The sequence below is a fragment of the Neoarius graeffei genome, chromosome 14 (genome assembly GCF_027579695.1).
Source record: "Neoarius graeffei isolate fNeoGra1 chromosome 14, fNeoGra1.pri, whole genome shotgun sequence".
Lineage (NCBI taxonomy): Eukaryota > Metazoa > Chordata > Actinopteri > Siluriformes > Ariidae > Neoarius > Neoarius graeffei.
In genome coordinates, this window is record NC_083582.1 from 36,315,795 (window position 1) to 36,459,973 (window position 144,179).

Genomic DNA, 144,179 nt, shown 5'->3' on the forward strand with positions numbered 1-144,179 from the left:
CATCCGCAGCTGGGCTCAAACCAGGACCTTCTTGCAGTGCTAACCACTACATCACTGTGACCTGGGGCAACCCAGAGTTGCCAGTTCACCTACTGGAGGATATGGAGGAAACCTACACAGACATGGGAAGTACATATAAAACTCCGCACAGACTGTAATCCAAGCTCAGAATTGAACTGGGAACCCTGGTGCTTTTAGATGGCAATGGTACCACTGTGCTACTGTACCGTACCACCCAAAAGACATGCAAATGAAAAAACAAAAGAAGAAGAAGAAGAAGAATTTTTGACTGCCAAAGGTATGCGAAAGGTCTGACTTTGCTTTGGGTCAATAGGGCATCTAGTGATGAGGAATTAACAGAACATGTGAGTGAATAGTGCTGGTGTAACCTACAGGAGTGGACTAGTTGGTGTATCAGTGCACAGCCCATCCTCATCACAAAGCCCTCCTGACGACTTGCTGACGTCATATATTGAGAAAGCCGGGTAGGGGACAGTGGAGGAAGGCAAGGCGAGCCGCTCAGTGCAGGATCTGCTGTTGGGATATCATCAGTGAGAAGAAATGGAGGTGCCACGCGTGGCTCGCAGTGTGAGCAGCCCCACGAGCCCGTGCGAGGACGTGATGAAGAATCTGAGTTTAGACGCGATCCAGCTTTGTGACAGAGAAGGTAGCACTGTGCATTGTCCAGCTCAGTCATTTCTTTCTCTGTCATTTGGTGTGTGTGTGTGTGTGTGTGTGTGTGTGTGTGTGTGAGAGAGAGAGAGAGAGAGAGAGAGAGAGCTCGTGCGCATGGGAAGGTTTTGCTTTCCTCCTGTTGCAATCAAAGGTTGCTTTTATTCTTATTTATATCGAGGAAAACCAAACACAGTACTAATGGCAGGGGAAAAATCTCAGCATTTTTTTTTCTTTTTCGAGAAGTGTTGGATTATTTGGTTGTTAATCAAATCAGTACTGTGATCCATTTAATAGACTGGTTTAGTCTAATTTAATTTAGGAGCTACCTTTCGCGTTTATTTCAACTTCTTAAAGACCAGCACATGCCTTAGAAGAAAAAAGAAACAACGCTTGTTTGGAGTTGCGCCTGATTTTCAGCACCATGGACATGTACCTCACAGAGAAGACAATACTGCTGGGTGGGGGGTTAGAAAAGATACCCGCCTTTCTCTTTCAAAGAACAAATTCTCTGTTAGATTAACTAACCTCTATGCACACACATCATCTAGTAAACAAGTACAATTCTCCTATAGCTCTGATCCATAATGCACGTTGTGCTGATTCATCTTCTTTAAAGTAGAATGTGATTCACAGTACACCTTTCAATGAAGCAAGGTGACTTCGGAGCATGGAGTCCATTTCTATTAAATGGTTTGAAAGCTCTGGTGTTTGGAAAAAAAATCCCATAGAATAATTAAACTCTGTCTGGACCGAGAAATGAAGTAACGGACTGACCACCTATAGTGTTGAAGTACGATTCACAGAGTGCCCTGATCACTGATTTTAATTCATCAACGGATTTTGATGAAGTATCCAGCATTATTCCTTCCTCCCCTAAACATTCATTAAGGGCTGCTGTGATTTACGGTGATGCTGATATGCTCATCCATGTGACCATCCATACATATTAGGCACTGACAAACCTGTCCTGGGGTATACTTTATCTTCTTATCAGCAAGGACACCATGTAATTCAGGAATATTCAGGACTTTGAGTATATTTATTCTCCACAATGTAACACAGGCTGCATGTTTATGTGCAGAATCTACACCCTGCACAACATAGTTTGGACTTGAAGAGCATGGCTAATGTGTGTGCTCGAGCGAATTTCTTAGGAGGGCTACTTTATATTCCACACCAGCACTAGCACTCTGTTAGAGGAACCTGGAGCCCCTTTGGCTATGCTGAGAGAGAAAGACTGAGACAAAGTGTGTGCATTCTTACTATGATGGCTTGTGCTGACAACAAAAGAAAGAGTGTGAGTTTTTGCTTTGCATGTCAGCTATTCGTGCACATTGTTTTCTCTTCGCTAACGTCAACTTCAATTTGATATCTGTTCTGCATATGCCATTGAAAACTGTCTCCATTATCCAAACATGCATGCTCTAATACAGATTTTGATTCCAGATGTGTTCCCGTGATGCCATTCTTTGTTATTATAGTGGGGGTGGGACAATAACGTGTGCCCATATGTGCCCAAAAGACCAGCATACAGATGCTGGAGGCTCTCTCATTTTTCATACGTGACATCCAGGTTGGACGTGGCACAACACGGGGATGTTACGATGCAGATATAATCAATATGGCTGAGTCATGCTGGAACATTCTGTTCAGTCCCAACTCATCCCTGTGCTTTCTACCTCCTGATTCACCCCACCAGTGATGCATTGCTTTGTATCAGCCACTTCATTTGGGTTCCATCTATGCTCATTACCATGTAAAGATAGGTGGTCTATAATGCAGTGAGGGGATATGAAACCCTTGGGAAAAGCCCTAGAAAAACCCCAGCTGGGGCAGTCCTTTTGAGGAAGACTGATGGTGCGAGTTTTCAGACGCGTGCTTCTGCATGGTCCAGCTGTGTGGGTGAGCACTGGGTCCAGGGGAGATGCTGCCATCTGCCGAGCCTGCGCACCCACCTACCAAATGAATAGAGCAATTTAGCACAGGCCATCAATTTCCTAATTGTGTCCACAGAGCTTGTGGCTTTGAGAAAAGGGAAAAAAATGGGCAGAAAAATAGAGTTGATTCATCATTATTAGGCTATTCATGCTTCGGGTTGCTTGGATGAGTCTAGGCCAACGATGTTACTGTGCTTAATTGGGCGCAGGCAGAAACCAATAAAACAGAGAGAGGTCATTTAAGCCAGTGGATTTTGGAACAAAGAGATGGTAGCGCTATGGCTTATTAATTTAACTAATAAGCTCTCACTTTTTCAAGCCTGAGTTTCAGTAAAACATTTTACTGCTCGGAAAACCTTCAACAACACAGATCCCGACATACTGTAGAAAACCAGTCAGTGGGATTGTGCTGCCCTTCCCCCGCATTGAATTAATCCCTGAAGTCTTCTTTTGTGTCCAAGGTGTTAATTCAAGACTAGTGATTGTCCCAGATATGTTTTGGATGTGCAAGCATATCAAATCTGTTCCCGTTCCTCATTTCAAAACACATTGCAAGTGGGGTGTTATCAATGACAGCTATATTTCACACACAGTATGAAGTAATCGCACTAACTCTGGTTAAAAACAGTGTGCTACACAGTCACATCTCACATTTGCTGCTCTGTTAATGGGTGCCTGGCATACTGGCATACAATCTGCAGGTTTGCCAGTGGAACAGACCAATTCAAGTGGAAAAAAAAATGTTTCTGATAATGTCTCTAAATAATTCTGGTTCTGCTTATTCATAGAACACCCAAACCTTTTTTTAAAATATATGTATTATATACAAGCAAGATCAGAATAAAAACTGAGCAAATAATTTGAGCAAAATTATAGTAAAACACACTTGGGTAAACATACTTGCCTTAAAATGCTTAACAATGCATAATGCTATCAAACCTTGATCTAACCCCTTGACGCATGAATTATCAACAGACACTAGCAGACTTCTCACAGTGCCCTTAATAGTCATTCAAATTGCTAGTAAATACTGAAACATGATTAGTTGCCTACCACTAAGCAAAGGCATGCAATTATAGCCAATGGTCCCTGAAAATTATCTCAAATTTCTGAATGCTACATGCTAGCCTAACCCTCAGTGAGGCTGTTCAGAGATTGAAGAGTGACATTTGTGTGTAATCTTTAACTGCTGCTGGCTTAACTGAAATAATAGGCATGACCAAGAGGGTCAACATCATGGTGGAAAAGTTCATGGTTGTCGATTTTTCCTTTCAAATTGTGCCACGGTGCTCTGAATGAGTTCAGCTTGTGGACATGTAGAAGTCCTTCATATACTTCAAGTGAATATGTTTCATATGTATTAAGTGGTCTTGTTTCCGTGCTTAAGATGCGATGGTAGCGACCACATAGTTGTTAGTTCAATTGTCAGACATGCCAGACACCCACAATGTAGTATAATTGTTAAATATACTATAGAAACAGTTAAATTTCCTCCAACAGTATGTCTCTTCTTAAGAATGGCATATGAGGTGCTTAGGTTCTAGGCTTCATCAGGTTTTGTAGACACCCCTGCTGTGCCATCCATATGCTCCTGTACTCTTAACGTTGTCCTATTGTGCTGAATTTGGACTCTCCTCAGCACCTCTTGGCAAGACAGCACAGTCGGACAGGCCGGACTGTGGGTGACTGCCAACATTCACTTTCACGAGCCTTGTTGCCCTGCTTCCTATCATAGCCACTTAAGTCATGGTTTCACACTTTGTCCCTAATTAACAGTACACATGAAAGGTTTGTAACTGAGCAGCTGGATTTCCACCTAACAATAAATTAATACCTCTCTATTTATAAACCTAATTATTTATGTTCTTCGAATAAGTTCTCAGCTTATCTTGTGCTGCTTCTATAAACATCATCGTCAGTGTGAAGGTACTGTGAAATGCAATCATCACAGGGTTAAAGCAAAAATCATTATCAAAATGTCAATATTCTCCTTTATAACTGGTTTTACGATCATTATTCAGAATGCACCTAATGTACAAAAGAGGTCTGTTTTTGTACAGGCTGATTATAATGATAATGTATTACAATTGGTGTATGTAAGTCATTTTTTTCTCTGTATTTTGCAGCCTAAAAAGTGCAGCTCCATTTCTTACATACTGTAGATGTTCAACACATTCATCACTTCACTTCAGTATAAATACCATCCAATTGCTAACTAGGCATCCCTTACAAAAAAGAAGTTTATTCAAGTGTGCTTCTAGTATACTTCTTTTAAACTAAAAATAAGAGAGTATGCTTTCAGTTGACTTTTTATTTACTTATCAGAGATATACTTAATAAAGTGATACATAAGTATACTTAGCTTATACTGAAATATAGAAAAGTCTAAGTATATTAAGCTTATACTTAAACTTTTTATCAAGATGTACTTAAAAGTGTAATAAAGTATTAAAATATTTGTGCCTTACAGTGGTGCTTGAAAGTTTGTGAACCCTTTAGAATTTTTTATATTTCTGCATAAACAGGACCTAAAACATCATCAGATTTTCACACAAGTCCTAAAAGTAGATAAAGAGAACCCAGTTAAACAAATGAGACAAAAATATAATACTTGGTCATTTATTTCTTGAGGAAAATGATCCAATATTACATATCTGTGAGTGGCAAAAGTATGTGAACCTCTAGGATTAGCAGTTAATTTGAAGGTGAATTTAGAGTCAGGTGTTTTCAATCAATGGGATGACAATCAGGTGTGAGTGAGCACCCTGTTTTATTTAAAGAACAGGGATCTATCAAAGTCTGATCTTCACAGCACATGTTTGTGGAAGTGTATCATGGCATGAACAAAGGAGATTTCCGAGGACCTCAGAAAAAGTGTTGTTGATGCTCATCAGGCTGGAAAAGGTTACATAACCATCTCTAAAGAGTTTGGACTCCACCAATCCACAGTCAGACAGATTGTGTACAAATGGAGGAAATTCAAGACCATTGTTACCCTCCCCAGGATTAGTAGACCAACAAAGGTCACTCCAAGAGCATGGCATGTAATAGTCGGTGAGGTCACAAAGGACCCCAGGATAACTTCTAAACAACTGAAGGCCTCTCTCACACTGGCAAATGTTAATGTTCATGAGTCCACCATCAGGAGAACACTGAACAACAATGGTGTGCATGACAGGGTTGCAAGGAGAAAGCCACTGCTCTCCATAAAAAACATTGCAGCTCGTCTGCAGTTTGCTAAAGATCATGTGGACAAGCCAGAAGCCTATTGGAAAAAAAGTTTTGTGGACAGATGAGACCAAAATGGAACTTTTTGGTTTAAATGAGGAGCGTTATGTTTGGAGAAAGGAAAACACTGCATTCCAGCATAAGAACCGTATCCCATCTGTGAAACATGGTGGTGGCAGTATCATGGTTTGGGCCTGTTTTGCTGCATCTGGGCCAGGACGGCTTGCCATCATTGAAGGAACAATGAATTCTGAATTATACCAGCGAATTCTAAAGGAAAATGTCAGGACATTTGTCCATGAACTGAATCTCAAGAGAAGGTGGGTCATGCAGCAAGACAATGATCCTAAACACACAAGTTGTTCTACCAAAGAATGTTTAAAGAAGAATAAAGTTAATGTTTTGGAATGGCCAAGTCAAAGTCCTGACCTTAATCCAATCGAAATGTTGTGGAAGGACCTGAAGTGAGCAGTTCATGTGAGGAAACCCACCAACATCCCAGAGTTGAAGCTGTTCTGTATGGAGGAACGGGCTAAAATTCCTCCAAGCCGGTGTGCAGGACTGATCAACAGTTACTGGAAACATTTAGTTGCAGTTATTGCTGCATAAGGGGGTCACACCAGATACCGAAAGCAAAGGTTCACATACTTTTGCCACTCACAGATATGTAATATTGGATCATTTTCCTCAATAAATAAATGACCAAGAATAATATTTGTGTCTCATTTGTTTAACTGGGTTCTCTTTATCTACTTTTAGGACCTGTGTAAAAATCTGATTATGTTTTAGGTCATATTTATGCAGAAATATAGAAAATTCTAAAGGGTTCACAAACTTTCAAGCACCACTGTATGTTTAAGCATACTCGCCCTGTAGTTGTGCTTATCCTTTTGATAGTAGCCTATAAAATACTTCTTTTTTCACACATATTGGCTTCTTTGTGATATACGGCAGCATGTTTTAAATCCCATCTTTGAAACTTACGTGTTCCATACGGTAAGTTTGTGGTCAGCTCTGGGGTGGAATACTAATAGTATATTTCCAAGATGCTATAAAGTATACTCTTATAAACTAAAAAGTGGACTAGACGTATAAAACAAGTGAACTCATAGTACATTTCCAGTATACTATGAAGTATGCATTTGTAAACTAAAGAGTGGACTACAAGTATAGAACTAGTAAACTATTAGTATATAAGTTTACTTGTGGTATATTGCAGTACAAAATAGCAGTACAAAATAAAAAAAAAAACTAGTTGTATACTCAGAGTTTAATTCTCTTAGACTTAAAGTATACTTTTTATAAACAAAGTGTGCCAATTTAGTCCCAAGAAATATTAGATTAGTTGACTTGCAAATATACTGTAAGTACATTATCAGTATATTTGGTACACAAAAGTATACTTAAGGAAATATACTTTACTTCAGTGTACTTAATAAAATTAACTTGAAGTATACTTCTTTTTAGGGGCGGCATGGTGGTGTAGTGGTTAGCACTGTTGCATCACAGCAAGAAGGTCCTGGGTTCGAGCCCAGCGGCCAGTGAGGGGCTTTCTGTGTGGAGTTTGCATGTTATCCGAGTGTCTGCGTGGGTTTCCTCCGAGTGCTCCAGTTTCCCCTGCAGTCCAAAGACCACGGGCGATTGCTCTAAGACAACGAGGGAGGCTCAGCCTCCTCTAAAAATGACGAACATCGTGTAGGATGAATTGCGCTGGGTTATGTTATAGCCGACCTTATAACATTGCTATTTCAGATCCAGAATCATAGAAATATATGTGCTCAACCCAACTACAGTGCAAAATCATTCTGTTATAACTTTAATGTGTGCGTGAGTTTTTCCCCCTCGTGACAGCGCGATGCAGCCCAGCCTCAGTGCACTTCAATGGCATTTGGGAGCTCTGCGCTTTTCAATATCAAAATGCAAGACGATTATTGGACAAATACTGCGAAAACACCCGCCCACCGGACTCCCAGCCTCACATGGGAGGGACATGGCAGTTTCCATGAGGAGACTGGTGATTGGTGAAAGCGGACGGATATTTTCTTTGATTGACAGCTCGTTTCAAATATAGACAGGCAGCAGTGAATCTCAGTTCAGTCCCATGCGGATTCGCAAGTTGTGTGCTGTATTGTAAGAGATCAGCTTACATTTCGATTTCATTCATTACATACGGTTTCTACCAGCTTTTTTAGTTTGTATATATTTTCATTGTAAATAAAGTGTAAATATAGTGTTGTCAAGTTTGCTATCTTAGTTCCAGAAATGTCGTTTATTTGAGTGACTGAACTTGAACTTGAGGGGGCTAGTCAGCTAGCAAGAAAGCTGCGCACGGATGCCAAGCATTGCTGATTTAATTTTGGCAAAGCCATTTGCCAGTCTTCCTTTCGAGGAAAAAATTAAAATTAAAGAGCAGGGTAGACCAACGCCTCAAATTGACTTGGTGAAAAAGGTAGGGAATAATGGTGCGTTCATGTGCTATGGGAATTATGGTAAATACCAAACGCCGACATGGAAAGCACACATGAACGCCCCCTCTTGTGGTATTTTCCACTGGGCAACTCGTAGAAAATTTTGATACACGAGTTGCCGAGATGAGATGAACTTTAACCTTTTCAACATGGCGGCGAGCGGTACAAGACTAGCTTATGAACCAAGAAAGAAGTGGTTTTCACCTACGGAAAGCTGACTCTCACCTTTTAAACGAGTCATGTTATGTATATTATATTATTATAATACGTATATTATAGCCTAATACAAAATATTCTGTGGCTGTCCAAAGAATGCCAACAATGATCTAGATACTGGCTACTCTCATTGTGGCTACAGCCAAATTTCCAAAAACTGCGTGGCATTCAATGTGTTAAGAAAATCTCTACTTGTCATGATCAGGAAATATTCAGCATTATTTACCTTTTGACTTTTGATAACTCATATTCCTGCTGCAGCTGATGCACAAGGCAATCTATAATTGTTTTAGCCAAATAACAGGCCTGATTCTGAATCTGGTCCACCATCTTTAATTTGTCAACAACAACAAAAGCATGTGAACACAACACACTGGTAAATACCACTTCCCAACTGGAAAATATCATCTTCCCATAGCACATGAACGCAGCATAATACTTGTTCCTTTCAGCTCTCCTGGTACGAGAAAGTGAATTGGCTAACAGCAAGTGACCCACATCAACAACAGTAAATAGGCTACTTTAGTAATATGTCATGGATGGACCAAAAATATGGAATATATTTAAAATGTTTATGCTGAGTATATTATATTGGAATATATATTTTTCTGGATATGAATTAAACACAGCTACAATTTGGAAAACATTTTTAAACAAAAACACAGCCGAGAACATTTCACACTACAGACCTGGATTAAAAGTGAAGGGTTATCAAAATTGTCAATAAAACATTTCTCAGTCAAAATAAGTAAAATATAGGGAAAGTGTCATTGAATGAAATGTGTGGCACCCAGCTCTACTGCTGAGGTTCCTGACAAAGAGCTGCTTTCAATAATGATCAATTTTTAAACAACATGCCACAATTTTAAAATATAAAATGTTAAAATATACCCCCCCCAACACCACCATCATGTATATTGGACAGTAGGCTAATGGGCCAAAAGAACCTGTTATTTCACAGTTTGTGACCCTGCCAACAATCAGCCAGATCAGAGGCAAGAGTATGGGCAAAATTGATGTGTTTTCTTTTAAAATCTGGAAATATCGTAACCGACCAGCCTCCCCTGTTTGAAAGACTACCAGCCGCCACTGCCAAAGACATACAGGTTAGGTTAATTGGTGACTCTAATTTGACCGTAGGTGTGAATGTTTTTTTGTCTATGTGTCAGCCCTGGCAACTTGTCCAGGGTGTACTCCGCCTTTAACCCGTAGTCAGCTGGGATAGGCTCCAGCTTGCCTGTGACCCTGCAGAACAGGATAAAGCGGCTAGAGATAATGGATTGATATATTTCTTTTTGATGAGGGATATCTGCCTGAATTGTTTTATTCATAACAAATAAAAGCAAAAATCGTAGTCATAGCTCGTAAAAGCGAATAAGGAAGCTGACATGTCATCATAGACAGAACAACACTTCATTTTTAAAATCCATAAAATGTCTAGCAAAACTAATAAAACACCTCACTTGCCAAATCCAAATGTATTGCCTCAGGTAGAAATAAGGAATTAGTCAATATGAATGATTTCATTGAGTGTTCACACATGAGTGAACATGATTTTATACATTCTGTGAGTCTGCTGGTAATTTCTACCGCTAAAAATATCATGTGAAATCTGTCCACGGTTTTTAATTAGCTGCTGATTTAATTGAATATTGCAGCCATGTCTCTTGATATTGTCTGCATTCAAACGTCAGCTTGTTTCATATCCATCCATCCATTATCCATAACCGCTTATCCTGTGCAGGGTCGCGGGCAAGCTGGAGCCTATCCCAGCTGACTACGGGCGAAAGGCGGGGTACACCCTGGACAAGTCGCCAGATCATCACAGGGCTGACACATAGACACAGACAACCATTCACACTCACATTCACACCTACGATCAATTTAGAGCCACCGATTAGCCTAACCTGCATGTCTTTGGACTGTGGGGGAAACCGGAGCACCCGGAGGAAACCCACATAGACATGGGGAGAACATGCAAACTCCTTGTTTGATATACAATACTGTGCAAAAGTCTTAGGCATACGCAAAGAAATACTGTACAGCAAAGATGCTTTCCAAAAATAACGAAATGAAGTGTTTCTACACTTTTTAAAAATGATGTAAAGAGCAGTAAACAGTTTATATATATTAGTGCTGTCAAAAATGTCGTGTTATTATCGCGTTAACTTGACTCAATTTTAACGGCGATAATTTTTTTATCGCGAGATTAACGCTCTGTGACATGATGTAGGTTTTTCATAAGCTTTTGAAACTGCCAGGAACTTGGAACAGAGACTTTGCTTAGAAAAACGATAGCAGCTAGACTGTAATGCCACGCCCGCACAGCCAGAGTCCTCTGCCCTCCCCCCAAAGAACCAGCGCGGGCAGGGCGCGCTAGCCCCGCGCCTCGGGACGAAGAGCCACGGTGCTCGGCTTAGGTTTCGTTTTCCCATCGGCGGCTCCAGCCTGACTTTGCAGTGGCTGTGACAAGACGTGTTATGCTCTGCAATAAAAAAAAACATTGGTACAAAGCAAGCCCATTCACTTTTTTATGCTGATAAGAGAATTACAATGGTTTTTCATGTGACAAAAATGTGCGATTAAATTGCGATTAATCGCGAGTTAACTATGACAGTCGCGACATTAATCCCGATTAAATATTTTAATCGCTTGACAGCACTAATATATATATATATATATATATATATATATATATATATATATATATATATATATATATAAACAAAGTCAATATTTGGTATGATGATCCTTTGCTTTAAAAAAATAGTAGTCTCAGGTACAATGAGTGCAGTTTTATAAGGAAATGAGCTGTAGGTTTTACTGAGCATCTTACAGAACCAGCTACAGTTCTTCTGGACACTTTGACTGTCACACTCGCTTCTTCATTTTGCACCAAAACCCAGTAGCCTTCATTATGTTTTTTTTTTTAAATCTGAAAAGTGCTCTCTTATGCAAAATGCTGCTCAGATACAAACTTTTTTTTTCTGTAACATTTAATTTTGTGCTGGAAAACGAACGTTTGGACTCTAGAATGTTTTTTGTACAGACTCGGTAATGTAGAAGTCATAAAATAGAAATCTATAGCAAATTTTTGTTTGAAAAAAATAGGGTGCCTAAGACTTTTGCACAGTAATGTATGTTCCTGTTCTCACCAGCATACTCCTCATGGACACAAAAATACTAACAACACTGTATTTAACACCTTAGTCTTGTTCTTTATTTTACTTACAAAAATTAGAGCCCATAGTGTATTTGGGAAAAGCAGGAAAAAAGTGCATCTGTAAATTTTGCTGCACCTCTACAGCACCTCTAATTTTACTGCCCCTCTATAAAGCATAGAGGCATGTCTCAGCTGTTTCATAAGATGAGCGCTCTCCCTCTGGGGCCAAGTAAAGCAATGGTTAACCATAATGAAATTCTAGCCTATCTGAAGCTGTCATTAAGATGGGCGTATTTTAATTACATCTGTTAAAATCTCTTGACAAGCTGTGACCTTCTTCAATTGAAGTGCTGCCAGTGTTATAATTTCTGCTTCTGTAGCATGATTATGTCCATGGTGCACTTCTGATCATGACAGATAGTGAAATCCCATTCAACCAAACGTTGAACATCCTGCTGAACACCATTAAATCCATTATTAAAAATTTAAATAATATGGCACAATCATAGAGGAGGCAATTAGCCACAGATCAACAAAAGGGTAAAGAGGAATTTACTTAGATAAGTAACCACAAGGGCGGCACGGTGGTGTAGTGGTTAGCGCTGTCGCCTCACAGCAAGAAGGTCCGGGTTTGAGCCCGTGGCCGGCGAGGGCCTTTCTGTGCGGAGTTTGCATGTTCTCCCCGTGTCCGCGTGGGTTTCCTCCGGGTGCTCCGGTTTCCCCCACAGTCCAAAGACATGCAGGTTAGGTTAACTGGTGACTCTAAATTGACTGTAGGTGTGAATGTGAGTGTGAATGGTTGTCTGTGTCTATGTGTCAGCCCTGTGATGACCTGGTGACTTGTCCAGGGTGTATCCCGCCTTTCACCCGTAGTCAGCTGGGATAAGCTCCAGCTTGCCTGCGACCCTGTAGAAGGATAAAGCGGCTAGAGATAATGAGATGAGATGAGAAGTAACCACGAGGGCAAGAGCAACTCTAATGGAGCTGCAATGATCAAGAGCTCAGATGACAGAACAGGACAACGAAAGCCCAGACACTCAAAAAACCTGAGTTTATGGAAGAGTGGCAAGAAGAAAGTCATTACCCATGTGGAGTTCACAGAAAGGCATGTTGGAACCTTAGAAAACATGTGGAAAACGTTCTCTGATCTGGTGAGACCAAACCGGAACTTTTTGGCCATGGTACAAAGTACTATATTTGCTAGAAATCCAACACTACTAATCAGCCTGAGACCATCATCCCCTTAGTGAAGCATGGTGGAGGTAGAATTATGTTGTGGGGATGCTTGTCATCAGCAGGGATTGGGAAACTGGTCAGTTGAGGGCAAGACGGATGGAGCTAAATACAGGAAAATCTTAGAAGAAAACCTGTTTCGGTCTGCAAGAGACTTGAGACTGCGATGAAGATTCACCTTCCAACAGGACAATGACCCAAAACATACTGCCAAAGCTACACTGAAGTGCCTTCAAAACCAAGAACCTGAATGTGTTAGAATGGCATAGTCAAAACACAGAACTCAGTCCAACTGAGAATCTGTGGCAAGACTTTCGCCAACAGTCTCCATCCGATTTGACAAAGCTTGAGAATTTTTTTTGCCAAGAAGGATGGACAGAATATCATGATCCAAACATGCAAAGCTATGAGAGACATATGCCACAAGACTGTAATTGTAGCCAAAGGTGGTTCTACCATGCATTGACCCAAAGGGGTGAATATATATGCAGCCAAATGTCTCCTATTTTGTTTAATTAACCTTTGTGTCACTATAAAAAAAAATTGCACTTTAGGTATATTATGTAAATCAAATTAAAAATCCCGGGGCGGCACGGTGGTGTAGTGGTTAGCGCTGTCGCCTCACAGCAAGAAGGTCCTGGGTTCGAGCCCCGGGGCCGGTGAGGGCCTTTCTGTGTGGAGTTTGCATGTTCTCCCCGTGTCCGTGTGGGTTTCCTCCGGGTGCTCCGGTTTCCCCCACAGTCCAAAGACATGCAGGTTAGGTTAACTGGTGACTCTAAATTGACCGTAGGTGTGAATGTGAGTGTGAATGGTTGTCTGTGTCTATGTGTCAGCCCTGTGATGACCTGGCGACTTGTCCAGGGTGTACCCCGCCTTTCACCTGTAGTCAGCTGGGATAGGCTCCAGCTTGCCTGCGACCCTGTAGAAGGATAAAGTGGCTAGAGATAATGAGATGAGATGAAATTAAAAATCCCATTTAAGTCAATTTCACTTCCAGGTTGTAACACCACAAAATGTGGGAAAGTTCAAAAGGGGTGAATATTGATGCAAGGCACTGTATATTAATAACCTTTAATATACCAAAATATTGGTGGCACGGTGGTGTAGTGGTTAGCGCTGTCGCCTCACAGCAAGAAGGTCCAGGTTCGAGCCCCATGGCCGGCGAGGGCCTTTCTGTGCGGAGTTTGCATGCTCTCCCTGTGTCCGCGTGGGTTTCCTCTGGGTGCTCCGGTTTCCCCCACAGTCCAAAGACATGCAGGTTAGGTTAACTGGTGACTCTAAATTGACCGTGAGTGTGAATGGTTGTCTGTGTGTCAGCCCTGTGATGACCTGGCGACTTGTCCAGGGTGTACCCCACCTTTCGCCCGTAGTCAGCTGGGATAGGCTCCAGCTTGCCTGCGACCCTGTAGAACAGGATAAAGCGGCTAGAGATAATGAGATGTCAAAATATTCATTTCACAATTTTGTGTTTGTTGATGTGTTGCACTGTCTATCCTTGTGCACTTTAGAAGGTTGTGGTCAGGACTACTTTTTGCTTTGAGTGAATCCTAGCTATGAATCATCCTCCATGGTACGTAACATCCCTATAATTCCCCTCTTAAGGTTACCTCAGCCAAGAAGGCATCTCGTCTCCACCATCTTCCCTGACTGAGTTAAGAATTAAACAATGAAGCTTAGGTTATTTATAGGGCAGTTGATGAAAATTTCAAGCACTGCTGCAGGCACAAGAATGGTCTGATAAAGCCCAAATTCTGCACCATTCTGTCTTCAGCATAGGCCTCAATAGAGTGATGGGGAGAAACATATGGGCAGGAGTAATACTCACAGGAGCACCTGCATGGTTTATGAAACTGAGAGGAGACTAGATAAAGTGAGATTGTGTTGTCATCTCACTGTGACAGCACTAGCTCTGTTCTGTTATGCCCATTCAAGTCCAAGTGAAGCTACATAATGACTAGTTTAGCAAGTACAGCTTATAATAGGACTAAATTACACAGGTGGCTTTTTAAATAGGAGTAATTTTTAAACTGGAACTAGACCTTTTCTTTGTCTATGACAATGTTCAAGTAAGCCGTTGCATTGTTCTCCTTCTGTATTATACCCTATTGCTGGTGCTTTTCCACTGTTTCCTCTATATAATGGAATCTTAAGAAGGCAAATGCTATTAATAGGCACTGGGGTTCATGCACTGGGCTCCAAAATGACTTTGCTAAGTGTTTTGTACTGTATGAGCCTCCCTCAGTGTCATGTTTTTGTGTTAATTACTACCCCGGATGAATAGAACAAAAGCATGGTCTTTTCCCCACGCTGTTCAGCGTGTTGGTGAGGAGGGTGACACAGTTCAGTAGAGAGAAGGTCCTTGTGCTGAATAGGGCCCTTGTCGGGCTTAGTAGAGTGAAGATCAGGGAGAACAGAGAGAATGAAGACACGCTTTGTCAGCGGGCTTGTATGCTCTGTCTGTCCATTATGATCTGGTCACATGAGTGTCCCTGGACTTATATACAGAATCCATACTGTGTGTGGATGGCAATTCCTCCATTAGCTTTATCTTCTTTCATGCACAGGAAGCTTGGTACATGAACAGCTCATGTGAAAAGTCAAGTTTATTTATATAGCGCTTTTAACAATAAACATTGTCACAAAGCAGCTTTACAGAATTTGAACGATTTAAAACATGAGCTAATTTTATCCCTAATCTATCCTCAATGAGCAAGCCTGTGGCGACGGTGGCAAGGAAAAACTCCCTCAGACGACATGAGGAAGAAACCTCAAGAGGAACCAGACTCAAAAGGGAACCCATCCTCATTTGGGCAACAACAGACAGCATGACTATAACATTAACAGTTTTAACATGAGGACAGTTTCGTTGATGTTATAAACTCTTCATTGATGGAAACTTGAGTGCAAAACTGTTCATGACAACTGCAGTCCTAAAGTTAGCAAGTCAACTGTAGTCCTCAGCCATAAAAGCATTACTGTAAGAGTCCAGAGCGTCCTCCAGGTATAACCCTCAACTGTCCTCATGGGGCCGTCCTTCACAGGAGCGATGCGATAAAACTCCGACCAGACACAGGGCACCAGGATGGATCAAGCAGGTCCGAGGGGCAGAAGAGGCCAGCATCTCAATCCCAGGACCAACATGTAACTCAGAGGGACAGATTGGGGGGGGGGAGAAAGAAAACACATGTTGTTAGGTATGCCCTAAAAATGACAAGTATTAAATCTGTGTGGTAGGCTCGCAGAGACGAGAGTCTTGACATCAGGCATAACACACAACAATGGCATGTTAATATGGTTAAAAGCAAGATAAAATAAAGTGTCTTGCAAAAACATTCATCGCCCTTGGTGTTTGTCCTGTTTTGTCTCATTACAAGCAGGAATTAAAATGGATTGTTGGAAGGTTAACACCATTTGATTTACACAACATGCCTACCACTTTAAAGGTGCAATTTTTTTTTGTGACACAAACAATAATTAAGATGAAAAAAAAAAAACAACCCAAAAATCTGGAGTGTGCATAGGTATTCACCCTCTTTCATATGAAACCCCTAAATAAGAGCTGGTCCAACCAATTCACTTCATAAGTCACATAATTAGTTGATTAAGATCCACCTGTGTGCAATCAAAGTGTCACATGATCTGTCACATGATGTCTGTATAAATCAACCTGTTCTGGAAGGACCCTGACTCTCCAACACTACTAAGCAAGCAACATGAAAACCAAGGAGCCTCCAAACAGGTCAGAGACAAAGCTGTGGAGAAGTATAGATCAGGGTTGGGCTATAAAAAAAAAAAATCCCAAACTGTGAATATCCCACGGAGCACCATTAAATCCATTATAGCAAAATGGAAAGAATATGGCACCACTGTAAACTTGACAAGAGAAGGCCATCCACCAAAACTCACAGATCAGGCAAGGAGGGCATTAATCAGAGATGCAACAAAGACGCCAAAGAGAACACTGAAGGAGCTGCAAAGATCCACAGCAGAGATGGGAGTATCTGTCCAAAGGACCACTTTAAGCCATACACTCCATAGAGTGGGGTTTTATGGAAGACTGGCCAGAAAAAAAGCCATTTCTTAAAGAAAAAAATTATAAGAAAACACATTTGGAGTTTGCCCAACAGCATGTTGCAGACTCCCCAAACACATGGAAAAAGATTCTCTGGTCAGAAGAGACTAAAGTTGAACTTTCTGGCCATCATGGGAAACGCCATGTGTGATGCAAACACGATACTTATCATCACCCTGAGAACACCATTCCTACAGTGAAGCATGGTGGTGGCAGCGTCATGCTGTGGGGATATTTTTCATCTGCAGGGACAGGAAAGCTGGTCAGGATTGAAGGAAAGATGGATGGCACTAAATACAGGGCAATTCTGGAGGAAAAGCTGTTTGAGTCGGCCAGAGGTTTGAGACTGGGATGAAGGTTCACATTCCAGCAGGACATTGACCCTAAACAGACTGCTAAAGCTACACTGGAGTGGTTTAAGGGAAAACATTTAAATGTCTTGGAATGGCCTAGTCAAAGCCCAAACCTCAATCCAATTGAGAATCTGTTGCATAACTTGAAGATTGCTGTACACCAACGCAAGCCATCTAACTTGAAGGAGTTGGAGCAGTTTTGCCTTGAGGAATGGGCAAAAATCCCAGTGGCTAGAGTTGCTAAGCTAATAGAGACATACCCCAAGAGACTTGCAGCTGTAATTGCAGCAAAACTACAAAGTATTGACTTTTTTTTGGGGGGGGGGGATACCTATGCACACTCCAGATTTCTTTTTTTTTTTTTTTAATTATTGTTTGTGCCACAATAAAAACAACAACAACAACAACAACAGTTTTTACCTTTAACGTGGTAGGCATGTTGTGTAAATCAAATAATGGTAACCCTCCAAACATCCATTTTAATTTCAGCTTGTAATGTGACAAAACAGGACAAACACCAAGGGGTATGAATACTATTGCAAGACACTGTAATGGAAGATGGTGGAAGATTACTGTTTTTGGTGAAGGGAGTACAATTAAATAAATAGTGAAAGTAATTAGATCACTTGGAGAATAAAATATGATGCAATCTTTTGAAAAAGTGGCAGAACATGCAAATAGCAAACAGAGGTGTGGGGTGAGAACAGTTTTCAGCTTCTGCAGCCAGGAGCTTATCATGCTTTAAAAAAAAAAGAAAAAAGAAAAAAGTCATCTCATTCCACCTCCCTCTTTGTTTTGCTTATTCTCATTTCTGACCGCTTCTAATCACAAAAGCCAGTGAGCTTTAGATGATATAATCCATGCTCCTCCCCTGGGAGCATGGCAGGCTCCCTTTTAGGCAACTGCACTGGCACATAGCTTTATTGCTTTAGCTGGACACTCGGCCATGTATGTCCTTAGTTAGGGAACCACAGTGTGCTTCACACAGTATGAGCAAAGGTCATCTAGAGAAGCTGTCAGAAGAAGGTGTTTTTTTGAGCTGGTAGGTATCTTTCTCTTTTACTCTACTTTTTCCCAGTCCTTCTTAAATCGGCAGTTGTTTTGCTTTGGGCTAAAGATTACACTGGAAAAGGAGAGAAAAGTAAGATACTGAATTTTTAATGTATATCCTGCCACCACTGGGGCTGGCTAAGAAAGATTTCTGCTTACTCATGTGATACTTCTAAGGAGTATCTAGTCAAGATGGTTATCCTTCTAATACTATCCTTATAAAATGTAACAGCATGCATGAGACAAGAAAATGTATAGTCTGTAATAAATTGTGCAAATATTGTATTTGCTTTGAACAATTTGTATTAATAAACCCCTGAAATTGTTTGTTTGTAATGTTTCCATGAAAATATCCTTACAAGGACAAAAGTTTGTGAGGTTCTGTATTCCCAGGACAATGCGATGGAAACTTGGCTTCATTTAGTGGAAGAACAGCCTGGGTTGTTGTTTTTTCTTTCTTTCTTTTTTTTTTCTGTTTGACAGTGATTGTAATGTAAGCAGTTAATGCTGCTTGAGTTGTTTATTGTTGATTTATGTCTTTTCTGCTTCATAAATCATCTTTAGATTATGCAGAATATGTGGCTAACTGACTGTTACAGATGAGTGGAATTAATTATGCATTGACGGTAAAGCACTAGGAATATAAAAATGCACTGGTCGTATTCTGCCACCTGCTAGCTTTATTGCCTGCTATCATTATGGAGTTTACTTAAAGTCAAAGATTGCTGTAAGCACAAGCATCTGTGTATTAAGCTTCAGATTAATACCTCCCCGGAATCTAAACTGCCACTGCCTGATTTTGATCCTCTTTCTGTTCAGTTATTATTGGTGCATGCACTGTCATTTCATTTGGAAGAATACAGTGCCTTGCATAAGTATTCAACCACTTTGGATATTCAAAGTTTTTGTAGTGTTACAATCTGGAATGAACATAGGTTTAATTGGAAATGTATGTCAGAGGGCGGCACGGTGGTGTAGTGGTTAGCGCTGTCGCCTCACAGCAAGAAGGTCCGGGTTCGAGCCCCGTGGCCGGCGAGGGCCTTTCTGTGCGGAGTTTGCATGTTCTCCCCGTGTCCGCGTGGGTTTCCTCCGGGTGCTCTGGTTTCCCCCACAGTCCAAAGACATGCAGGTTAGGTTAACTGGTGACTCTAAATTGACCGTAGATGTGAGTGTGAATGGTTGTCTGTGTCTATGTGTCAGCCCTGTGATGACCTGGTGACTTGTCCAGGGTGTACCCCGCCTTTCGCCCATAGTCAGCTGGGATAGGCTCCAGCTTGCCTGCGACCCTGTAGGACAGGATAAAGTGGCTACAGATAATGAGATGAGATGTATGTCAGAGATTTTCACAAAAATACTCCATATTGTCAAAAAGGACAAAACATAGTTTTCGACATTATTTACAAACTAAGAAATTGAAAAGTTTTGACTGCATTAAATATTAATTACTTTTGCTGTGAAACCTGTAAATAAGCTATCATGAAACCAGACGCCTTAAGAAGCTGCATAATGAGTTTAGTGGAGTCTGACTGTGTCCAATTAAAGTGTCACATGAACTCAAAATAAAAACACCTGTGTCTAAGAACGCCCCAGAGTTTGCTAGAGAACAAAGGAAATCCATCCATCCATTATCTGTAGCCACTTATCCTGTGCAGGGTTGTGGGCAAGCTGGAGTCTATTCCAGCTGACTATGGGCAAGAGGCGGGGTACACCCTGAACAAGTCGCCAGGTCATCACAGGGCTGACACATAGAGACAAACAACCATTCACACTCACATCTACGGTCAATTTAGAGCCACCAGTTAGCCTAACCTGCATGCCTTTGAACTGTGGGGGAAACCGGAGCACCAGGAGGAAACCCGTGCAGACACGGGGAGAGCATGCAAACTCCACACCGAAAGGCCCTTGTTGGCCGCTGGGCTCAAACCCTGGACCTTCTTGCTGTGAGGCGACAGTACTAACCACTACACCACCGTGCCACCCGACAAAGGAAATCATAAAGACCAATGAGCTATCAAAACAATTCCAAGAAAAGGTTCTGAAGAAGCAACAATCAGGGTTGTACAATGAACGATTATATCCATTCATAACAATGAAAAGAATATAAAGGAGGCTATTCACCAAAACCTGGTCATCAGGTACAGAAGTACTGGTCAGAAAATCAACCAGGAGGCCAAGGGTACCTCTGAAGAAGTTGGACAGATCAACAGAAGAAATGGGGAAAAAATGCTTTATGGAACAGTGCCAAGAAGAAAAATGCCTCTAAAAGACAAATCCCATTTGGAGTTTGCCAAAGGGCATGTAGGAGACACCCCAAAATGGTTTAGTGTGATGATAACTTTTTGACTTTTGCAAAATGTTATGGGTGGCAGAAAATGAACAGCGCTCATCAGCCAGATAACCCTGTCCACTATATGAAGTTAGCTTGTGCTAGAATAATGTTGCAGGTATGCTTTTCTTCATCAAAATCTGGGGAAATGTTTTAGTCCACAAGTGACCCGATTCACCTTTCAGCAGGACAGTGACCCTAAACACACAACCAATTAAGCTGAGAACCAGAAAGTCTTGGAAAGGTCAAGTCAAAACCCAAAACTGAACCCATTACAAGACTTCAAAATCACTGTCGACCATCAAAGAGCAATTTTGGGCAAAAATGGCAGAGACCATAGAAAGAAAGGGTAAAGTTTACAGGATTTACCTCAAAAGAGTCATAGATGTAATTGCAGCAAAAATGGCTCTACCAAAGGGATGTGAATATGTGCAGTCAAAAATTCTTTTTTTTTTTTAAATTTGCATGTCTTTTGGGTGGTACAGTAGCACAGTGGTACCATTGCCATCTAAAAGCACCAGGGTTCCCAGTTCAATTCTGAGCTTGGATTACAGTCTGTGCTGAGTTTCATACGTACCTCCCATGTCCGTGTAGGTTTCCTCCATATCCTCCAGAAGGTGAACTCGCAACTCTGGGTTGCCCCTGGATCACGGTGGTATAGTGGTTAGCACTGTTGCCTCACAGCAAGAGGGTTCTGGGTTTGAGCCCAGTGGCCAATGGGGCCTTTCTGTGTGGAGTTTGCATGTTCTCACCGTGTCTGCGTGGGTTTCTTCAGGGTGCTCCAGTTTCCCCCACAGTCCAAAGACATGCAGGTTAGGCTAATTGGTGGCTCTAAATTGACTGTAGGTGTGAATGTGAGTGTGGATGGTTGTTTGTCTCTATGTGTCAGCCCTGCGATGACCTGGCGACTTGTCCAGGGTGTACCCCGCCTCTCACCCATAGTCAGCTGGGATAGGCTCCAGCTTGCCCGCGACCCTGCACAGGATAAGCGGTTGCGGATAATGGATGAACGAGTTGCCCCTGGGTGTGAATGAGTGTGTGAGTATGTGTGCATGGTGCCCTGTGATGAACAGGCATTCAAATAGGGTGTATTCCTACCTCATGCATAGTATTCTGGAACCTCAATGGGCTCCAAATCTACTGCAACCCTGCCCAGGATGAAGTGATTTCTAAAAATGAATGAATGAAAGAAGATAGTACTGTTGTTGTTGTTTGTTCTTGTTATTGTTAAGGCTGACATTTTGTAAAATTTTGAATAGGTCAATGGAATGAAATCCCAAATAAATTTTTACTATATATTAAAAAAAAACTTTTAACAATACTGCTATGATCTGGCGATTTGTCCAGGGTGTACCCCGCCTCTTGCCCATAGTCAGCTGGGATAGATTCCAGCTTGCCTGCGATCCTGTACAGAATAAGCGACTACAGATAATGGATGGATGGATGGATGGATGGATGGATGGATGGATATTGCAACAATACAACATGTGGAAATTTTTGAGCCATTTGTGACAGATAAAAGCAAAAGCAGAATTCCTGTCTCATATTAATTAAGGGGCGGCACGGTGGTGTAGTGGTTAGCACTGTTGCCTCACAGCAAGAAGGTCCTGGGTTCGAGCCCCATGGCCGGTGAGGGCCTTTCTGTGTGGAGTTTGCATGTTCTCCCCGTGTCCGCGTGGGTTTCCTCCGGGTGCTCCGGTTTCCCCCACAGTCCAACGACATGCAGGTTAGGTTAACTGGTGACTCTAAATTGACCGTAGGTGTGAATGGTTGTCTGTGTCTATGTGTCAGCCCTGTGATGACCTGGCGACTTGTCCAGGGTGTACCCCGCCTTTCGCCCATAGTCAGCTGGGATAGGCTCCAGCTTGCCTGCGACCCTGTAGAAGGATAAAGCGGCTAGAGATAATAAGATGAGATGAGATATTAATTAAGGGGAATTTTATTAACCCAGAATTTTTCCTCAGTGTGGAAATGAATCTCACTTAGCATTTTTTTCTACAGGGTTATCAGATCAGAATTAATTCCATGCCACTACCAGCAAGTATGTGTGGGTGTGTGTTATGAGAGATGGGCTATTAATTTGTTGCTTCAGTGCATTCAGAGCTTCTGGTGACAGCACGGTATTTGTGATCTGCAGAAACACTCTACTCTGTAATTAGATTTAGATACGCTTTCCAAATATCTGTACTTGTCTTCATCCTTTTCCCCAGCCAGAGATCCCTTGTGAGCTTTGGTATGATTTTTGAAGGCCTTATTCCCCAAGTCATTTTTGTGGCAGAAGTGGATTAAAAAGTACAGCTGACTAGACACTGTCTGACTCTAGGTCTGTATGATAACCCAGTCCTCTCACTGAGCTGTGACTTATAGTCTTCAGCTCTTGTTCGAGAAGACAGCACAGTACAGCTCTCTCTGTCTCTGTCCTTCATAAATTATTGAGGAAGCAGGATGGAAAAGCAGTAGTTTTCTAACGTTGAAAAATTCATTGTCTTTTTCTGTATTAGTCAGAGAGGTACTTTCCTGTGTTTAAGACCCATTTATTCTGAAGCAAAACTCAGGAGGATGTCTTGCCTCTGGTGTTTTTCCCAGTTCTGAATAGCTTCACGTCATCGGCTCTCAATCAAAGTGTGTGTGTGTGTGTGTGTGTGTGTGTGTGTGTGTGTGTGTGTTTGCAGTTCTGATGGCTGGTTTTAGCTGACTGGTCAGATAAAATGCTCACTGAGAATTCCCCAGAGTTCAGCCAATGCTTCTCTCTCTTTCAGTTGTGTTTGTTCACTCCCTCATGCTGAATTGTGAGAATAGGCTGCAGTGGTGTGGTGTGCTAGTGGAAAGAAATGCAGGCACTTAAGCCCTGTACAAGCAATGTTTAGAACTTACAAAGTCTTTAGCTTCATCACTGATCATACCAGACCTTGCTCATGATGGAAGTTGTGCTTCCTGTAGTGACACAATGTGTGCATTTGACTGTGATGACCAATAAACACACACACACACACACACACACACACACACACACACACACACACACACACATATATATAAGAGAGAGAGAGAGAGAGAGAGAGAGAGAGAGATCCATTATCCATAACCACTTATCCTGTGCAGGGTCGCAGGCAAGATGGAGCCTATCCCAGCTGACTATGGGCAAGAGGCAGGGGACACCTTGGACAAGTCGCCAGATCATCACAGGGCTGACACATAGAGACAAACAACCATTCACACTCATGGTCAATTTAGAGCCACCAATTAGCCTAACCTGCATGTCTTTGGACTGTGGGGGAAACTGGAGCACTCAGAGGGGGCCCACACAGACACAGGGAGAACATGCAAACTCCACACAGAAAGGCCCCCGTCAGCCACTGGGCTTGAACCCAGAACCTTCTTGCTGTGAAGCATTGTAATTGATTTGACCTTTCCTATAGATTGGGCATCCAATAAGTATTTTATAATAGCACACACAGAATGTTATATTTAAGGGGACTTAGCAAAAATGTTTTGGATATTCTCAATGTAGGGTGGCATGGTAGTGTAGTGGTTAGCGCTGTCGCCTCACAGCAAGAAGGTCCGGGTTCGAGCCTCGTGGCCGGCGAGGGCCTTTCTGTGTGGAGTTTGCATGTTCTCCCCGTGTCCACGTGGGTTTCCGCTGGGTGCTCCGGTTTCCCCCACAGTCCAAAGACATGCAGGTTAGGTTAACTGGTGACTCTAAATTGACCGTAGGTGTGAATGTGAGTGTGAATGGTTGTCTGTGTCTATGTGTCAGCCCTGTGATGACCTGGCGACTTGTCCAGGGTGTACCCCGCCTTTCGCCCGTAGTCAGCTGGGATAGGCTCCAGCTTGCCTGCGACCCTGTAGAACAGGATAAAGCGGCTAGAGATGATGAGATGAGATTCTCAATATATAGTGGCATTTTGCTGGAATACATTGTACATTGCACACTATATTTGTCACCTTTGTTAGTGTTGGACTCCCTTGGAGGATATAAATGCTGAAACCCAAACATCAAAGTGCATAGCTCTTGAACAGGTTGGCAAGTAAAATTATTGAAAACTTGGCAATAATGTAACAAAGTCATTACAGTATACAGTCATAGACAAGTACAGGAAAATAATAGGAGTTTGTATTGAAAAGTATGTTCAGTGAGCATACTGTGAATAGGAGCTCTGGGTTAAGCCCAGCACTGTCTTTATGATTAGAGCAACAGTGCTGATATAGGGTGGGTGGTGACATCATTAAAACATCATAATGTCCCAGTATACCGTAACATTTCAATGTCCATGAGTCTCCAAATCTGCAGCTTTACCTAAGAGAAGAACTATACTATATGGTTAAAAGTTTGTGGGGACCTGACCCTCACCCCTGTGTGTACATTTTGCGATGAGGCCAATCCCTTTCCAGATTTAGTCCCCACTTTGCTGTTATAGTAACCTCTACTTATCTGGGAAGGCTTTCCACTAGATGTTGGAATGTGGCTGTGGGGATTTTTCCATTCAGCCATAAGAGCATTAATGAGGTCAGGCACTGAGGTTAGGCAAGAAAGGCCTAACAGTTGGCATTCCAATTTATCCTAAAGGTGTTCAATGGGGTTTAGCTCAGGACTTTGTGCAGGCCATACAAGTTTTTTTTGCTAGAACCTTTGCAAATCATGTCTTCATGGACCTTGCTTTTTGCCTCTTAGTTTCAATTAAGGGAAATTGTAAAGCTACAGCATACAAAGGCATCCTTATAGAATTTTGTGCTTCCAACTTTTGTGATAACTGTTTAGGAAAGATCCACATATGGGTGTGATGGTCAGGTGTCCACAAGATTTGGCACAGAGTTTATTTAATATAATGGCTAAAGGAATAAACAAATATATTTTGACTTAAAAAAGCTCAGTCCCCTGCTTTAGTCCACATTCTTCTAGGAATTGATAAAAACCGCCACCTTTTAAAAAACATACATCATAACAGACCAAAGGTTCACTCCTGTACAGTGGGGTGAGACCACTCAGTGCTTTGAAGGTCATTAGTATTGTGTTATAATCAGCATTAAATTTTAATGGGAACCAAATGAAATGTGGATGGGGTAAATAGGGGTACAAAGGTGCATTTTATAGGAACTAAAGCTTGTTTATTAACCTTCTGGAACCAGATTTCCAATCTAGAATTAATAGTAATATGCATTTTTTTTTAAACCATCATTCTTAATCAGTGTGACATATACAATGAAAAGAAGAAGTGGCCTAAGAACTCTTGTGGAACACTAAACATGACTTTTATATGCATCACCATTTACATTTAGAAACTGATAATTTTCAGACAGATGAGCTTTGAACCAGGAAAGAACCATTCTCTTAATTTAAACAAAAATTTCTAGTCTTTTAGAAGAATATTAAGATCTATTGTATCAAAAGCTACACTAAGCTTGACAGAAGCAAGGAGACACAATGCTGATCAGAGGTCAAAATAGGTCATTTACTACATTAACCCATGCTGTTTCAGTACTGCGATGAGGCCAATACCCCGAATTCAAGATTCAACGTATGTAATTCCTCTGCAAGAATAAGATTAGTTGCTGAGATACAACCTGTTCTAAGATCTTGGAAATAAAGGGGAAGTTTGATATTGGCATATAGAGTCAAGATCAATGTTTAATCATTAGTTTGATAATTGCTAATTTAAGAGATTTGGATACATAGGCAATCCCAAGGGAGGAGTTATTATTTCTAGTAGTATTTGTTTAAGATGCTTAGGTATAGGGGCTAGTACACAAATTGATGCCTACTTCAGACCTCTTCTTGAACAGCCAAAACTATGCTGGGGAGTGGGCACATACACTAACTCTGTATTACAGTACATTAATGGCATTTAGCAGATGCTCTTATCCAGATCAACATACAACATACCCAGAGCAGCCAGGGGTTAGGTGCCTTGCTCAAGGGCACTTCAGCCATTCCTGCTGGTCCAGGGAATTGAAGCAGCAACCTTTTGGTGCCAAAGCTGCTTCTCTAACCATTAGGCCATGGCTTCCCTGTGTAGTACCCTAAATTCTATAATTGCTACATACAATAAATTGTTCACCCTTTTGCATGTGCACTTTGACCTAAAATAAGAAGTGAATTCACAAGTAAGCTCACAGTCAATATCTGAGTCTGTGAATCCGAGGCTAATAGCACAGCAGGAGAATTAGCCCGAATACTGATTAAGCTGCTTGTGTGCCTCAGCCTGCAATATTAGTCACTTGTGTTCACCGCTTGCCCATCCTCTAATATGGCATACACATCCGGTCTCAAATTCAGTTCATCTACTCTACTGGTACAATAACTTCTGTTTCTCATTCTGTGTACCCCTGACCCTACTAGCTTACTTCCTGTCTCTACCCATGCTCCTGGTTCAGGCTTAGTCTCTAATTTCTCTACTAGTTTAATTGCTGGGTCTTGTCCATTCTGATTATAACAGTATCTGCCTGCAAATGCTATTCCCCTTGTTCTGTAGATCTGAGAGTATCAGCCATTCACAATGCACTTCAAGCCAATTAAAAATTAAAGTATTAAGTGAAAGAAATGTCAAATTGTCTAATGTGTAGCTGTTTAGTGACATTTTATTGTATTTTGCTAACTGCATTATCTTCCTATATATTCTTGCTTAGGCGGCACGGTGGTGTAGTGGTTAGCGCTGTCGCCTCACAGCAAGAAGGTCTGGGCTCGAGCCCCGTGGCCGGCGAGGGCCTTTCTGTGTGGAGTTTGCATGTTCTCCCCGTGTCCGCGTGGGTTTCCTCCGGGTGCTCCGGTTTCCCCCACAGTCCAAAGACATGCAGGTTAGGTTAACTGGTGACTCTAAATTGACCGTAGGTGTGAGTGTGAGTGTGAATGGTTGTCTGTGTCTATGTGTCAGCCCTGTGATGACCTGGCGACTTGTCCAGGGTGTACCCCGCCTTTCGCCCGTAGTCAGCTGGGATAGGCTCCAGCTTGCCTGCGACCCTGTAGAAGGATAAAGCGGCTAGAGATAATGAGATGAGATGAGATATTCTTGCTTATATTAAAATGGGAAGAATATTGGCTAAAGCAGATTAGTGAATTACACTAATTTTCACATATATTTTCTCACTAAGTGTGAATGGTTGTTCGTCTCTGTGTTAGCCCGTGATGGGTTGCGACCTGCCCAGGGTATACCTCACCTCTTGCCCAAAGTCAGCAGGAATTGGCTCCAGCTTCCCCTGTGACCCTGAAGGATAAGTAGTATTAGATAATCTATAGATATATTTCCTCCTTAATGGTATTTACTAGGCGGCGTAGTGGTGTTGCCTCACAGCAAGAAGGTTCTGGGTTCAAGCCTAGTGGCCAACGGGGGCCTTTCTGTGTGGAGTTTGCATGTTCTCCCCATGTCTGCGTGGGTTTCCTCCAGGTGCGCCGGTTTCCTCCACAGTCCAAAGACATGCAGGTTAGGTTAATTGATGGCTCTAAATTGACTGTGGGTGTGAATGTTTTTTTGTCTCTGTGTCAGCCCTGTGATGACCTGGCGACTTGTCCAGGGTGGACCCTACCTCTCGCCCATAGTCAGCTGGGATAGGCTCTAGCTTGCCTGCGACCCTGCACAGGATAAGTGGTTATGGACAATGGATGGATGGTGTTTACTATTAATACATACAGTACAATGTTAATATGATTTATATTTGAACTTGACTTCAGGCAACAACACTGCAGTGAAACTTGCAAATTTGTTCACTGCATTCTTGCAAGGGTTGTGCACATTCCGTTTTATTTGGACTGCCTGTCTCTGCTCACATTCTTAGTTTAGCTTCTGTATGTACTAATTTTTTTCACTCAGCAACTGTTTGTTCCTACTGTTTGTTTATTCTTTATTCTGGTTTCACAATCAGTCTGATTCTGTTCCTTCTGTTAGCTCAGTTTCTGTTTCTACTCCTCACTCAGTCTCTGTCTCTGATCATGCTCATGTTCTTGAGTTTGTGCATACTCCAGTTATCTGTTCTGTTCCTGCTCTTTATTCCTGCACTTGGCTCTGTCTTGAGCTCTTCTGTTCAATTATCTTGGAAACGCTTTCTTTCATTCTCTGTTGCCACCCTGGCGACTGTTCAGTAGAAAGTGTCAGGCTTGTCTCCTGTCTTTTGATCCTGTACTCATCTCAGCTCTTGTTTATGTGTGCCAATTAGTGTGAGCTTTCACTATCACTATCACGATCACTATTAGTCACTGAGAATTTCGCACTGCCTGGCTCAGCTTTGTCAATATCAGCCCCTGAGCCTTACCCTGAGTTAGTGATGGGAAATATAGTCTCAGCCTCAGATGTGCTACCCAGGGGTCATGCAGTGTCTCAAAAGTTTTGTACACTTTTTTGGGCCACAACCATAAGAATCTTGAAGAATGCAGTCTGATTGGTTCTGCACATCTGTGTATGTGCATTTCCATATGCTGGTTTCTAGCAGGAAAACAAACTGTTGAACAATGAAAAACAATGAGATTTTTGGAGCAAGATGAAATCACTGGATTGAAAAAATATGGTTAATTGTGGTAAATCTCACAGACAAACTCTGGCAGAAATGTCTGTGGTTAGGCATCTGACATGTCAGTTAAATAATGTCCTCTTGTTACAGTAGGTGATTCTTTGCCACATTTATTGACAAAACATCCCTTAGCAAAAAGTAGTATACTTAAAGTTCATTTTATTAAGTATGCTTCAGTATGAGTATAAGTATAGCAAGTATACTACAGACCATGTACTTTTAGTGTACTAGAAAGTATACAAATTTAATACTTTTTTCGGACTAAATTGGAACATTTCAAGTTTATAAAAGTATACTTTAAAGTTCATTTTAAGTTTGCAAAAGTACACAACAAATACACTCATCTATATACTATCAATGTACTTGGTATATCCCTCTCGTATGCTTAAAGTATACCACAAGTACACTTATCGATATACTTCTTTTTTTGGGCTTTTTTCACCTTTATTGGATAGGACAGTGTAGAGACAGGAAATGAGCAGGAGAGGGATCAGGAAATGACCTTGGGTTGGAATCGAACCCAGGATTTATGGTATGGCGCTTTAGTTGACTGAGCCACAACGCCCCTTAGTTACATACTTCAAGTCCCTATTTTTAGTTTATTATTGTATACTTTAAGTATACGGTTATAAATGTTGGTTATTTCACTAGTTTACTTGTTATACTTTAAGTTTGCTTGGCATATTACTTGTAGCTTACTATTTATATACTGGAAATATACTCCTTAACGTATTCTTAAAGTTTACTCATACTGTATGTACACAAGAGTGTGATGCATTTACAAAATCACAAGACAGAATGTTGAAAACAAGTTTGATATATATATTTTCAAACATTTCAAAAACAAAGACCTATGAAATGAAGTCCTTCCTTACTGGAGAAATTGATCAATAAAGTCAAGTCAAAAGTTTTTCTGTTTTTGTGTATGATTTTAAGGTACATAAAGATAATGCAATTGAGCACACATACTATATACTGTAAAGTTTTAAACTCCAGCATTATATTATATTAATATATAAATTAAATGTTAAGCATGAGTCAATGACTTGACCTTATTATGCACTTGTAGATATACTAAGTATTAGTACTTTGTGGCAGAAAAACGTGAAAAGTATACTAAAGTATACATTTTAGTATTAAAGTATACGTGTAAGTCTTAGTATTAATGTACTTAGTCTTAGACTTTTATTTATACTTTTCAGTATAAGCCAAGTATACTTCACTATACTATTCTTAAGTATATAAAATATAGTTTATAAAAAGTCAACTTCAAGTATACTTCCTCAGTTTTAGTAAAAAATAAGTATACTCATAGTACACTTGAATAAACTTCTTTTTGCTAAGGGATACCAAACTCTCTAGTGAATTCTGGACTTGTTTATCGGGCCACTGAGTTTCTGTTATTGTAAAATTATGCTCAATATCTAAATATAAACATGTTATTCTTTAATACAATATTATAATATTGTAAAGTTAGCCAATTATGTTAATTTAGTATCAAACATTTTATGTAAGCTCATACTTGGTACCATATATTCAAACTCCAGCTGGGTGTTGGATTGTTTACCACCTATTGCTCTAAAGCAGAAGCCTCCACAAAGAGAGTCCTTAAGCTCATAGCAAAAAAGCTCTCTTTGTATCTTTAACAATCTGTCTCTATTTTCCTATATCTGTCTTCCTCTTTCTTAGGAAATAAGTCCCAGGACAGTGGCATTGCAGAGATGGAGGAGCTCCCTGTTCCTCAGCACATTAAAATCAGCAACATCACTTGTGACTCCTTCAAGATCTGTTGGGACATGGATTCCAGGGCCAAGGAGCGCATCACACACTATTTTATTGACCTAAACAAGAAAGAGAACAAGAATGCCAACAAGTTCAAGCACAAGGTATGTATAATTACTGCCATTGTACTTTGTGAGGGTTTTCCTTCTCCGCTCATTAAAGGCATAGTAAGTGATTTTGCAGAAACCAGCATGAGTAAGCTAGATTTTGAAAATGTCCAATCAAAAAATCCTCCCCTCCCTTCAGCACTCCCTCTAAAGCCAGTCCTCCAAAACACATGAACGTGCACTGACTGAGTACTGCTGAAGGATGAGTCCATGAGAGAGTGTTGGGGAAGAGGAGTGCAGTGCATCATTGTCATATCCAACTTACAAAATTCCCCCAAAAACAAAACAAACTAGATAACTCCCTCAAGCTATGCCTAGAAACAACTTAAATATAGTAAGGCTAGACAAACACAATGAGGTTACCTGTGCGCACAAAGAGGACAAGCTCCCTGTTCGGTACAGAGTTTCCCTGCTATCTAACAACCCACCTGGCTACCTAAGCTCCTACCTAGTCTTCATGCAGCTACTTGTTGTGGGTACTGAAGACCGCTGGATCAAGACAGTGACTAGCAAGCTAGCAACCTTCCCGAAACAACGGACATGCTCCCAAGCAAAGCTTCAACCATGTTTGGCACAACACTACACAAAATACATTCAATGAACCCAAAGGGGATCGCCGCTACAACCTACAAGGGAAACCTCTGAACCATTTCACACCAATTACGCACAGGACAACACACGAGTGTTATCCAAGCCATCAGATACCAGCATAAACAACCACTGGCTATCAAACAAGAACTCTCTCCACAAAAAAAAGGAAAAAAATACAGACAAGAAACAAACAAACAAACAAACAAAGCTAATACCAAACAATAAACAAGCCACAACTCACCCCACCAAATCATACCCAAGCATGTGTCCTTTCCTCCAATCCAACACTTACAGGAGCAAACAAAAGTTTACCACCTCAGGAAAACAAAAGAACAAAGGGTCCAGGCACGCCATGCACACTCTAAGCATACTTTACACACAGGTGCACCGAGGTCTAATGCGCAAACTCCCACTTACAACCAAGTAAAATTCACACAATACAAACTACAATCAAGATAACATACCCCACCATTCTCCCAAAAAATACAAACCAACAAACACCAAACTGCATGACCAGACAGCCAAATAAAACAGGTCCAAACACACCACCACCAATCCTACCTAAGCATCGCAGCACAAACCAGGAAGACCCTAGACGAGCCCCCAATTTGTCATAACCCTGCTCCTAGACCATGAAAAAGTAGGGAAGGGACATAGCTACAGATGGGGAGTCTGAATATTTATTACAAAAAAAAAACCCCGAATAAACTGAAGAAACCAATACAAATATGAAAAGTGTCTATTAGTAATATAGATGTGCATGTATGAACATAATGAATAGTGTAATGTTGTAAGGCAAAAATAAAGACAAAAACTGAACAAAGAAAACCATGCCATTGCCGGCAGGAGTCAGTCCAAGTGAGAGAGAGTGAAAGCGATGTAGGCCCGTGCTTTTAAGCTGCGGGAGCACGCATCCCAGGTGCTCCAGATCTGGCTGCCATGATCACCTTCCTCTATTACCTTAAAGAACACACAAACACAGTAACTTATCCACAACAGCTGCAGAGCCAATGAGGCAGGGACCGTCACTTCGCCATTGTTGAAAAGCCACAATGATGTTCATTCTGGTTTGACCTCTTGGTTTTGCTGCTTTCATCTGCTATTTGGAAGGTCCTACTTCCCATTTGTGAAGTCAGAATTATAAGTATGTCATGTTCAAGTGCTTTGTTGTCAGAGTAAAATGAAAAATAGTGGACGCAAGATTCCTTCCCACGTGTTTCTTGGGGAAATCTTATTTTGATTCCGTAACACACGCGCCAAATAGTATTGTTAAGTAAAGTGTACACACGAGGAAAGCCATGGCTAAATGGTTAGTGAAACAGCTTTGGGACCAAAAGGTTGCTGGTTTAATTCCCTGAACCAGCAGGACTGGCTCAAGTGCCCTTGAGCAAGGTGCCTAACCCCCAACTGCTCTGGCAAGAGTGGTGGTGTACCTTGTGTCTGATTAGCCAGAGGAAAAACTGATGATGTGGTTATCAGTTCAGGCAAGAAGCTGGCCATAACTAAAAAAGTATACACAGATTAGAGTATGCACACAAGCAACAGCTAGCAATAGTTGAATTGTTAAAAATAAACAATTACTTACCATCCATTACTGAAACTGTCCTTTTCTCCACCATGTTGTAATATTGACTTTCATCCTAACTTGGGAGCTCGAATATCAAAATTATTTTCAAAGTTCCCACTCGAATTTGCGTTGAGGTTGTGTTTATGTGCAACTTCCAAGTTGGCAACTTGTATTTACTATAATTCTGATAGTATGTGAAAGCAGCATTTATCCAACCTCTTTTCTGTTGTACCCTTTTCTACTTCAGTTTTTCTTTTCTGGCTTTGCTTAGCAGTACAAGCTGTCGTAGGTGTAACATGAGGTGTAACTGAAAATTTTGGCTGATGTTTCTCTGCCATTCTTGTGTGACTCGCTCTCTAACTTCAACAATATGTCTGCAATATGGCTGCCTAGCCTTGTGGAAGACTCCTGTCACATGCAATGAGGCAGAGCGCGTGCAGGTAGGCAAGTAGACAGGCAGGCAGGTAGGCTACCTAATCATTTCATTTGGACTGAATGAAATGACTGGCCATACTTTTTACAACCCTACAACTACCACAGATGATGGATATATATTTTTTTCTTTTTATTCTCAGAGCATTTGATGTGAGAATAAAAATTACCTACCGTGCCTTTAATGACCAACTATTTCAAAACACAAATGCAAATTAATGTGATTTTGTTTGGACTTGTTCAGAAAAGAACTGTGCATGCACAATGACAAAATCACTGTTTGGTCTGTACAAGTGTGGTGGCACAGATTTGTTATTTAATCATTTAAGGCATGACATAGCATCAATCAATCCTGCCGTATTAATAATGTTGACATAAAATACAACCGTTCCATGGAAAATTATTAAAACAACATGCTAATAATAGGTAAAACATTGTATCTTATAAAACCAAATCATTTGATGATTGAGGAAAATATAGTTAAATATTGTTGGTTACATATGGAATCGTAACAATGAATATGCTGACCTCATCATATAGTAACTGTGCAGAATAATGTTATTTGATATGTATAAAATCACCTGAGCTGTATGCGTGTTATGTTAACCATCCACAAATTAGCATTTGGAACTGTCATAATGTATTTCAGGGGAGTTCACTCTGAATTCGAAACAAGCTCTGATAAGGTTGAGAAAGGTTAATTGCTTTGAATATTTAATGAATGCCCTCTTCTGTCCTCTGCATGCCCTAGGATGTACCCACTAAGCTGGTAGCAAAGGCAGTGCCTCTGCCCATGACAGTGAGAGGCCACTGGTTTCTGAGCCCACGCACAGAGTACACTGTAGCTGTCCAAACAGCCTCCAAACAGAGTGACAGAGACTATGCGGTCTCCGAGTGGAGTGAGGTTGTGGAGTTCTGCACAGCCGGTGAGAGCAAAACACACATACTCAAACACATTCCAGGGTTGTTGGTGAAGCTTTAAATATCTTTAGCATGTTTTGTATCAGGTGACACGGTGGTGTAGTGGTTAGCACTGTCACCTCACAGCAAGAAGGTTCTGGGTTCAAGCCCAGTGGCCGATGGGGGCCTTTCTGTGTGGAGTTTGCATGTTCTCCCCGTGTCTGCGTGGGTTTCCTCTGAGTGCTCCGGTTTCCCCCACAGTCCAAAGACATGCAGGTTAGGCTAATTGGTGGCTCTAAATTGACCATAGATGTGAATGTGAGTGTGAATGGTTGTTTGTCTCTATGTGTCAGCCCTGTGATGACCTGGCGACTTGTCCAGGGTGTACCCCACCTCTCGCCCATAGTCAGCTGGGATAGGCTCCAGCTTGCCTGCGACCCTGTAGAACAGGATAAAGCAGCTACAGATAATGGATGGATGGATGTTTTGTATCAAGTGACACGGTGGTGTAGTGGTTAGCACTGTCACCTCACAGCAAGAAGGCTCTGGGTTCAAGCCCAGCAGCCGATGGGGGCCTTTCTGTGTGGAGTTTGCATGTTCTCCCTGTGTCTGCGTGGGTTTCGTCCAGGTGCTCCGGTTTCCCCCACAGTCCAAAGACATGCAGGTTAGGCTAATTGGTGGCTCTAAATTGCCTGTGAGTGTGGATGGTTGTTTGTCTCTATGTGTCAGTCCTGTGATGACCTGGTGACTTGTCCAGGGTGTATCCCGCCTCTCACCCATAGTCAGCTGGGATAGGCTCCAGCTTGCCTGCAACCCTGCACAGGATAAGTGGCTATGGATAATGGATGGATGGATGGATGGATGTTTTGTATCAGCTTCATGAGGGGGCTAAAACTTCTTAAATTCCCAAATTAGCTGAGTACTTGTCAGCTGCTTGTACTTGTTGAGGGGAAACAAATTAAATTGTGCTCATTTTTGCACAATGAGGACCAGTGTGTTTGGCCAGCCAGTCCTAAGTATTATCTCTATAATATCTGTAATAAATGTGATTTTTTAAAGAATATTATACATGACTATTCAAGGACATATAGTTTCATGTTGAAAAAACATTTGTAATATTTGTTCACTTTTAGTAAAAGTTTAAAAGGGGATATTTCTTCTTGAGAAGAATTTAAGCGTAAAATGACCTTAAATGACAATAATTTATAAATCCACTTATCTCTTAATTATGAAAGAATAATTTAGCAATGTTGAGTGTCTGTTGCTATGGTTTCATCTGACTACTGAGACTCATTCTGGCTTCTTTCCTTTTTTTTTACTCCCAGATTACTCCACAGTCCATCTCACACAGCTGCTGGAGAAAGCGGAGGCTATCGCAGGCAGAATGTTGCCATTCTCTGTGTTCTATCGCAACCAGAACAAAGAGTACTTTGACAATGCAAGGCATGTAGATCTGTTGGTTTTTACCAAAATTAACCTTTTTCTTTCCTACTAATACAACCCCAATTCCAAAAAAATTGGGAAACTATATAAACTGTGTAAGCTGTGTCCCAACATTTTTGGAATTGGGGTTGTACTTTTATTGATATCATTGCAATACTGGCAACAGCCAAAGTTTGGGAAAGGGAAACAAAAAGGTGATGGACAATATTTCATTAGGTTTTTGCACTTTATTACCTCTTTAGGCTTCTTTTTCATACAACATTTATAATACATTCAGGGTGTTACATAATGCCACAATCTGCATCTGTATGTGTAGCCGTATCTCTTTAGTGCACCAAATATTCCTGCAGTAGTGGCTGGTAGTGGGGGGTGGGGTGGGGGGGGAGGGGTACAGTGAATAATATATATTGCTGATATATAATTTAAAAGTTTATATATAACACAGAATCCGAACTGTGTTTTGTCTAAATAACAAACACGGTACACAGAAAATTTACAACTGTTTTGTTCAAACCAAAAAAACTTAGTTTCATCATCTGTCGTTTTGTATAATGTTTACTTTGATTAGACAATGTATGCTCAGTCCATCAACTTTTAGGTTCTCAACATATTTTAACAGAAAAATAATGATTGAGTAAATAATACACTTTCATTACACCTGCCACTGAGACTGCCAGGGAGGGGCTTGGGGGTGGGGTGAGGTGGGGGATGTGCGCTGCAACTACCCCTAGGATAGCCATAGCACCTCCTTCACACACCCCAAGAAATTTCTGTGGTTTATTTAGAATGTTTAAGGGGTGAAAACTATAGTTTATAATTTGAAAAATAACCAAATACATTAATAAAACAAACCGATTATTTTTAGACTAAAAAACAGTCAACACAGGTGATCTTATTCAGCCAATGGGTGCAACATGTATAGAACTTTTGATCTTTTACATCACGTTACCCAGAGCATGTTTTTGTTTGTTTTTTATAACTTAGCATTAGCAATGTCATACTGTAATTCATTTTTACTTCATAAATATCCACATGTGGAGAATCAATCAATCAATAGACGCATTGTTTGTTATGAAGATATCAGATGGTAAATGCATGATTTTCTTCCTGTTGCCAATTATAAATTTAATGCATTTGGGGGTTGAAGTACAAATTCTGACTTCCTATAGTTATCTCTATGTGATGCTCATTCATATAATATTCGGTTTCTGGAATGGAATACTGTCGATTCATTAGTGGAGCTGTCTGTAACTGGCAGCATGAGTTTGTGACCTCAGAATCTGAGGCTGAAATATGCACAAACTGTCTGTTGCTTGCTGTTTGTGTGTAAGCCCTGACTGTGGCTTAATTGAAATTTTATATTCAGAAGTGTGTTTACATAGGCTGATTTGTGACCCTTACACTTATACCCCATGAGCTGAATATCTTGCCATTCATAGGCCAGTTAGGGGGACAAAGTGTAAGAACTAAAAGAACCTGTGAATGACAAACATGTTTACTTTGTTGCCATTTGACTTGGGGAGGTCTGTAATTAAATCAATGGATATGTGGGACCATGGCCATTGAAGAGTGAGCAGTGGCATCAGCAGACCTGCTGGTAGGGTGTGGGGTACTTTAGCCTGGGCACACACTGTACAAGATGATGGATATCACTTAACATATTTGGCCACCAGTACTTTGTCTTTAACAGGTTATTTATAGGTGCATTGGTTGCTGGAGTGGTTGGAATTGTGTTGGACCAGCTTATGAGTTTATCTCAAAGGTGACTTGGAACAAAGGTTCAGTTAGGTGGGCATGCAGAGGGGACTCACTGTGTAGATAAGTTGGCCATCTCTCTGTCAAAATCCCAAGTTGTAGTTCAGATGAAACAGGAGGTAGGGACTGGGAGTATGTATTCATGACCTTGGTTCAGGGAATGTAAGGGATACATGCAGAACAGAGAGCCAGCTTTGGTGTTCTTGGAGCCTAGTTTATACAAGAGCATACAATTGAACCTGATGAAATATAATGTGCGCCAGGCTGGCATGGATTTAGCCACTTGGCTGGTTTTGAGTATTCAAGGTTCTCATGATCAGTGAAGATTGTGAAATGGTAAGCTGCTCCATCCAGCCAGTGGCACCATTCTTACATGGCAAGTTTAGTAACTGCCAGTTCCTAATATCATAATTTTGCTCTGCCGGAGACAGTAGCTTACAGAAAATGGCCACCAGTGGAGTTTGGGCTTTTTTCCAAAATGTTGGGACAACACAGCTGCCGCTGGTAATTCTGAGGTGTCTACTTCCACAATGAAAGGTTTGGATGAATCTGGGTGTTTGAGAATGGGAGCTATGGTAAAGGCAATATCGAGCTTGGCAAATGCCTCATTGGCTGCTTGATTCCATTTCAGTTGCTTCGGACCTTTCTTTCAGAGAGCAGTGAGAGGGGTGTCGGTGGAGTTGAAACCCCATATGAACTATCTGTAAAAAATATGAAACCAAGGAAATTTTGGAGCTCCTTAATTGTTTTGGGTGTTGGCCACTCAGTCACCGCTGCCACCTTGGCTTCATCAATGGCTACCCCTTCCTGGCTTCCATGACTGTCGTGGGATTAAGAGTAAATCAAAATATCATCAATATAGGTGATAATGAATTTTCTCAGCATATCTCTCAGCATATAATTGATCAGACATTAGAACACCAAGGGGGCACAAGAGAGCCCATAAAGCATGATGCTGTACTTGAAGTGGCCAGTGGTGGTACTAACATCCATCCATTATCTGTAGCCGCTTGTCCTGTACAGGGTCACAAGCAAGCTGGAGCCTATCCCAGCTGACTATGGGTGAGAGGTGGGGTACACCCTGGACAAGTCACCAGGTCATTGCAGGGCTAGCACATACAGACAAACAACCATTCACACTCACACCTACAGTCAATTTAGAGCCACCAATTAGCCTAACCTGCATGCCTTTGGACTGTGGGGGAAAACGGAGCATCCGGAGACACGCAGAGAACATGCAAACTCCACACAGAAAGGTCCTCGCCAGCCGCTGGGCTCAAACCCAGGACCTTCTTGCTGTGAGATGACAGTGTTAACCACTACACCACCATGCTGTCCCATGCTAACAGCCATCTTCCACTCATTGCTCTGTCGGATGCACATGAGGTTATATGCATTGTGGAGGTAAATATTTTGGCAGAAGTTGTCCCAGGTCTGAGGGGACCAGTGGGAGAGGATAGGGATATTTTACTGTGATCTGATTCAGTCCTCTATCGTCAATGCAGGGGCAAAGTCCTCCCACTTTTTTCTCCACAAATAAAAAACCTGCTGAAGCTGGAGAGATAGATAGAAGAATTTGATTATGAGTAGAAGAACATGACTGAACCTGACACAGGTTATCTGCATGGGCTCAGGATGGTTTGCCACACTCACAGGCTTGACAGTTGCATGGTAAACTGAGTGATTGTGGATGAGATTGTCAAGGCAGTTCAATGAGCGAATTGAGGGACACCTGATCATTGTGGCAACCCAGTTCCATAATCACCTCAGTGGTCCACCTGAAAGCTATATTGGTGAGTAGTTTGAGAAACTGTGTAATTTTCTGGTGATGACCATTTGGCTGGCAAAATACAGGGAACATTGCAGCAAAAAAAAACCCTTGCTTTGCAAGGTTTCCCCTGAAAACTTGTCAGGATGGGGAATGAACTTGGAGGCATAACAGGAGCTTGATATGACAGGAACACTTGGGAGATTGCATTGGTGAGCTGGTTAAACCCCTTTGGACATAATGTGTACAATTGTACACATGAAGTTCCATAGCCTTTTTCCTTGTGTCCGAAGGGGTTAATTTAGCTTCAAATAGTGTTGTAGTACTTGAGATTGGTCTTGGTCTTGAGACTGGTCTCAGGACCACTTTTTGAAGGCCTTGGTGTCATCTAGGAATTGACTGCATTTTTACTCAGTTTTGTCTCAGTCTCAGACATAGAGGACTCTGGATTCTATTTCAAGACCGGTTAAGACCACAACTGTGGGAATTTCACTAAACTGCCTATGCATTGTCTGGTTTGTCTGTTAGCATCGTTACTGTGATTGGATGTACAATTTGCTGCTTCAAATGCAACCAATAACGTGACTCCTTGCTAATTTGAAATTGTCTTTGGGTTAATGGCTGTCACCCCTCCCCCACCCACCTTCACACACACACTGGTCTGATCTTGATCTTGATTCGATCTTGCCCTCCTTTGGTCTTGACTTGATCTCAACCCCTCAAAATCATGGCATTGATGCACTTTGGTCTCGGTCATGACTTGGTCTCGGTCATGACTTGGTCTCGGTTTAAGTGGTCTTTACGACAACACTAGCATCAAGGTCACTCAAACATTGTTGTTATTCTACCACTATCCACCCTTAGGCTGAAATGGCATTCTGCCAGCTTTCTCCTCCTTCTGCATCCATGGGGATGGCGACGTAATCTGTCATGAAAAAGTCTGCAGATGGATGCAATTGCAGTTTAGAAGTTTGTTTAAAAATTGCCAAACGCATCCAAGACGTGAGGCAAAATTGTAAACAAGGTCATCAAACGAGACTGTCAGTGATGGCGTAGCTCACTCCGACCCCGTCTAGTCCAGAAGGAACGATCTAAAGTGCGCCACCTTGCACAATAAATATTGCAAGCTATATACACTATATACAAGCTATATACAAAAGCTATATACACCCTAGGAATACCGACCTATTTGTCAGAAAGAATCCAAAACGACGAGGAATTGACCAAGAAGAAGTAATTTTTGTTGAACTGCTTATTAAGGCTTAATTATTCCATAACTTATTTAATAATTGTAATTAAGCAAATCTGGGTAGAAGTTATATGCACCCTAGGTGCCCCTACCTTCATGCCATAAAGAATAAAAATCAGTGAACAATAGAGGGAGAAGAAGCGATTTGTGTGGAAACTGCTCATTCGGGCTTAATTACTCCATACCTTCATTATTAATTGCAATTATGAAAATTTGGGCAGAAGCTGTATGCACCCCAGGCAGACCTACCTTCATGCCAAAAAGAATAAAAATTGTTGAAAAATTGAGAGAGAAGAAGCGATTTTCGTGAAACGTGGACAAAGCCGGACGGACGACAGATGACAGATGACAGACGGATGAGCTAACAACAATAACAGGGCAAAATCCAAGAATGCAAAAACCAAGTACCAGAAAAAGATACCAGACGTGACAGCCTGTCGTCTCAACCAGATTCTATGTGAACTTTAATGACAAGCTTTCTCAAAAAAGTGATTCCTATTTGTATCTGTATTTGTATCTATTTAGTCCACTTAGTACACTGTATCTGCTCATTCCAAACAGTGTGCATATATTGGTCACATATTGATAATAAGGCTTAAAAAAGCAAGTTCCATACATGTCTTAAATAAGTCTCATCATATATTACTTGTGTTATCATTCAAAACTACCCATTTTTGTGGTATAGAAGCAGCACATGAGCTCTCTCTAAAGACTTTCTCTAAAAGCTTATTTTTCAAAGTATCATGACTGCTTGGGGAAACTTAGGCAGGGCAGCTTGAAGGTGAATTACTTTTGATTTGTTGATGCATCCTCATTCTTTTATACTTGTGAAGACCGTAAAAAAAAAAACCAAAGACTTGAAAGGGTTGGTTCTGCAGTCGAAGTTAATGGAGCCAACAAAAGAGCCATATTAAATCTGCCAAAAAAGGAAAATAGAGATGAAATGAGATGTGAGAAGCACCTTGGAATCTAATTAGTGCCATTTACCTTCTACAATAGAGTCCCACGGGGCCCTGTTAGTAACATTTGGTTCTGACAGATTTTATGGAGAGATTTTATTTGTTTACATACGCTGCTTTTCGATCTTGTTCCCACTCTTTCTCAGCACCTCTCGTATATCTTTTAATCATAGATTTAAGCCTTGCTCTCTGTTCACTCTTTGCTGTATGATCAGTTATTTCAGTGCTACTGAATGTTAAATATAGCTTAACTTTTATGGATGTGCTGCTGTTTAAACATTGCTTTTTCCACCTTTTTTATCAGTTATGTTTGGTCCTCACACAATTAGACCTTTGATTTGTAATTGACAGATTTCTCGTGAGGTTCAGTTGAGAACTAGCTGATTATTGAAGAGTGCAGCTGTTCCTTGAGTCTTTATTTTCTTTAATTAATGCGTAAAGTCTAATATGTTAATGTGCAACGTGAAGAATTGCTATGATTAGATATTTACATAGAAATGCACCCTCGTTATAGGGAGGCACAGAAAAACAAGATGCTGCCATCAGTGAAGGACAACAGCGGTAGCCATGGCTCACCCATTAGTGGCAAGCTGGAAGGCATCTTCTTCAGCTGTAACACCGAATTCAATACAGGTGCCCCACCACAGGACTCGCCGTACGGCCGCTACCGCTTCCAAGTGCCAGCTGAGGCTCTCTTCAACCATGACACCAACCTGTACTTTGCTGATTTCTACTGCATGTACACGGCATACCACTATGTGATCCTGGTGCTGGCACCGCGTGGCTCACCAGGGGATGGATTCTGCAAGCAGAGGCTCCCCTTACTGGATATCGCTGACAACCGGTTTCTGACATGTGCTGAGGACGAAGAAGGGCACCTTTCTTTCCACCATGCGCAGGACATCATCCTTGAGGTGATCTATACAGACCCGGTGGACTTGAGCCTGGGCACAGTGGCTGAGATCAGTGGGCATCAGCTCATGAGCCTGTCTACGATCAACGCCAAGAAGGACCCCAGCTGCAAGACCTGTAATATCAGCGTTGGCCGCTAAATCCCTGTTCAAGCACCCTCTGTTGTTCTGTTCTGTTCTGTCCTGTTTTTTCCTGTTTTCTTTCCTTGAAATCTTTTCTTTAAGTCTTCTTTAATAACCCTTTAGGAGCCTCAAGGCTCCTCGACAGCATGCGTCTCTCAGCTTTTTACCAAACACTCATCTATTATTGAGTTAGACTATACTGTAGCCCTATTTTTCTATTGATGCCCAGAGGCATCATTAGGACTACTCTCTTCTATCAGAAAAGTGACATTTTGCTCCTTTAATTCTTATTGGCTGTGAAACTTTAAACCGTGTTTTATAGCTACAATGTCATATTTTAAAGTAGCATACCGGTCAAGCTTATAATGTAGCTGGATATACTGTATAACGAGGCTATATAAGTATGTATTAACATTACACAGCATTTGGATAATTCTAAAGACCATACTAGATATTGCTGCAGCATCATTTTGAAATTGTAAACCGATGACATCAGCACCTCTTTGATCGTTGTTCTGCAGTGTTTCATGTTATTTATTCAAATCTAAAACCTATCATACTGTGTTTGACACATAATAAACATGCCAAGTAGTAGAAATAGAAAAATATTTATTTTTTAACCAGTGTATAGAAAACAGACCGAACCAGAAGTGCACAATACTGAGGACTTTGGGACAAGAAATGGATGCACACTAGAGCAGAAAGAATTTCTTGAAATCAAATTTGCACAAATCTACTGCATAAACCAATGCAAAATTAACATGCACTATATCTAAGCTATCATTCAAATAGTAAAATAGTCATTGCGGTTGTGTATGTCAGATTCAGTCTGGAACACCGCAAACATGACACCGAACAAACCACACTCGATTGTTTAAGTTCTCAACAATTTGAAGTTGGCTGGCATGCAAGACACAACACGATTGTAATTGTTGCATTTGAAATGCCAAAACAAGGTTGGTAAGATCTGTAGTGATTGGTGAACAGAAATTCAAGGATTTTTTTTCTTTTGAGTGTGTTACACTTTCAGACCATAAAAAAGGATCATTGTGCTTCATGGTAGAACAGTTAAATTTCATATATAAATTCTTTGTCGTTATCATTCATCCTTCAGGAGGCTACTTAATGTCTCACAGTCATTCAGTTCATTTCATTTTTGTAAAAACAGTAAGTGTAATAGAGGGACACATTCACAATAAGTCACAATAATTCACATTGCCACTAATACAAGCATTTGTGTGCCTCAGCAGCTGGTGAGTTTGCATATGATTATAAATCTAAATGCTCTGGGCTTTAGCAAAAAAGTTTGGCATTTGCTCATGACAAAGCCCCCATCTTGAACCCTGAGCATCGTGGTTCGTTCGTCTGAGAGCACACTGTCATTTTGTTTCAAATTACATCAGAATGACAAAAAACTCAGAACAAGAAACCAAGAAAATTGCATATTGATTCAGGCTTTGGTTAACAAAAAACATCTCTTCAAAAAACAATATAAAGTGCCATATTTCATTTTCATCTTTTCTTCTTTAAGACACACATGATTTGTCAGTCTCCACTGAGTTTGGAATGAAGAATGAGCACAAAACAGAGACCTGTATTTACATGTTACATCATGCGGTAGCCACGTAAGGCTTTTTTTCTTCTTCTTCTTCTTCTTCTTCTTCTTAGAGATAGATCAAACCCTGTGTCTGGGACGTTTGGGCAGCTCAATGTAGCATTAGTGTTAAAGTGCATTGTAGTGTTGTTATGGCACGAGCATCTAATATGTAAAGTAAAAACATGGTTTGGTCCAAATATCTAGATGTGTATTGAAAGGCAAACCAAGATTTTCCTCGAATAGTCTATGTGGTTTCCTGTTTGCTAAGCAGAACCTCCAGCAAGCGTAGTTTGGCTTTCAGGCTTTTATACTCTTGGTATTCTTCTGTCATGGGAATCCGGTCGTCCTTTTGTGCAGTCCTTGTGTGATTTGAGAGCAGAAAAAGAAAAAAAAAAGAGAAGAGGAAACATTAATAGAGACCTTGTGAGCCCATATGCAGTGAGAATAACCCTTGTGTTGCCTTATTGAAATAGTTTTGTACATCAGTGGATATCAGCTGAAAGAAAATAGATTTTATTTTCTGCGAAACATTTGAAACACTGTGTACAGAATCATTGTGTTTTTGGTGCATTGAGCCCCCCCCCAATTAATTTTTCTCAATTGTATTGATGTGCATTACGATAACTATACTGAAATGCCTCGTGGATGTGTGTATCTTTTCCTTTCTCCTGCTGTTCGTGGTTTACAAACACCAAATGTAACATACGTATTCATTAAAACATGTTAAAGCCACTGCAGTGTGTGTGTCCCTTGAGTGTTACCTGCCCATCTGTCTGAAAAACTGCTCCTCAAACTCCCTGATGGCTTTTCGTCTCCTCTTCTTCTCCACACGAGTCTCACGCAGGCACTGCAACAGCTCGGATCTGCAAACCATTAAGCATTACAGTTACACCATGGTGTTCAGCAAACCCTAATCCCTTAGTAATAGTGCTCAGATTATAAACTGCACTCATTTGTAATCTTTGAAGCATGTGTGTTCACAGTCATCAGGGATTTTTAAAATGAGTTTTGGATAAAATGTTGTAAAATATTTTTTAAAAAATGTTTTGAGAATCACTTGCACTCTCTGAGAAATTACTATGGTTGTCTTAAAACCGTTCGAAGGTCTGAAGATCACTGTAAGGCTGAGGATCATTCAGATTCTATTAGTAGGCATATCAGGTGAAAATTCAAATTCAGTCCAAATTGCTTGAAACTGCTCTCACTGAATTCAGAACTGAATGCAGAACAACACACTTTTTACAGAATTAAAATATGTTTATCCGTTCTTGAGATACTACAAATCAAAGATTGAAAAAACAGCTTAATTTTTAGAAAACTCCCATAATATTATGGATTAGGATCACACAGTACAAAATAACTCATCTCATCTCATTATCTCTAGCCACTTTATCCTGTTCTACAGGGTCGCAGGCAAGCTGGAGCCTATCCCAGCTGACTACTGGCGAAAGGCGGGGTACACCCTGGACAAGTCACCAGGTCATCACAGGGCTGACACATAGACACAGACAACCATTCACACTCACATTCACACCTACGGCCAATTTAGAGTCACCAGTTAACCTAACCTGCATGTCTTTGGACTGTGGGGGAAACCGGAGCACCCGGAGGAAACCCACGCGGACACGGGGAGAACATGCAAACTCCACACAGAAAGGCCCTCGCCGGCCACGGGGCTCGAACCCAGGACCTTCTTGCTGTGAGGCAACAGCGCTAACCACTACACCACCGTGCCGCCCCCAAAATAACTTTTTTTTTTTTTTTAATTTCTCAAGATATTTACATGGAAATTGGCAGGCACATAGATGATTGTATACTGAATACAAAGTTTTTAAAAGTTAGTAAAAACAAAGTATGCAAATTAGCATATAATTATTATTCATTATGTTAATCATATAACATGTTAAATCACTCTTTTTTTCAATGTTTCACCAAATGCCTTTATTTGTGCAATATAAAGCTGATCTTAACTCTCATTTATACATCACAAAGAAGGAGAAATCAATGTTAATTATAAAATATGCGTAAATAAGCATTGAATGTCGTTCACATCTACCATTCTCTATCAAAATAAAAAAGGAATAAAAGATTATTTCTAGTACCCTCTTTTTGCTCTGTAGGCCTTTGTATTTCTAAGTAGGGCCTACTAGTGTTTATATGAAAGAATACAAATGATTAAGGGGCGGCACGGTGGTGTAGTGGTTAGCGCTGTCGCCTCACAGCAAGAAGGTCCTGGGTTCGAGCCCCGGGGCCGGCGAGGGCCTTTCTGTGTGGAGTTTGCATGTTCTCCCCGTGTCCGCGTGGGTTTCCTCCGGGTGCTCCGGTTTCCCCCACAGTCCAAAGACATGCAGGTTAGGTTAACTGGTGACTCTAAATTGACCGTAGGTGTGAATGTGAGTGTGAATGGTTGTCTGTGTCTATGTGTCGGCCCTGTGATGACCTGGCAACTTGTCCAGGGTGTACCCCGCCTTTCGCCCGTAGTCAGCTGGGATAGGCTCCAGCTTGCCTGCGACCCTGTAGAAGGATAAAGCGGCTAGAGATAATGAGATGAGATGAGACAAATGATTAATTAATTAATATTCACAGCTTTCAAGGCTAACCTAAAAAAAAAAAAAAAAAACTGTGTGAGCCACATCCAATAAACAATCCCAATTAATTTAATTCAAATTGACACTCGCATTTCTGACTCCCTGTTTTTTAAAATCTCATTCCAACCACTAAGATCTCAGTATTTTTCATCAAAACAACTACAGTTTTATTCTAAAATAGTTATTTATTTACATGAATCAGTTTGACTTGAAAAAATAAGTAGGTAAAGCTATGAAAACTCACTTCAAAGTCTCCCATGAATCATAACATCAAAACTAGCAGACAGAAAATTTTGCTGAATACTTCATCAGAAACAGTTAGAGCGAGAGAACATCCCTATAAAAAAAGTTATCTGATTGATATTCACGAGCAATCCAGTTGGAAACCGGTCAGAAGAAAGAGAGCCTGATCGCTTTCCCGTGACTCAAAATGCACCAGCAGTTTCCCGATGTCACGCAAGCAGAGTGTACTCTGTTGTACCAACTTCAACCTGCCATTACTCCCAAAGTACTGAACAGATCTTAATGAGATAAATTTCTTTAGAAAGCAGAGATTATAAGCTTTTTAATGACATGATAGAAAATAAAGAGTTAAGCAATGACAGATTTGGAAACTTAAATGAGTGTCTACATGCACAATTTTCACACCATGGCCAGCAAGCATCTGATATGCCTACTGTTAGAGAATCCTAACATAATCATTAGCTAATATTTGTAAGATTTTGTATGATTTTTAAGCCATATTGAATTTTTTGAAAATTTCTTCATCAGCTTGATTAAATAATAGGTAAATATCAGCATTTCTGGTGTGACATGGTTCAGGTTCAGTGAATAGCTAACTTTAGCTAACTAGCTATTATCAAAAAGTTCAAAGTCCCTCCCATGCCAGGACCTGATCTTCCCAGGCAGTCTCCTGTCCCAGTACTAACCAGGCCCTTAGGCACATTGGGTGGCGCCAATTTCAATAGCCCTTGGCCTCTCACCTATTACATAGCTGGAGTTATATTGGGGGGCTGGTCCTCTGGTAACCATGAGAGTTTAACTCGCATCTGTATTGCAGTGTGTATCTCCAGATGGCAGTAGGTACCATTTTGATAATAGTCTTCAGTAAGGCCCGACCTCGAGTAGAACCCGCGATTTCCCAGTCAAGAAGTGGACACACTAATCACTAGGCCATCTCGCGGTACTGTAACTAGCTATTATGTTGGCTGATATTTGCAGACTGCTAAGTGCTCCTAGCTGGTTATTATTATCAGGTTTAATTAGTTACTTTGTGATACCTTTTCCTTATACATACTGTATGTGCACACTGCTACTATAAAATAAGGTGTTGTGAAGCCATATTAACAAGCAATTCCTCCATGATGAGCCATTCAGAAAGAAGTGGCCCTAACTCCAGGTTCAAAAGTTCATCTGGATGAATGTGGCATGAGAGAATTTGAATGAGGCGAATGCTACCAGGAAGTGAACCTCTTTCATGTTTGCTTCAAATGACTGTGCTTTTTTTTTGTAGCTTACAAGTAAGAAACATTTCAGCAAAACCATCAAGAAAAATCACTCCTATGACTCAGGAATTTGAACAAGGTGAATAATCTTATCAACATATTGAGACTCTTATAAGATGAAAATCACTTTGACCATTGTAAATATATTAGCTCTATGAGGTTCTTGGGATGGCTATTTTTTGTAGTCTTAGTTGTGTACAGAGCTTTGGTAACACTTTCCTGAAGAGCAGTATTGAGAGGGTGTCACAGTCCGGTCCAGTCCATCCATGCCTGAGTTTATGGGACTTCCAGGCCGGATCCGGGACAGGAATTCAGTCCTGCCTTGCTGAAGGTCAGTTTCCTGAAGCGGCACTCCCACACCTGCTACCACTCCTCTCCCATCAGCCAGGGCCTTTTTAAAGTGCATATCATGGGTAAATTCCGGAGCAAGATCAATGTAATTCTCCTATTTTATATTAAACTTTGGTCAAATATCTGTCACATTTTTTCACCTTGCGCAATACCAGAAAAATTCAGTTGAAATCAAGCCATTTGAGGCGAATTGGTCCGCCTCTGAAAAAACTTGGCATTTTGGATTTCCCGGCAAACAGTGATTTTCATGAAGTCGCGTGCGGGACGCCTCCCTCTGAATCCTACGTCAGCGCTGGTTTGTTTATGAGAAAACGACCTGGTGGTTTTCTGCAAATTTCTTCAACGTTATCACGTAATTATTAAACTGGTTAACAGATGTATTGTAGGAGGGTGTAGCAACACCAATCTTGATGGGATTAGTACTCATCATTTTCTAAAAGACCGGACAATGAGAGAGAAATGGGAGCGCTTCGTGCAAGGCACCCGGAAGCCGAGGACCAAAGCAGAACCAAGAAAAAGACCAAGAAAATCGGCGATTCACAAGTCGACTGTTGCCAGGGTAAGAAATAGAGACTATACTCTAAATTAGGCGTTCCTGTGTTGTGTGGTACACGGATAATGTTATTTATTGACACACACAAAAGTAAACAACACGAAAGCGCTGGGCAATAATACACTTACTTCACATGTATCAAGGGATATGCATGTCAGGGCTTGAGATCAAACACATTAAATGTATATACAACCCTGCTTAGCCGATTCCACGTGTGTAGCTTATGAAATCTTTCTCCGACAGCAGCCAGTACTCTTTTAAATGAAGAAATATATAAAGACATAATAATAATGAGAAAAAATGATTAATGTAACAATAGATAGATGAGCACTGATACATGAATCAATGCTCATCTTTTAGAAGCTCAGGCGACAATTCCATATTTCAATGCAAAATCGCTAGCTGCTAAACTTGGTCTACACAGGCTGTGCACTGAACCCATGCAAGCTCTCTCAGCCTGCTGGCGGATCCACACGTGACGTCACGAATCTGGCTCCAGACTCCCTTGGGATTTTTCCAGACGCGTTTTGTTATTTTATTTTTTTTCTGCTGTAGACAGATGGCCTTGTGCAAAATTACCCTTTTGGATGAGTGTGTAAAGGGACATACTTTCATATTAAAAAAAAAAAAAACATGAAATTGGTCCAGGATATGCACTTTAAGAACTGTTTGGTGCTACTCCAGTTGCCAGATTGCCTCTTATAGACTTTCCTCGCCTCACTACAGCCCTTTGGTTTTGTGTCTTCTTGATTCCCCCTGCCTAAATTGTTCCTTGTTTTTGTCTAGTTTTCTGTCCATTTTTTTGCCCGTTTTACCTGCCTGTTCTTTTGGATTGTGTTTTTGCTTCCTCTGCCTGGATTTCCCTTGTCCCTGTGCTCTTTGGTTTTTGTGAAGATTTTCCTGTCTTGTTTTTTTCTCTGATCGTGCCTACCTGCTCCTCTGTGAGTTTGACCTCCTGGCCCGTTCTTTGACCAGTGATTTTTGCTTGAGCCCTACTGTACCTCTGCCCTCTACTTCGTTAAAGAAGTTTTTCTCTGTACACTGCTTGTTTCGAGTCTGCTCTTGGGTCCTCACTTCACCTCAGCTCGCCATTCCTGACAGAAGGCTACATGACAACTACCATAAAACTACATAAACATTTATAATTGTTCATAATAAACAAGTCACAAGGACTACTTTGTTCAATATGGATGTCTACACTGGTATAATTCCTGAGTCATGGGAGTGATTTTTTTTTCTTGATGGTTTTGATGGTATGAGACTTAAGCTGCACTGCCTTTCAGATTTTTCAAGTGTAGGTCATAAAAAGAAATTTTCCCTAACACCCAATTATTTTTGTTTAGTGGACCAAAAGCTACTGAATTCGAATCACAGATTTCCAATTTTACAACCCTGATTCCAAAAAAGTTGGGACAAAGTACAAATTGTGAATAAAAACGGAATACAATGATGTGGAAGTTTCAAAATTCCATATTTTATTCAGAATAGAACATAGATGACATATCAAATGTTTAAACTGAGAAAATGTATCATTTAAAGAGAAAAATTAGGTAATTTTAAATTTCATGACAACAACACATCTCAAAAAAGTTGGGACAAGGCCATGTTTACCACTGTGAGACATCCCCTTTTCTCTTTACAACAGTCTGTAAACGTCTGGGGACTGAGGAGACAAGTTGCTCAAGTTTAGGGATAGGAATGTTAACCCATTCTTGTCTAATGTAGGATTCTAGTTGCTCAACTGTCTTAGGTCTTTTTTGTCATATCTTCTGTTTTATGATGCACCAAATGTTTTCTATGGGTGAAAGATCTGGACTGTAGGCTGGCCAGTTCAGTACCCGGACCCTTCTTCTACGCAGCCATGATGCTGTAATTGATGCAGTATGTGGTTTGGCATTGTCATGTTGGAAAATGCAAGGTCTTCCCTGAAAGAGACGTCGTCTGGACGGGAGCATATGTTGCTCTAGAACCTGGATATACCTTTCAGCATTGATGGTGTCTTTCCAGATGTGTAAGCTGCCCATGCCACATGCACTAATGCAACCCCATACCATCAGAGATGCAGGCTTCTGAACTGAGCACTGATGATAACTTGGGTCGTCCTTCTCCTCTTTAGTCTGAATGACACGGTGTCCCTGATTTCCATAAAGAACTTCAAATTTTGATTCGTCTGGCCACAGAACAGTTTTCCACTTTGCCACAGTCCATTTTAAATGAGCCTTGGCCCAGAGAAGACGTCTGCGCTTCTGGATCATGTTCAGATACGGCTTCTTCTTTGAACTATAGAGTTTTAGCTGGCGACGGCGGCTGGCACGGTGAATTGTGTTCACAGATAATGTTCTCTGGAAATATTCCTGAGCCCATTTTGTCATTTCCAATACAGAAGCATGCCTGTATGTGATGCAGTGCCGTCTAAGGGCCCGAAGATCACGGGCACCCAGTATGGTTTTCCGGCGTTGACCCTTACGCACAGAGATTCTTCCAGGTTCTCTGAATCTTTTGATGATATTATGCACTGTAGATGATGATATGTTCAAACTCTTTGCAATTTTACACTGTCGAACTCCTTTCTGATATTGCTCCACTATTTGTCGGTGCAGAATTAGGGGGATTGGTGATCCTCTTCCCATCTTTACTTCTGAGAGCCGCTGCCACTCCAAGATGCTCTTTTTATACCCAGTCATGTTAATGACCTATTGCCAATTGACCTAATGAGTTGCAATCTGGTCCTCCAGCTGTTCCTTTTTTGTACCTTTAACTTTTCCAGCCTCTTGTTGTCCCGTCCCAACTTTTTTGAGATGTGTTGCTGTCATGAAATTTCAAATGAGCCAATATTTGGCATGAAATTTCAAAATGTCTCACTTTCATCATTTGATATGTTGTCTATGTTCTATTGTGAATACAATATCAGTTTTTGAGATTTGTAAATTATTGCATTCCGTTTTTATTTACAATTTGTACTTTGTCCCAACTTTTTTGGAATCGGGGTTGTATTAGCTTTTTTCCTAATAGAACAATTAATGAATTTAGAGTCACATGGCCCTAAATTCTCCACTATTTTTTCTTGCTTCACCATGACCCAATTCAAGATACTACATCATGCACCCTGTGCTCACTCTAGGACCCAAATTGTTTTCGCGAAAAGTGCTAAAGACTCAAATTTTTCTTTAGCAATTTGCAATTTCGCTTAGCAAGAAATGCTAAAAGAACAATTTTCTTTTTAGCAAAGTAATTTTTTTAGCAAGATATGTTATACTTCTAAATGTTTCTTGCACTGACATAATATTGAAAAATGAATTGTTATTGTAGTTTGTTGGTGTTTCAATAGTGTTTGCAAGCTTGTTTCCTGCCTTTGTCTTTCCATGTTGTTGATTTATGTTCATAGCATGCTTATTTATTCTTGAATCCTCTTATTTTGATCATTTCATCAACTGTATATATGTAATGAAATTGTGTGTTTAATTTAACCCGCTTAATCTGGTTTACGGAGTCCATATTTTTCATTATAATTATATCTAACATCTGGTGTGATGTGCTTTGCATTCTTTGCTATCTATGCACCTTTTAGCCTTAGTCACCCTCTGTAGTATGCTGACTGGCTGTGTAACATAACTGCATGGTGAGTGGCTTCCAACTCTATCAGGGATTTATCACACCTATGGGTCATGTATAAATTTGAACAGGCCAAGTTGGCCTGGCCAACATCAGTGTCTGACTTGACCAATATCAGTGGCTGGCCTTGCTAATATATTAATTTTATTTTTAATTTTATTTTTTTTCAAAATTCTATTTTAACATCTCAACCACTGGTATTGCCTTGTGTATGTGTGTGTGTTTTCATTATTGAGATGTGTGTATGTGTGTGGTTGGGATTGTGTGTGTGTGTGTGTGTGTGATTGGGATCCGTGTGTGTGTGTGTGTGTGTCTGTGTGTGTGTGTGTTTTCATTATTGAGATGTGTATGTGTGTGGTTGGGAATGTATGTATGTATGTGTGTGTGTATAATTGGGATCCATGTGTGTGTGTTTAGGGGGAGGGGGGTGTCTTTATGGGTAGGATGAAGGGAGCTCAGGGAGTTAAAATCAATGGTTGTTTCTTATAAATTAATCTCACAACCCAAATATAATGATATTCACCACTAATTTCTCAAATGAAACACTTGCAGTCAGAACTTTGAACCACGTGCGTCAAAACGCTCTGAAAACAAGGTACACTTGGTCGATATATCCTGGTTCATCCGTGAGTTCTTCCAAAGTTCTGTCAGGGTTGATATTATGTAGAAAATACGTCTTTTTAATGGTTATATCATGTTTTTATCCCTAACTGAGAAAGCTAACAGAATATTCTAATATGTTATCTCACTTTTTAGATAAGTTTTTGTCATACGTAAAGTCGGATAATTTATTTTAAACAAACCTTGCTATAATCTTGTTCACTAATGAGCGAGAATTGCCGACATTATCAGCGCAACTTGGAAATTGATCATTTCATATGTAAGGTCCAATGCTATTGGAAGACGTAATTTGCGGTCAACCAATAAGAAGCTTCAAAACTCGGGGGCGTTGGTTATAAATCAAAACATCAAAGATGGACACGAAAGGTACTGTTTATCTTGAGAAATCGCAATTGTTTGATGGATTTTGCTTAAACTTGAAATGACTTTCGCATAAAATGCGAATACAGATGATTTTCTTTTCGCAAATTGGAATAAAACTTCGCAATTTGCGGACGTGTGAGCGGCTAGCGTGAGCCCAGGCACCATGTGGTGGGCTTTCCCTGTTTGCGCAAGGCATTGTGGGATACAAATATGAAACGTGAAAGACTGACTACAGTAATGGAAAACAAGAAGAAAAGACGTTATGTTGCGAAGGAAAGGAAACTCGGGACCAAACTAATAAATATCGGCAGTCAGTGAGCACCTCGGTGTGATCAGCTGTTCATTTAGCAGCAGAATGATGTATCAGTGCATGGTCAAGGTAAACCTCTAGATGGCAGTAATGCAACACTGGATGCCAGCTGCCGTAAAACCCAAAAGAAGAAGGTAAACCTGTGCATGTGCACACGGACTTCCTGTCTACTTGACTGCACAAAGCAAGCAATTTCATGCACATTATTTGCTAGAGGAATCCTCTCAAATTAAATAATTTCCCAGCCACAGAATGGCCTGATCTTTTTTTAGATATTGCAGAAATAAACATATATCACGATGACCAAATTTCAGAGGGAACTAAATTTCACTTATTTTATGAAATCGAAAGGCTGTCTCACTTTAAAGTAAGTGAGATTTATATTTCTGCTTAAAATAATTTTCGGAATACTTAATTTTCGGAATGCCATGACACTATAATATCAGAGTTACTATATATGTAAACTTAATTTTTTTTTGGGGGGGTATTTATTTGTTTAGTTATTTATTGATGTCATTATTATCTTTATGAAACTCTGACAGAAGTACTCTGAGCTACAAAGTCATTGTCAGTGTTCTACTGTAAGCCTGGAAAAATTACAACACTACATATCAACAAAAATGTTAGTTGATTCAAAAATACAACCCCGATTCCAAAAATGTTTGGAAGCTGTGTAAAACATAAATAAAAACAGAAATGCAATGGATTTGCAAATCCTTTTCAACCTAGCTCCAATTGAATACAATACAAAGACAAGACATTTAATGTTCAAACTGATAAACTTTTTTGTAAATATACACTCCTTCTGAATTTGATGCCTGGAACATGTTCCAAAAAAGTTGTGAAAGGGGCATGTTTACCATTGTTACATCACCTTTTCTTTTAACAACACTCAGTAAGTGGTTGGGAACTGAGGACACTAACTGTTGAAGTTCTGGACATGAAATTATTTCCCATTCCTGCTTGATGTACAACTTCAATTGTTAAACAATCCAAAATCTCTGTTATTGTATTTTGCAGGCCAGTTTAGCACCTGCACTCTTTTACTATGAAGCAATGCTGTTACAAGATGTGCAGAATGTGGCTTGGCACTGCCTTGCTAGAATAAGCAGGGGCATCCCTGAAAAAGACTGGATGGCAGCATGTATTGCTCCAAAACATGCGTGCACCTTTCAGCATTGATGGTGCCTTCACAGATGTGCAAGTTGCCCATGTCATGTGCACCAACACACCCCCATACCATTCCAAATGCTGGCTTTTAAACTTTGTGCTGGTAACAATCTGGATGTTCCTTTTCTTCTTTAGCCTGGAGCACAAAATGTCTATGATTTCCAAAAGAAAAAAGTGTGCTGTGGTCTGACGAGTCCACATTTCAATTTATCAGTTTATCTTAGATGAGCTCACACCCTGAAAATTCTGCAATTCTGGATGTTGCTGATATAGCTTTTGCTTTGCATTTATAGATGCAGTGATGAACTGTGTTCACCAACAATGGTTTTCCAAAATGTTCCCAAGCCCATGTACAGTAGTAATCCTTTATACAATCATGTTGATTTTTAATGCAGTGCTGCCTGAGGGATTGAAGTTCACAGGTCTTCAGTGTTGGTTTTTGACCTTATCTTTTACATCCAGAGATTTCTTTGGATTCCCTGAATCTTTTAATGTTATGGATTGTCGAGGGCAGCCCGGTGGCACTGTCGCCTCACAGCAAGAAGGTCCTGGGTTAGAGCCCAGCAGCCGGCAAGGGCCTTTCTGTGTGGAGTTTGCATGCTTTCCCCTGTCCACGTGGGTTTCCTCTGGGTGCTCTGGTTTCCCCCACAGTCCAAAGGCTTGCAGGTTAGGCTAATCGGTGGCTCTAAATTGACTGTAGGTGTGAATGGTTGTCTGTGTCAACCCTGCAATGACCTGGCAACTTGTTCAGGGTGTACCCCGCCTCTTACCTATAGTCAGCTGGGATAGGCTTCAGTTTCGACCCTGTAGGACAGGATAAGCGGCTACAGATAATGGATGGATTGTCAATGGTGATCTCCTTAAATTCATTGCAATTGTATGTTGAGAAATGTTATTGGACTTTTGGACTATTTCCCTACAGACTTTCACAAAGCAATGAACCTCAGCCCTTCCTTGTTTGTGAAAGACTGTGCTTTTCCAATTACCAATTAACCTGTTTACCTGTAGAATATTACAAACCGGTGTTTTTTGAGCATTCTACAACTTTCCCAATCTTTTGTTGCCCTTATCCCAACTTTTTTGGAATGTGCTGCAGGTATTGAATTCAGAATGAGTGTATATTTACAAAAAGCAATAAATTTTATCCATTTGAACATTAAATATCTTGTCTTGGTATAGTGTTGGGTGGCACGGTGGTGTAGTGGTTAGCACTGTTGCCTCACAGCAAGAAGGTCCTAGGTTCGAGCCCAGCAGCCGGCGAGGGCCTTTCTGTGTGGAGTTTGCATGTTCTCCCCGTGTCCGTGTGGGTTTCCTCTGGGTGCTCCGGTTTCCCCCACAGTCCAAAGACATGCAGGTTAGGCTAATTGGTGGCTCTAAATTGACCGTAGGTGTGAATGTGAGTGTGAATGGTTGTCTATGTGTTAGCCCTGCGCTGACCTGGTGATTTGTCCAGGGTGTACCCTGCCTCTTGCCCATAGTCAGCTGGGATAGGCTCCAGCTTGCCTGTGACCCTGTAGGACAGGATAAGCGGCTACAGATAATGGATGGATGGTATTGTATTGAATATAAGTTGAAAAGGATTTCTAAATCATTGCATTCTGGTTTTATTTACATTTTACACAGCATTCCAACTTTTTTTTAATTGTGGTTGTATGTCAGGAAATCAAAATTGATTAAATCGGTCTTAATGATGGATGCCACCATTTAAATCTTTATAAATATTCATGTTAGTTGTCAGGAAGAGCTTATGTCCCATAGTCCTATAAACATTGGCTTAAGTGAAGTGTTTGAGGCATGTCCTACCTGGAAGCAGCGTGGAGGTTGGACATGTTGAGCGCAGGATGTCTAACTGCTTTCACCTCGTCCAAAGGGGAGACAAATGCGGTGTCACTATCCCCTTCCTCATCTTCCTCCATTGATTCTGGGGTTGCTTGCCGTGGGGGCTGAGTTTGCTGCACATATTCTTCATCTGACCCTTCCTCTTCCTCCTTAAGCCCAAAAACAAAAAGCAGTGAGTCTGCTAATTTCACCTTTGCTATGTGGTTACTTGGGGGAAATTAAGGAACGCTGCAAATCTACATGAGATCTGAATCCAAATCACAGACAGGATTTTCAATAAAAATGGGTGCTGCTTCAATTATGTTTTAACATACCGTCTCTTGCAAAAGTATTCACAAACCCCCTTGGTGTTTGTCCTGTTTTGTCACATTACAAGCTGGAATTAAAATGGATTTTGAGTGTTAGCACCATTTGATTTACACAACATGCCTACCACGTTAAAGGTGAATTTTTATTTTTTATTTTTTTTTATAGTGACACAAACAATTAAGATGAAAAAACAGAAATCTGGAGAGTGCATAGGTATTCACCCCCCACCAAGTCAATACTTTGTAGAACCATCTTTTGCTGCAATTACAGCTGCAAGTCTCTTGGGGTATGTCTCTATTAGCTTACCACATCTAGTCACTGGTATTTTTGCCCATTCCTTAAGGCAAAACTGCTCCAACTCCTTTAAGTTAGATGGATTGCATTGGTGTACAGCAATCTTCAAGTTATGCCACAGATTCTCAATTGGATTGAGGTCGGGGCTTTGACTAGGCCATTCCAAGACATTTAAATGTTTCCCTTTAAACCACTCCAGTGTAGCTTTAGCAGTGTGTTTAGGGTCATTGTCCTGCTGGAATGTGAACCTTCATCCCAGTCTCAAACCTCTGGCTGACTCAAACAGGCTTTCTTCCAGAATTGCTCAGTATTTATTGCCATCCATTTTTCCTTCAATCCTGACCAGCTTTCCTGTCCCTGCAGATGAAAAACATCCCCATAGCATGATGCTGTCACCACCATCTTTCACTGTAGGAATGGTATTCTCAGGGTGTTGGGTTTGTGCCACACATGGCATTTCCCATGATGGCCAAAAAGTTCAATTTTATTTTCATTTGACCAGAGAATCTTCCATTTGTTTGGGGAGTCTGCCACATGCTGTTGGGCAAATTCTAAATGTGTTTTCTTAAGAAATTACTTTTTTTTTCTAGCCAATAAAGCCCCGCTCTGTGGAATGTATGGATTAAAGTGGTCTGATGGACAGATACTCCCATTCCCACTGTGGATCTTTGCAGCTCTTTCAGTGTTATCTTTGGTGTCTTTGTTGCATCTCTGATCAATGCCCCCCTTGCCCGGTCTGTGAGTTTTGGTGGGCGGCCTTCTCTTGTCAGGCTTGTCGTGGTGCCATATTCTTTCCATTTTGCTATAATGGATTTAATGGTGCTCCGTGGAGTATTCAGAGTTTGGGATTTTTTTTATAACCCAACCCTGATCTATACTTCTCCACTCTGACCTGTTTGGAGGCTCCTTGGAATTCATGTTGCTTGTTTAGTAGTGTAGCAGAGTCAGGGTCCTTCCAGAACAGGTTGGTTGATAGACATCATGTGACACTTTGATTGCACACAGGTGGATCTTAATCAACTAATTTTGTGACTTATGGAATGAATTGGTTGGACCAGCTCTTATTTAGGGGTTTCATTCGAAAGGGGGTGAATACCTATGCACACTCCAGATTTCTGTCTTTTCATCTTAATTATTGTTTGTGTTACAATAAAACAACAATTTTCACCTTTAAAGTGGTAGGCGTGTTGTGTAAATCAAATGGTGCTAACCTTCCAAAAATCCATTTTAATTCCAGCTTGTAATGCGACAAAACAGGACAAACACCAAGGGGGATGAATACTTTTGCAAGACACTGTAGTATCAAAAAACAAGTTGTCCCTTTAATACAGGTTTTTGTGTCGGTGTATAAAGCATGAAGGACTGATTCCAGTTAGTTCATCAGAGCATCGTGTGATATCCAGTCATACGCAGCTTTAAAGTACATATTCTGGACCAATTTTGTGTTTTTTTTTTTTTGTTTTTTTTTTTATATGAAAGTATGTCCCTTTACACACTCATCCAGAAGGGTAATTTTGCACAAGGCCATCTGTCTACAGCAGAAAAAAATAAAATAACAAAACGCGTCTGGAAAAATCCCAAGGGAGTCTGGAGCCAGATTCGTGACGTCACCTGCGGAAGCGCCAGCAGGCTGCGCAAGCTTTGCACGGTTTCAGTGCACAGCCTTTGTAGACCAAGCGCTTCCATTTCTCTCTCATTGTCCGGTCTTTTGGGAAACGATGAGGACTAATCCAAATCAAGATTGGTGTTGCTACACCCTCCTACGATACATCTGTTAACCATTTTAATAATTACATGATAATGTTGAAGAAATTTGCAGAAAACCACCAGGTCGTTTTCTCATAAACAAACCAGCGCTGACGTAGGATTCAGAGGGAGGCGTCCTGCACGCAACGTCACGAAAATCAACGTTTGCTGGGAAATCCAAATGCCAAGTTTTTTCAGAGGTGGACCGATTCGCCTCATGGTTTGATTTCACCTGAATTTTTCTGGTATTGCACAAGGTAAAAAAAATTGTGCAAAATGTGACAGATATTTAACCAAAGTTTAATATAAAATAGGAGAATTACATTGATCTTGCTCCGGAATTTACCGGTGATATGCACTTTAAGGTCAACAAAGGCTATAAACAGAGGAGTTCTTGTTTTACTTTACTTTTTGAGCAATGTAGATTTTGATATTATGCGTGTTATTCTGATAGCATAGTGAAGCTGCACATACGATGGTGGTTATGGTGGGAGTGGCACACAGCAGGTGCTTGACCATCTGGTATCTATCATAAAGTGGCTTCACCAGGTTTCTCTCCTGCTTGGTGTCCTAAAAAACAAGTGATTAGCATAAAGCTTAGCAAAATGTGCCTTTAGCTTTCTCTTACAATGCTAATAATGAATCAATCAGTCGTGTCAGTGATGAAAAGGGTCTTACAGGGCGTCCATGTAGGCTTTCAAAGTACAGCAGGCATTTCTGCAGCGTGAGTTTCTCCAGCGCCATCTGCCTCTGGGTCATCTCCTGAGAACATGAGTAAGTATGATTAAGCATGGGTCACAGTAAGACCTGTTTCAAATTTTTATGAAAAAGTTGGAGAAATTATTTTTCCTAATACACTATGCCATTAATTTCTTTATTTCACATGAAATATTTATATATTACAGATACTACAGAGTGTGTAAAATGTTAACCTGTGCTTGCACACATATAATTACTGTTTATAAATCCCCAAACAAAGTCTTCATTCTTATTAACACTGTGAACATTAATATGTAGATGATAACATCTGTATAAAATTATAAACAATTTTTGGTATGTTGCTATAATGTGACATTTGTGATTGCTAGGATATTTATTTTTAAATAATGAATGTAAAATAAAGGTTAATCATCTTAAGCTCTTCTGCTCTGTGAACTTGCCTTTAGTGTAAACAGAATGTAGCCACAGATGGCTTTACCTTCATGTTGTCTGGGAGGCCAAGGGCCTGGCGTTTCTCCCTCAGTCGCTTCAGCAGCAAGTCCACTGTCTCCTCTAGAGAGGGCTTGTGCTGCTGCTGTTGCTGCTGCTCCGGCGCCTCATGCTGGCCATTTGAGTATCTACGCATGCCTGTAGGCTGGTCATTCTCTTGGCCTCGTGATTCCTCTACTGACTGCCTCAGCTTCAGATCTGAAAAACAGATGAAAACAGATAACAAAGTGATAAAAAAAAGTCAAGAGATTCTTCTTTCAGAAAGATTACATTTATTATACAGAGTTAGGAGTATTTAAAAAGGCCCAGTTAGGTTAACAGCTATAAAATCGTTTCACTTGGGTTAGATCGGTGGTTCTCAACCAGTGGGGCCCACCCCCCTGGGGGGGCGCACGGACACTCTCCTGAGGGGGGCACAAGTAGGCTAGGATGAGGGGGGGAAAATCATTTTAAAAAATCACGCAAATTCCCATGTCGAAAATGCAAGTGGTTGGACTACTATAACACACAAACAAATCAACCACACAGTTTCATTTCAAATTTACCAATACAGGGGGTAGTATTTTGAGCCTGTAACGCGATGTCACATAACTGCTAGGCTAGCCTACTATATAAGCGTCTGCGCACGCGTTGAGCTTCATTCACTCTAGTCTAGTCTCTTGCCAAGTTCGCTTGTGCCAGCTCTCGCTAGTCTATCTGTTATCAGTGTTGATATCGATCTACTTTAGGCCTTTACTTCAAACCCAAACAGTCTTTTTAAAGACTAATACCACAAAAAGTCTTTTTAAAGACTATCCCAATCTCAGCCCTAGCTATTTTTTAAATGCTAAGCGTGCACTTAGCTAATAGGGTAAGCCTCTGCCTTTTTCACCGTGTTGTGACACATACGACACACGCGACTAAGACAATCACACACTCACTCACGCACTCACTCACTCAGGACTACAATCTTAAGTCTCATCTCATTATCTCTAGCCGCTTTATCCTGTTCTACAGGGTCGCAGGCAAGCTGGAGCCTATCCCAGCTGACTACGGGCGAAAGGCAGGGTACACCCTGGACAAGTCGCCAGGTCATCACAGGGCTGACACATAGACACAGACAACCATTCACACTCACACCTACGCTCAATTTAGAGTCACCAGTTAACCTAACCTGCATGTCTTTGGACTGTGGGGGAAACCGGAGCACCCGGAGGAAACCCATGCGGACACGGGGAGAACATGCAAACTCCACACAGAAAGGCCCTCGCCGGCCACAGGTCTCGAACCCGGACCTTCTTGCTGTGAGGCGACAGCGCTAACCACTACACCACCGTGCCGCCCACAATCTTAAGTCTTCAAATAAAATTGGTATTGCCTGCAAAATTGTTAAACACTTGCATTAAAGAACGTGCATAAGTCCCGTCTGATTAGTCCCCGATACTTGTCTCTTAACATAGCCGCACATCCAAATTATAATTAACAAAAATGGAGAGATTTTTCTTTCTTTCTGGAGAGATTTTATTTCTGGTGATCTTTCTTTCACCAGGCGGTCAGGAGGCTCAACTCCCTCCCTGTTCTGCCCCTCCTCCCCCCTCTGCCCCCTGCTACAGATTCTGCCCACACACCCCCGCCCCCCCTTCAGCATCTGACATGTCACCCTCACAGCCCCCCCAACACACACACATACACGGTACATACATACATACATACTCTCAACGTTCATTAACACACTGAACTCAGGGACTGCACATCTCACTTTACCTCACTCATTTGCACTATTCTGCACTACCTCACCTAAACAGCTATTAGTTTATTGTTTATTCTGCTTATCTCATGTTTACCTGCTATACCTCAATTGCCCTTGACTGTTTATTTGCTTCAATTTATGTGTGTGTGTATACATATGAGTGTTTAGTCTATGTCTAGTTCTTATCGAGTGTTTATACTGTTTGTGTTGTTTATTTCAATCTCATCTCATTATCTGTAGCCGCTTTATCCTGTTCTACAGGGTCGCAGGCAAGCTGGAGCCTATCCCAGCTGACTACGGGCGAGAGGCGGGGTACACCCTGGACAAGTCGCCAGGTCATCACAGGGCTGACACATAGACACAGACAACCATTCACACTCACATTCACACCTACGCTCAATTTAGAGTCACCAGTTAACCTAACCTGCATGTCTTTGGACTGTGGGGGAAACCGGAGCACCCGGAGGAAACCCATACAGACATGGGGAGAACATGCAAACTCCACACAGAAAGGCCCTCGCCGGCCACAGGGCTCGAACCCAGGACCTTCTTGCTGTGAGGCGACAGCGCTAACCACTACGCCACCGTGCCGCCCGTTTATTTCAATTATTCTATTTTTTTTATTTATGAGTGTTTAGTCTATGTCCAGTTCTTATCTAGAGTGTTTATACTGTTTGTATTGTTTATTCAATTATTCTATTTTTTATTTATTGCATTGCCTCTTTGCACCGTGGGTCAGAAAGGACTGTAATCTCATCTGTGCTGTATGTCAAGCATGTATAGCATATTTTTGACAATAAATTTGACTTGACTTGAGATTTCTAGTGAGGACCAACAAGGCAACCGACGCACCACCAGCTGCAAAAAAGCTTCGAAGGTACGATGAAGCATACCTGCAGTTTGGATTTACAGTCACGGCTGATCTGAGACCTCAGTGTGTCGTGTGTGCCGAGGTGCTAGCAAACGACAGCATGAAGCCCTGCAAACTTAAAAGGCACCTCGAAACAAAACATGCTGCTATTAAAGATAAACCGGCAGAATATTTTAAAAGAAAGCTTGATGGCCTCCATCAGCAACAGGCAGCCATTTCGGTGCACAGCACTGTGTCTAAACAGTGTTTGGAGGCATCGTATGTAGTGGCCAAAAGAATAGCTAAACTGGGTAAACCGCATACAATTGCCGAGACTCTCATTTTGCCGGCCGCACAAGACGTGCAGAATAATGATAGGAGATAGTGCAGCAGCCAAACTCGGTGCAGTACCACTGTCCAACGACACAGTCGCTAGGAGGATTTCAGACATGTCTAATGACATCAGAGAGCAACTTATAGAGTTCATAAAACAGAGTCCTTACTACGCACTGCAGCTGGACGAATCCACTGATATTGCTGGGCAGGCACAGCTCTTCGCCTATGTCAGGTATCTGCGTGACAAGGCGATTGAGGAGGATGTCCTGTTTTGCCGGCCTCTTCAGTCGCACACTACAGGAGAAGCCATCTTCAATGTCCTTGATATTTTTATCCGTGAAAATGGTTTGGCTTGGGACCGATGCGTTGGCCTATGCACGGATGGTGCACGGGCAATGACGGGCCGCGAGCATGGCCTAGTTGCTCGTGTTCAGCAAGTAGCTCCACTTGTGAAATGGACACACTGTATTGTCCATCGCGAAGCATATAGGTGCTAAAAAAAATGCCGGTTCTCTTTGACTCCGTGCTGAACCAATCCATGAAAATGACAAATCTAATCAAATCACGGCCGCTAAACTCTCGCTTGTTTGGGGTCCTCTGCCAGGAGATGGGGTCAGGGCATGAACAGCTGCTTCTGCACACTGAAGTTCGCTGGCTCTCCAGGGGGCGGGTGTTGCAGTGGTTGTATGAGCTGCAAGAGGAGGTGAAGTGTTTTTTTTGACAGAAATCAAATCAGATCTGGCGAAGCATCTGGATGACACTATGTGGCTTGCGTCTTTGTCCTATTTGGTCGATATATTTGACCGTTTGAATGGCCTCAACCTGTCTCTGCAAGGCCACGAAACTCATATTTTGCTCCTTGCAGACAGAGTGGACGCCTTCACACACAAACTTGACCTCTGGCATGGCCGCATCAGTCGAGGGAACTGCGACATGTTCCCCAGCCTTGCAGACTTTATCACTGATGCAGGCACGTCACACGATTTCTCCTCTCTATTTCAATCAGCGTCTGAGCACCTGTCTGCAATGAGAAAAGAATTTGCGATGTACTTTAAAGAGGATTATCGCTCTTTTGCGTGGGTTCGAGATCCATTTGTGTGCACAGCAAACGAGCTGTCAATTGATATGCAGGAACAGCTTATTGAGCTGAAGAGTGACAGTAGGCTGAAGGAACTTTTTACCTCCTGCCCTCTTTCGTCATTCTGGGCAGCATTGATGCAGGAATACCCTCAACTCTTTGACGCCGCCTTGAAGATTCAACTCCCTTTCGCGTCCACATATTTGTGTGAGGCAGGATTCTCAAAAATGACTGCATTCAAAACGAAATACCGCAATCGTGCACAAATCAAGGATGATTTGAGGCTATGTTTATCAGACACTGCACCAAGAATTGAGGATCTTTGCAAGGCAAAGCAGGCTCAGGTATCACATTAACATCGGCCTACCTGCAAGCTTCTGTAAAACATGCAGATGATATGCCTATTATTAGGCCTAGTAATAATAACAATAATAAAGCATAAATTCATATCAGAGGTCTAGTGCCAATTCCCAGTTATAGCAATAGCCTAGTAATGATAATAGGCCTACTGATAATAATAATAATAATAATAATAATAACAGCAAAACATGTAACCTCATAATTATATAGCTATAGCCTAGTAATGATAATAGCCCTACCACTACTCATAATAATAATAATAGTAATAATAATAATGCCTGCAAGCTCACATTAGAAGTCTGATGTTACTTCCAGTTATAACAATAGCCTAGTAATGATGATAGGCCTACCTACCGCTACTGATAATAATAATAATAATAATAATAATAATAGTGTGGGCCTAAAAATAATAGTCTATCTATCTATCTATCTATCTATCTATCTATCTATCTATCTATCTATCTATGCAAGGTGGTGTAGTGGGGGTGGGGCTGGTGGGGGGGTGGCGCCGGGAGGAGGGGGGCCCCAACTGCAATGAACCAGCTTTGGGGGGGGGGGCCCAGCTTGAAAAAGGTTGAGAACCCCTGGGTTAGATTATTAATGCTTATGTTCTGCTCACTATTTAGTGCCCCTAAGTGGGGCATAAATATTATTATATCCTTCATCAAAATTCCCGTGCAGGGATTGGCCAAGGATGGCTGCCGTGACAAAATAGTTCCACCATTGATTCAGCAATGTATCTTGTGACGTCAAAAATTTAAAAAAGGATGTTAGTAGCACTCTTTTTTGCAAATATCACGGCTTGTAAATGGTTTTGTAGACAACTAGGAGGCTTTTTATGCTTGTTTACTGAAATTTCACCCACTTTTTCTTGCAGAATGTTCTGAGATAATCTAGAGTTGTCCTGCATGCACAGCAAGTTTAAGAGCTACAATATGTTTTAAAGTTCAACAAATTGATAATTCCAAGGTCATACTTTTCAATTATAGATGCACAAAAATCAGCTGTTTGTTTGTTTGTTTGTTTATCCATCCATCCATCCATCCATCCATCCATCCATTATCCACCACTTATCTGGAGCCAGGTTATGGGGCAGCAGTCTAAGCAGACCTGCCCAGACTTCCTTCTCCCCAGCCACCTCCTCCTGCTCTTCCTGAGGCATTCCCAATCCAGCCAAGAGATATCTCTCCCCAGGGTCTCCTTCTGGTTGTACATGTTGGAAGCACCTCACCTGGGAGGTGTCCCAGAGGCATCCTTAACAGATGTCTGTACCACCTCAGTTGCCTCCTTTCTTTGCAGAGGAGCAATGACTAGTCTCTGAGCCCCTACCGAATGATCGAGCTCCTCACCCCATCTCTAAAGGTGAGCCCAGATTCCCTGCAGAGGAAGCTCATTTCTGCCATTTGTATCCACAATCTTGTTTTTTCAGTCACTACCCACAGCATGTGGCCACAGGTGAGAGTATGAACCAGTAAATCGACAGCTTCACTTTTTGGCTCAGCTCTCTCTTCACCATGACAGACCGGTACAGCGTCCGCATCACTACAAATGCTACACTGATCCGCCTGTCAATCTTCCGCTCCATTCTTCCCCCGCTCATGAACAAGACCCTGATATACTTGAAGTCCTCCACTTGGGTGTGGTGGTTCAGTGGTTAAGGCTCTGAGTTACTGATGTGAAGGGCATAGGTTCAAGCTCCAGCACTGACAAGCTGCCACTGTTAGGCCCTTAAGCAAGGCCCTGAACCCTCTCTACTCCAGGAGCACTGTATCATGCACCCACTTGTTGTATGAAGCTCTGCTAAATGCTTGTAATACAAATCAGAGCAGGCAATCTACCCTTTTCTGGCTAATAACCATGGCCTCAGACTTGGTGGTGCTAATTATCATCCCTGCCACTTCACACTCAGTTGCAAACTACCCCAGTGCAAGCTGGAGGTTACAGCTCAATGAACTGTGGGCCAACAGGACCACATCATCTTCAACAAGCAAAGATGCAAGCCTAAGCCCACCAAACCAGAGACCCTCCACCCACTGACTGTGCCTAGAAATTCTGTCCATAAAAGTTATGAACAGAATTGGTGACAAATAGCAGCCCTGGTGGTGTCCAACACCCGCTGGCAATGTGAACCAAGCTCTGGCTCACAGGTATCTATCTATTTGGCATATTACTACAGTGATATGGTCACTCTGATGACTCCAGTCATCAGTTTTAGGGAAGAATTACAGTAGTGTTTTCCCATTGTCTTCTTCTAGATTATTATTGAGGTTTTCTCCTCTCAACCATTCATACCTATGGACAATTTAGAGTAGCCAGTTAACCAAACCGCATGTCTTTAGATGGTGGGGGAAACATTGGGAGAACATGTAAACGCCACACAGAAAGTCCCCCATTGGCGGTGAGGTTTGATCCCAGAACCTTCTTGCTGTGAGGCAACAGTGCTAACCACCTCACTGCCATGCCGACGGCTCACAGGTATACAGGAACCAAATGGCCTGTAGCAGTAGACTGGTACTTCTTACTCCTGAAGCATCTCCTACAGGACACCCTGAGGGACACAGTCATATGCCTTTTCAAAATCTACAAAACACATGTAGACTGGTTGAACAAACTACCCTCACAAGGGTACTGGAGGGTGCATGGGAAAGATGGTCCAGTGTTCTATGATCAGAGCAAAAACTTCATTGTTCTTCTCGAATCTGAGGTTTGACTAACAGATGGACTCTCCTCTCCAGTAACCTGACATAAACCTTCTCAGGGAGACTGACTTCCATGCAATGTTGAAAAGGTGTGTCAACCAAGACAGCCCACCAACATCTACAGATTAAGGAACTCAGGGTGAATCTCATCCATCCCCAGGCCCTAACACCAAAGAATTTAAGTCTTGTGACCTCCAAGTCCGCAGACTCTGCTTCTTCTGTGGAAGGCCTCTCAGTGGGATTCAGGAGATCTTTGAAATATTCCTTCCACTACCTATGTCCCCAGTTGAGGTCAGGAACACTATCCTTTGTAAATTTGCCCATACTGTAAATGGTATTTAATTTGTCTTTGGAATCATACTCATACTGGCCCCTCACCTAGGACCAATTTGTCTTGGGAAATCCTACAAGGGGCAAATTGCCCCTGACAACATAGCTCCTAAGATCGCTTGGACACTCAAACCCCTCCACCATGATAAGGTGGCAATTTATAGAGGGGATTCATTCATTCATGATTTTTTTAGCTCTGAGTTTTACTCTCGAGATAAAATGACCTGACCATCTTTGAACAATAAATTTGATTTCTGAAACCAGATGATGATGATTAAATAATTTTTATTACGGTTTTTGTTGGCATGAGAAACTGTTAAATGGTAGAAAATATTGTTCTAAGTATAGTTCTATGATAAAAAGAGCTTCAACATAAAGACTGTAAAGACTACCCACCTTTGAGCTGCTTACGAGACTTGGCCAGTTCACTCATGAGCTTGAATATCTCAGGATTAGCAGACTTGTCATTATGGGAGGGCTAAAAAAATAAATAAATAAAAATCAATCAAACCCCACAATCTGGTATTCCCTTACATGCACCATGATGTTACATTCCTTATTTAAGGCTGTCCTGTTCATTTCTAATAGAGTAATATGAGCAATGTGTGTATAATTTTTTTTCATTTCAGTCAGGCACCACACAAACTGGGGCGGCACGGTGGTGTAGTGGTTAGCGCTGTCGCCTCACAGCAAGAAGGTCCTGGGTTCGAGCCCCGAGGCCGGCGAGGGCCTTTCTGTGCGGAGTTTGCATGTTCTCCCCGTGTCCGCGTGGGTTTCCTCCGGGTGCTCCGGTTTCCCCCACAGTCCAAAGACATGCAGGTTAGGTTAACTGGTGACTCTAAATTGACCGTAGGTGTGAGTGTGAATGGTTGTCTGTGTCTATGTGTCAGCCCTGTGATGACCTGGCGACTTGTCCAGGGTGTACCCCGCCTTTCGCCCGTAGTCAGCTGGGATAGGCTCCAGCTTGCCTGCGACCCTGTAGAAGGATAAAGCGGCTAGAGATAATGAGAATGAGACCACACAAACTGATGATCACATCACCAGCTTTTTTCTTTGGCTAGTCAGACACAAGGTACACCACCACTCTTGCCAGAGCAGTTGGGGTTAGGTGCCTTGCTCAAGGGCACTTCAGCTAGTCCTACTGGTCCAGGGAATCAAACCAGCAACCTTTTGGTCCCAAAGCTGCTTCTCTAACCATTAGGCCATAGCTTCCCCATGTGCTTATATGTAATGAAAGAGAGGTCTCTGTTCTTCTAAATGCAGCTAATTCATTGAATTTCACAAAGGTGCAGTAAGTCTGTTTACCACCAGAGGGGAGCAGAAAGAGAAGAATTACATGTGTAAATGGCTGACCATTATAAAGGGATAATACGTCCTTTCCAACACTTTGTGTATGTGTGTACTAAGCATCACAATATTACCCATTATGCTAATGGTACATCACTGTTTATCATTCAGGGCTGTCAAGGTCTGGCAAAGCCATTTGCACTCAGTATCTGAACAAAAAGTTCAGATGTTACCTTGGCTGTTTTAAACTCTATTTTTAGAAAGTTAGTCCATATTACGCATCAAGGTCACACCCTCTCTGGCAACACAAAGAATTTGACACAAATCCCTTTTTTGTAATTGCACAATTGTGAAATCCAAAGATCCAACACATTGTGGAGCTGCATGGGGAAAAAAATACAGAAAAACTATGTCAAGTTATCTCATCTCATTATCTCTAGCCGCTTTATCCTGTTCTACAGGGTCGCAGGCAAGCTGGAGCCTATCCCAGCTGACTACAGGCGAAAGGCGGGGTACACCCTGGACAAGTCGCCAGGTCATCACAGGGCTGACACATAGACACAGACAACCATTCACACCTATGGTCAATTTAGAGTCACCAGTTAACCTAACCTGCATGTCTTTGGACTGTGGGGGAAACCGGAGCACCCGGAGGAAACCCACGCGGACAACATGCAAACTCCACACAGAAAAGCCCTCGCCGGCCACGGGGCTCAAACCTGGACCTTCTTGCTGTGAGGCGACAGCGCTAACCACTACACCACCCTGCCGCCCCATGTCAAGTTATTGTTTTGAAATATTAAGTCCCAGATCACTGCTCCAGTCATGTTAGAAATCTACCAGTTTCTCATCTCATCTCATCTCATTATCTCTAGCCGTTTTATCCTGTGCAGGGTCACAGGCAAGCTGGAGCCTATCCCAGCTGACTATGGGCGAGAGGCGGGGTACACCCTGAACAAGTCGCCAAATCATCACAGGGCTGACACATAGAGACAAACAACCATTCACACTCACGAACAATTTAGAGCCACCAATTAGCCTAACCTGCATGTCTTTGGACTGTGGGGGAAACCGGAGCACCCAGAAGAAACCCACACAGACACAGGGAGAACATGCAAACTCCACATAGAAAGGCCCCTGTTGGCCACTGGGCTCGAACCCAGAACCTTCTTGCTGTGAGGCGACAGTGCTAACCACTACACCACTGTGCCACCCTGGTTTGAGTTACGTTACTGACAAAACACTGTAAATTTTCAATTAAATCTGGAAAAAACAAATTAAACCATTATACATTGGTTATTCTGTGTTACCGTATATACCTGCTTGGGAAATGTTAAATCATGACAAATGATCACTGGAGGTTTAATTTTCTGTTGTCCCATTTCATTTTTTTATCAGATTGACCGTGATTAAAATACTATGCTATAGAGTTACTATGTTTTAGCCATAATTTTATGATTTAAAAAAAAAACCACTGTTTTTATGAGCTTTGTATCGATTGCAATGCATCCTTATCCATGAATGTGTCCAGCTTTTCTGTCTCAGTGCTGCAACGTTTCCCTGCTCTTAACAGTCTGAAACACACCTTTGGGACCAAAGATGCTGTAGATTTGTACCATATGTTACACATCCTACTGCAGGTCACACCCATGCTTTCTCACCTTCTTCAAAACAGAATTTGCATGCACAAACGATGCTAATCAGTAAAAGCTAAGTGTGCACAGATTTCAGTTTTGGAAAATATAAGGGGAAAAATAATCTCACTTTAAAAAACAAGCATGAAAAAGTGATCCACAGTATGCACAGAAATGGGTCACAGTCAGATGCATGCATATAGAGAAAACAAACGTCTTTCAATTGTACTGGCCCTCTAGCAATCTGCTGCCATGCTAGTTCATGACCTGTTCTCTTGCACATTATTTTTTCTTACAAAGGACAAATAAAAGGCACTTAAGGGCCACATCCCAAGTATAGTGGGCGACAGTGTACTCTCAGGGTCTGTACATGTGTGTGCAAGTGTGCTTGTACTTGTTACATATTAAGGACCAGAACATGTTTTTAACCAGTAGACTTAGGACATTTTGGCTGGTCTTCACTTCTTCAAAGGGCTGTTTAAGGGTTAAGACTTACTTAGAATTAGATGAGGGTTAAGTTGTGATGGTTAAGGTAAGGGGCTGGGTAATGCATTACGCCAATGAGTGTCCTCTACAAATGTGTGTGCACGTGCATGAAATCATACAGGAGGAGAAACTGTGTGCAGGGAGGTGATGGTGCATATGTCTTCTTCTTTCAGCTGCTCCCACATAGGTTTTTACACCAGATGCCCTTCCTGACGCAACCCTCCCCAATGTATCTGGGCTTGGGACCAGCACTAAGTATGCACCAGCTTGTGCAACCCCTGGGTATTTTACCTAATGTACAAACTGGAGCACCCAGAGGAAATCCGCGCAGACACGGGGAGAACATGCAAACTCCACACAGAAAGGCCCCCGTCAGCCATGAGGTTCAAACCCGGAACCTTCTTGCTGTGAGACGACCACTGCACCACCGTGCTGCCCTAGGATCTGTGCGTGTACATGTATGCATGTTAATGTTTCTTAAAAATGTGCCATTAGACAGGATAAGAGCAGGCTGGGTAGAAGAACTGGGTATAGAAATATTGGACAAAACTTGGCATAGACCTTTACAAGTGAGTGAAGGGAATGATTTCCTACATTACCAGGTTAGCCTAATATATTTTCTTCATCATTTTTTCATTGAACTTACAATGGCAAAGCAATACCGTCTCAGATATATTCTTAGATGAAATATGTAATCAACATCGCATTGCAAAAGAAGATCTGACCCACATGTTCTGGTCATGTTTGAAGTCAAAGGGCTCCTGGTCATCATATTCAAAAAGTGAAATGAAGTATTTGAGTTGGATGTACAGCCAAGTGCTGAAACAGCTATATTTGGAGTATTTGGCAGATAATACAACAGCAACAATAGGTTGTGAAAGTGCTGTAAGATTTGAAGAGAACAATCTAGCATGGTACATAAAGAATGCTACTGAACCATTGCTATTACAAGTGAGAAGGTCAGGAATAGTAGACATCGAAGAGTGTAAAGACAAAACGCAGTACAAGAGAGAAAAACGTAGAAGTTGAAAATAGGTGGAAGGAAAAGAGGATGTATGGACAATATTTTAGAGATACTGAAGCAGAAACTGACGTTGAGAAGAGGTGGTTGTGGATGCACAAAAGTGACTTCAAACCGAAAACAGAGGCCTTAATCTCCGCTGCACAGGAACAAGCATTAAGAGCAAACTATGTGAAGCACAGAATCTACCACAAAGCAGAAAGTAATAAGTGTAGGGTGTGTGGAGAAAGGGAGAGACTGTGTGGCACATTACTAGCGAGTGCACAAAACTAGCACAGAACGAGTACAAACAGCAACATGATAATGTAGCAAGGATGATACATTGGGAGTTATGTGGGAAGTATAAACTTGAGAGAACAGAGAATTGGTACCAGCAGAAAGCAGAAGGTATTACAGAAAACGATCATGTTAAGATCCTATGGGATTTCATGATCCAGTGTGACCATGAAATAGAAAATAGAAAGCCAGATGTTGTTGTAGGGGACAAAACTGACAAGCAGTGCTTGATTATAAATGTTGCCTGCCCTGGAGACAAGAGTTTGCGACAAAAGAAAAGGAAAAATGGGAAAGATATGAAGACTTAGCAAGAAAGATAAAAAGACTGTGGTATTTGAAGAAGGTGGATGTAATACTAGTTATTGTGGGTGCACTATGTACAGTCCGTCAACAGAGTGAAAATTGAATAAAAAAAATATGGGTAAACATCAGGGTAGAACGCTTCCAGAAAACAGCTCTACTTGGAACAGCTAGAATACTCAGAAAGGTGCTTGAATGTTAATAGTGTCACCTTAGTTCACTGGTTGTGAACAGCTGGCATCTTTATTTCATCTCCAGGTAGAGAAGCTGAGCGACAATGCAAATAATAATAATAATAATAATAGTGTCAGCCCTGTGATGACCTGGCGACTTGTCCAGTGAAGGATCCCCTACTCGGTAACGCTGTCGAGAATTATCGACCAATAACGTGTCTCCCTCTCATGTGGAAGTTGCTAAGTGGTATGCTTTCTGAGAAAATCTATGACCATCTCGAGGCAGAAGATCTCCTCCCTGAAGAACAGAAGGGATGCCGTAAGGGCTCACGAGGTACAAAGGACCATCTTCTCATAGATAAAATGATAATGCGGAACTGCAAGAGGAGAAAAACAAACCTAGCAATGGCATGGATAGATTATAAGAAAGCCTACGACATGGTACCGCATTCGTGGATTCGAGAGACGTTGCAAATGATAGGAGTAGCTCCTAACATTCAGCGACTAGTACATGCGAGCATGGCCAACTGGCAGATGACCCTAATGTCAAATGGGCAAAGGCTTGGAGATATTAACATCCAACGTGGTATGTTTCAGGGTGACAGTCTATCTCCCCTGCTGTTTGTCATATGCCTCATACCACTGTCGGTAATACTACGAGAAGCCAAAGGCAAATATCAAATTGGAAAGCAGAGAGAGACCATAAACCATCTCCTATACATGGACAACCTGAAATTGTATGGAAAGGACGAACGTGAGATAGACTCCCTGATAAATACCGGTACTATACGAATTTTCAGCGATGACATTTGCATGGAGTTTGGGTTGAAGAAGTGCGGCGTGATTGTCATGAAGAGAGGGAAAGTGGTGAAATATGAGGGAGTTGACTTACCGGATGGGCGTAGAATGAAGACAGTCGAAGAAGATGGCTACAAGTACTTGGGAATTCTTGAGTACAGTGAGATAATCCATTCAGAAATGAAAGCCAGGCTGAAAAGTGAGTACGGACACAGAGTAAAGAAAGTTCTCAAGTCCAAACTGAATGGGAAGAATGTGATCATGGCAATCAACACGTGGGCTGTGTCGGTTTTGCGATATAGAGCCGGTGTTGCAAACTGGACGAAAGCAGAACTAGAAAGCATGGATAGGAAGGCTCAAAAGCAGATGACAATGTATGGGATGTTGCGTCCTCGTACAGATGTGGATCGCTTGTACCTTCCTAGAGAGAAAGGGGGGTGCGGACTCAAAAGTGTTGAGGACTGTGTCCGGTTTGAAGAAACAGGTCTCGCAAACTATGTTCAATCCAGTACGCGGCTGCTGTTGGTTGCAGTTGTAAACGAAGGACTCCCCATCAAAGAGAAGGCTCAGACTCTGAAACAACTAAAAGAGAACAAGAGCTCAGAACGAATGAAAAGTTGGAAGAGCAAGCCCTTGCATGGATAGTTTCTGCGCCAAACGGAGGAAATAATGGATGATGCCTCCTGGACCTGGCTTAGGAAAGGAGACCTCAAGAAGGAGACTGAGGGGATAATCACAGCTGCGCAAGATCAAGCATTAAGAACCAATGTGATAAAAGCAAAGATAGAAAAACAAAACCTGTCCCCACTCTGCAGAATGTGCGGGGAAAAAGATGAGATGATAGAGCATCTAATCAGCGAATGCAGCAAGCTGTCTCAGACCGAATACAAACATCGGCATGACAACGTAGCCAGAATCATCCATTGGGATATCACCCGGTCCCATGGCTTTGAGGTATCTGAGAAATGGTATGAGCACAAGCCTAGAGGGGTAGAGGAGAACGATGAAGTAAAATTACTCTGGGACTTTAACATACAGACATCTGTGCCTATCCAAGCTAGGAGACCCAATGTGGTGCTGGTTGACAAAAAGAACAAAGACTGTAAGATAATCGATATTGCCGTCCCAGTAGATGCAGGCATCGCCAAGAAAGAGAAAGAGAAAGTCGAGAAATACTAGGACTTGCGGAGAGAAGTAACACGACTCTGGAATATCAAAGCAAAAGTGATCCCTGTGGTGATTGGTGCGCTTGGCACGGTCACATCCAACCTTGCTGTACACCTCAAGTCAATAAACGTTACAAGAATCAAGCTCCTACAGAAGGCAGCTCTGTTAGGAACTGCATGCCTTCTCAGGAAAGTGCTCGAGGCCTAAGGATACGAGACGTAACCTGCCCTCAGCGCTAAAACTTTTTAAGACCCCCAGCGAGAAATAGCTGTGTGATGAAAACATAATAATAATAATAATAATAATAGTCAGCCCTGTGATGACCTGGCGACTTGTCCAGGGTGTACCTCGCCTTTCGCCCGTAGTCAGCTGGGATAGGCTCCAGCTTGCCTGCGACCATGTAGAACAGGATAAAGCGACTACAGATAATGAGATGAGATGAGAAGAAGAATGCCTTTGCCTCTCTATTGGCACACAGAAGAATACTGCTTGAATGGGATCAAATAAACCACCAAAAACATCAGTATTAACTATTAATGTAATTTGGTAACTGTTTGGAATTATAAACAATCTGGCAATCTCATACCTTGTAGTTCATCTCTTGTTCGAAGCGTTCTTCAAACTTGCGTATCCTTCTCTTGAGCATCTGGATGTGTTTAGTGAGTAATGGAATAGATGGTGCATCTTTAGCATCATCAGACGTCTCCGGTCTGACCATCCCACGAGGCCTGAGAGAGAGACAGAGAGAGGTGCAGATTCAATACTTCATCTGATGAGGCATAAACAGATGGTGTTGTTCTACATTGTAGAATCAAACAGTTTGTGTGTGTGTGTGTGTGTGTGTGTGTGTGTGTGTGTGTGTGTGTGTGTGTGTGTGTGTGTGTGTGCATGCTTGAGATGATTCCAGATTTTAGAGTTTTTTGGGGGTTGACGGTGTGGATGCTTTTGATGGGTTTGAACAATAAATAAGCTTGTGACACACACAAACTCAAACAGAATTTCAATTTCCAATTTCATATAAACAAATTTGACTTGTTTAGTTGGTCAGAAAGTTTATGGGATGTTGTGAGTGCATGTGATCATACTAGATGAAATGCCGGTATGAAGCATGTGCATGCGAGAGAGAGAGAGAGAATCATACAGGATGAGATGCTGTGTGCAGGGAGGTGATGGTGCGCTCTCAGGGTCGGTGTTGAAGCGCTGGCTGAGGCTGAGGCTGGCACAGCGTGGTGAGGGTAAAGGGCTGTTCCCATCTGTAATGTAAGAGATGAGCCGACTGGGACCAGGGTTCTGCTGGAGTTCACTGCTGTAGTCGCCTTCAGATTGATTACGATCTACAGACACACACACAGAAAGAAGTGGCTCCTAAAGCTCTACAGTATATGATGTGCCATTTAAGCCTTTGTGTCACACACACAAACAAAATGCTCTCACATTCACTGCTTTGACTTCTCACATATAAATAGCAAATGAGTTCTCTTGTGTGAGAGATGAAACTAGTAAGCGCTTTTATAAATATCAGAGGTAGTGAATGCAGGACATAAAAAAGCAGTTTATGCTGGAAATGAGCAAAATAATAATGCATAATTTTGTATAAAAATATTTTTCAAACAAAACATGAGACATTAAAGCAATAAATGCGTGAGCTTTTTCAATCACACTTGCAAAAGTATGTAGACCCTTCAGACATTTTTAGGAATTTATATTTATACATTTATAATACATACATTTGCATAAATTTAAAATACATATATGGTTATTTATTAAAGGGATTCTCCAGCAGATTTATTCTCAACCTTATTTTAAGTAAAATTAGTCGCAGATTTCAAAAATCAAACTTTCATTTTCAGAGACCAAATAGTGTTCGAGAAAAATTAATTTTCTTTAAAATGCCAGATGGGCTTCCTGCGATAGTGACATATGTGATGACGTCAGGTAGTGGTCGCTTGGAGCAACTCAGCCGTTTATATTCTCCGTTTATATCATAGTTTTGCTACTTTTACAAGTATTTTACCAAATGTATTAGTTTTTAAATAAGTATGCCTCACATGCCACAATCATGCGAAAAAGAAAGCACAAGCTGGAACTAGACTGGTGGCATGGTGGTGTAGTGGTTAGCACTGTCACCACACAGCAAGAAGGTTCTGGGTTCGAGCCCAGTGGCCAATGGAGGCCTTTCTGTGTGGAGTTTGCATGTTCTCCCGGTGTCCACATGGGTTTCCTCCGGGTGCTCCAGTTTCCCCCACAGTCCAAAGACATGCAGGTTAGGTTAACTAGTGACTCTAAATTGACCGTAGGTGTGAATGTGAGTGTGAATGGTTGTCTGTGTCTATCTGTATCAGCCCTGTGATGACCTGGCGACTTGTCCAGGGTGTACCCCGCCTTTCACCCGTAGTCAGCTGGGATAGGCTCCAGCTTGCCTGTGACCCTGCACAGGATAAGCAGCTACAGATAATGGATGGAGGGATGGAACTAAACTGAGAAAATGTAAAGTGTGCTTGATCAGCTGTAGCAGAGTGTTACTGACAGAAACTGGATTAGACATGAGACCTCGTGCTGCAAAATCTTTTTTCACATGATCTACAGAGAGAGTGTGTGTGTGTGTGTGGGGGGGGGGGCTGCATGCTCTAAAGCCTCTGTTTTAAATCATGCCTCTCTCTCTCTCTCTCTCTCTCTCTCTCTCTCTCTCTGTTAATCTACCCAGCACCATGTAGATCATGTAAAAAATATTTTAGACCGTAAAGTGTCATGTGGTGCTGCAAGTTGAGGCATTTTAAACAGAGATATTAGTACATGCAGCCATACACACACACACTCTCTCTCACACACACTACACACACACACTTTGCCACACACACATTTTCTGTAGATCGTGTGAAAAAAGATTTTGCAGCGCGAGGTCTCATGTCTGAGCCAGTTTCTGTCAGTGACACTCTGCTACAGCTGATCAAGCACACTTTACATTTTATCTGCAGAAATGCAGTCTGGCTCCAGCTTGTGCTTGATTTTTAGCATCATTGTAGCACTTATACGCTACACAGTGAGGCATACTTATTTAAAAACTAATACATTTGGTAAAATACTTGTAAAACTAGCAAAACTACGATGTAAACAGAGAATCTAAACAGCTGAGTTGCTCCAAGCGACCATTACCTGCCGTCATCGCATACGTCACTATCGCAGGAAGCCCATCTGGCATTTTAAAGAAAATTTATTTTTCTCGAACACTATTTGGTCTCCGAAAATGAAAGTTTGATTTTTGAAATCTGAGACTAATTTCACTTAAAATAATTTTGAGAATAAATCTGCTGGAGGATCCCTTTAAGATTAAGGTATTACTGTAGAAGTGAGAACATTTTTAAAGTCTGAATTAAGAATTTCTCTTTCTGAATATCATATTAATGTGTCATGAATCTTTCTGAGCATGGTGCTTTGTCTGCACCATCTGCAAAGCTTGGGCTTTTATTGTTCTTGATATATTCTTTATTTTCTCATCCTGGTCCTGTCTTCAGGGGTGGCATGGTGGTGTAGTGGTTAGCACTGTCGTCTCATGGCAAGAAGGTTCTGGGTTCGAGCCCAGTGGCCAGCGAGGGCCTTTCTGTGCGGAGTTTGCGTGTTCTCCCTGTGTCTGTGTGGGTTTCCTCCAGGTGCTCCGGTTTCCCCCACAGTCCAAAGACATGCAGGTTAGGTTAACTGGTGACTCTAAATTGACCGTAGGCGTGAATGTGAGTGTGAATGGTTGTCTGTGTCCATGTGTCAGCCCTGTGATGACCTGGCGACTTGTCCAGGGTGTACCCCGCCTTTCGCCCATAGTCAGCTGGGATAGGCTCCAGCTTGCCTGTAACCCTGTAGAACAGGATAAGCGGCTACAGATAATGGATAGATGGATGGTCCTGTCTTCAGCCCTTGTTATATCATACATGTTATCCACCTCTTACCTGTTAAGTTCCTAATTTGTTTGTCTATATACCTCATGGTTTTGTGTCTTCGTGAAGCTTGTATTAATGTGCATTGCTTTCGTTCTTTGGGTTTCTATTTGATGTGTACTCCCTTAGCTGTAGTTCAAGTTTATGGTTTTGACCCTCAAGCCTGTTTTTCATTTGTGTTTGCTCCCTTTTTGATGCTTCCTGCAATTTCCAAGCAAAATCATTTTTCAATAACATCCCATCCTAAAGTGGTTTATTCCTCTCATACTACAGCAATTATACTTTTTGATTACATTATGACAGCTATATAAGATACAGGAGAGTTCCCTAAATTTTCACTAATCTAACTGGAGAAAAATACTACTCCATTTGCTCCCGTTCTTAGACTGAGCACTGACACTTGAGACTCCTTTCATAAATGTTAAAACTCACAGAAAACTGGACGATATTAACTATTATGATTTTTCTTGAAGTAATAACATGTTTTTAATCCATTTAGTTGATTATGTAGACCTTGTTTGCATGAACATTAATGCTGCCCACAGTACCTATCGTTCAATATTTTCACACTTGACTGTATCTAAATTTCACACCATGCCCATGGCACAGTGACTGTCTACATTCACGACACTGTACAGCCTGTGTGGGCTTGAATCACATCTCACAGCTGAAATGCTGGCGAAAATCAATGCCTATCCGCTGAGTTTGATGGATTCAAATAAGATTCAGAAATGCTTTGGATGTTGGCCTTTAGGGTGATTCAATAACTGACTCCAAATCTCAAAATATATCACCAGATTTAGAGAATTATGAATATGTTCAAAATGGAAAAGTTGAGGGAGTGCAAAGAGAAGAGAGATTATGGGCATGTATTTTCTTCATACAGATAAGTCTTCTCACAGCTTAATATTAATTTTATCTATTGTTATCTGGAAAACAGATGTAATTACACACACACACACACACACACACACACACACACACACACACACACACATACATATAGTGTGTGTGTGTGTGTGTGTGTGTGTGTGTGTGTGTGTGTGTGTAATTAATCAGTTTAATAAATGTTATAGGTAATAGTTTGGTCGTCCTTTTTCCTAGATTTGTCCAAGTTTGTTTTCAGAGCTGGTTATTGATGTTAATCGATAGAATAGATGATATGTTTAACTAATGAATAGCCTTACATTATGACCAATCAAGGGCTCACAAAAACACTGATGTGGCCCAGACAGAATGTGAATTAGACACCCCTGATGCAGAATAGTCGCCGTACAAATACATGAGAATGAGCTGTTACTATAGAGATGATAACTTCTCACAACAAGTGCATTTAAAAAAAAAAAAACTATGATGTGTGCAACTTGCACTATTGGTTGAGCTACTGTTATAGATAGTCACCGTTTTCTGAACAATCAGATTTGAGAATTCAGCAGTACTGTAGAATGTTTAATCCCAGATAAGCTCTGTACCTTCATCATCACACTTGCCCATGGCGTTCATTACTTGTGCCTTCTTGGATTGTTCCTGAACATCTGAACCAATTTCCTCTCAGCTGAGAGACAGTTTGGGACTCCTTCCAGCAAAATGGCTTGACAAAGTGGCTATACCTCCAAACAACTTATACTTACATACAGTTGTTTGAACTGATAATCTCTGAATCTGCAGTTGTTTCGAAATGGCTCCAAGAGGCATTCCTGAGTAAACCTATGATCCTCTTTCTCAGATCTGCATTGAGCTCCTTGGACTTTCCCCATTAACAAATAAACCCTTTCCACTTTGGCACATGAAACTACCAGCTGTAATCAATCATGAGCACTAACAAAGGCCTTGGCAAGTTAAAAAAACATTTTGGGACTTTTAACAAACATCCATTATCTGTAGTTGCTTATCCTGTGCACAGTGGCAGGCAAGGTGGAGCCTATCCCAGCTGACTATGGGCAAGAGGCAGGGTGCACCCTGGACAAGTCGCCAGATCATTGCAGGCCTGACACATAGAGACAAACAACCATTCACACTCACATTCATACCTACGGTCAATTTAGAGCCTCCAATTAGCCTAACCTGCATGTCTTTGGAGGAAACCAGAGCACCCAGAGGAAACCCACGCAGACACGGGGAGAACATGCAAACTCCGCACAGAAAGGCCCTCATCGGCCACTGGGCTCAAACCCAGGACCTTCTTGCTGTGAGGTGACAGTGCTAACCACTACACCACCGTGCCACCCCTGCACGGTGGTGTAGTGGTTAGCATGGTCGCCTCACAGCAAGAAAGTTCTGGGTTTGAACCCAGCGGCCGGCAAGGGCCTTTCTGTGTGGATTTTTCATGTTCTCCCCGTGTCAGTGTGGGTTTCCTCTGGGTGCTCCGGTTTCCCCCACAGTCCAAAGACATGCAGGTTAGGTTAACTGGTGACTCTAAATTGACCGTAGGTGTGAATGAGAGTGTGAATGGTTGTCTGTGTCTATGTGTCAGCCCTGTGATGACCTGGCGACTTGTCCAGGGTGTACCCCGCCTTTCGCCCGTAGCCAGCTGGGATAGGCTCCAGCTTGCCTGCGACCCTGTAGAACAGGATAAAGCAGCTAGAGATAATGAGATGAGATGAGATTCATAATTACCTCTGCCAATTTGTTGGAGGTAGTTATGTTTTCGCCTCTGTTTGTCTATTTGTTTGTTTGTTCCCAATGTAACTCAAAAAGTAGTGAACAGATTTTAATGAAATTTGGAGGAAAGGTGGGCCATGGGCCAAGGAACAACTAATTAGATTTTGATGCAAATCTGGATATGTATGTGGATCCAGGATTGTTTGTTTGTTTGTTTGTTTGTTTGTTTGTTTACTAACATAACCCAAAATTAGTGAATGCATTTTGATGAAATTCTGAGGAAAGGTGAGCCATGAGCCAAGGAACAATTGATTAGATTTTGATGCAAATCCAAATCTGTGGCTTGGTGGAGGTATTGTACTCTATCAAGTGCTTTTCTAGTTTATTCTCATCTCATCTCATCTCATCTCATCTCATCTCATCTCATTATCTCTAGCCGCTTTATCCTGTTCTACAGGGTCGCAGGCAAGCTGGAGCCTATCCCAGTTGACTACGGGTGAGAGGCGGGGTACACCCTGGACAAGTCGCCAGGTCATCACAGGGCTGACACATAGACACAGACAACCATTCACACTCACATTCACACCTACGGTCAATTTAGAGCCACCAGTTAACCTAACCTGCATGTCTTTGGACTGTGGGGGAAACCGGAGCACCCGGAGGAAACCCACGCGGACACGGGGAGAACATGCAAACCCCGCACAGAAAGGCCCTCGCCGGCCCCGGGGCTCGAACCCAGGACCTTCTTGCTGTGAGGTGACAGCGCTAACCACTACACCACCGTGCCGCCCTCATCTAGTTTATTAGTTGTATTAATTGAAAAATAGACTTGCACTTATCTTTCGCTCCAAGATACAAATGTCCGAATGTATAGAAAGAATGATTGTGATTCTTTTCATATAGATGTGTGAGGTAAAAGTATTGTATATGGGATGGAATATGATGAATGTGAGAGCAATTTGTATGAATATATTCAGTAAACTTTGTATAATGGCCTAAATAGTTCCTCATGTCACTAGATTTCAAGGCACCATACTGTATCAAGTCTTTGCAACTGTCACAGTCACCATTCACAAATCCAGAAGTGTGTGTGTGTGTGTGTGTGTGTGTGTGTGTGAGTGTGAGAAAGGCTGGTGAGTATCATCACAAGTCCAAAAATACAAAATTACCTCATGTTATTCTCTGGGACTGCCTTTGTGATGTGGATGAATTTTAGCAAAATACCAGACGCATATTTGCTTCAAATACAAAAGCAGATGTTAAACCCAAATTAACCCCAATCATTTAGTCCAACTCTGGGGTGAAGTGAAATCTAGAATGTTCTACGCCTTGATGTGTGACAACGCCACTACAAAAATCTCATCTCATCTCATTATCTCCAGCCGCTTTATCCTTCTACAGGGTCGCAGGCAAGCTGGAGCCTATCCCAGCTGACTACGGGCGAAAGGCGGGGTACACCCTGGACAAGTCGCCAGGTCATCACAGGGCTGACACATAGACACAGACAACCATTCACACTCACATTCACACCTACGGTCAATTTAGAGTCACCAGTTAACCTAACCTGCATGTCTTTGGACTGTGGGGGAAACCGGAGCACCCGGAGGAAACCCACGCGGACACGGGGAGAACATGCAAACTCCACACAGAAAGGCCCTCGCCGGCCCCGGGGCTCGAACCCAGGACCTTCTTGCTGTGAGGCGACAGCGCTAACCACTACACCACCGTGCCGCCCCCACTACAAAAATAGAAAATAAAAATGGATTTGTCCTCCTCAAGATAAGAAATAATACATAATTTAAAATACAGGGGAAAGATGATCATGCTTATCCTGGTATTTTCTGTACCAGCAACACATGCACAGTTGTAATTACCTAGTGTTGCCAGATTGGCGGATTACCTCCCATATCAGGTTATTTTTATCTACACTGGGCTGGAGAAAATGGCCTTTAGTGGGTGGATAAGATTTGGCTTCATTTCACGCTGGTTTATAGAAATTCTGGAAATGCTTTTTACTGTAATGTGTCTTGGAGGAAAGTCACTTTAAATCCTGTATGCACTTTTTTTTTCTCTTACTGGTAATGCTTTTGTAAAGAGACTGTTGTTTTCTCAGCAGGTTACAGGTTCGTAAGAGGCATTTACAAACGCGATCACAGAAACATTACTCACTTTATGCTTTCAATTACAATCAATCATCTTTTTTCACACACTTCTATGTAGAGCAGAGAGGTTTGAGTGCTTTGCCCAAGGGCCAACAGTGTCACTTTGGTGGCACTGGGGCTTGAATCCTGACCATCCAGCAGTAACCCAGAGCTTAACCCATTAAGTCATGACTTACCCATCAGTCACGATCTTTCATATCAGTAATAATTTAAGCACCATGCATTCATATACTAATCTAGAAATTAAAAAAAAAAACACTTGGACAGGCGCTGCAAGAATAAACCACACCATAGATTTAAGAGTAAATTATGGATGCGTCCGTGCATGCATATGTATTCACTAATGGGCGTGCATGAATAAACACCTGTGAGTCATCAAACGTTTCCAGCTGATGGCAAAAAAATAAGCAAAACCTCTGGGCAATCCCTGGCCCTGTTTTATGATCTATAAATAGATGAGACAGGACAAGACCAGAGAAAATGAATTTAAAAAATAAAATAAAATAAAATAAAAACCCTAATCAAGAATGGTTGGTTAAGCAAGACAACAGGAAGTGAAGGGAGAGATGTGCAGAAATACATGTATAGAAGATGAAGATGGTGCAGGCAGAATGCTGAAATGTATTGTATGTTTCAGCTTAAAGGCGTGTTCATGAAAGAGAGCGAAAGCAAGCCATGCTGTGAGGAGATGCGGACACGCTGCATATCCCTCCAACTCACCGCATTATTAATAGACACCTGCGTGAAAAAGCAGGTGGCAGCCACATCCATGCCACACAAATCCTATTCTCAATCCTTCTTTCTCCTCCAATCAATCTCTCACAAATGAATCAATGGGAGATGAAAGTGTGAGTGCAAAGCCAGGCATTTATCCGTATCATGGCACAGCATCCACTACCTCCAGGAAGCGTGACATGTAGAAATATACAACGTCACATCTTCCACCTGCATCATGATACTAGCAGAAGCACAGCTGCATGACTGAGATGGTGTGCCAGATTAGCATGGTGAAGGTATATTACCTTGAGGGCTGTTCTCATCCCTCAGGCTACTGCGTGAAGGGGGTTGTATCTCATCCCTGATGCCCGTGCCGGTTGGGCTTTCATCAGGAGAAGAATCTGGTGGCGAGCTGGCATCCTCCTCCAGAGCCTGGAGCTTCAACAGAGAGCCCTGCAGGCAGAAGCAAAACATGCCAACGAGGTATCGGCAAAAAGGCTGGGATGGAGGAACTGAGAAATCCGGTGAGTGAGTGTCAGACGAAGAGATGGAGATCCGGAATGCCACCGCAGTCTCGTTATCACACGCACAGCACTCAGCCTTGCCTCACATGTGTGTTCAAGAGGGGGTGTGTGAATGTGCTCTGATCGCTTGAATGCTGCAACAGCGGCTCCTACCCTCGCCTGGATTATTCATGCAGTGGTGGGAAAGAGAGAGAGAAAAAGAAGGAGGGGGTCTGCTAGCGTCAGCAAGCCCCAGGGCAGGCCGGATGAGACCAGCTGAAGCAATAGGAGAACTGGTTTGAGTGAGGGAGTGGGAGTGAAGAGTGGATGCGTGGGGTAAGAAGGCAAGGCGGGGGTTTCTCAGGCGCGGCATGGAGGTTTCTCCTGCATCTGAGGGATGGACGATGTTCTCACACGTGATATAATTTGTGATACAAGTGCACAGCTCCTCCCCTTATCCATTCATAAAAAAAGAGGAGGAGGAGAACAAAAAACAGCTTCCAGCAGCAGTAGGCCAAGGAGAGAGCAGCCCATACGTGCTGACATGCACAAACTAACGTCAAGAAATGATCTATTTCTCCTTGATGTTTGTGCTCAGTCTGCAGGCCATATGAAAAGGACACTGAGCTGTGCAAGCTTCACCGAGAATGAGTCATCCAGCCCCTTCCCTCTTCATCCTCTTTCTTTCTCTCTCTCTCTCTCTCTCTCTCTCTCTCCCCTTAGGGGAATAAACTGTGTGGTTGTACGCACAAGTGATGCCTCCCTGCACCAGTGACACACATCACGTCAGCAAGTATCATCTTTGTGCATGGACATAAAGTCAGCTGCAGCTTTTCCTGGAAATGAGCATAGATAAATATATACAACAAACACACATGAAATAATATCAATTATTATACATACAGGACGAGGGCGGCACGGTGGTGTAGTGGTTAGTGCTGTCGCCTCACAGCAAGAAGGTCCGGGTTTGAGCCCCGTGGCCGGTGAGGGCCTTTCTGTGAGGAGTTTGCATGTTCTCCCCGTGTCCGTGTGGGTTTCCTCCGGGTGCTCCGGTTTCCCCCACAGTCCAAAGACATGCAGGTTAGGTTAACTGGTGACTCTAAATTGACCGTAGGTGTGAATGTGAGTGTGAATGGTTGTCTGTGTCTATGTGTCAGCCCTGTGATGACCTGGCGACTTGTCCAGGGTGTACCCCGCCTTTCACCCGTAGTCAGCTGGGATAGACTCCAGCTTGCCTGCGACCCTGTAGAACAGGATAAAGCGGCTAGAGATAATGAGATGAGATGAGATGAGATGAGATACATACAGGACACTTTCTCGATGGAATAAATACATGTATTCTATTCTCTTCTAGGGGGTTCCATTCATTTTGGCCCATTTTTTAAAGTGTGCCAATGATTTTGGAGATGACAAAACACTGTAAACAAAAGGGAACTGCAAGTCTCTTTTAAAATTAATACAGTGGATGCCATGGGAAAAGCATTTTCATTCACACTATATAAATATTATCCTCTATAATCGTCCTGCTAGTCTTGTGTTACATAACTAAAAGTCAGTTTCTTACTAGATACTGTGCTATTTCCTGGTCAGTTTTATTCTTAGTTTGTGGTTTCACTGACATGAGTGTGGGTGTTGCTATTTCTAACACAATCCTATTGGGATATCATGGCTAGTTATGAAGTCTGGGTGGTTTTTTTGTCTGTTGTTGTTTCGGTGAAGGTTATGAGAGTGATGTTTAGTGAGTGCATGGATTAAAATGGACAAATTGTAAAAAAAAAAAAAGTTATTCTAAATCTCCATGACTCTCTAAAAATATAAAGGACGAATCATGACATGACAAGTCACAATTAATAACAATTGTGCTCCATCACTGAAGAATATAAAGTAGCGAAAGTGCAGACAGTGATGATGTTACGCTTCTCTAATGATCCAGAGATAAGGGATGAACCATCAGAAGTACAAACTGGGACAAAATGGAAAGCAGAAGAGGCAGCTAGCAAAGCGATTGACAACCTAAAATGTGCAGAAATCGTAGGTGCTGTGCAGGAGACAACAGGAGGTTTTGGGTTACAAAACTTTAAGCCATTCTGCATGAGTAACAACCGGGAGAAAAGAAGTGCAGTAGTGAGAGAGATAAGGAAAAAAGAACAAGAAAAATTATATCTTCATTTAGTACAGTGCGCACAGCAAGGACAGTGTTTAAGATGGGAGGAGAATGTAGTAAGCAGGGAAAATTGGATGGAAAGAGATCTGGAGTTGGGAAAGATCAAGGACTTAATTTCTGATAAAGTCAACGTAAGATGCAATGCCATCCCCAGTCAACTTAGTCCACTGGAAGCAAGACAATGATGACAGATGTGGAGAAAAAGAACACTTAAGCACATTCTGTCTAACTGCAAGCTTGCACTGGAAAGATACATTTGGCCTCACAATGAAGTGCTGAAAGTTATAGAAAAAGTACTGCAGAAGAAAATCAATCAGTTTAACAGCGGCAAGCTTCCCAAAGTGGAGAAGATAAAGTGAATGAATTTCTAAAAAGCTGGGTGCTTGGGTACTGCAAATAGTCACAGCAAGTCATAGGAGATAGATGAGAGATGGTGGGGAAACTGGAAAGTAACAGTAGATCTAGATAATTTCTTGGTTTTTCCAATGGTCCAAACACATCAATGACCTGATGTTGTGGTATTATGTGAAGAGAGGAAAGAGGGCATAGTCTTAGAACTAACTGTGCCCTGGGAAGAAAACTTTACTGCAGCAGAAGAGAGAAAAGAGAGCAGATATGAAGAACTGGTAGAAGAGTGTGAAGAACAAGGATGGGAGATTCAGTACCACCATTTGGCTGTTGGCATATGTGGGTACATTGGAAGGAAATTTGTCAACTTATTTCGTAAACGCGTCTGCTGCGCAAACATCGAATTAAAATCACTAATTAAAGACCTACAGGAGACAGTTGAAAAAGTCTCTCATTGGATTAGGCTGAAAAAAGACGATTCTTCTTGGCTTGAGAACTAGCAGTCGACACCAGCATCATATGAACACCTCCGGTTGGAGAGGCCCCGCCACTTCAGAATGCAGTAGAGGAGAAGGGGCTGAAACTTCAAAGTGGTTCCTCCTGATGATGTTCGATGCTGGATCCGGTGCTGGAGCTGTCCTCTGCAAGCACTGCAAGTAAGTGTATGTTATCTCCTATATTGATGCTTCCTGACTGTGTGTCACAGTACTATGCGAGAGTTCAGGTGTTTTCTGATTTTGACCTTTTTGGATTATGGGGATTAATTCTCTAGCATTAACCTTCAGGTTAATGCTGCCTGTTGATACTTTGACCTAAGTTACTGTGCCTTGTATAACTATTCAGCCCTTTGAACATTTCCACATTTTGTAGTACTATAACCCATCTATCCATTATCCGTAACCGCTTATCCTGTGCAGGGTCGCGGGCAAGCTGGAGCCTATCCCAGCTGACTATGGGTGAGAGGCAGGGTACACCCTGGACAAGTCGCTAGCTCATCGCAGGGTTGACACATAGAAACAAACAACCATTCATACTCACATTCACACCTACAGTCAATTTAGAGCCACCAATTAACCTAACCTGCATGTCTTTGGACTGTGGGGGAAACCGGAGAACATGCAAACTCCACACAGAAAGGCCCCCATCAGCCACTGGGCTCAAACCCAAAACCTTCTTGCTGTGAGGCACCAGTGCTAACCACTACACCACCATGACGCCCACTGTAGTACTATAACCTGAAACTAAAATGAACTTAACTGGGATTAGATGTGTTGAAGCTACACCAAATAGTCCACGTTATTAAAGTAAAGGGAATCAATATAATTTGCAAAATTATTTATAAATAAAATGATATTTTAAATAATGGCATAAGTATTCATCCCTGTTGCAGTGAAGCCTTATAAAATTGGTTCTGGTGCAACCAGTTGGCACCAGAAGTCACCTAATTAGTTAAGATATGCAATTGTAGTGTCACCTGATCTCATGAAGTCCATTATAATGTTCTGGAAACTTATCAATTCCACCATTAAATCCATTATTAAAAAATAAATAAATAAACAGAAATATTGCACTTTGCCTAGAGGAGGCTGTCCACCAATAGAAGCAACCAAAAAGCCAACAGTAACATTGCACTGGCTAGGTAGATCCATAGGTCATATGTGAAAAGCTGGGCTTCATGGAAGTGTTGTGAGAAGAAAGCCATTACTGAAATAAAGCCATAGGAAATCACATTTGGAATTTACCAAAAGGTATGTTGAAAACTCACTCAGCAAGATTCTCAAGTCTGAGACAAATTTTTAACTTTCTGGCTTGGCAGAAAGTGCTATATTTGGCAGAAAACCCAACACTGCTCAGTATCTTGAGAATATCAACCACACAGTGAAGCATAGTGCTGGTTCTTGTTGCAGGGATGCTTTTCATCAGTAGGACTGGGAAACTAGTCAGGGTTGAGGACTAGATGGATGGAGAGAAATATAGGGCAATCCTCGAAGAAAGCCCATTCCAGTCTTTCACAGATTTGGGACTGGGGTGGGGGTTTGACTTTCAGGGCAACAACTTTAAGCATACTGCCAAAGCTAAAACCAAGAACCCAAATGGCCAAGTCAAAGCCCAAACCTCAATCTAATTGAGAATTTGTGGTAAGATATAAGTATTACTGTCTCAATCCAGTCTGACAGAAGCAATTTTGCCAAAAAGAATGGAAGATCCAGATGCGCAAAGCAGAAAGAGACATATCCCCGAAGAATTGTAGCTGTAATTGGAGTCAAAAATGTTTCGCCCAAGTATTCATCCAAGGAGTAATTACTTTTGCACCCAACAGATGTCTGCCATTTTGTTTACTTAACCTTTGTGTCAAATACAAAATACTTTGCACCTTCAAACGTTCCTTCATGTTTTTCACATTCAAGGCATACAGTTGAAATCAGATAGAAAAATCACGATTAAGTCAATATCAGTTCCAGGTTGTAACATTATAAAATATGGAAATATTCAAGGGTAAATACTGATGCAAGGCAGTGTATGACCTTTTGAGCAACACATCTGGAAAGATGATTGTATCCAACCATTTAGGTATCTACAACTGTACATAGCTATGTGTGGAGTTACAAAGTAAGCATGTAAAACTTTATTCATATAGCACTTTTCTAAGAAGAAGGCTACAAAGCGTTTCACAGTTAAAAAAAAAAATTAAATTAACACCAAACCTCATCTCAAGCTGCTTTCCCTTAGCAAAAAGAAGTTTAATCAAGTGTGCTACAAGTATACTTATTTTATACTAAAATCGAGGAAGTGTACTTGAAGGTTACTTCTTATAAACTAATTCTTGATACACTTACAACATAGTACAGGGAAGTATACTTGGTTTATACTGAACCAAGTATAATAAAGTATAAGTAGACCTATATCAATACTAAGACTTACACTTATACATTACTTTAATACTAAAACTTATACTTGGACCTAAGTATACTTTGTAAATCTTTTTGCCACAAAATAGGAATGCTTAGCATATATCTTGCTTCAAGAGCACAATAAGGTTAACTCATTAATTGACTCAACGTTTAATTTATATATTTATACTATATGTATATATTATATTTATAATTTATATTACATTATATTTTATATATATATTATATTTATAATTTATATTACATTAGCTGAGCTATACAGCTGGTAAGTGATTAGGGAATCCAACCTGATCAGAGGGCCCCTCTCACCCCCTCCATCACTCCTTCCAACTGCTCCCATCAGGCTGGCGCTACAATGTACCACTATAAACAAAAAGTCCTTCATCCCCTCTGCAGCAGCCTTACTCAACAGCACATGATGAACATTACCAGCCAACCCAACCGTCAACATGCATGTCTTGTTTAATGTCTTATTATAATTCTGGAGATTAACACTTAGTCATTATGTGTACTGAATTGCATTATCTTCATGTACCTTACACTTCATCATACACAAAAACAGGAAAACAGAAAAAAGTTTGGCTTGACTTTATTTATTTAACTAGTCCCTTTCAAAAGGGTTTGGCAATGGTGTTATGTACAGTGTGTCAGCTGTTTCAACAAGGACACATTTTGTTTTGATCATGTCAGGCGAGACAGCATGAACAGTTTCAGTTTTTTGAACATCATATACAAAATGACTTTGTACATTTATTTGCGAATCTTTACATACAGGCATGCCTGATTTACTAAGTACGTCAACTAAAACACAACATAGTTTGCGACATGGACAAAAAGCAGAGATTTCATGTGAACATATTTGTTTAAAAACAACAAATTCTATAATACAACAAAATGTACCATCTTTCAAGTATGCAGCACTGTTGAATCTCTTCTTTAGTCTGTCATAGGTTTTACTGTGGTACGTAACTCCATCAACCAAAAAACGGTTGTAAGACCAAAAGCAGTTACTTAGTTTCCCACACAACTTTTCAATGGCAAGCCTATATGACATTTTTATACTGGCTTCCCTTAGCAAAAAGTAGTATACTTAAAGTTCATTTTGTAAAGTATTCTGAAGTGTACGTATATCAAGTGTACTACAGGCCATGTACTTCAAGTGTACTAGAAAGCATACTAATTTAATACTTCTTCGGACTAAATTGGAACATTTTAAGTTTATAAAAGTATACTTCAAAGTTACTTTTAAGTTAGCAAAAGTACTCTTTAAGTACTCTCATCTATACTATATCTATACTGTAAATGTACTTGGTATATCCCTCTTGTATACTTACAGTATATAACTAGTACAATGGCAGTACATAAATAAGTGTACTTATGATATACTTCAAGTACACGATAAGGATATACCAAGTACATTGATAGTATATAAATGAATATACTTACAGTATATAACTAGTACAATGGCAGTACATAAATAAGTGTACTTATGATATACTTCAAGTACACAATAGGGATATACCAAGTGCATTGATAGTATATAAATGAGTATACTTGAAAGTGTACTTTTGTAAACTTAAAACGGACTTGAAAGTATACTTTTATAAACTTAAAATGTTCCAATTTAGTCCGAAGAAGTATTAAATTAGTATGCTTTCTAGTACACTTGAAGTACATGGCCTGTAGTACACTTGATATACTTATACTTACACTTCAGAATACTTTACAAAATGAACTTTAAGTATACTACTTTTTGCTAAGGGTTATCCTGTTCTACAGGGTCGCAGGCAAGCTGGAGCCTATCCCAGCTGACTACGGGCGAAAGGCGGGGTACACCCTGGACAAGTCGCCAGGTCATCACAGGGCTGACACATAGACACAGACAACCATTCACACCTACGGTCAATTTAGAGTCACCAGTTAACCTAACCTGCATGTCTTTGGACTGTGGGGGAAACCGGAGCACCCGGAGGAAACCCATGCGGACACAGGGAGAACATGCAAACTCCACACAGAAAGGCCCTCGCCGGCCACGGGGCTCGAACCCGGACCTTCTTGCTGTGAGGCGACAGCGCTAACCACTACACCACCGTGCCGCCTAACACCAAACCTAAAAGAAAAAAAACATAAAATTACAAGACACACAAGACTGCCAACAGACAAGCATAAACAATAAAACACTAAGAAATGTACACTACAAAAATACACAAGCACAGTACCTGTGATCGCGACTGATAAAAGATAAAACATAAAAATGGGTTTCAAGCGGTTTCTTAAAAGAGGCCATTGAATAAGAGAGTTTAATGTCAAAGGGAAGACTGTTCCAAAGTTGAGGGACATGTACAGCAAAAGCACAGTCCTCCTTTGGCTCCAGTCTAGCTGACATGTTAGCCAGCATGTTAAATGATTAACAGGAGGTACAATGGAGATGCATTTATTCATCAATTTGTTTTAGTCATTCCACTGTTGGAGCCTGTACACATGGCAAGCACATGCCTAGATTAAAACAAGTGTAAAAATCCCAGAACTCACAAGCCTGACCTTCCTGCCATCCCTTTGCCACCACTGCCTATGTTGATGATTATAGAAAATGTAAATCCAGTAAACCTACATATGCTATAAAGTTCAGATATAAAATAGAAATAAATGCTACACTGATTAAAGAAGTACAGTGGTGCTTGAAAGTTTGTGAACCCTTTAGAATTTTCTATATTTCTGCATAAATATGACCTAAAACATCATCAGATTTTCACACAAGTCCTAAAAGTAGATAAAGAGAACCCAGTTAAACAAATGAGATAAAAATATTATACTTGGTCATTTATTTATTGAGGAAAATGATCCAATATTACATATCTGTGAGTGGCAAAAGTATGTGAACCTCTAGGATTAGCAGTCAATTTGAAGGTGAAATTAGAGTCAGGTGTTTTCAATCAATGGGATGACAATCAGGTGTGAGTGGGCACCCCGTTTTATTTAAAGAACAGGGATCTATCAAAGTCTGATCTTCACAACACATGTTTGTGGAAGTGTATCATGGCACAAACAAAGAACATTTCTGAGGACCTCAGAAAAAGCGTTGTTGATGCTCATCAGGCTGGAAAAGGTTACAAAACCATCTCTAAAGAGTTTGGACTCCATCAATCCACAGTCAGACAGATTGTGTACAAATGGAGGAAATTCAAGACCATTATTACCCTCCCCAGGAGCGGTTGACCAACAAAGATCACTCCAAGAGCAAGGCGTGTAATAGTCAGCGAGGTCACAAATGACCCCAGGGTAACTTCTAAGCAACTGAAGGCCTCTCTCACATTGGCTAATGTTAATGTTCATGAGTCCACCATCAAGAGAACACTGAACAACAATGGTGTGCATGGCAGGGTTGCAAGGAGAAAGCCGCTGCTCTCCAAAAAGAACATTGCTGCTCATCTGCAGTTTGCTAAAGATCACGTGGACAAGCCAGAAGGCTATTGGAAAAATGTTTTGTGGACGGATGAGACCAAAATAGAACTTTTTGGTTTAAATGAGAACCGTTATGTTTGGAGAAAGGGAAACACTGCATTCCAGCATAAGAACCTTATCCCATCTGTGAAACATGTTGGTGGTAGTATCATGGTTTGGGCCTGTTTTGCTGCATCTGGGCCAGGACGGCTTGCCATCATTGATGGAACAATGAATTCTGAATTATACCAACGAATTCTAAAGGAAAATGTCAGGACATCTGTCCATGAACTGAATCTCAAGAGAAGGTGGGTCATGCAGCAAGACAACAGCCCTAAGCACACAAGTTGTTCTACCAAAGAATGGTTAAAGAAGAATAAAGTTAATGTTTTGGAATGGCCAAGTCAAAGTCCTGACCTTAATCCAGTCGAAATGTTGTGGAAGGACCTGAAGCGAGCAGTTCATGTGAGGAAACCCACCAACATCCCAGAGTTGAAGCTGTTCTGTACGGAGGAATGGGCTAAAATTCCTCCAAGCCGGTGTGCAGGACCGATCAACAGTTACCGGAAACGTTTAGTTGCAGTTATTGCTGCACAAGGGGGTCACACCAGATACTGAAAGCAAAGGTTCACATACTTTTGCCACTCACAGATATGTAATATTGGATCATTTTCCTCAATAAATAAATGAACAAGTATAATATTTTTGCCTCATTTGTTTAACTGGGTTCTCTTTATCTACTTTTAGGACTTGTGTGAAAATCTGATGATGTTTTAGGTCATATTTATGCAGAATTATAGAAAATTCTAAAGGGTTCATAAACTTTCAAGCAGCACTGTATATGCAGTACATACAGTCTCTTGCAAAAGTATTCATCCCCCTTGGTGTTTGTCCTGTTTTGTTGCATTACAAGCTGGAATTAAAATGGATGTTTTGGGGGGGGGGGGGTTAGCACCATTTGATTTACACAACACGCCTACCACTTTAAAGGTGCACTTTTTTTATTGTGACACAAACAATAATGAAGATGAAAAAACAGAAATCTGGAGTGTGCATAGGTATTCACCCCCCAGTCAATACTTTGTAGAGCCACCTTTTGCTGCAATTACAGCTGCAAGTCTCTTGGGGTATGTCTCTATTAGCTTAGCACATCTAGTCACTGGTATTTTTGCCCATTCCTCAAGGCAAAACTGCTCCAACTCCTTCAAGTTAGATGGGTTGCGTTGGTGTACAGCAATCTTCAAGTTATGCCACAGATTCTCAATTGGATTGAGGTCTGGGCTTTGACTAGGCCATTCCAAGACATTTAAATGTTTCCCTTTAAACCACTCCAATGTAGATTTAGCAGTATGTTTAGGGTCATTGTCCTGCTTGAATGTGAACCTTCGTCCCAGTCTCAAACCTCTGGCCGACTCAAACAGGGTTTCTTCCAGAATTCCCCTGTATTTAGTGCCATCCATCTTTCCTTCAGTCCTGACCAGCTTTCCTGTCCCTGCAGATGAAAAAAATCCCCACAGCATGATGCTGCCACCACCATGCTTCACTGTAGGAATGGTGTTCTCAGGATGTTTGGTTTGCACCACACGACATTACCCATGATGGCCAAAAAGTTCAATTTTAGTCTCATCTGACCAGAGAATCTTCTTCCATATATTTGGGGAGTCTACCACATGCTGTTGCCAAACTCCAAACGTGTTCTCTTATTTTTTTTTCTTTAAGCAATGGCTTTTTTCTGTCCACTCTTCCATAAAGCCCCACTCTGTGGAATGTACGGGTTAAAGTGCTCCTATGGACAGATACTCCCATCTCTGCTGTGGATCTTTGCAGCTCCTTCAGTGTTCTCTTTGGTGTATTTATTGCATCTCTGATTAATGCCCTCCTTGCCCGGTCTGTGAGTTTTGGTGGGTGGCCTTCTCTTGTCAGGTTTGTAGTGGTGCCATATTCTTTCCATATTGCTATAATGGATTTAATGGCGCTCCCTGGGATATTCAAAGTTTGGGATGTTTTTTTATAACCCAACCCTGATCTATACTTCTCCACAACTTTGTCTCTGACCTGTTTGGAGGCTCCTTGGTTTTCATGTTGCTTGCTTAGTAGTGTTGCAGAGTCAGGGTTCTAACAGAACAGGTTGATTTATACAGATATCATGTGACAGATCATGTGACACTTTGATTGCACACAGGTGGATTTTAATCAACTAATTATGTGACTTATGAAGTGAATTGGTTGGACCAGCTCTTATTTAGGGGTTTCATACGAAAGGGGGTGAATACCTATGCACACTCCAGATTTCTGGCTTTTTTTTATCTTAATTATTGTTTGTGTCACAAAAACACAACAATTTGCACCTTTAAAGTGGTCGGCGTGTTGTGTAAATCAAATGGTGCTAACCTTCCAAAAATCCATTTTAATTCCAGCTTGTAATGTGACAAAAGAGGACAAACAACAAGGGGGATGAATACTTTTGCAAGACACTGTATAGTGAGACAGATCTAAACCAATGTCTATTTTAAGTCAACATTAGCCTTCATCAAATCACTTCACAGTTGCCTTTCAGATGAGCATTAAATTTAAAAAAAAATGTAATATAAATTATTGTTGCTGCTCAGTTGGTAAGCTAATCTAGTGCCTATCAGATGCATACAATACTGGGAAAACATTGTAAATTCTCAATGTTAGCTTCCTGTATTGTTTTAGTCACTATTCCCAGCACATGCAATCGTTCGTCTTGTGACATTCATTGATGTTATATTTCATCTGCAGTGTCAAGTCAATCATTTGCATGAAACTCAGTGTGAATTTCATTATCATTTTCAGGTGCATTTTATTTGTCCAGCTCCTCACCATGAAAGAACATAGCTGTTAAACCATCTGTGAAAAGACTGCTAATCTGTCATTTGGCAGTCCTGTGTTGTTTGAAGTGAGCCGTTTGTATGAAAGAATCATATGGACGTGAGAGATCAGGATAGCCTGAGTGACTCCAGCAAAGCAGATCTTGAAGCTTTCATGGCTTGACTCATCTACTCACATGGGCACTGGCAGAGATTACATGCTGGAGATGTCCAATCATGGCACTGATCTCCATTTCAAATGGACAGACCAAAGTGAATCACTGTAATAAAGTTCAAGCTTCCCTTCCCTACTTCCTGTTTCAGGTCTTGGTGCTTCAAAAAACTGAAACACTTTGAAACATCAAAAGTTCCTGTCCTTGCCAGGAGCAAAGTCTGATGACCTATACAACTTAGCAGAACAACTGCAGATTAAATCTCAGTAAACAGCATTCACTCAATGTGAGCAAATTTGGCCATGCGGTCTTGCTGGGAGAGATGGCATACTGTCTCCCCTTGTTAATCAGTGACACTAGCCAGTCGTGGGCATATGTGGAAGAAGGTAGAACAACTTTTAATTCCCTGCCTGCAACCAGTTAAAACCACTGAAAACAATCTTCAAATTTCAGATCACTAACCATCGTGGGGGTGGCATATAGTGCAGTGGTTTGCACTGTTGCCTCAAAGCAAGCAGGTTCTGGGCTCAAACTTGCCAGTCAACCAGGGTCTTTCTGCATGGAGTTTGCAAGGGTTTCCTCCCACAATCCAAAGAGATTAAATCAACTGGCTATTCTAAATTGCTCATAGGCATGAATGGCAGGGTTGAAAATCTCATCTCATCTCATCTCATTATCTCTAGCCGCTTTATCCTGTTCTACAGGGTCGCAGGCAAGCTGGAGCCTATCCCAGCTGACTACAGGCGAAAGGCGGGGTACACCCTGGACAAGTCGCCAGGTCATCGCAGGGCCGACACAGACAACCATTTACACTCACATTCACACCTACGGTCAATTTAGAGTCACCAGTTAACCTAACCTGCATGTCTTTGGACTGTGGGGGAAAACGGAGCACCCGGAGGAAGCCCACGCAGGCATGGGGAGAACATGCAAACTCCGCACAGAAAAGCCCTCGCCGGCCACGGGGCTTGAACCCGGACCTTCTTGCTGTGAGGCGACAGCGCTAACCACTACACCACCGTGCCGCCCCAGGGTTGGAAATGAACTTTTTTATCCAACTGCAATTGCAGCTGAGGGATTCAAAAATCTACCAGTCTCTCAATTTTTTTTTTTTTAACCAGCCACTTTCTTGCTTTAACTGAAAGTGTCCAGCTGCATGTGAAAAATAATACGGTAAGAGCTACGATATTCAAGCATGATTATTTTGGTAAATAGGCAATTTTATTTCATAAGTTAAATATTTAAACTTGAGGAAAATGCTGACATATTTCTATCTCTCTCTCTCTCATTTATGTACACACACACCCACATACACACACAAAACTGTGAACTGATGGAAGTTACATTTGATGAGTTGAGCAGATTTAAAAAAAAAAAAAACACTACCCATTCATGGGTCTCCCTGTTGTTGGCTTTTCTCCACTTCTCATTTAAACAAGAGTGCTCCAAGAGCACAATATCCCTCGCTGGTAACTATGCCATAACTCCGGTAAAATGTGACTGAATTGAATGAAATTGCAATCTACGTATTACCCACATATAACAAAGAATCCTGTCAAGTTTCGTGAAATTCCTACAAAAATTGTGAAAGGAGTTGATTTCAGAAGGTGAGTACGCTTCCTCGGGACGGACGGACGGATGGACGGAAGGGCTGTAACTCTGATAAAATGTGACCAAATTGAACGAAATTACAATATGCGTAGTACCAATATATAACAATGCCTCTTGTCAAGTTTCATGAAATTCCTCCAGAAATTGTGAGAGGAGTTGATTTCAGAAGGTAAACACACTTTCACGAAATTGCCAAATTATAAATTTGTTAATCAAGGGCTGTAACTCTGGTAAAATGTGACCGAATTTAACGAAATTATATTATGCGTATTACCGAAATATACCAAAGAATTCTGCCAAATTTTATGAAATTCCTCCAAAAATTGTGAGAGGAGTTGATTTCAGAAGGTGAGCACCCTTCCCGGGACGGATGGACAGACAGACATCGCCACAACATAATCCCCCTTCAGGCCTTTCGGCCAGTGGGGGATTAAAAAATGTTTTTTGGACCTTTTGCTTCTTTGGCCTATGTCTCCTGGGAGCTTTTTCTGCAGACCTCCTCACACCTACAGTATGATGTAAAGTTTTTGTTTGTTTGCTGCAACATTAGCCTAGGCTACTTGACCTGAGGTAATTCTCCTTAACCACCAGTCGGTAGTTAGCGTTAGTAAGCATTTTATGCTCAAGTTAGCACTAATTAATGCTTTATACTCAAGTTAGCGCTAGTTAATGTTTTATGCTCAAGTTGCCACACTGAGTCCGAGTTTTCATCTTCCACTCGGACACTTTAATGAAGAGATTGCCTTAAATGAGAAGATTGTGTCCTCATTAAAGTGTCAGAGTGGAATAAGCAGACTCGCGATTTAGTCTGTGTTGTGGAAAGTCACAAATAATTCTGTTACAATTGAAGAAGAACAACTTTATTCATCACACGTACACTTGTGAAATTCCTCTCTGCATTTAACCCATCTGAAGCAGTGAACACACACTTGCGCACACACACGTGAGCAATGAGCACACACATATACCAGTGGGCAGCCATGCTAACAGCGCCCGGGGAGCAGATGGGGGTTAGGTGCTAAACTCAAGGGCACCTCAGCCTAAGGCCACCTCATGTTAACCTAACTGTATGTCTTTGAACTATGGGGGAAACTGGAGCACCTGGAGGAAATCCACGCAGACACGGGCAGAACATGCAAACTCCACACAGTTGCATTATTTCTTTGTTTAAGCTACTTTTATTTACCTGCCACTGTGGCTGGTTGGTTGAGCAAATTCATCCACCATGATGCAAAATCACCCGCATTTGGTAGGTAGCAGGTACTAATTTCCAACACTGGTGAATGGCTGTCTGGCTCTGTCTTAGTCCTGTGATACACCCAAGCTATTCCACCAATAGCCCAAGCTGTTCCACCAGTATCAGTTGGCCAAGAGTTACTAGGTCTTTGTGTTCCCCCAATTACCAGATCAGAGAGAAGAGAAAGCTCAAGTGATTAGCTTGTTTCTTTGATTGGAAGGACAGTTCTAAGGTACAAGGAGTGTTTTTAGAGGCCTTATGTATCTCTATATCAATCACCAACAGGATGGCACTGATGACACAGAAGGCGGCAGGATGTTTTCAGGAGAAGGGTGCTTTCAGGGCTATATAGTAATTTCTGTCTGGTCCCTTGTCATTTCTGTTATCCTAAGTTTAAGTGACACCAGTAGTGAGCCAATGGCACCAATCTTAAAGTGTAGGTTTTGTAATTCCTCTTTGTTACCAGGAATAACTAATGAACAAGAATTGGTGTATTTCTGGGGAACTCCTTGATACTCAAAAAGCAGTGCTTCAAGACCTATCACAGAGGCATATATTCAATACAATTCGATCCAGTTTTATTTGTATAGCACTTTTAAAAATGGACATCGTCAAAAAGCAGCTTTACAGAAATCTGAATATACATTTTAAATGTATAAGTTACCTAACCCTAACCATATACCGCAAGAGTATACCAGAGCAACAGTGGCAAGGCAAAACTGAGACGACATGAGGAAGAAACCTTGAAGAACCCATCCTCATTTGGGTGACACCGGATGGTGTGATTATAAATAATTTCTTTTCTACAGCTGTTTGTTTAAAAAGTTCTAATTGTGTTAACAGGAACTTGACTATGAGCATCATTTCTGAATTCATAATAGTTTTAACTCTATTGTATCAAGCTGTCAGGCTGTGGAGAAGGCTGGCTTTTGCAAAAATCTTTTACAGTGAATTGTAAAACAGCACTTTCTTTCATTTCTGGATATGAAATATACACTGATCAGCCATAACATTATGATGACTGACAGGTGAAGTGAATAACATTGATTATTATACATACGGGCCACTTTTTCCATGGAATAAAAACATGTATTATATTCCCTTCTAGTGGGTTTATTGATGGCATGCAATATTATCATCATATCACTTATCCTCCATGTATTATGCCGCTCTCCCCAGTGGAGAATGAGCGTGCAATATTGTTATAATATTGCACGTTGTCAAGACAACATGACATCACACGTCGGAGCTCATGCAAAGATCCGATGACAAAACTTTTCTGCTGCGCATGCGCACAATCATTTCTTTGTCGGCCGGGAAAAAGAGAAGATGAGGCTAATCCAGTGCTACTTCTAGGATTAGCTATGCTATAATTAAGCACTAAATAAATGAACTAAAAACTGAAACTGAAGACGTGCTGAACACCCAAAAGGCTACCAAAACTTCGTTATGTATTCTTCACGCATATTTACAAGAGAAAAACATACCAACAGACATCGAAAAACTGGAAAAGAGACACGTCGGAGATGTAAAACTTCCATGCTAGCAAGTGACTGCAACAATTTGTAAACAAGCATGGCCTCGAAGTTTGCTTCGTTAAAAGCGGAAGATTTTGAGAGAATTTTGGCTGCCATGTCACTCCATTGTGTGTAATTGTCGATGTTGATTTTAAAAGTAATTAAGTAAATTACACAGGGAAAATAATACTAACAATAATAATCATATTCGGCTTGACTGCGCTAGCATTGGCCTGCGCTAACATTACACCAGCTAGAAAGTAACTGGACTGCCACGCTAACAGCACCAAGTCACGGGTAAGCTCATATTGGCCTTCACTAATGCTACCACTGAATGCTATACCAGCTAGAAGGTAACTGGACTGCTGCGCTAACAGCACCGAGTTGCAGATAATGCTGATATGAATAGAGTGTGTATGTATAATAATAATAATAATAATATTTGCTGGCTTTTTTTCATGGTAAATCAGATATATTCCATTCAGCTAGCATGATATTGAACTCATCTTCAACTCATCTTCGACTTGTTCAATAACATGCTAGCTGAATGGAATATATCTGATATACCACTCAAAGCCAGCCAATATTATTGTGGGTTCACCACCCACAGAGGTAGCAGTAGGGGTTTGGTGCAGTGTGGATTGGGTGGCAGTCGAAGGCAGGGGCCTCGACGACCTGACCCCCGGACACAGCGGCTGGCTGTTGGGACATGGAATGTCACTTCGCTGGGGGGGAAGGAGCCTGAGCTTGTGCGGGAGGTTGAGAGGTACCGGCTAGAGATAGTCGGGCTCACCTCCACGCACAGCTTGGGCTCTGGAACCCAGCTCCTCGAGAGGGGCTGGACTTTCCACTTCTCTGGAGTCGCCCATGGTGAGCGGCGGCGGGCTGGTGTGGGCTTCCTTATAGCTCCCCAGCTCAGCCGCCATGTGTTGGAGTTTACCCCAGTGAACGAGAGGGTCGCCTCTCTGCGCCTTCGGATTGGGGAGAGGGCTCTTGCTGTTGTTTGTGCCTACGGGCCAAATAGCAGTATAGAGTATCCGGCCTTCTTGGAGTCCCTGGGAGAGGTACTGAGGGGTGCTCAGACTGGGGACTCCATTGTGCTACTGGGGGACTTCAATGCTCACGTGGGCGATGACAGTGACACCTGGAGGGGCGTGGTTGGGAGGAACGGCCTCCCCGATCTGAACCCGAGTGGTGTTTTGTTATTGGACTTCTGTGCTAGTCACAGTTTGTCCATAACGAACACCATGTTCGAGCATAGGGGTGTCCATAAGTGCACGTGGCACCAGGACACCTTAGGTCGGAGGTCGATGATCGACTTTGTAGTCGTGTCATCTGATCTCCGACCCTATGTCTTGGACACTCGGGTGAAGAGAGGGGCTGAGTTGTCAACTGATCACCACCTGGTGGTGAGTTGGATCCGCTGGCGGAGGAGGAAGCTGGACAGACCTGGCAGGCCCAAACGTATGGTGAGGGTCTGCTGGGAACGTCTGGCCGAGCACTCTGTTGGGGAGGTCTTTAACTCCCACCTCCGGGAGAGCTTTTCCCAGCTTCCGAGGGAGGCGGGGGACATTGAGTCTGAGTGGACCATGTTCTCTACCTCCATTGTGGACGCAGCTGTTCGGAGCTGTGGCCGCAAGGTCTCCGGTGCCTGTCGTGGCGGCAATCCCCGAACCCGGTGGTGGACACCGGAAGTAAGGGATGCCGTCAAGCTGAAGAAGGAGTCCTATCGGGCCATGTTGACCTCCGGGACTCCTGAGGCAGCCGACGGGTATCGGCAGGCCAGGCGTGCTGCAGCTCGGGCAGTTGCGGAGGCAAAAACTCGGAACTGGGAGGAGTTCGGGGAGGCCATGGAGAAGGACTATCGGTCGGCCTCGAAGAAATTCTGGCAAACCGTCCGGCGCCTCAGGAGGGGGAAGCAGTACTCTGCCAACACTGTTTACAGTGCGGGTGGGGAGCTGTTGACCTCGACTGGGGACATTGTCGGGCGGTGGAAGGAATACTTTGAGGATCTCCTCAATCCCACCGTCATGTCTTCCACTGAGGAGACTGAGGCTGATGACTCAGAGGTGGACTCGTCCATTACCCAAGCCGAAGTCACTGAGGTGGTTTGCAAGCTCCTCGGTGGCAAGGCACCGGGGGTGGATGAGATCCGCCCTGAGTATCTCAAGTCTCTGGATGTTGTGGGGCTGTCTTGGTTGACACGCCTCTGCAACATCGCGTGGCGGTCGGGGACAGTGCCTCTGGAGTGGCAGACTGGGGTGGTGGTCCCTCTTTTTAAGAAAGGGGACCGGAGAGTGTGCTCCAATTATAGGGGAATCACACTTCTCAGCCTCCCAGGGAAAGTTTACTCCAGGGTACTGGAGAGGAGAATTCGACCGATAGTCGAACCTCGGATCCAGGAGGAACAATGCGGTTTTCGTCCTGGTCGCAGAACACTGGACCAGCTCTATACCCTTCATAGGGTGCTCGAGGGTTCATGGGAGTTTGCCCAACCAGTCCACATGTGCTTTGTGGATCTGGAGAAGGCATTCGACCGTGTCCCCCGTGGTATTCTGTGGGGGGTGCTTCGGGAGTATGGGGTTCGGGGCTCTTTGCTAAGGGCTGTCCGGTCCCTGTACGAACGGAGCAGGAGTCTGGTTCGCATTGCCGGCAGTAAGTCAGACCTGTTCCCAGTGCATGTTGGACTCCGTCAGGGCTGCCCTTTGTCACCGGTTCTGTTCATAATTTTTATGGACAGAATTTCTAGGCGCAGCCAGGGGCCGGAAGGAATCCTGTTTGGGAACCACAGGATTTCATCTCTGCTTTTTGCGGATGATGTTGTCCTGTTGGCTTCTTCAAACCAGGACCTTCAGCATGCACTGGGGCGGTTTGCAGTCGAGTGTGAAGCGGCTGGGATGAGAATCAGCACCTCCAAGTCCGAGGCCATGGTTCTCGACCGGAAAAGGGTGGCTTGCCCTCTCCAGGTTGGTGGAGAAGTCCTGCCTCAAGTGGAGGAGTTTAAGTATCTCGGGATCTTGTTCACGAGTGAGGGAAGGATGGAGCGTGAGATCGACAGGCGGATCGGTGCAGCCTCCGCAGTGATGCGGTCGCTTTACCGGTCCGTCGTGGTGAAGAAGGAGCTGAGCCAAAAGGCGAAGCTCTCAATTTACCGGTCGATCTACGTTCCGACTCTCACCTATGGTCATGAGCTTTGGGTAATGACAGAAAGAACAAGATCGCGGATACAAGCGGCTGAAATGAGTTTCCTTCGCAGGGTGGCTGGGCGCTCCCTTAGAGATAGGGTGAGAAGCACAGTCACTCGGGAGGAGCTCGGAGTAGAGCCGCTGCTCCTCCACATCGAGAGGAACCAGCTGAGGTGGCTCGGGCATCTTTTTCGGATGCCTCCTGGACGCCTCCCTGGGGAGGTGTTCCAGGCATGTCCCCCCGGGAGGAGGCCCCGGGGAAGACCCAGGACACGCTGGAGGGACTATGTCTCTCGGCTGGCCTGGGAACGCCTCGGTGTTCTTCCCGAGGAGCTGGCCGAGGTGTCTGGGGAAAGGGAAGTTTGGGCTTCCATGCTTAGACTGCTGCCTCCGCGACCCGGTCCTGGATAAGCGGAAGAAGACGAGACGAGACGAGACGATATTTGCTGGCTTTTTTTCATGGTAAATCAGATATATTCCATTCAGCTAGCATGATATTGAACTCATCTTCAACTCATCTTCGACTTGTTCAATAACATGCTAGCTGAATGGAATATATCTGATATACCACTCAAAGCCAGCCAATATTATTGTATTATCTCATTACACCTCTTAAGGAGTGGGATATCTTGGACAGCAAGAGAACAATCAGTTCTTAAAGTTGATGTGTTGGAAGCAAGAAAAATGGGCGGGCGTAAGGATCTGAGGAACTTTGACAAGGGCCAAATTGTGGTGGCTAGTTGACTGGGTCTGAGCATCTCCAAAATGACGCATCTTGTGGGGTGTTCCTGGTATGCAGTGCTTAGTACCTACCAAAAGTGGTCCAAGGAAGAACAACCAGTGAACCGGCGACAGGGTCATGGGTGTCAAAGGCTCATTGATTCGCATGCGGAATGAAGGCTAGCCCATATGGTCTAATCCCACAGAGCTACTGTAGCACAAAGTGCTGAAGAAGTTAATGCTGGCTAAAACAGAAAGGTGTCAGCACCGTAATCAACGTTATTCACTTCATCTCTCAGTGGTCATCATGTTATGGCTGATCACAGACTTGATATAACCCCACTGTAAAATTACAGCAACTTTTATAGTAAATATAAAACATATGTATGAAGGATTTTCTGTAATAATTTTAACTATGGTTGCAGATATTTTGTTTTGCCTTAGTGCAATGATACAGTTTGCATGTCTGTTATCACTAGCACACAGATACTGTCTCTCTCCTTCAGTTTCCAGCAGGAGTAGAAATCTGGTCAGCGGAAAGGTAGGATAATGTGATTCGTAATTTATCCAGAGTTGTACGTGCTAAAGGGCGATAGAGTTACTCTATTTTTTTTTATTTGCTCAATTGAATTATTGATTTCTTGTGTGTTGAAGCGTGTGGATATTATATACTGTATTCTATGCCCAGATATTGCTGTTTCATGAGTATGCAGTGCTATTGTGAGAGCAGATAATACAGGGAAAATATCTACTATGTCATCATCTTACCTTGCTTGGTGCTTGCTTTTATTTATATATTGACATACAATAATCCTAGTTGTGGTTTGAGACAGCTTGTTTAAAGGCTTAATGCTAAATGCTGCTAAGAGGCCAGGAAGCAATTAACACATACTGGACTGCAGTCTTATTCTTACATTGTGCTTCTGATTGCTTCTAGTGTAGTGGTGGGAGTCTTTATGTTCCCTTATGCTCATGTTACATTTGACTCTTTATCTTTTTTTTCCAAGTTATGCTGTCATAAATAGACCCACCTGAGTCGCTGCTTACACTTTGATCACAGTTTTAAACAACTGTAGGATAAGAGCAGCTCTAATAATCTGTTGGATGCCCTAAAGATTTTTCACCAACCTTGTTTCAGTGGATAATTTCTCCTGGATGTTGTAGATTTGTGCCTAAGAAATAACTGTTGCTGTAATAATAATACAAAAACCTGATACTCTTTATTGAACATGTACATGAAGAGTAATAATTTGTAATTATTCTATCTTGCCTACCCCAGAAGTGGATCGATTCCCTTTGGAGTCTGGTTCCTCTCCAGGTTTCTTCCTCATGTGTTTTTAGGGAGTTTTACCTTGCCACTCTTGCCTTTGGTTGGCTTAATAGATATAAATCTACATGCTGATTTCTGTAAAGCTGCTTTGCTACAGTATCTATTGTTAAAAGTGCTATACAATAAAATTGAACTAAAATGAATTATGGTTGGGTTGGGTTTTTTTTTGTGATTTTTACATTAATGGCATTTAGCAGACACTCTTATCCAGAGCAATGTACAACGTACCCAAAGCAGCCTGGGGAGCACTTGGGGGTTAGGTGCCTTGCTCAAGGGCACTTCAGCCATTCCTGCTGATCCAGGGAATTGAACTGGTGACCTTTTGGTCCAAAAGCTCCATGGCTTCCCCATTGCCTAATGGTTATAAAATCACGAGCCCATGGCTTCCCCATGTTCATAAACTGAGACAATTGCAGAAAGCCTTGCTTAACTTAACTATATTTTCATTAAAAATATTTATTTAAATTAAATCACAAACAGAAAGGCAACCTCTACTGTAACGATAGAGTTTATTTGTTCTCATTATGGGCGGCATGGTGGTTAGCACTGTCGCCTCACAGCAAGAAGGGTCTGGGTTTGAGCCCAGTGGCCGACAGGAGCCTTTCTGTGTGGAGTTTGCATGTTCTCCCCATGTCTGCATGGGTTTCCTCCGGGTGCTCCGGTTTCCCCCAAAGACATGCAGGTTAGGTCTAAATTGATTGTCGGTGTGAGTGTGAATAGTTGTTTGTCTTTATGATCTCTGTGATCTGGCGATTTGTCCAGGGTGTACCCCGACTCTTGCCCATAGTCAGCTGGGGTAGGCTTCAGCTTGCCCGCTGGTTACGGATCATGGATGGATGGATGTTCTCATTGTATGGTAACAAAATGTAGTCAGTTTGGGTGGCATGGTGGTGCAGTGGTTAGCACTGTCACCTTACAGCAAGCAGGTTCTGGGTTCAAACCTGCCAGTCAGCCGGGGCCTTTCTGTGTAGAGTTTGCGTGTTCTCCCTGTGCCTGCGTAGGTTTCCATCCACAGGCCAAAAGACATACAGATTATGTCAACTGGCTTCTCTAAATTGCCCATAGGTGTGGATGGTTACTTATCTCTCTGTTAGCCATGTAAGAGACTGGTGAATTGTCCAGGATGTACCCTGCCTCTTACACAATTACATCTGGCTCACCTATCATTAATAAGCATTATAAAAAAATGAATGTAGTCATTTATTGGGCAACAAATTATATAGTATATGTATTCATAAACTGTAATCTTTTATGGCCTGTGGTATATCTGCAATGAGCCATTTTTGATAAGCAAGGCTCTAAACAGACGTGAAGACGTGACATTAGAAAGGTATGGCTCCAGAATTATTGGCACCCTTCATTTAAAAAAGAGCAAAGCCTTGTCTACAAAATGAATAAATAACCCATACAGTGCATGTGTGTGCTAAGATATTGGTATAACCAGATCCAATTTTGGATTATGAAGCCTTCCCAAGACGATAATAACTGAAGTCTTTTTAAATTAATTAAACAAATTAACCTCACAAGATCAATTAAATTGAGTGGAGCCTTGTTTAGCTGGACACACAAGGAAATCCAACTCCAAAACATTAGCTGAGTGGGAGAAATGAATTAGCTAGTTTTGTACATATTGTGAAAATCAATCAACTTATTAAATGGTCTGCAGATGACGAAAAAAAGTCTATAAATCACATTACCAAAGATAACTGCAAACATCGTGGTTAAGGGGGGAAGGCAGGCAGGGATTATTGTTAGAAGAGGTTAGTGTATTTTTAGCATGTATCTATCCTCCTCCTGACTGAGTTGGGGTCACTTTAGGACACTATTTTCATCTAATTTCAGCTATTAAGACTGAGCCCCCAATTTGTCTATGTTTGTGTGTTCATAGTGTTTGGGTGTATGCATGAGCAAAGTGGAAAGATACCGGTTCAGGCCTTGCCGTGCTATTTATACCCTGATCAAACACTGCAATCTAAATGGCACGTCAGAGGAGCACTACGTCTCCTGCCTTTGCCCTGTTACCATGGTCACCCAAGTGGCTTTCTATTCTGTCTCACAAATGTGCAAGATGCAGCCAAAATACTTCAAGAATTGACATGCAGAAGCTTTTTTCAGTACCAGTTTGCATTGTCGTGTGTGTGTGTGTGTGTGTGTGTGTGTGTGTGTGTGTTTAAGCAAAATCAATTTGCATTTCCATATTATTAAGCTACGCTCAAAATACATAGACATTTTCCAAGCAATGAGAATAAATTTGATCTACACTGTAAATCATGTCAATGAAACAAGATGGTAAATTTAAATAGCACCATCTGGTGTTAAAAGTAGGTTGCACCATAGATAGATCAAGTCAAGTCAAGTCAACTTTATTGTCAAATATGCTATACATGCTCGACATACAGCACAGATGAAATTTCAGTCCTCTCTGACCCACGGTGCAAACAGGCAATGCAATAAATAAAAATAAAAATAGAATAATTGAAAAAACAAACAATATAAACAGTATAAACACTCTAGATAAGAACTAGATATAGACTAAACACTCAGACAAACAATATAAACAGTATAAACACTAGATAAGAACTAGACATAGACTAAACACTCAAACAGACAATATAAACAGTATAAAACACTCTAGATAAGAACTAGACGTAGACTAAACACACACACACACACACACACACACACATATATATATATATATATATATATATAGATAGATAGATAGATAGATAGATAGATAGATAGATAGATAGATAGATAGATAGATAGATAGATAGATAGATAGATAGATAGATAGATAGATAGATAGAGGTTTTTTTAACCTCACTCAGTCCATTTTAAAGTTCTAACCAACCAGTCAGTGCTATTCATCCAGTATTTTATTAGCTAAGTACACATTCTTAAGTACATGAGACAGCATGTATTAAGCATGACTGATTAGGTCAGCACAGCACAAGATAGTAAGCAGCTTAAGTTCTTAAGTATTCCTGATTATATTCTTGAGTACTCTGCTGCCTCCTCAGATGTTTACTTTATTTGCATTTGTTCATTTTTATCCAGCAAAAATATATCTCTTATATGCCTGCAGGTATCCTATTAATAAGCCATAGTATTGTTTATTATACTCTCATACAGCTCTCAAACTTCCCCACAGCCAAGTCATTCACTCTGGAATAAAGCTATGAGTATAAAACAAATTTTTCATTGTCGCTGCTTCAAACAGTTGAAACAGACCATGGTCCCATGATAGATGTAATAGTTCGCTTGTCTGACACCACACAAGCCAAATCTCCCATGTGTACAATACTAACATGAACTAAAATGAACTGATAACTTGTGTATAATTTCAAAACTGATCATATACAGTGGCTTTCAATCAGCATTAACCCCCTTGAATTTTACACCATGGAATTGAAATGGACTTCATTGTGATTATATGTCATGAACCTACACAAAATTGCCCATAATATTAAAGTAGGTGGAAAAAATATTATAGTTTGCACAATTACTTACAAAACAAGTGTTGCCAGGGAAAACAAACCTCACCCAGCAGCACTTATTTTATACCTATATGTTTATAATGATAATATTTCTCAATCATCAGTTGTCAGGTCATAGGCCTATGAAAATCCATGACCTTGAGTTTGACATTTCAAAGTCATTCAAGGTCAAAGGTCATGGTGCCAAATGAAAGCCCATATGGCACTTCCTATAAGTTGATAATGGTAAATACTGTATCTGTCTACCATCAACCGTTTTCAAGTTACAGCCCTCTGAAAATCTGTGACCTTGAGTTTGACCTTTCAGGGTCACTCAAAGTCAGAGATCATGGTGCCAAATGAAAGGCCATATTGGAGTTCCTATTTGCTCATAATAGTAAACATCTGTCTATTGGCAACCGTTTTTGAGTTATAATGGAAAATATGCTATTTTGACCAAAAGGTTGACCTTTCCAGTGACCTTAACCTTCACATTGATCTGATTACCCCCAAAATTTAATCAAGTGATCTATGGACCATTGCCCACCTACCCTTAAAATTTGAAGTTAATCGGTGCAACTGTCTAGATGATTGTTAACAGACACACACACACACACACACACACAAACAAAGAAACAAAAGTTTGAAAGAAAACTTGCATCATGTAGCATATCAATGGAAGCAGAATTGAAAGCTGAACATTTTGGAATTGGTTTAAAGTAAATATGATATGAAGGAAGATATCACGAAAAACCCCTGATTTTGACCTTTTTGGTGACCTTGACCTTGACTGGATGACCCTCAAAATGTTGGAGGTTCTATTTGAGACCAATGCCCATCTATCCTGAAAGTTTCATGAAGATTGGTCCAGCTGTTTTCCCATAATGTTGCTAACAAAAAACAAAACAAAACAAAGAAACCCCACCGAAAACAATACCTCATCCCCTGGTGGACTCCGTCCCGGGCGAGGTAATAAATTAGGTCAAAAAGTGCAATTTTGTAAGTAGGAAATTTTAACATGAAGTCTATTTTGTTGAAGTTATCAACTGTTCAGTGAAGGAGACTTGAGTGCAAAAACTGTCTGTGGCAGTTGTGGTCCGAAAGGGATTACGGCGATTGTAGTCCTAAGCCATCATAGTAAAAGTGCTCATTTCAACTGCAGTCCAAATCCATCTTCAGTTTCTCAGTGTATCTTTAGGCTGTCCATATGGGACCATCCACAGCATGAGCAAGTGTTGTCCAAGTGATGAGAACTCCAACCAGAAGTAGGGCATCAGGATGGATCAGGCAGGTCCGGAGAGCAGGTGTCATGATCATTGGTATCTCAGGTATAGCATGTGTAGCTTGACAGAGAGGGAAAGAGAAGCACATATTGTTAGGAATGCTCATTGTCACATACTGGTTAATCATGTGCTGAGTGCAAGCAGGGACTCTGGCAAGACTAGCTCTGACAACACAACTCAAAGGTAACAGAGGGCGCCCTGGGACATAAATTGGCCAGCCACTCTACAGTCAATAAATCAGAGTGAACATGTGAGAATGAGGGGGCGATAACATCCGAACATCCCCGTTCACCAAAACGCTCAATAAGGGCCTTTCACATGATGTCATGCAGCCATATTGCCGGGCAAGCTTTGTGTTTGACAATGACTGGCACAGTAGTAGCACAAGTGTACATGAAGGATTGTAAGCCTATTTCAGTAAACATCTACATATAAACATGTACTGTAGAAGTTACATCTAAAAGAAAAATGCCAGAGTCCTGTAGTATTTTTGGATGTAATAACAGACATGGAGATAAACCTGTGTGTGAACAGAGAGCGGGTGGGTGGAGCACAGAAGTACGGCAGGCCAGAACTGAGTTCCAAAAACTCTTTATTTGCACTTTTCAGTGACTACTTTTCACTATCCCAGCCACACATGCACGCACACACACAAGTCATCTGGTTGGGGAGAGAGCTCCCTTCCTCTGCTCTCTCTCTCCTTTTATAGGACACGGTCACTGTGGAAGACACACAAACACAGGTTAACTACCATCAGGTGTAGTGATTCTGCCACTTACCTTCCCTGACTCCGCCTTCCGTTCACAGACCGATGCTTGACCACGCCCCTGCTGCCACATACCCCCACCACCCGACTCAGGCCGGGGAGCCGTCCGGCCTGCAGCCGACCCCCCCTCCCCCGACGGGAGAGGAAATCCGCTACGACCATCTGCGCCCCCGGCCCGTGGATCACCTTGAACTTAAACGGCTGGAGTGCCAGATACCAACAGGTGATCCGTGCATTGGCATCCTTCATGCAGTGGAGCCACTGGAGGGGCATGTGGTCCGAACAGAGGGTGAAAGGGCATCCCAGTAGGTAGTAGCGGAGGGCGAGGACCACCCACTTGATGGCAAGGCACTCCTTCTCTCTAATGCTGTAGCGGCCCTAATGCACCGACAGCTTCCTGCTGATGTACAGCACTGGGCTATCCTCCCCCTCCACCTCCTGGGACAGAACAGCCCCCTGTCCGACGCGTCCGTCTGCAAAACAAAGGGGAGAGTGAAGTCAGGGGAGTGTAACAGTGGCCCCCCCATACAGTGCAGCCTTTACCTCAGAGAAAGCCTGCTGGCATTGCTCTGTCCACTGGACCAGATCTGGTGCCCCCTTTTTAGTGAGATCAGTCAGCGGGCTGGTGACGTCCGAATAATTAGGTATAAACCTACGATAGTAGCCAGCCAGCCCCAGGAACTGTCTCACACCTTTTTTGGACTTGAGCTTTGGGCAGGCCGCAATCACTGCTGTCTTATTAATTTGGGGACACACCTGGCCATTGCCCAAGTGGAAGCCCAGATAACATACTTCCACCCGCCCAATCGCACACTTCTTCGGGTTGGCTGTGAGACCCGCTCGCCTCAGCGACCTAAGGATGGCCCTCAGGTGTTGTAAATGCCATGGCCAGTCATTACTATAGATTATAATATCGTCCAGGTATGCAGCCGCATAGGTGGCATGGGGGCGGGGGACCCTATCCATAAGCCGCTGGAACATAGTGGGCGCCCCAAACAGCCCAAAAGGAAGTGTGACAAATTAGTGTAAGCCAAACAGTGTGGAAAAGGCCATTTTCTCTCGGGATAATGGAGTCAAGGGGATCTGCCAATGTCCCTTTGTCAAATCCAGTGTCGAATAAAAACGAGCCATGCCTAGTCGATCAAGCAACTCGTCAATACGAGGCATTGGGTACCCATCGAATTTAGACACCGCATTGACTTTTCTTTCATCCACACAGAACCGGACCAACCCGTCGGCCTTGGGAACCAAGACCACCGGGCTGCTTCCCGAACCACCTTTTTCTTGTGTTCGGGTAGCCTGTAAGGGCAGCTGCGCAGTACCACCCCTGGGGGCATCTCAATGTGGTGTTCTATGAGGCGGGTGTGGCCGGGCAGGGGAGAGAACACATCCGAAAATTCGGCTTGCAACTGGGCAACCTCTGTGAGTTGGGTCGAGGAGCGGTGGTCTCCACAGGGGACCGGAGTGGTAAGTGATGCCAATGTTCCCCTTTGAACCTCTGGCCCCAGCTCCGCCTTCTCTGGAACCAACGACACCAATGCCATGGGGACCTCCTCGTTCCAAAGTTTTAACAGATTGAGGTGGTAAATCTGTAACGCCCCGCCCCTGTCCATTTGCCTCACCTCATAGTCGACGTCCCCGACTTGCCATGTGACCTCAAAGGGTCCTTACCACTTGGCGATCAATTTGGAGCACGACGTGGGCAACAGCATGCCCCTGTCGTACAGGCGAATTTGCCGTTCTTGGGCCTGCCGCAATTTCTCCTGGGTTAGGTGTGTGAGTGTGTGGAGTTTTGCACGCAGGTTGATAATGTATTGAATTTCATTTTTGCTTGTTGAAGGTCCCTCCTCCCAATTTTCCCGGAGCACATCTAGGATGCCACGCAGCTAATGCCCATATAAAAATTCGAACGGGGAGAACCCCGTGGAGGCTTGTGAGACCTCTTGCACTGCGAATAGCAGGGGCTCGAGCCATTTATCCCAGTTACGTGCATCCTCACTTACAAATTGTTTAATTATGGTTTTGAGGGTGCGATTAAACCGTTCCACTAAGCCGTCGGTTTGTGGGTGATAAATGCTGGTGCGGATCGGCTTAACTCCCAGTAACCCATACAGTTCGTGCAGTGTGCGTGACATAAACGTAGTGCCTTGATCAGTCAGAATCTCTTTGGGGACTCCAACTCAGGAGATGACGTGGAAGAGTGCTTCCACAATACTACGTGCTGAGATATTGCGAAGCGGCACTGCTTCCGGATATCGCGTTGCATAGTCCACCAGAACTAAAATAAAGCGGTATCCTCGTGTTGACCAATCTAATGGTCCGACAAGATCCATCCCAATTCTTTCGAATGGGGTCTCGATTAATGGCAGAGGGCGCAAAGGCGCTTTTGGAATTGCTGCTGGATTTACTAACTGGCATTTGCAGCATGCCGTACACCACCTACGGACATCACCACGAATCCCTGGCCAATAGAACTGGGCCATTATTCGGGCTAGTGTCTTATCCTGCCCCAAGTGTCCAGCCATGGGATTAAAGTGAGCTGCCTGGAATACCAATTCCCAGCGGCTCTTTGGGATCAAAAGCTGTGTTATAGGCTCCTTAGTCTGAGTGTCCTGCGTCACTCGGTATACTCTATCCTTCATAATGGAAAAATAGGGGAAGGGCGGGGTGGCGTTTGGCTGGAGCGTTTGACCATCGATTACTCTCACTTGGTCAAACGCATCCCGCAGAGTGTCATCTCGCGACTGCTCTAATGGGAAATCTGTGAGGGATTCCCCGGGAGAGGGAGGAGGAGCCTGCTGCTCCTCACTCTGGCGCGGTGATGACGTAGACGGCTCTGTGACAGCTGCTCCCACCAATGCCACATCGGGACCTCCCCCTGCTGAACTATGGCAGGCCCCACTCTTCACTAAATGAGTCATTAATTCCCGAAATCCCAGCCAATCAGTCCCCAAAATTATCAAGTGGGTAAGGCAAGGATTAACCGCCGCCTTTACACTAAATTTCTCGCCTCGAAATAGAATGTGGACCAACACTAAAGGGTAATTGTGAACATCCCTGTGCACACACAACACCTTCACCAATTGTGCTCTCCCCAATGCCTCGTCTTGCACCAGGCTTTGGTGGATTGAGGTCTGATTACAGCCGGAGTCCACCAAAGCCTGCTACGTATCCCCTTGGATACTCACTGGTATGCGATACACTCCGGCCCGATTGAGGGCGGTCCCTGGCGCGTCGAGGATCCAGACCACCGCGCCCACCTCCATTGCTGAGCACTGATGCTGGAGGTGCCCCGGCTCCCCGCAGCGCCAGAAAACTGGCCCGGGCTCTCTCTCTGCACCGGCATTCTGGAGCTCACTCACCTGAGGGGGGGGAGAGACAGACACGAAAGTGGGAAATGGGAGGGCACCGCAGGTGCGGCGGGCCGGTTGGGGTGGAGCCGGCCCCCGCCTCCGCGGTGGGGGAACGGGGCAAGGACGAGGAACAGAAGGGGAGGGGGAGAGAGGAGAGGGGAGAAGAGGAGACATGCTGTCCTGCCGTCAGAACAGCTGCCAAATGGTCCTCCGCCAGCTCAATGGCCTGATCCCGCGACGCTGGGCGATGGCACTGGACCCACTCCACGGTTCCTTTGGGAAGTCGGGCGATGAACTGTTCCAGTACCACCAGATCGACGATTCCCTCAGCGTTGCGGTTGTCAGCCCTCAGCCACCACCGGCAGGCGTCCCGGAGTTGCTGGCCAAACGCGAACAGCCGGTTGACCTCCTCTAGGCACAGAGCGCGGAAGCACTGTTGTTGTTGTTCCGGGGTGTGCCCCACATGCTGGAGGATGGCCTGGCAGAGGTCTGCGTAGACCAGCCGGCTGTCGGCGGGGAGCTGTAGCGTGGCCAGCTGCACCTCGCCCGTTAGCAGGGGGAGGAGGCGTGCTGTGCATTGTTCCACCGGCCAGCCCCAGGCCTCTGCTGCCTGCTCAAAGAGCGCGAGGAAAACCTCGGGGTCGTCATGCGGGCCCATCTTCGTTAGGGTGAGGTGGGGAGGGCCCACGGCGGTGGAGGTGGTGGACCCCGCCAACGCGAGGAGGTGCCGGAATGCCTGATGATCTTCCTGCTGCGCCAGCACCAGGGCCTCGAACCTTTGCTCCTGCTCCTTCCAGAGGGCGACCAGCGCCTGGTGCTGGCTCTGTTGGGCATGGATCAGGTCCATGAAGGGGGAGGACTCCATGGGGCTGTTCTCCTCTGTGCTCCGATCCCGGGTTTCGGCACCACTGTAGGAATGAGAGCGGGTGGGTGGAGCACAGAAGTACGGCAGGCCAGAACTGAGTTCCAAAAACTCTTTATTTGCACTTTTCAGTGACTACTTTTCACTCTCCCAGCCACACACGCATGCACACACACAAGTCGTCTGGTTGGGGAGAGAGCTCCCTTCCTCTGCTCTCTCTCTCCTTTTATAGGGCACGGTCACTGGGGAAGACACACAAACACAGGTTAACTACCATCATGTGTATTGATTCTACCACTTACCTTCCCTGGCTCCACCCTCCATTCACAAACCAACGCTTGACCACTCCCTCACTGCCACAACCTGGTTTAACTTTTCACCACTTCCCAGCAAACCCAGAAAAACGAGAAAACTGGTTAGCTGTAGTATCTCAAATCCGGTAGCTGGTTTGCTATATACTTTTCAAATGGAAATACATTTGTGGGTAAATTATATGGATTTATCATGCCTGCATGTTTCATCTTTTGGATGTAACCAGATCTGCTGGTATCTCATCTCATCTCATCTCATTATCTCTAGCCACTTTATCCTGTTCTACAGGGTCGCAGTCAAGCTGGAGCCTATCCCAGCTGACTACAGGTGAAAGGTGGGGTACACCCTGGACAAGTAGTCAGGTCATCACAGGGCTGACACGTAGACACAAACAACCATTCACACTCACATTCACACCTACGGTCAATTTAGAGTCACCAGTTAACCTAACCTGCATGTCTTTGGACTGTGGGGGAAATCGGAGCACCCGGAGGAAACCCACGCGGACACGGGGAGAACATGCAAACTCCGCACAGAAAGGCCCTTGCCAGCCACGGGGCTCGAACCTGGACCTTCTTGCTGTGAGGTGACAGCGCTAACCATTACACCACCGTGCCGCCCCCTGCTGGTATCATCTAAATTTTTAATCGCTTCAGAGAGATTGTACTAACTGCAGTCATCTCGATATTCATTATTAACTTTCACAGCTATGTTTCTTTGTTTGCCTGGCAATATGGCAGATGCTGCATGATAAACAAAAATTTGTGATGTCAGTGAAAAGCCCCTATAGCTTGTATTCAGTCACGTGACTTTTGCTTGCAGGTTTACTTCCAGTGAATGAAGTGGTGGTCAGGCAAACCAATTTGTCTGCCATTATGCAAAGAGCTAATGAAACCATCTCTGACTATTTTCACAGTTTAGATGCCAATGCACAGTTAAGATACCTTCAGAAAGTTGTTCTTTGCAATGGGATCGATCCTTACACGTTAACAAAGAATGATTTTTCCTATGAGTTAGAAAATTATCCATCCGTTTAGTTCCCCGACATCTCAAACTACCTGGTGCTGCAGACATCGTTCTACATGGAAAAACAGATGAAAATCTGGAAGAGCACGCAAGTGTACAATTTTTTTTATATGTGGGTGGGTTAAAGATCTGGGGATCAAGACACCACAAGATACATCCTGTATCATTTATGCCCAGGTAAGTAGGACTTTCTGGGTTTTTTCTATGTGTCTTTGTGATGGTTGCTAGGATGCTACATGTTTTAGTATCAGGTGTAAACAAACCACAGCCGCTTGATTCCCAATCCTCCCTGCTCTTCTCTTTCAGGTAAATCATTCACAAAGATCCACAGAAACCCCCTGCTCTTCTCCTGAACTTCAAAACATCACGAAATAACAGAAAATGGCAAGAAAAGTGATTTTGTGAATACAATCCAAATAAATCAGAGGAATTTACAAACCTTTCACAAAGTGATCACTGCAAACTCGAGCGTTCTTCGACTCCGCTCCCTTTGATCACAGTGAAAGATTCAAGAGCCACCTTTTTCATTGTCTTTTAATAAAATCCTTTGCGCTCTCACCCTTTTTATCACTTCACAGGGAACCTGGAAGAAACTTTAATCAGTTTCAGAATTTGTTTGATTCAAGCAGCCCAAAACAACGCAAGCATAGGGCATTTTAACAACTTGCAAGATGCCCCAGTGATAGTAAGGCTTTGTGAACAGTGAGCTCAGCTGACCACCACTTCATGTCTTGCATATATAATGAGGTGGATGTGACGTCTGATGCAACCCATCTATACCCATGAACCCTCCAGATCTGCTCCTTTACCTACAGCCCCAATTCCAAAAAGTTTGGACTCTGTGTAAAACAAATAAAAAAAATAATTTTGCAAATCATTTTCAACCTATATTCAATTGAACACAATACAAAGACAAGATATTTAATGTTCAAACGTGATACATTTTTTTTTGCAAATATACAGTACACTCCTTCTGAATTTGATGCCTGCAACATGTTTCAAAAATGTTGGAACAGGGGCAATGATTAGATATGAAAGGGGCATTCCTGAAAGGCTCACTCATTCACAAGCAGGGATGGGGTGAGGTTCATCACTTTGTGAAAAACTGCATGGGCAAATAGCAATATTTATGAGATGAAAGAAGGCTATCCTGGTAATATGATCAATATGAGCTTCACATGCAAGACTGGAGTCAATAATCACACCTAGGTGTTTTACTGCTGCACATGATGAAACAGAAAGGCCATCCAGAGTAACTCCGTAACCAGAAAGATTACGTCTAGCCACATGTGGTCGAAGTACTTCTCTTATCAGAATTTAGTAGAAGGAAGTTCATAACCATCCAGCATCTAATCAGTGGCGGCTGGTAGTCTTTCAAACAGGGGAGGCTGGTCGGTTACAATATTTCCAGATTTTAAAAGAAAAAACATCAATTTTGCCCATACTCTTGCCTCTGATCTGGCTGATTGTTGGCAGCGTCACAAACTGTGAAATAACAGGTTCTTTTGGCCCATTAGCCTACTGTCCAATATACATGATGGTGGTGTTGGGGGGAGGGGTATATTTTAACATTTTATATTTTAAAATTGTGGCATGTTGTTTAAAAATTGATCATTATTGAAAGCAGCTCTTTGTCAGGAACCTCAGCAGTAGAGCTGGGTGCCACACATTTCATTCAATGACACTTTCCCTATATTTTACTTATTTTGACTGAGAAATGTTTTATTGACAATTTTGATAACCCTTCACTTTTAATCCAGGTCTGTAGTGTGAAATGTTCTCGGCTGTGTTTTTGTTTAAAAATGTTTTCCAAATTGTAGCTGTGTTTAATTCATATCCAGAAAAATATATATTCCAATATAATATACTCAGCATAAACATTTTAAATAGATTCTATATTTTTGGTCCATCCATGACATATTACTAAAGTAGCCTATTTACTGTTGTTGATGTGGGTCACTTGCTGTTAGCCAATTCACTTTCTCGTACCAGGAGAGCTGAAAGGAACGAGTATTATTCCCTACCTTTTTCACCAAGTCAGTTTGAGGCGTTGGTCTACCCTGCTCTTTAATTTTAATTTTTTCCTCGAAAGGAAGACAGGCAAATGGCTTCGCCAAAATTAAATCAGCAATGCTTGGCATCCGTGCGCAGCTTTCTTGCTAGCTGACTAGCCCCCTCAAGTTCAAGTTCAGTCACTCAAATAAACGACATTTCTGGAACTAAGATAGCAAACTTGACAACACTATATTTACACTTTATTTACAATGAAAATATATACAAACTAAAAAAGCTGGTAGAAACCGTATGTAATGAATGAAATCGAAATGTAAGCTGATCTCTTACAATACACCACAGCACTCGCGAATCCACATGGGACTGAACTGAAATTCACCGCTGCCTGTCTATAGTTGAAACGAGCTGGCAATCAAAGAAAATATCCGGCCGCTTTCACCAATCACCAGTCTCCTCACGGAAACTGCCATGTCCCTCCCATGTGAGGCTCGGAGTCCGTGGGCGGGCATTTCTGCAGTATTTGTCCAATAACCGTCTTGCATTTTGAGATTGAAAAGCGCAGAGCTCCCAAATGCCATTGAAGTCCACTGAGGCTGGGCTGCATCGCGCTGTCATGAGGGGGAAAAACTCACGCACACATTAAAGTTATAAGGGAATGATTTCGCACTGTAGTGGGTTGAGCACATATATTTCTATGATTCTGGATCTGAAATAGCAATGTTATAAGGTCGGCTATAACATAAGCCTAGCGCAATTCATCCTACACGATGTTCGTCATTTTTAGAGGAGGCTGAGCCTCCCTCGCTGGCTTAGAGCAATCGCCCGTGCATCTAATGTACTTTACACATTCCTTGATTTTATTAACATATTCAATGTTGAACCTGATTTTTTTTTTTTGAAAAATATATTTGCTGAAGGCGGCACGGTGGTGTAGTGGTTAGCGCTGTCGCCTCACAGCAAGAAGGTCTGGGTTCGAGCCCCGTGGCCGGCGAGGGCCTTTCTGTGCGGAGTTTGCATGTTCTCCCCATGTCCGCGTGGGTTTCCTCCGGGTGCTCCGGTTTCCCCCACAGTCCAAAGACATGCAGGTTAGGTTAACTGGTGACTCTAAATTGACCGTAGGTGTGAATGTGAGTGTGAATGGTTGTCTGTGTCTATGTGTCAGCCCTGTGATGATCTGGCGACTTGTCCAGGGTGTACCCCGCCTTTCGCCTGTAGTCAGCTGGGATAGGCTCCAGCTTGCCTGCGACCCTGTAGAACAGGATAAAGCAGCTAGAGATGATGAGATGAGATATTTGCTGAAATAAGCAAGGCCTTTCCCGAAAAAGATATAAATGGCAGCATGTTGCTCCAAAACCTGTATAAATCATTCAGCACTAATGGGGTCTTCCCAGATGTGCAAGTTACCCATGACATGTGCACTAATGCCCCCATACCATCACAGATGCTGGCCTTTGATCTGTGTTGATAACAAGCCAGATGGTCCCTCTCCTGTTTAGCTTGGAGGACATGGTCTCCATGCTTTCTAAAAAGAATTTCAAATTTTGATTTGTCAGACCACAGGACAGTTTTCCACTTCATATCAGTCCATCATAAAAGATCTCAGGCCCAGAGAAGGTCGCGGTGTTTCTGGATATTATTTATATATGGTTTTAACTTGCATTTGTGGATGCAGTGATGAACTGTTTTCACAGATAATAGTTTTCAGAAGTGTTCCTGAGCCCATATGGTAATTTTCACTACAGAATGGATCCCACACCCTTCCCCAAGTTGCTGCTAGTGTACTGATCACTTTACATGCAGGACTGTAAATACAATTATTACAATTTGTGCACTATCTGTTTACACTGCACTTTTTTAAACTTAATTTAGCCATCCATCCATCATCTGTAGCCACTTATCCTGTCCTACAGGGTCGCAGGCAAGCTGGAGCCTATCCCAGCTGACTATGGGCGAGAGGCAGGGTACACCCTGGACAAGTCATCAGATCATCGCAAGGCTGACACATAGACACAGACAACCATTCACACTCACATTCACACCTACGGTCAATTTTGAGCCACCAGTTAACCTAACCTGCATGTCTTTGGACTGTGGGGGAAACCGGAGTACCCGGAGGAAACCCATGCGGATATGGGGAGAACATACAAACTGCAAACAGAAAGGCCCTCGCCGGCCGCTGGGCTCGAACCCAGGACCTTCTTACTGTGAGGCGACAGTGCTAACCACGCCGCCCACTTAATTTATCTTGTATTTTATTTATATAATTTTTTGTTTCTGCTGTTTTTTCTGAATGTTACCAAAGTTTAGTTGTATAACTACAATGACACTAAAGTCTTATCTTATCTCATAGAATCATGTCTGTTTTTAATGCAGCGTCGCTCGAGAGTCCAAAGATCACGGGCATCCAAAGTGGGTTTTTGGCCTTATCCTTTGCATACAGAGATCCCCAAATTGTTTGCAATTTTACATTGAGGAATGTTATTCTTAAATTGTTGCACTGTTTTCCCATGCAGTCTTTCACAGAGTGGTGAACCCCTCCCCATCTTTACTTCTGAGAGACTCCACCTCTCTGGGATGCTTTTTTATACCCAATCATGTTACTGACCTGTTGCCAATTAACCAAATTAACTGTGAGATATTCCAGGTTTTGGGCGACACGGTAGTGTAGTGGTTAGCACTGTCACCTCACAGCAAGAAGGTCCTGGGTTCGAGCCCAGTGGCCGGCGAGGGCCTTTCTGTGTGGAGTTTGCATGTTCTCCCCATGTCCGCGTGGGTTTCCTCCGGGTGCTCCAGTTTCCCCCACAGTCCAAAGACATGCAGGGTTAGGTTAACTGGTGACTCTAAATTGACCGTAGGTGTGAATGTGAGCATGAATGGTTGTCTGTGTCTATGTGTCAGCCCTGTGATGACCTGGCGACTTGTCCAGGGTGTACGCCGCCTCTCGCCCATAGTCAGCTGGGATAGGCTCCAGCTTGCCTGCGACCCTGTAGGACAGGATAAGCGGCTACAGACAATGGATGGATGGATGGATATTCCAGGTTTTGGGCGGCATGGTAGTGTAGTGGTGTTCTATACTAGACTTGAACTTACTAGTATACGGTGTGAAATAACCGGGAGACCAAGCAGGTGTCGGAACGTCTTTACTTTTACTCACACTTCTCTCTTAGACTTCTTCATCACACATAACTTATACACAGTCCCATATGAATCCTGTATGTGCGCCTCCTGCTGGCATGGTGTAATAACATCTCATCTCATCTCATCTCATCTCATCTCATCTCATTATCTCTAGCCGCTTTATCCTGTTCTACAGGGTCGCAGGCAAGCTGGAGCCTATCCCAGCTGACTACGGGCGAAAGGCGGGGTACACCCTGAACAAGTCGCCAGGTCATCACAGGGCTGACACATAGACACAGACAACCATTCACAGTCACATTCACACCTACGCTCAATTTAGAGTCACCAGTTAACCTAACCTGCATGTCTTTGGACTGTGGGGGAAACCGGAGCACCCGGAGGAAACCCACGCGGACACGGGGAGAACATGCAAACTCCGCACAGAAAGGCCCTCGCCGGCCACGGGGCTCAAACCCGGACCTTCTTGCTGTGAGGCGACAGCGCTGACCACTACACCACCATGCCGCCCCGGTGTAATAACAGTAATGCCTTAATGAAAACACAACATATTTCCCCTCTTTTAAGAAAAGCTTACCGTTAACTAAAGTCAGAAATCAGTATTATAGGCACTTAATAATCCAAAACATCACAGTAATAAATCAGAATTCAGTAGAGCAGTAAATTCAGTGAAGCAATAACTCAAATGGCATTCTATTATCATCAGCTCAAGACTTAACCTCATCAATTGCTAGAAATAACCATAACAAACTGCATTGTTATCAGATAACGTTTACCTAAGTGGATGTATATCTTGAACCTGAATGTAGAAGTAAACCTTAGCATCACAGTATCCATGTATCAAACAATTAGAAGTAGTGTTAACATAAACAACATCAAGTAGTGTTTTCCTAGTAGTCAACAACAATTATTTGTATTTTCACATCAGTATTATTTTCCACCTTTTCCAGTTTCACCACAGTCCATCAATCAGTTTTTTTTTTCTCAATGTAATCACAGTCCATCAGAACAGTTAATGTTCATACTTCTGAAGCCAAGCAGGCTCCCTTCTCACTCTCACCGGTCTGTCCATGGCCTCAACACCAGCCGGTTGTTGGGGTATCTCTGTTTTCTGGACAGGTTCTGACACAGGTGCAGGGCATGTCTCTTGTTTTGTGTCAGCCTCCATGTTTGGTTCCACCTCAGGGACCAGGGAAAGGTGTGCTGCATTCCAAGTGCGCCCATCCTCGAGCACAAAAGCACTTGAACCAGCTTTACGCATAACTAGGGTAGGTAAGTGGAACTTGGACTGTCCCTTTTTCACATGAAAAGGTTTCTTCACTCGCACTAAACTCCCCTCTTTGATCTTAGGCACTCTCGCACCCCTTTTCTCGTCAGTGTATATTTTGGATGCTTCCTGTTTGGCGGCAACCCAACTGCGAAGTTGCTCTTCTGGCAGTGGATCACGCTTGCACGCAGGCCCAATGTTTACTTTGGTGCGCATCGGTCAGTTGCACATGACTTCATGCAGGGACATGCCTGTGGTGCCATGAGGAGTAGCACGATATGTAAGTAGAAAATCCTGTACGAATGGTTTCCACGGTCTTTGCTTTTGTTCGGCAGATAGCAATGTCTCTTTTAGAACACGGTTCCAGCACTCCACAGCTCCGTTGGCTTGCGGGTAGTAGAGTGACACTTTACGGTGTGTGATGTCTCTCGCAGCAAGGTACTCCGCAAACTCACTGGAGGTGAACTGAACTCCATTGTCACTCACCAGTTCTGTAGGGTTCCCGAACCTGGCAAAGACGGAAGACAAGAAGGAAGTGATTGCAGCAGTGGTGATAGTAGAAGTGAAAGCGACCTCCGGCCGCTTTGTGTAGTAATCGATCAGAGTGACTGCGTAACGACAGTCCCAGCTTGCGGACTCAAACGGTCCCACAATGTCTATGCCCACTTTCTGCCATGGAGCATCAGGCAGTGGCACAGGCTGGAGAGGAGCTACATGAATCTTTGCACTTTTGTCGTTCAGCTGGCAAGCTCCGCATGTATGAATTGTCCCTTGCACACACTTGTCCATACCGGGCCACCAATATAAGTCCCGCAGCATCTGCTTCGTGCGAACGACCCCCTGGTGTGTCTCGTGTGCTAAGTCCACCAGCTGTTTTCTCAATGCCACTGGCACAAGTTGTCAGTGCAAGCCTCTGTAGATGATCATGTCTTGCACTGCCAATTCGTCTCTTGCTGCAAAGTACGGTTTCAGTTCATTTGGCAGAGATTTTCCTGTCTTTGGCCAGCCCTTGTGAATCTGTGCTCTGAGAGCTGTCAATTCAGGACAGGCCTTGCATGCCTCAGTAAATTGGCGTACTGAGAGCGCTTTCAGCTCAGTGTCCAGCAACGCAACGAGCTCTGGTTCGGTCACTGGTTCTTTATCCTCCTCAGCTGGGAGTGGTAGACGGGAAAAACAGTCGGCAACCTGATTCTGTGAGCCAGGACGGTACTCAATCTCGTATGTGAAGCACAGCAGTCTGGCAGACCAACGCGCAATGTGCATGCCGGCGTGGCCCAAGCCCTTTGTTGCAAGCAATGTGGTTAATGCCTGGTGATCTGTGCGCAATGTGAATCTCGTGCCCCACAAGAAAGACCTCCACTTTTCAGTTGCCCACACGCAGGCCAGTGCCTCTTTTTCAACGATAGAGTACTTGCGTTCTGCTGGGGTAAGTATACGTGATGCGCATGCAATGGTGCGTTCTGTTCCATCCGGGTGGAGTTGTGTCAGCACCGCTCCCAAGCCGTAATCCGATGAATCTGGAGACACAAACGTTGGCAGGCTGGGATCGAAGACAGACAGCGCTGGGCTGTTCACTATCCGGTCCTTCACCGCCTCGAAACTCTTTTGAGCAGCAGTAGTCCACTGGAAAGTGTCCTCGCGCAAACATGCGTGCATGGGCTCCACGAGCGAGGCATAGTTGTGTACAAACTTCTGGTACCATGCTGTGAGCCCCAGGAATGAGCGCAGTGTAGTAGCATCCATAGGCGCCAGAGCCTCTGTGATGGCTCTGATGTGTTCAGTGAGTGGCTGCAGGCCCTGGGCGGAGATGGTGTGCCCAAGGAACCGCAGGCTTGTTCTGTTGAACTGGCATTTCTCGTTGTTTAACTGGAGACCGGCCTCTTTGATCGCAGTGAGCACCTTCTGCAGGTTACGGTCGTGTTCCTCCTTGTTCTTTCCGTACACGATGACATCATCCAAGAAGTACTGGAACCCCTTGAGGCCTTTCAGCACGATCGACATCATCTTGGAGAACGCGCTTGGAGCTGAGCCCAATCCGTATGGTACTCGTTTAAATCTGAATAGTCCATCATGTGTTATGAATGCAGTTAGGTCTCGGCTCTCCTCTGCTAAGAGCACCTGGTGATAAGCATTTGCGAGATCGATTGTAGAAAACACTGTAGCACCACTCATATTAGAAAAGAAATCGTCCATGTGAGGCAAAGGAAAACTGTCCATCACAATTGCCTTGTTAGGCTCACGTAAATCCACACACAGTCTCACTGCATCGTTCTTCCGTAGCGTGACTACGATGGGTGAGACCCACGGAGAAGCATCAAGCTTCTCAATCACATCCAGCTGCAGCAGTCTCTCAAGTTCCGCGGAGACAGCCTGTCTCACGGAAAGGGGAAGCCTTCTCAGCTTTTGTTGCACGGGCCATACTGCTTTGTTGCCCTCTTTCACCTTCACTTGGTGAATGAAATTCTTGGCTAAGCCCAGTTTCACGCCAGTGGCTGGTGTGATTTTGACCTCAGTCACCGGAGCAGCAGCAGGTGAATGCACAGCATTGTTCACGATCGAGAGCCTGAGTGCCCTGAACAAGTCCATTCCCAAGACAGCGGTACCTGTCTGTTTCGCCACGTATAATGTCGCTGGCACTGTAGTATTGGCATGCTGCACTGTAGCAGATAAGCAGCCTAGTACTGGAATGTCTGACTTGGTGTATGAGATTAATTTAACAGCAGGTTCAGTCAGAGGCACGTTGCTAAAGTGCTGTCTGTAGAAGGATTCGGTAATAATAGACACAGCAGCGCCCGTATCTACCACTAATTCAACTGGATGGACATTTGACTTTGCATTAATTGTCACTTCACATTTTATTTTCTCAGCAGTATGAGGGTGATTAATTCCCAGTACAGTCACTACACCCACTTTCTTGGCAGGCTTATCGGAGGATTTACAAACTTTGGCAAAATGTCCCACTTTGTTGCATTTGCGGCAGGTTACCTTTCGCGCAGGACAATCTGGAGCATTGGCAATGTGTGCTGACGACCCACATCTGAAGCAGCATCGTCGCTCGTGTCTCAGTGTGGCATTAGCAGACGCAGCAGCGGCGTGGTTGCCCCCTTTGTTCCTGGGGTGCTTTGGCTTTGCCGCCACAGCTTGCACAGGTGCATGTGGTTCTGCACCCAGTGTGCGTGCATACCCGATTGCCGATTCCACTTGACATGCAATTTTCAAAGTTTTCTCTAAAGTCAAATTTGCATCACTTTGCACTAACAGTCTTTCACGAACTTTTGCACAGCTTGCATGTTCAATTATTTGATCACGCATCATTTCATCTGTATTACCCTCAAACCCACACGTTGTTGCTAACTCGCGCAGGGCTGCCACATACTCTGTAATGGACTCGTGCGGCTTCTGGATTCTCTGTCTGAATTTGTGATGCTCAACAATGACGTTTATTGCAGGATTGAAGTGTGTATGTAGTGCTTTCAAAGCTGATTCGTAGGTCGTACCGGTGTCTGCAAGTGTGTAGAACGCACGCTGACCTTCTGTACCCAGGCAATGTAGCAGGAGTGCACGTAGCCTCGTGTCTGGCCAGTCGTCCCCCTCCGTGTGAATAGCTAGCAGGTAGTTCTGGAACATTTTTACCCACGTTTCGAAGGGAATTGTAGGTTGACCGGCACACGGCAGAAATAACGCAGGTAACAGCACTGTATTTGCCATCCTCGTCGCCAATTTGTTCTATACTAGACTTGAACTTACTAGTATACGGTGTGAAATAACCGGGAGACCAAGCAGGTGTCGGAACGTCTTTACTTTTACTCACACTTCTCTCTTAGACTTCATCACACATAACTTATACACAGTCCCATATGAATCCTGTATGTGCGCCTCCTGCTGACATGGTGTAATAACAGTAATGCAGTAATGAAAACACAACAAGTGGTTAGCACTGTCACCTCACAGCAAGAAGGTCCTGGGTTTGAGCCCAGCGGCCGGCGAGGGCCTTTCTGTGTGAAGTTTGCATGTTCTCACCGTGTCTGCGTGGGTTTCCTCCAGGTGCTCCAGTTTACCCCACAGTCCAAAGACATGCAGGTTAGGCTAATTGGTGGCTCTAAATTGACCATAGGTGTGAGTGTGAGTGGTTATTTGTCTCTGTGTGGCAGCCCTGTGATGACCTGGCGACTCGTCCAGGGTGTACCCCGCCTTTCGCCCGTAGTCAGCTGGGATAGGCTCCAGCTTGCCTGCGACCCTGTAGAACAGGATAAAGCGGCTTGAGATAATGAGATGAGATGAGATGAGATATTTGATACGTTGTCTTTGTATTAATTTCAATGAAATATAGAGTTTCCATGACTTGCAAATCATTATACTCTGATTTTATGTACATTTTATACAGCATCCCAACTTTTAGGAAAAAGACATGCAGTTGCAGTTAAGGTAGGTTAACGTTGGGCAGCCTTGGGCTGAGGTGCCCTTGAGCAAGGTACCTAACCCCTGACTGCTCCCCGGGTCCTCTACTGTGGCTGCCCACTGCTCTGGGTGTGTGCGTGTGTTCACTGCTTCAGATGGGTTAAATGCAGAGGATGAATTTCACTGTGCTTGAAGTGTGCATGTGACAAATAAAGGTTTCTTCTTCTTCTTCTTCTTCGAAATGGAGTTGTAAATCTCATCTCATTATCTCTAGCCGCTTTATCCTGTTCTACAGGGTCACAGGCAAGCTGGAGCCTATCCCAGCTGACTATGGGCGAAAGGCGGGGTACACCCTGGACAAGTCGCCAGGTCATCACAGGGCTGACACATAGACACAGACAACCATTCACACTCACATTCACACCTACGGTCAATTTAGAGTCACCAGTTAACCTAACCTACATGTCTTTGGACTGTGGGGGAAACCGGAGCACCCGGATGAAACCCACGCGGACACGGGGAGAACATGCAAACTCCACACAGAAAGGCCCTCGCCGGCCACGGGGCTCAAACCCGGACCTTTTTGCTGTGAGGCGACAGCGCTAACCACTACGCCATCGCACTGCCCCAGAGTTGTAAACAGATTATCTTAAATCATCCATCCATTTTGGCATATCACTACAGTGACGTGGCCGCTCTGACGGCTTCAGCCATCAAAGTCTCTAGGGAGCATTACAATGACACTAAAGTGGTTTCCCGTTGCCTTCTACTGGATTATTATAGAGGTTTTCTCCTCTCAAACATTCACACACACACACACACACACTCATGAACAATTTAGAGTCACCAGTTAACCTAACCTGCATGTCTTTGGACTGTGGGGGAAACCAGAGCACCCGGAGGAAACCCACGCAGACACGGGGAGAACATGCAAACTCCACACAGAAAGGCTCCCGTCAGCCACTGGGCTCGAACCCAGAACCTTCTTGCTGTGAGGCGACAGTGTTAACCACTACACCACCATGTCGCCATCTTAAATCATAAGATTCTTTGTTAGATGTTACATCTTAAATATGACACTTTTTCCATGATGAAATGGCTGAATGATCTCATCTCATCTCATTATCTCTAGCCGCTTTATCCTGTTCTACAGGGTCGCGGGCGAGCTGGAGCCTATCCCAGCTGACTACGGGCGAAAGGCGGGGTACACCCTGGACAAATCGCCAGGTCATCACAGGGCTGACACATAGACACAAACAACCATTCACACTCACATTCACACCTACGATCAATTTAGAGTCACCAGTTAACCTAACCTGCATGTCTTTGGACTGTGGGGGAAAACGGAGCACCCGGAGGAAACCCACGCGGACACGGGGAGAACATGCAAACTCTGCACAGAAAGGCCCCCGTCAGCCACTGGGCTCGAACCCAGAACCTTCTTGCTGTGAGGCGACAGTGTTAACCACTACACCACCATGTCGCCATCTTAAATCATAAGATTCTTTGTTAGATGTTACATCTTAAATATGACACTTTTTCCATGATGAAATGGCTGAATGATGTCAAAGTTTAAAAGGATAATTGTTTGTCCTTCCTTTATTTACTGTAGATGGAAATATTATGAGAGTAGAATGAGACACACTCAGGGGGAAAGAGCTCTGAAAGATATGTTCTTTATATTGCTTGTTTTCTTTTGCACAGTTTGCTCAGTAAAAACTAAATACCAGATTTCTACATTGTTTATTTTTGCTACAGTGCATCCTGTATATCTAGTAGTTACTCCTGGCTGCACTTGAAAGCCAAAAAGGCATTCACAAGGTGATTTTATGAACTGTATTTGCACAACCTTTTGTTCTCCTCAGGAGGATAGGTATCTGTTTACCATTAACCTGGAGCTCAACTTCAGATCAACACGCCCTGATGGGAGGCTCTGAGCTCAGGAGATGGTGTGGTGTATGTTACACGATTACAGACTCACTGTAAAGACACTCTGCTAATGCAAAACCAAATGCAGAAATCAGCACTCTTGCAGGTTAAACATTTGTTCATTTTATCATGCGAATATCTGACTCCAGTTAAGTTTATATCACTGACTCCAAATAATGACCTTTTGTTAAAATGTTGGAAATGTATTCTCTCTTATAGCATTTGGTTTGCCCAGCTTCCTATAAATCTCTTGATCTGTAAAGCAAAGATTTTCACTCAAATGTGACTTAACAATCTCAAAGGATTTGGTTTATTTTTAAGCATGTACAGTACTGTGCAAGCCAGTTTTTAACTTGAACTTTAAGCATTACTCTTCTAGCTCAGCAGTTTCTTTTAAACAAGCAATGGCCTGTTTGGTTGCTTATCCAAGGATCACTGAAATGTCTAGAAGAACATGATAATCAACCCTGTCTGGGCACTTATTTTAGTTACTCCTGGGGCAGAAATCACTTACCGGTATAAAAGTGTCATGCAATACAAAACAAAAAGCAAGCAATCAGTTGAATGTGGAAAAACATACAGTGGTACTTGAACATTTGTGAACCCTTTATATTGTTCTATATTTCTGCATAAATAGGACCTAAAACAATCAAATTTTCACACGAGTCCTAAAAGTAGATAAAGAGAACCCAGTTAAACAAATGAGACAAAATTATTATACTTGGTCATTTATTTATTGAGGAAAATGATCCAATATTACATATCTCTGAGTGGCAAAAGTATGTGAACCTTTGCTTTCAGTATCTGGTGTGACCCCCTTGTGCAGCAATAACTGCAACTAAACATTTGCACTAACTGTTGATCAGTCCTGCACACCGGCTTGGAGGAATTTTAGCCCATTCCTCTGTACAGAACAGCTTCAACTCTGGGATGTTGGTGGGTTTCCTCACATGAACTGCTCGCTTCAGGTCCTTCCACGACATTTCCATTGGATTAAGGTCAGGACTTTGACTTGGCCATTCCAAAACATGAACTTTATTCTTCTTTAACCGTTCTTTGGTAGAACAACTTGTGTGCTTAGGGTCGTTGTCTTGCTGCATGACCCACCTTCTCTTGAGATTCAGTTCATGGACAGATGTTCTGACATTTTCCTTTAGAATTCGCTGGTATAATTCAGAATTCATTGTTCCATTAATGATGGCAAGCCGTCCTGGCCCAGATGTAGCAAAACAGGCCCAAACCATGATACTACCACCACTATGTTTCACAGATGGGATAAGGTTCTTATTCTGGAATGCAGTGTTTTCCTTTCTCCAAGCATAAATGAGAAGCGTTAAACCAAAAAGTTCTATTTTGGTCTCATCCGTCTACAAAGCATTTTTCCAATAGCCTTCTGGCTTGTCCACGTGATCTTTCGCAAACTGCAGATGAGCAGCAATGTTCTTTTTGGAGAGCAGTGGCTTTCTCATTGTAACCCTGCCATGCACACCATTGTTGTTCAGTGTTCTCCTGATGGTGGACTCATGAACATTAACATTAGCCAATGTGAGCGAAGCCTTAAGTTGCTTAGAAGTTACCCTGGGGTCCTTTGTGACCTTGCCAACTATTACACGTCTTGCTCTTGGAGTGATCTTTGTTGGTCGACCACTCCTGGGGAGGGTAACAATCAGGGGTTAAATTGGGATTGGTTATGTGCAGGGGTTAAATTGGGATTGGTTATGTGGGGGGGCTCTGCCTCGTACCCGCCCCTGCCCCCGCCGCCCTGCCCCAATATACTTTTTGGAAAATAACCCTCTAATTTGATAACCATATCATATTGCACAGAGATATACACCTTATCTGTGTGTTGTAGGCCTATGTGTGTCTTGTAGTGCCCCCCTACACATTATGGCAGTTTGAATGTAGATTGGTTGGCCAATGTAACAGATTGTACAGGTTGTTGTACATTGGTTTGAAGGAAATGATTAGTGGGGGGTCTGGGGGTCCTCCCCCAGAAGTTTTTTATAATCATACATGTTATTTGCTGAATTCTGGTGCATTTTAATAAGTTGTTAGCTGACTTTACAGAGGTAGGTTGAGCAATATAATGTTAAATCTTGTCACATGCCTACAGGTGAAAAATGTGAAGGAGAAATGTTTAGTGAGAAAATTTGAAGGCTTGCACAATCTTAAACCAAAACAGTTGATTTATTTTGGAGGATAAATGTTAAATATGCCAAAACACTGTCAGTCAAATTGTCAATCAAATATATTCATGCAGTGAATGCAGCCAAATACAAACAACACTATAACATTGGAAGCATTTATTATTATTGTTATTATGTATTCAATTATTTATTTGGCATGTGGTGCTTTTTGTATTGTCTAGAACATACATAAGATGAGCATATTATAGCAGCAAAATAGAAGCACAATCATTTGAATGCAGCAAAAGTTTTGCTGCATTCAAATGATTGTGCTTCTATTTTGCTGCTATAATATGCTCATCTTATGTATGTTCTAGACAATACAAAAAGCACCACATGCCAAATAAATAATTGAATACATAACAATAATAATTACACTAATAATACACATAAACAATAAATAATAAATTAAATATTAACAATAAATAATAAAACACTAATAATATTAACAATACAGTGAACATAATCATCATATTTTTATTATTAAAAACAAAATATCAAATAATACTGAAGAGGGGAAAAAATAATACTGATCCAAATATGTTGTGTTTTTATTTTTAGACAGTATGTGTTTTGCTAAACACATACTGTCTAAAAATAAAAACACAACATATTTAGATCTGTATTATTTTTTCCCCTCTTCAGTATTATTTGATGTTTTTATCGACAGTTAATTAAGGCTAGAGCACAAGACGAGTGTTTTGTTTATGTTTGCCAAAGGTAGCTAACTTGAGGCAACGTTAGGCTCAACTTTTGGTCAATCTCAGTAGCTAACTTTAGCTGACATCTCCCCCTTCCCCCTGGCTAATTTCTGTCGATAACTGGGGACTATGGAAATTGAATTCGCCAAATGCACAGACAGTTCGTTCAAGCACCTCTGATGGATTAGGATCGTATGCAGGTAAAAGGGGAGACGGTGTACGGAGAAAATTATAAACAAGTCACAACGCTGAAACACAAGCCCAAAAACCCGCAAACCACGACTTCTGATTTTTTTTAAAGCGAGCTCACAAAAAAAGAAACCCCAAAATCGCTTATAAAAAGCGGAATTGGCAACCCACGCAGTGTTCCAGAAACCAGAATCTCTGATCGCAAGTTCTGTTCTAAATAGCTTTGACAGGTCGTCTTGTTATCAGGAAAACTATGATCTATCTCATAAAAGTCATGGGTTTACTGATTAATAAAACGATATTTAATTATTCAGAACTGAAAATCGTGAAAAGGGTTTGTTGCTTTTGATGTGTGCGTGATCATATACCATCCGCTCCGCGCTTATGTGCCGGGGCTCAGCCCCGGACAGCCCCGGCCCAATTTAACCCCTGCTAACAATGGTCTTGAATTTTCTCCATTTGTACACAATCTGTCTGACTGTGGATTGGTGGAGTCCAAACTCTTTAGAGATGGTTTTGTAACCTTTTCCAGCCTGATGAGCATCAACAACGCTTTTTCTGAGGTCCTCAGAAATCTCATTTGTTTGTGCTATGATACATTTCCACAAACATGTGTTATGAAGATCAGACTTTGATAGATCCCTGTTCTTTAAATAAAACAGGGTGCCCACTCACACCTGATTGTCATCCCATTGATTGAAAACACCTGACTCTAATTTCACCTTCAAATGAACTGCTAATTAGAGCCCTGCACTCCCGCGGGACCCGCCGCAAAGCAGTGCGGCGCGGGACAAATTTTGAAAGCTCATTGCGGGTGGGAGCGATGATAAGCCGCAGTCCCGCTAACTAAAAACGTGCTTGAAATAAAATTTATAAATTATTAATTCATGTCTGTCATATATAATTTGTGCTGGATATTTTATTTGGCATTAATAAAAACATTTTAAGATACCTAAATTTGCAAAGAAAGTTAGATTGACTGAGAAAGAGCATCTTAAAGTTGTTATTGATCACCCTAAAGTGAAATTCTTTGATCGCTCTAATTATTCGTAGGTCACACCCAGCTAAAAAGAAAACTATGAGTGAATTGATTTACTTGTTGCGTTAGTCTACAACTCTAATCAGAGAGACAGGTTACACAGTGACGGTAGGCTTGACTCAATGCTATCCCAGAAATCCTTCCTGTAATATGCAAATTTGGCCGCCTCTGATTGGACAGCCAAATTTGCATATTACAGGAAGGATTCCTGGGATAGCATTGAGTCAAGCCTACCGTCACTGTGTAATCGGTCTCTCTGATTAAAACTGTAGACTAACGCAAGCAGTAAATCAATTCACTTCTTTTATTAGCTCTGCATTGCAAAAAAAAAAAAAAAAGCAAAAACACATTAGTATGAAGCAAGTCCATTCACTTTTTTTATGCTGATCAGAGAATGGCAATGGTTTCTCATGTGATAAAAATGTGTGATTTGCAATTAAATATTTTAATCGTTTGTTAGCACTAATTATTATTATTAGAGATACTACATGCTGAATTCAGAAACAAGGCAAACAATAACAAACGTGAGCTGTAGATCTCATCTCATTATCTCTAGCTGCTTTATCCTGTTCTACAGGGTCGCAGGCAAGCTGGAGCCTATCCCAGCTGACTACGGGCGAGAGGCGGGGTACACCCTGGACAAGTCGCCAGGTCATCACAGGGCTGACACATAGACACACAACCATTCACACTCACACCTACGGTCAATTTAGAGTCACCAGTTAACCTAACCTGCATGTCTTTGGACTGTGGGGGAAACCGGAGCACCCGGAGGAAACCCACGCGGACACGGGGAGAACATGCAAACTCCGCACAGAAAGGCCCTCGCCGGCCCCGGGGCTCGAACCCAGGACCTTCTTGCTGTGAGGCGACAGCGCTAACCACTACACCACCGTGCCGCCCCAAGACAAGAACTTTCCTGAGAAATAACGCGAACGTCTGCATCATGCGGGATTTGCGGGCGGGGGCGGGACTGAAAATCATAATTTTTTTGTGGGCGCGGGCGGGAGCGGGACTGAAAATCATAATTCTTTGCAGGCGGACGCGGGCGGGACTGAAAAATCCGACCCGCGCAGACCTCTACTGCTAATCCTAGAGGTTCACATACTTTTGCCACTCACATATGTAATATTGGATCATTTTCCTCAATAAATAAATGACCAAGTATAATATTTTTGTCTCATTTGTTTAACTGGATTCTCTTTATTTTCTTTTAGGACTTGTGTGAAAATCTGATGTTTTAGGTCATACTTACACAGAAATACAGAAAATTCTAAAGGGTTCACAAACTCTCAAGCACCATTGTATGGACCAATGGAAAGACTGAAACACAGGATATTGGTGGAATGATCTCAAAGACACACAGAAATAGTCTCGACTTTTTCTGCTTTCTGTAATGCTGCTGCAGGAGATAAATGAAAATCTTGTCTTCATGTAGTGTTCAGGAGGCAGACAGTCATGTATCTGTTGAAATCTTTTTATATCGAGGAGTATACACTACCGTTCAAAAGTTTGGGGTCACCCAGACAATTTTGTGTTTTCCATGAAAAGTCACACTTTTATTTACCACCATAAGTTGTAAAATGAATAGAAAATATAGTCGAGACATTTTTCTGGCCATTTTGAGCATTTAATCGACCCCACAAATGTGATGCTCCAGAAACTCAATCTGCTCAAATGAAGGTCAGTTTTATAGCTTCTCTAAAGAGCTCAACTGTTTTCAGCTGTGCTAACATGATTGTACAAGGGTTTTCTAATCATCCATTAGCCTTCTGAGGCAATGAGCAACACATTGTACCATTAGAACACTGGAGTGAGAGTTGCTGGAAATGGGCCTCTATACACCTATGGAGATATTGCACCAAAAACCAGACATTTGCAGCTAGAATAGTCATTTACCACATTAGCAATGTATAGAGTGGATTTCTGATTAGTTTAAAGTGATCTTCATTGAAAAGAACAGTGCTTTTCTTTCAAAAATAAGGACATTTCAAAGGTGACCCCAAACTTTTGAACGGTAATATACTTTTATAGTACTTATATTACCACTGATGAGAACGAGCTAATCAGAGCCAGGTACAGTATTGCTTTACAACTGGACATGATAAAACAATACTTGACAGGATTACAGTTTGAACAGGACTATAAAAATGGCACTATCAAAGGTGCCTTCTGTAGGAGATTTAAACAGAACTCCCAGACAGTGAAATTCGTAAGAAATAAAAAATTAAAACACGACAAGGCATGCTTTCACAGGAAACTAATCAACAAAGGGGTAGTATGAATGATTTCCCATACCTCAGCAGTTTACCAGTGATTTTGTTTGTTTGTTTGTTTAAATAACATGGCATACTTTTTAAAATCAATTTATCGTTATATTTAATGCTGTGGCACGTATGTGGTTCCTATTATTACTGTACTTATATTACTGCACCCATAAACAGTCATCCATTTTACCAGTCTCTTTTTTTTTTCCCCTCGCTTGAAATTAATATGATCGAAAATGTTGCTCGTCTTGTTACTAAGAAACTATAAAGTACAAAGTCCCAAAAGTTATGGTGGGAAACTTATTGCTGACTGCTGAGACTCCTTGTATAGAGGAAGTGTTAAATAACTAACTCCTTAAAGAAAGCTTCTCCACAATGATTATACCTTTTTCTTTGATGAGTAACAGTATTTAAAGAAAAAAAATCTGTTCATTATTAGACACGAATTGTCTAAAGCAGATCTGTGAACGTTATCGCTATCGAAATAACGTATTAGAAAGAGTGCGTTAATATCAACCTGCGATGTGCCTTGCCAAGGACTGCAACCGACACTACTGTCAGAACTGCTGTTCTAGAAAATTAATCAACACCTTCTGAACTTCCCCTCCTAGAACTGCCACCTTATTGTGGTGGAGGGGTTTGTGTGCTTGAATGATCCTAGGAGCTATGTTGTCGGGGGCATTATGCCCCTGTTAGGGTTTCCCAAGGCAGACAGGTCCTAGGTGACAGGCCAGACCAAGAGCAGTTCACCAAAAAACCCCTATGGAGAAAAAATCCAGGACCGTGACGTCGCCCGGTAGGACGCAGCCGGGGCCCCACCCTGGAGCCAGGCCCGGGGTTGGGGCTCGTATGCGAGCGCTTGGTGGTCGGGCCTTTGCCCATGGGGCCCGGCCGGGCTCAGCCCGAAGAGGCGACGTGGGCCCGACCTCCTGTGGGTTCACCACCCACAGAGGTAGCAGTAGGGGTTTGGTGCAGTGTGGATTGGGTGGCAGTCGAAGGCAGGGGCCTCGACGACCTGACCCCCGGACACAGCGGCTGGCTGTTGGGACATGGAATGTCACTTCGCTGGGGGGGAAGGAGCCTGAGCTTGTGCGGGAGGTTGAGAGGTACCGGCTAGAGATAGTCGGGCTCACCTCCACGCACAGCTTGGGCTCTGGAACCCAGCTCCTCGAGAGGGGCTGGACTTTCCACTTCTCTGGAGTCGCCCATGGTGAGCGGCGGCGGGCTGGTGTGGGCTTCCTTATAGCTCCCCAGCTCAGCCGCCATGTGTTGGAGTTTACCCCAGTGAACGAGAGGGTCGCCTCTCTGCGCCTTCGGATTGGGGAGAGGGCTCTTGCTGTTGTTTGTGCCTACGGGCCAAATAGCAGTATAGAGTATCCGGCCTTCTTGGAGTCCCTGGGAGAGGTACTGAGGGGTGCTCAGACTGGGGACTCCATTGTGCTACTGGGGGACTTCAATGCTCACGTGGGCGATGACAGTGACACCTGGAGGGGCGTGGTTGGGAGGAACGGCCTCCCCGATCTGAACCCGAGTGGTGTTTTGTTATTGGACTTCTGTGCTAGTCACAGTTTGTCCATAACGAACACCATGTTCGAGCATAGGGGTGTCCATAAGTGCACGTGGCACCAGGACACCTTAGGTCGGAGGTCGATGATCGACTTTGTAGTCGTGTCATCTGATCTCCGACCCTATGTCTTGGACACTCGGGTGAAGAGAGGGGCTGAGTTGTCAACTGATCACCACCTGGTGGTGAGTTGGATCCGCTGGCGGAGGAGGAAGCTGGACAGACCTGGCAGGCCCAAACGTATGGTGAGGGTCTGCTGGGAACGTCTGGCCGAGCACTCTGTTGGGGAGGTCTTTAACTCCCACCTCCGGGAGAGCTTTTCCCAGCTTCCGAGGGAGGCGGGGGACATTGAGTCTGAGTGGACCATGTTCTCTACCTCCATTGTGGACGCAGCTGTTCGGAGCTGTGGCCGCAAGGTCTCCGGTGCCTGTCGTGGCGGCAATCCCCGAACCCGGTGGTGGACACCGGAAGTAAGGGATGCCGTCAAGCTGAAGAAGGAGTCCTATCGGGCCATGTTGACCTCCAGGACTCCTGAGGCAGCCGACGGGTATCGGCAGGCCAGGCGTGCTGCAGCTCGGGCAGTTGCGGAGGCAAAAACTCGGAACTGGGAGGAGTTCGGGGAGGCCATGGAGAAGGACTATCGGTCGGCCTCGAAGAAATTCTGGCAAACCGTCCGGCGCCTCAGGAGGGGGAAGCAGTACTCTGCCAACACTGTTTACAGTGCGGGTGGGGAGCTGTTGACCTCGACTGGGGACATTGTCGGGCGGTGGAAGGAATACTTTGAGGATCTCCTCAATCCCACCGTCATGTCTTCCACTGAGGAGACTGAGGCTGATGACTCAGAGGTGGACTCGTCCATTACCCAAGCCGAAGTCACTGAGGTGGTTTGCAAGCTCCTCGGTGGCAAGGCACCGGGGGTGGATGAGATCCGCCCTGAGTATCTCAAGTCTCTGGATGTTGTGGGGCTGTCTTGGTTGACACGCCTCTGCAACATCGCGTGGCGGTCGGGGACAGTGCCTCTGGAGTGGCAGACTGGGGTGGTGGTCCCTCTTTTTAAGAAAGGGGACCGGAGAGTGTGCTCCAATTATAGGGGAATCACACTTCTCAGCCTCCCAGGGAAAGTTTACTCCAGGGTACTGGAGAGGAGAATTCGACCGATAGTCGAACCTCGGATCCAGGAGGAACAATGCGGTTTTCGTCCTGGTCGCGGAACACTGGACCAGCTCTATACCCTTCATAGGGTGCTCGAGGGTTCATGGGAGTTTGCCCAACCAGTCCACATGTGCTTTGTGGATCTGGAGAAGGCATTCGACCGTGTCCCCCGTGGTATTCTGTGGGGGGTGCTTCGGGAGTATGGGGTTCGGGGCTCTTTGCTAAGGGCTGTCCGGTCCCTGTACGAACGGAGCAGGAGTCTGGTTTGCATTGCCGGCAGTAAGTCAGACCTGTTCCCAGTGCATGTTGGACTCCGTCAGGGCTGCCCTTTGTCACCGGTTCTGTTCATAATTTTTATGGACAGAATTTCTAGGCGCAGCCAGGGGCCGGAAGGAATCCTGTTTGGGAACCACAGGATTTCATCTCTGCTTTTTGCGGATGATGTTGTCCTGTTGGCTTCTTCAAACCAGGACCTTCAGCATGCACTGGGGCGGTTTGCAGTCGAGTGTGAAGCGGCTGGGATGAGAATCAGCACCTCCAAGTCCGAGGCCATGGTTCTCGACCGGAAAAGGGTGGCTTGCCCTCTCCAGGTTGGTGGAGAAGTCCTGCCTCAAGTGGAGGAGTTTAAGTATCTCGGGATCTTGTTCACGAGTGAGGGAAGGATGGAGCGTGAGATCGACAGGCGGATCGGTGCAGCCTCCGCAGTGATGCGGTCGCTTTACCGGTCCGTCGTGGTGAAGAAGGAGCTGAGCCAAAAGGCGAAGCTCTCAATTTACCGGTCGATCTACGTTCCGACTCTCACCTATGGTCATGAGCTTTGGGTAATGACAGAAAGAACAAGATCGCGGATACAAGCGGCTGAAATGAGTTTCCTTCGCAGGGTGGCTGGGCGCTCCCTTAGAGATAGGGTGAGAAGCACAGTCACTCGGGAGGAGCTCGGAGTAGAGCCGCTGCTCCTCCACATCGAGAGGAACCAGCTGAGGTGGCTCGGGCATCTTTTTCGGATGCCTCCTGGACGCCTCCCTGGGGAGGTGTTCCAGGCATGTCCCCCCGGGAGGAGGCCCCGGGGAAGACCCAGGACACGCTGGAGGGACTATGTCTCTCGGCTGGCCTGGGAACGCCTCGGTGTTCTTCCCGAGGAGCTGGCCGAGGTGTCTGGGGAAAGGGAAGTTTGGGCTTCCATGCTTAGACTGCTGCCTCCGCGACCCGGTCCTGGATAAGCGGAAGAAGACGAGACGAGAGACCTTCTGAACTTGTATGTTATGATCAATATCACCACATCATACATCATCATGTGTTAGAAATTGTACTTTACCACGTTGATACTGACAACTACTTTATCAAGCTTAGTTTATTTCTGTTTAAAAAAAATAATGTAAAAAAAAAAAATCTGGTCATATTTAACCAAAGATCATATTTGTCTTTTTTTTTTTTTTTTTACATTATATCATCATATCCTGGCAATTCAAGTAAAATAACACTTCTTCATCTAAAAAAATTAAAATTAAATACAGAAATCAACTTCAGCATCCTGCTTCATTGCATATAAAAATACCACAGCCTAGATGTGTTAGTGTATACAAATAGAAAGAAACTAATAAATTGTCTACGTATTGCTTACAGTATATTAAAATGCTTAAAACAAACACATATTCAGCCACACGTCAAACAACTGAACAGTTTTTGAGTCAGATTAGCCACCTTGTTGAAACAAGCTGTTCTCCTGATATCAAAGGCCAACACTACAGTATTTGGGAAAGGACAACTTGAGCAGCACAAAGACAGTCTGGGTTTAGAGTTTGTGGCATGAGATTGTCGACTTAACCCTTTGTCCAAGACAAAGAAAATCAAATAACTTTGGTACAACATTCACACCACCAGCAGCAACTAACAACAGAAGTCAAGATGTCATTACTGAGGAACCAGAATGTGGTATAGTATTGCATCTGTGTGTGTAAAAAAAAAAAAATCATCATCATAACCATGTCACATTTGCACCTTGTCTTGAATGAGTGTCATAACGGCATAAGAAACACAATGCATGGACATGCATTTCAAGAAAAAAACAGACAGCATCAATTATTAAGAAATAGACTTCTTTCTTTTTTTTAACTGAAAAATTGCCACCGTACCCTGGAGCCTCGTACAACAAGGCTGGGAAATAACCACTGAGGACTGGACAAGTTTGAGTACTTTGGTTTAACATGGTGTTTTCAGAACAACAACTGAAGCACCAGATGGCAAAACTTCAAACATCAACTACGGTAACACTAAGGCATACTGGATCATCGGAAAGTCCAGAAATCATCCAGAAACATCTTCAGGTTCACCCTCAGGCTTCAGGCCTCAGCAGGTAAATCATGGGCAAAGAAAAATGGTCCATCCATCTTTAGGCTAAGGCAGCCACACTGTCACAGTTATGAGTGTACTCTTCTTCGGGTTTGGCAGATGAGTCGTGGGTTTTGTCCCAGCAGGACAGCACAGAGAGCAGTAATTGCACTCCACCCAACAGCACGCAACTCCCACTGAAGTAGAAGGCCAGGTCATAGGACTGCATCCAATCATAGAACCAGCCTGCAGGCAACAATAAGAACTGTTAGAACAATCATTTGGCAGCAAATTGATACACGGAGCAGAGGAAGTTTATCCTGGAATTAGGCACACCAGGAGATGGCAATGAACGAAATACAAAACTTACCTACAACTGGGGGTCCCAGCATGATCCCAAATCCACTGAAAAACATCAAGATCCCGTAGGTCTCAGTGAGCCGCTCTATGCCAACCACCTTGGTGGTCATGTACGGTGTGATGGACCAGTTCCCTGACAAGAATCCCAGCACTGCTGAGAGCACCTGGAGCGCTACGTAGTTCTTAATAAAAGGTATTAGCAGAAGTGCCATGCCACTGCCCACCAGTGTGAAGCTATAGAGATATAAGCTGTTTATCCAGTGGATGTCCATCACCATTCCCAGCAGTAGCTTCCCAGTGCCTGCTGCAATAGCATATATTGAGACCACAGGGATAACACTGATGCCCTCAATCAAACCCTCACTTTGGGCTATGTCCTCCAGGAAGAGCAGTGGAGGAAATGCCCCCACGTTGTAGAGGAACAGCGCCAAGCACATGGCTACAAATACCCGGTCCTTCATTTGTTCAGCAATGGACTGCAAGTACTCCATGTAGGCCTTTTGCTTCTTCTTGAGCAGTCCGACCAAGACTGAGCAAATCAGTAGTTCCTTTTCAGAAGCCAGAGTGTCTTTATTCTCCACAGTGATCAGCAGATCAGTGACAGGCAGGTCCTTTTTGATGGAGTGGTCCAGGGACTTTTCACTGAGCTTCTCTTCAGCTTTCTCCACCAGGGCAGCTCTCTGCTTGAGGTAGTAAGCTGGCAAGTGCAATGGTCTCATCAGTCCACCACAGGCAACAATGTTCAGTGTTAACGATCCAGTGAGCAGTAGGCAGCCTTCAAGACTGAAAAGCTCAATTAATTCGTTCTGCACAGTGGCAAAAATGAATCCTCCAGTACTTGTACCTGAAAAGTAAGCATGAAAAGTAAGGTAAACACTGAAAGCCTCGGACATCACATTTGATGCTAATGGTTATTAACACTGTGTTAACTACGTTTAACATGTTTACCTGTAGTAATAATGCCAAGAGCAAGGCCACGCTTCTTGTCAAAGTACTGGCATGTGATGGTCACAGTAGCAGCATAAAGGAGTCCACAGCCTAATCCTGTTTAAAAGAAAGCACAAGGCTATTAGAGGGAAACGATATAAATCCACTAGCAAGCTATACAGTTACCTGCTTTAACGTGGTGATAAAGGAATGCGTGTTTTCACAGTTGTCAGCTGACTTTTCTGCATTTTTCCACCCTTTATCCATTTCAAATATATTCAACAACCAATACAAGTTTTACGGTACTATAATCAAATTGAATACACAATTTTCTTTTATTTAAACATTTTCATTCAACATTCATGTCCATTTCAGCATGAATGCTAAAAAAAAAAAAAAAAAGTCCTATGCTTCAACTCACGGCTCGACATTAACGGTCGTCCGACTGTCCGGGACAACTAAATGTTTGGTCAGGACAAGTCAAATCTGCATCTGCCTGTCCGACGGTACAAGTTGAATTATTCCCAACTCTCCTGGAAGTTCCCAGGAGCCTCCCGCATATTGATAATGGCTCACTGATGTCCACAAATTAGATACAATATGCCGGAATCTAGAGCAAGCGAGCAAGAGCGAGAGAGCATCCTGTTTGCTCTGTCTTGCCAAGTAGACCAATCAGTGTTCGGTGTGGAAGGGCTTTACATCTTCTCTCCAGGACCGAGAGCCCATCAATTCAGTGTATACAGGAGTGTCATGGCAGAGTGCCCCAGAAACAAAAATACAAAACCCACTTCACCTCAGACTACATGAAAGCGTCCCCTTACCTAATAGTGGTAAAAAAAATATTAGCGTGTTGCGCGCTGTACTGTTTGT

The 144,179-nt window shown here is 42.8% G+C and overlaps 3 protein-coding genes and 1 pseudogene across 4 annotated transcripts in view; 2 read left to right on the forward strand and 2 right to left on the reverse strand.

Moving 5' to 3' along the window:
* The first annotated feature begins 561 nt into the window (after window positions 1–561).
* Window positions 562–45,125, forward strand: phyhiplb (phytanoyl-CoA 2-hydroxylase interacting protein-like b). 2 transcript variants are annotated; one of them, XM_060938907.1, is made up of 5 exons: window positions 562–667; window positions 30,907–31,103; window positions 34,448–34,622; window positions 35,922–36,043; window positions 42,289–45,125. In XM_060938907.1, exons 1-5 carry the CDS (start codon window positions 562–564, stop codon window positions 42,820–42,822), a joined length of 1,134 nt encoding a protein of 377 aa, XP_060794890.1. In that variant the 3' UTR covers window positions 42,823–45,125. The 2 variants fall into 2 exon arrangements, with proteins under 2 accessions (XP_060794890.1, XP_060794891.1); XM_060938908.1 differs by lacking the exon at window positions 562–667 and adding an exon at window positions 18,265–18,387.
* On the reverse strand, window positions 44,264–85,275 carry fam13c (family with sequence similarity 13 member C). The gene is made up of 10 exons (XM_060938906.1): window positions 85,107–85,275; window positions 76,537–76,729; window positions 75,982–76,123; window positions 68,650–68,731; window positions 60,861–61,069; window positions 60,341–60,424; window positions 60,137–60,232; window positions 57,278–57,462; window positions 45,163–45,264; window positions 44,264–44,760 (listed from the first exon to the last, which is right to left on the reverse strand). Exons 1-10 carry the CDS (start codon window positions 85,273–85,275, stop codon window positions 44,646–44,648), a joined length of 1,377 nt encoding a protein of 458 aa, XP_060794889.1. The 3' UTR covers window positions 44,264–44,645.
* Window positions 63,900–64,507, forward strand: LOC132898631 (zinc finger BED domain-containing protein 5-like; annotated as a pseudogene).
* A 55,907-nt stretch (window positions 85,276–141,182) lies between the features above and the next one.
* slc16a9b (solute carrier family 16 member 9b) overlaps window positions 141,183–144,179 on the reverse strand; it is a 15,021-nt gene continuing 12,024 nt past the window's right edge. Inside the window, exons 4-6 of the mRNA XM_060938909.1 lie at window positions 143,331–143,426; window positions 142,393–143,226; window positions 141,183–142,268 (exon numbers count right to left, since the gene is read on the reverse strand). Coding sequence (XP_060794892.1) covers window positions 142,084–142,268; window positions 142,393–143,226; window positions 143,331–143,426 — 1,115 coding nt within the window. The 3' untranslated portion in view covers window positions 141,183–142,083. The remainder of the gene's footprint in view (window positions 142,269–142,392; window positions 143,227–143,330; window positions 143,427–144,179) is intronic.

Coding starts and splice junctions, on each gene's coding strand:
- phyhiplb (XM_060938907.1), top strand. CDS start 562: ATGGAGGTGCCACGCGTGGCTCGCAGTGTGAGCAGCCCCACGAGCCCG. Junction 34,623..35,921: donor TGTGGAGTTCTGCACAGCCG/GTGAGAGCAAAA, acceptor TTTTACTCCCAG/ATTACTCCACAGTCCATCTC. Junction 36,044..42,288: donor ACTTTGACAATGCAAGGCAT/GTAGATCTGTTG, acceptor CGTTATAGGGAG/GCACAGAAAAACAAGATGCT.
- fam13c (XM_060938906.1), bottom strand. CDS start 85,275: ATGTTTTGCTTCTGCCTGCAGGGCTCTCTGTTGAAGCTCCAGGCTCTG. Junction 60,233..60,340: donor AAAGCCTACATGGACGCCCT/GTAAGACCCTTT, acceptor CTTGTTTTTTAG/GACACCAAGCAGGAGAGAAA. Junction 45,265..57,277: donor AACCTCCACGCTGCTTCCAG/GTAGGACATGCC, acceptor AATGGTTTGCAG/ATCCGAGCTGTTGCAGTGCC.